Here is a 144,179-nt window from a genome sequence, read left to right as displayed (position 1 = left end):
ACGGAAGCACCGATCTGTAGCATTCGCACCGGATCTATAGTCGAGGTCGGGACTGTGACTGTTTCCTCAGTGGGCAAAGCTCGTTCCTCATCTTGCTCCGTAGGCTGCTCTAGTTCGAGGTTGTCGGCTGCCTTGGTTTTTCCCTTTAGGGCGGCAACGTAGCATTTGCGGGACTCAAGCTGTTCACCCCGCGCTACCCCCTCACCGAAGTCCGTGGGGAACTTTATTTCCAGATAGTAGGCGGAGACCACTGCCCGTAGAATATGCATAATTGGCCGCCCTATTATGGCATTGTATGGGGAGGGGGTCGCGACCACCAGGAAATCGTGGTTGAGTCTGATCGCGCAAGGCCATGTGCCGACTTCCACAGGTACTGTTATCTTCCCCAGGGGCCTGACTTCCTCTCCGCTGAAGCCCACCAGAGGAGTGTGCGCGGGCTTCAACTCGATTCTCTACAACTATAGTTGGTCGAACGTTGATTTGAAGAGGATGTCCGCCGAACTGCCTGAGTCAACAAGTACCCGCCGAACTTCGAAGTCGTTGATCCTTAGTTTTATGACAAGCGCGTCATCATGGGGATAGTGAACACCTCGCGCATCGTCTTCTATGAAAAAGATCGGTTCTTCTGTCTTCGACCTCTTTGGAGGGTTCTGCTCCTCTCGGGCCGCCTCACGAACTGACATCCGTGCTACTGCCAAAGTGCAACCTGCTACCACCGAACCGCCCACTATCACATGGATGGTTCCCCGAACTGGCCTCTCTTCTGGGGGAGGTTGCTGCAAGGCTTCGGCCAGTCTGTTGCTGGACTCGGGGGCATCCTTTCCATGCTCCCCTTGCCGACCTGCTTTATTATTATTGTCATTATGTACAAAATTTCTCAAGTATCCGCAACAGATTAGTCCCTCTATCTCATCCCGGAGATTATTACATTGTTCGGTACTATGACCGTGATCTTTATGAAAACTACAATATAGATTTTTATTTCTCTCATTTGGATTACTCTTTAGGCGAGGTGGCCACTTTATGTAGGGGGCGTCCTTGATCGTCATCAAGATCTCAGTCCGCTTTGTGTTCAACGGCGTGTAAACCGTCCCAACTGCTAAGGGAGCTCGGGACTGCTGGCTTGGCTTCGCCTATCGAGCCTGGCTTCTTCTGTCGCCTGGGTTGGAGGGCTCGCCTTCTCTTTTTCTTTTCTCGACCCCGCCTTCGGTTCTTTGGTTGATTTCTTCCTCTGTTCTCATGAACATGTCCGCGAGTTTGAGGAAACCGGCCACGATTGCTGGCTGGCTGGTCACCATGTGCCATTTGAATTCTTTGTGCGTTACCCCTCTTTTGGCCGCTACGAGCTGTATCGCGGGGTCTAACCATGGTATCTGCAAGCATGCTTCATTGAACCGCTTGATGTAGCTCCGGATGGATTCTCCTTCCCTCTAGATTACCCCGAAGATACTTTCCTCGGTTCTGGGTTACCGCTTGCTGGTAACAAAGTGTGCAGTGAAGATCCGCACGAACTGAGCCCAACTTCTTATTGACCCGGGAGCTAGGTTCCAATACCAGGTGTGGGCCACCCCCCTGAAGGTGGTGGTGAAGGCCACGCACATGCATGACTCACTGGCCCTAGCGATGTGCATTTGTGACTGGAATGCGTCGACGTGGTCGTTGGGGTCAAAGGACCCATCATACTTGTCCAAAGATGGAAGTTTGAAGTCTTTGGGCATGGGGACTGCCAGAAGTTTTGATGAAAGGGGGGAAGGAATTGAGAGAATTGGGATAGTTTCTACCTCATCCGAGCTCATCTCTTCCTTGCCTCTGAGCTCGGGTAGGACACGGGTAGCAGTTCCGTGACTTCGCTGGCACCTTTGAGCGGGCTTGGTGCTGGCGCTGTTGGCCTCCGTGTTGCCGAGCTCGATGGGCCCAGAATTTTGGTCTGCTGCTAGGGCGCTGAACCGGTTCTCCGTGAGTGGGAGCTCGGGCTTGGAGCACCAAGGCGACTTTGTGGGCGAGGTTCCTGACCCATCTGCGAGCTGCGAGGCGGGGGTAATTTTTCTTTGCTTTCGGCCTGGGGATGAGGCCTGGCTATTAGGGGGGTTCTGGGGTTGGGAAGCTTCTCCTCGGTGAGGTCGTCCACCTTGGGGGGACGCCTTAACCGGCTTCGAAACAGGATGCCGGGGTGGAAGCAGTGACTGGTTTAGGTGTAGCTGAGGGAACTGCTGCTGATAATGGTGTTGGGAGAGGTGGTGTAGTACCTGGTGTTGCTGGAGTTGGTGCTGCTGGAATTGTTGCATTTGGGCTTGCATTGCCTGCATGCATTGCATTAGGTCATCCAATTGGTTCTAGCGGGTTGCCAGTGGGATAGGAGTTGGTTCAACGAAGTTTGTTTCAATAGGGAGTGGAAGATGGGTGTTCAACGAAGTTTGTTTCAATAGGGAGTGGAAGATGGGTGTTCAACGAAGGAATTGATGAAGGAAGGTTCAGGGGCGCCACTGCTTGTGGCACATTCAAACTGGGGACCCTATCCACTGAAAAAGGGATGGTGAACTGCCCAATGGACACCACGGGAACTTGGAGTTGCTCTCCGGTGGTGGTCGTTTCTGTGCCACGTCCGGCATTGTTGGAGGAAGCCATGGGTGTTGGAGTTTTTGGAAGAAGGGTAGGTAAGAGAAATTTAGAGGGAGGCTTTTAGAAGCGTTCCCACAGACGACGCCAATTGATGGAGCACAATCCGGCCGGTCTTAGCTGTCAACGATTTTGCCTCTAACTGGAGCAACGGGGAGCCTGAAATGGAGAAGATGAGGGAACTCCGGGGGGAACCCGGTGAGATAACTCCGAAGCTCAAGTTAGTATTCTCTCGAAGGCAAAGTAAAGACCAGATGGCGCAAAGTTCACGTACCTTGTTGTTGGGGGTAGGGGGCCTTTTATAACCACTTCGCGCACTCACCCCGAGGCCTCTGTCAGGTCGGGTATGATTACCTCTGTTTCTGCCAATTCGGGTGTCATCCTTTCTGTTGGGACAGAACTGCCACTGCTCCTTGTCGGAGCCGTCTCTGTAACTGGAGATGGCGGTGTTAGGTGGCGGTGGCAGGTGGTCGTTTGAAGTGCAACCGTCAAGCATCAAATCCCAAGTCAGTTAGGTGCGCCGCCCCTGGGTACGAACTTCCTCGGTGTCAGGCATGGTACGGTTTGTTCAGTTTGGCGTCTTGGAGGTGAAGTGCTGGAGTGGTGAGCGAGGTGAAGTCTTGAGTTCAGAGGTACATCCTGTATTACCATAGTGCAGGCCAATTCGGTGAGGTGAGTCCCGAACTGCTATAAGGCAGGCCAGTTCGGTGAGATGTGTCCCGAACTGCTATAAGGTAGGCCAGTTCGGGTTACTGTCCTTTGAGTGGCTTGGGGCTAAGGGAGAGTTCGGGCTCTTAGTAGGGAGTTCGGACTGCTGGTAGGGGAATTCGGTCCGCACCTTAGGCGTGCTTTTGTGTCAAGCTGTTGCCTTTGCCACGTTTAGAATATATATCTTCTGAGAAGATTTGCCAAACAACACCGTATTAAAACTAAAATCAGATGGTCGTAATATTCTGCTACCGAAGGTAGTCTCATATATTGGCTGTGGGCCCTGTGGCTGATCTGATCTGATGATGGAAACATTTTAGAAAACGTGGCAGCTTATTCGTTAGTGTCCATAGTCCACTATCTGCATTCATTCGTGCATTGGTGTCCACGTGTCCACAGTCCACACCATACACGGAAATGCCTCCATTTCACACACCACACCAATCAGAAATCACAATCGGTTGTCGATGACGATGACCACGCAACGCCAACGACCGGAGCCACGGCCACCGATCCATGTCCCATGTTGAGTTGAGACGGAGTCACGGAGAGGAGAACAACTATCTGGATTCTGGACCACACACCACATCACACCACTATCACATTTGCTCCCCCTCAAACGATCAAATGATTCAAATCCCAACATTTTGTTTTGTTGTTGGCACTTGGCACACTACCAAACCAAAGTGTGATTTATTTTCGGTATCGGTGATTTGAATTTTGAAAACACATGCTCACTTCCTCGTCCACCATTTTTATATTACAAGCAGCTAGCATAGCAATAGCAAATTAGCAAGGCTACTGGTGGAACAAGGAGAACCTCAGAAGTGAACCACGGATGACGACACAACACAGGCTCGTCTTGGGCCCAGACAATTTGTCACATCATATGTTTATTTAGAGGATCAAGGCCCATGACAGACATCTGATTTCTGAATTGTTTTGTCCACTTGTATCGAGTATCATTTTTTTTTTTCTACACAGAACTGAACACCGTCCTAGCTACTCTTTGCAGTGAATCACAGCTGCCTTTGTATTAATGTGGTACTGAGTATTGTCCAGTGTTTCGGTAGTTTCTTAAGAACACGGCCCCATGTACATATAGTTACTAACTATGTAATTTGAGGGTAAATTACTGATATAATCACCCTTAAATTTAAACTAAAGGGATTCAATCTGACCAAACGGATATCTTTTTACCTTTGCATCCCCAAGTGGTAAATATTTTCAGGCTATATTTGGTTTGAAGGAAAAAGCAGAAAAAGAAAGGGAAATATAGGGAATTTATTCATGATTTATAGAGTTTTTTCTATCTTTTCCCTACTTTTTTTTTTTTCTTCAAACCAAACACAGCTTCAATATTTCGTCCATGGAGGAAAGGAAACCCAGAGAAATTCAGATTCGTATTCACGATTCTCGCGTCCTGCCACAGATTATCCTTATGAGGACAAAAGGGAGCTTGAGAGTTCTGAAAACGAGTGCTTCTTTTTGTTTGGGAATCGGGGCGATTCAGTAGTCGCTGGCACTGGACGTGAAATGACTTAAGTGGGAAGAAGACCTCACCAATACAAACAAATCATTTGGTATGGGAATCAATGAACCTCCTTCAAAAAGCACAACATGTCCATCAGTCCATGCTTCCACGACAATGACTTCTCAAATGAAACAAAGTCGTTTGTAGAGTCGAGTCCTCATAAATCATAATTTTGATCAGTACTGATCAGATAAGAATTTTTTCATCTCATATATAAGTCTTGATTATAATGGCGTTCCGTTTCATCTCAACAACCATCCTATCAATTTAACAAAAAAAAAGTTCTTTCGAATATTCCTCAAATAACATGCTAGAGACATAAAGTAGTTAACCTGTGATCAACTTTTCAGGAAAGGGTGGGTCTTAATTGTTTGATCGTATGACATGTGGAAAGTCTTAGAATGATGAAAACAGTTTGCACCATAATTAATGGAGTTGTTTCACTGTGTGCATTGGTTATTTATATTTTTTAATCAAATAATTAAAAAATTTGTTATTTATTATTTATATTTTTTAATCAAATAATTAGAAAATTTGATGTTCATTCATGTTATTTTACTTATTTATTGCTTATATACAATAGGAAATAACAAAAAATTAGAAATGGATTTTGAACTCAACTTGACAATCGGACCCACCCCACCCTTAAAATGTAAGGGGAGTAGGGCTAGAGAGGGTTTTACATTTTCATGTGCAGGGAAGGTTTGGATTCTAATAATCCAACCCACTAAAAGTTTTTGGGGAAGATATGGGTTGAGAGGTCTAGGGAAACAGATAGGCCTAGAATTTACAAAACCCTCCTTGATCCCATCCATTGCCATTCCTATCCAATACTAATTTTTGTTTTTTTTCAAAAGTTTTAAAAGGCTAAAAGGTGGAGGTGAGGCGGTTAGGTGTCAATGACGTGAGGTGTAAGCCATAAGATGGTTTGAGGCATATGATTCAAAGTACATATAGATATAATACACAAGATATTGACAACTTTTAATTTTTTTTTGTAGCCAATTTATTTATATTCTTTTTATTACATATATATTCCTTTTTAATATTAACCATATGTCTTTGAAATTTGAATTTGTATTTTGTTTTATGTTTATAATATTCTTAATTCTTTATCTAAATTAAATAATCTATACATACATATTTAAAATTATTTGTGATGTTTTATGCATTGAAGGATACCATTTATTCATTTTATAGCAAATTTTATAGTTACTTTGTTTCATGGTTATAAACTTGTTTACTTGATAAAAGAATTCATCTATTTAATTTACACATTACCTTTCATGGTTGATTTATATATTTATATAACTTATAACATATATTATATGTCATATAATAGGAAAAATCTATGATGCATGAATGATATGGTATCAGAAGAGTTTTGACCTATCAAAACCCATGCACGAATTTTGATAAATAACATCTGATTGGCTACCACGTTTATGATTCTAATCGATTGGTGAAAAATTTATCAGATATCATATCTTTTTCATATCATAATCATTATATATATTAAATATAGTTTATTAAGTAATATAAGCCAAAAGCCCAGCCCAACCCAGCCCATGATCACCCCCTGGTATTTTTCTTAGTTAAATCCACAACTGAACCATAATTGGAAAACCAAGTTTTGATTCGGGAGACTCAATGAGTCAAAAAAAAAGTCCACCTCGTAAGGATTCATGGTTATCTAGTCTAGGAGGGTAAAAATGATTCATATTAAATTATTTTGACCAAGTTTGACCATGTAACGTTATTATTGATTATAATTTATTAATAATATGAGTTCCGAAATGTGGTAAAATCTTGGGTCGGCAATGAAAAAAAAAGAAAAACAAGTTGTACTCACCCAATACTTCATATAGATGGGACCAATATTGCATTGTGTAATGGTGTTTAGGCTCAGTTTGGAAGAATATAAATACAAATGTGTATAAAATAATACAAAATGCGATATATTTGTATTTGTAATCCTTCCAAATTAAGCTTTAAAAGTTGTAAATTGAAAATTTGGAAAACAAAGATTTGCTATTTCTTATTTTTCTTGATTTATCATATTAAAAATATATTTTAATATGTAAAATAACTGACAAACGAAGATTGAGTTGACTCACCACTCAACTTATAATTGTTTAAATTCCTGAAATAGCAAAAATTTGGAAAACAAAGACTTGACTTGCACTCTTAATTCAACTTGGGCGGCCAGGTCAATGTTTTATGAGTCCAATCATGATTAAGGCTGCAAATTGGGCGGACTCAGGTTGAGAAATTTCATTTCTTTTTTTTTTTTTAAATTTAAATAAATATAGATTTCTAATTTAGTATAAATTATTCAAATCAGCTGAAATACGTATGAAAACATTGTCTTTAGAACGTTATTTATCCCCACTCAATTTTACTGAGTTAACATACCAAAATCACAAAGGTATTTGTTTTTCATCACTCTCAATCGGGTTTGGGGATCATTATGAGGGACCACAAAGGTAAATTCTTATTTGGAAGAGCGGTGAACATCCCCTTATCGGATCTAGATATCTCAGAGGCCAGCGCTTTCAGATAAAGAATTCAAATGGCCAAAGAATTACAAATCTCTCATGTTTGGATTGAAAGTGACAATTAAAAGGTAGTCCAAGCCCTGTTGGATTTCCCTTAGCGGTTATTTCCCATTATCACTGATTGCAGGGACCTTTTGAAAGAATTTCAGTGTTCAGTTATTTCCTTTAGGCCTCGTACAGGCAATAGAGCAGCACATTTGATCGCAAATTTTGCTTGTAATCTCTCAAGGACCTTTACTTACTCGAATCCTCTTGATTTCTTTTTGCTTGTAATTGTTGATGATATGGAAACACATCTGGTCTTAAATTTCAGGACATATATATGCTGATTTGAATGACCAAGTTTTATACAAATTCTTAAAATTACAAGTATGTATATACGAAGAAGAATTTTTTTTTTGATGTTGTTTGAATTTTAGCATAGATATAAGATACTCATGATTAAAAAAAAAAAACATAAAAGCCAAATGAGTTGCTATTAGGTAATTTGGCACGTAGATTCTCGTGAAACTAGGCGTGCCACGTGTGTGTGTTATCTGAATTTTTATTCCATCCTCCAGCCATAGATAGATATAATTCACAGATGACTGGTTCTTTTCATGTTGATGATGTACATAACGAGAAGAGAATCAACGATGACTTTTGATCTGAAATTTTAATTATAAAAGACACTGAGCGATGGTAGAAGCGTCACGACCACGGGGTGCCACATAGCCCATAGACTTTCTTCAAGTGATCAAAATGAAAAATGGATATTCGAATTTAATGGCTCCGGTCTAAGTTGGTTACAGCAGACTGCCAGTGCCACCATTTTGGTCATGGATAAGTCCTCTCTAGGTGAACAAATGAAATAAGGCCGTCCAGTCAGGAGATTGGTCGAATAGATAGATGATTGAGAATTGAAGGCTGGACTATTATAATTAATTAACATTTAACAACACCATCCCATGATAATTAATATTTTATTGTCTCGTTTCAATTTTCATACGCCGTTAGGCATGGGTGGTACAGACTATATATATATATCCTTTTCATTCTCCCATAGGCAATGGCCTATGGGTTGTACAGAATATTATACAGGACCATCCATCAAATGAAGTAAAACAAAGCAACCACTACTCTCTTATAATAGAAAACAGTCTGAACAACCAAAAAAGAAGAACAATAACATTGTATTTTATATGTTAATACTTCAATTGATATATTAAAATAATATAGGAACCTTGAATAATACATGGCAGGTATGCCCAATAATGCATCATATTTTATTTCTCTACCATTCACCAGCCTTCTCGCTTATCAACCTGGTGTCTATCAATGAATCGAGTGATAGGCCTTCATCAACACAAAATCTGAAGGTTTGAAGCCCAACATTTAAACTTTTAAGGTATCAATATATACGATAAGGCATAAAATAATGGGAGTACCTTGTACTAGATTCTATTACTCTATTATTGACAATAGCATTCTGATGAAGGAAGATTTGGTCCGACCTCTTCATTATGTGACACGTGGCAGAAACGGCAGCTCGACAAAAGGGGCCAAGCCTAAGCGGGAACAAGGGGACACACCGCCGAACTGACCCACCTTGTAACAGCTCGGGATACACTTCGCCGAATTGACCCACCTTGTAACAGCTCGGGATACACTTTGCCGAACTGACCCACCTTGTAACAGTTCGGGATACCTCCGAGCTCAAGACTGCCTCGCTCAGCACTTCGCATCATCTTTTGGGCACCAAAGCCAAACAAGTCGTACCATGCCTGACACTAGGGAAGTCCGTGCCCGAGGGCGCCACGCCTAACTGACTTGGGATCTGACGTTTGGCAGCAGCACTCTAAACGGCCATCTGCCACCGCCACTGACGCCGCCATATCCAGTTAGACAGTTAGGCAGTGACGGTTCTGTCTCAGCAGAAAGGACGACGGCCGAGTTGACAAGCACAAGGGTAATCATACCCGATCAGACAAGGGCCTCGGGACGACTACACGAAGTGACTATAAGAGCCCCTTGCCCCCCGACAACGGAGGTAGGCAAACTTTGCGTTATTTGGTATTACCTTGCTTTTGAAGGATTCTAACTTGAGCTTCGGAACCTCTACACCGGGTTCCCCCAGGAGCTTTCCCATCTCTTCTGTTTCAGGTTCCCTGCTACCCCGTTCAGAAGCAAGGCAGCGGACAGCTAAGACTAGCCGGATCGCGCTCCATCACATTCTGTCAATTATATATGAAATTTTTACCACATCATTTAGCCCTCAAAACCCAAGTTTTGATTTTTTTTTTCATTTCTTTTCACTTGTTTAAGAGAGAAATGAAGGAGAATTGAAAAAGGTAGAGTGTCTGCCATTGTTGAGTAAGTATGCAGTGATCAGCATTTGCTTGAGTTAGTTAAAACAAACAAGCCAATAATTTACCTCTTTCAACTCCCCTTTGCCTCTCTTTTAAATAAATGAAAAGAGAGAGAGGATATGAGAAATTCAAAACTTGGGTTTTGGATATGCAACAAACGAGAGGGCAAAATGATCTCATAAAAGTACTTAATTGACAATTTTTTTTGCTGGAAAAGAAAGATAATTGATGGGAGCAAAGACTGACCTGCGGTTGAACCGCTGACTTGGAACCCGAAAGAAGAAGCGGTTCTACTTTTGGAATTGATTTTTAAATATCGCCCAGTAGTTGTACAATAATTAATTTAAAATTAGGAAAAAAAACAAATACAAAACTCTGTAACGAGTAACGACTAACGCGGTTAGAAACCAACAGTTGTACTCCAATGCTTCAACAGTGTTTACAAACCGATAGACCCATAATTCTTCCAACTTCAAGTCTTCAACAACATGCTATAATATATTCTAATATTAATGTAAAATTAAAAGCAAAAAACAATATACAAAACTCGGTAACGCGGTTGGAACTGGGAACTTGACCGGGTTCAACTTTGCAATGTTAATGCCTATTTCTTGGGTTGCAGGTGTGGCCGTGTGGATGTCCTTGTCATTGACGTGGTCCTATCAATATTCAATAATATCAATGTACGGAGGAATTCTGCTTTCAGTCGAGTCGACTGACTAATTGAACTTGTTTGATTTCGCCAAGTTAACTCGGCCTCATGCCTTGAACCAACAGATGAACCGTGCTGGTTCGGTGGTTCCAAATTTTCCAGCTGAAAGGAGCCTCCGGACCGGAAGATGCAGGGCTCTGGCCCTTCCTCCCTGGAAGCGGGATCTGTTACTCACAAATGGGTGCCTCATATGCATCAACTTAATATTGGTTAACGATTTTATATTAAATTAATACATTTTAAAAATTTAAATACTAAATTAACACGAAGTTCAGAATCCAAAGTCACAAAATACAGGCTACTAATATTCAATTTCCCTTTACTCCGACGTTAAAACTCCACCCGACTTGAGTTTGACGGATGACTCAGAAACTTTAACTCGGTGGTCAGACTCAAACGAGTAGTCAGTCAAAGGCACCATTGATTGTGGAAATTTCCTAGCTCCCCCCGTCCCGTCTATCTATTTAGCAGCCTCTCCCTCTCTGGTCTTCCACCTTTACCAAGAAACGAAAATCCTTATAAAATTTGGAAAAATAGAAAGAGATGAAAAGTGTGGGATAATCTTTCTCTGACGTCATTATCCTCCTCCCAACTCCAAAGCTGCTTACCGATTCAAACACCAACACGCATATAAATTTGGAAAAAAAAGGTTTCTATTAGCCGACACAATCTGCGATTGCAAAGCATAGCGAGATCAAACAGAGAGCTCGAAGCAAGTCAAGACTCAAGACAGCCGGCCGAAGGAATTATGAGATGAAGTTCTCTCTTTCATTCTCAGTATGCTTCGCTCCTGCTCCTGCTCCGGCTCCGGAAGAACACGTTGACCACAGCATTCACGGTATGTATTTTCTGGGTTCAGACAAAGATGCATCAATTTCTGAATTTGGGTCAATTAGAATCTTCCTGCTCGGTTGATTATCTTCGGGGTTAGTCTCTCGAAGAGGTGGTGATGCTGTGTGTTTAGTGCTTTGATAAATCGACCTGGGTCGCGTGAGCACAAATCCACCAGAAATTTTGTCTAGTTTCTATTTCCTAAGTGAACAGATAAAGAGGACAAGGGTCTTGGTAGTTTTCATATTATCGATCTTTCCATTTTAGCGAAATTTGGAAATTAAGTTGCTTATTATATTAACATAACTGGTGAATCCAGCTCCACAATCTTTCCCAAATGTTCACTTTTATTCCTACAAAGAATTGAAAGATGCGACTCAGGGCTTCCGAAACAAGGTCGGCAAAGGGGGTTTTGGTTCTGTCTACAAGGTAAATTTAATTGTGTATGTATTCTTTTCTACTTCTTATCTCCTCATCTTCAACCGTGTTATACACGGGATATGTAAAAAAAAAAAAAAATCATCTAGACCTTTACTGATACATCTTTTTGGCTGGACCATTAAAGGGACGACTTCAAAATGGAACTCACGTAGCTGTAAAAGTGCTTTCAGCGGAATCAAATCAAGGAGAGAGAGAGTTCATGGCTGAAATAGCTGCAATGTCGAATGTCAGACATGAAAACCTTGTTAGGCTTCTTGGTGGCTGTGTCGACGGAAATAACAGAATTTTGGTTTACGAGTATATGGAAAATAACAGCGTCGTACAAATTTTGCTTGGTAATTATGAGCCTCTACTTCCTTAGAATCCCTGCTCCATATTTGGTTTATAGCATACAATACTTTACTGTAGACCATGTTTTCTTCCCAAAAAACAATTAGTGAATCAACAGTTTTGTGAAAACTAATACAGTTTTAATTCTTCTTATCCACCCTTCTCACTGAGTATTTGCAATCACTTTCTTTTCTTTATTTCTCTTTCTTTTGTCAAACAATTTCAGGAACCAAATTAATCCAACCATGATTCGGAATATCATGTTGCCTTTTTTGTTTTCTTGGTTAATAGGCGGAGAGCATAACAAAGCGAAGTTTACTTGGGACTTGCGACGAAAGATCTGTTTGGGAGTTGCTCGGGGTCTTGCCTATCTTCATGATGAGGTCAAGCCTCACATTCTACATCGAGATATTAAAGCCAGTAATATACTTCTTGATGGAGAATTTACCCCAAAAGTTTCAGATTTTGGTCTCTCCAAGCTATTTACCGATAACATGACTCATATTAGTACTCGAGTTGCTGGGACACTGTAAGTTAAGCTACTAACTTATTAATGAGTCCTTCTTTCCTTTGTTTCTATAACATTGCTAACAGCGTTATGGGCTTTCTATCTCTTTCATTTACACATGTGCAGAGGCTATCTAGCTCCGGAATATGCCATTAGTGGGCGTTTAACCCGGAAATCTGATGTCTACAGTTTTGGAGCATTGGTAATGGAGATCCTCAGTGGTAAACCGGTTGTGAACTTCAACTTAGAACTTGGGGAACACAATCTTGTGGAGAAGGTAATGTTGTTAGTGTTATATCTTCTGTAACTAACAATTAATGACATGAATTATTCAGTATCACACTATTGCTGTTTTATCACTCTGTGCCATAGCCCATAGCTTATTCTATATGTGGGAGCTTTCTTGTTAATGACGTTCAACCCATAGACGTTTATATGATTGGTTTTGCATTAATTTTGCCATTGAGAAAGATGTATACAGATACCCAATCAGGTAGACTTTTCAAAGCTTTCCTCTATAGAACTTGTGGAACAATGCATTGTATTATGTGGGTCCTATGCATTTGCACCAGGAAATCATGTTTTTCAATATTTTGTCTATTTGGAATAATCAGACTATCGGATTTTCGAGAACCTCTCAGTCATATATATACCTGCATAGAAAATTTTCATACCAAGCCTTAAGGCTGTGACGATGGTTTTTATTTATTACCCACACCACATCGATATCATAAAGTAGACATGGTTAGGGCCAGGGGTGCAATTCAGGCGGGCAGGGCCGGGTTTAAGGACCCAGGGCCCGCCCAAGTTGCACCCCTAAACATGGTATTGGTGGGTACATCCCATGATGTAAGATCCTTAATTAGTTCTATATGTCATACCAAAATTAAGATCTGAGTATTGACTATGTTGTTGATTTTGGATTCACTGAAACTGAACCGTTTGATGTATTGCATTATTTTGAGTTGTCTAAAGAAAAGAAATCAGAAATGGCTACGCTAGCATGTTAACTTAAAAGCTGTAGGGGGGTTTATGCTAATTTCCATGTTATTATATATGTTGCCCATGTTCATGAGTTAGATGTGAAACATTGTGTATGTAGGCATGGAATATGTACAAAGGCAACGAACTTTTGGAGTTAATGGATCCAACACTGAAGGGGGAGTTTCCCCAGGAAGAAGCAATCCAATTCTTAAAGGTGGGTCTACTCTGCGTGCAAGAGGATCCCAGGCTCCGACCACATATGCCCAAGGCCGTTAAGATGTTGTGCAATGAGATCGATATCAAGGAGGTCCAGATAATGCCACCAGGGATCATCATGGATCTTGTCAATGTCAAGGTAGGAAGCAAAAATACTTCGTCTAGCAGTGCCACCAAGGGCTCAACAAGCAGCAGTTCGTGGGGATTCCGCAGTGCCACCCTAATCTGACTAGGAAAAATTAGTCTTATAACACATTTTTTCCCCACAAAGTCCAGAATGTTTGGATTGGCTGGGCTAGTTGTAGGTAGTCGTAGAGTGAAAGTTTTTCGGTGGGTTTTTTCAGTGTGTGGATCATGAGCTACATGTTACAGCTTTGTGGTTACCCAAGCTAGTCATGTACATGAACTTTTAGAATGTGAACTTCAAAGAATGCCAAAGCAAGCTGGTTCATTGTGTTTGAGGTTTGGTACATCCTATCATGTACAGTCATCCTTTTGTCATATAATAAAATTGTTTGCCACCCTTAACCCCTACGTGGAGGAACTCGTAATGTTACTGTTTTTTCCCAACTTTATATACTTACTAGTGAATGACTCCCTTATTAAAATGTGTATATAATTTAGTTTGAAGTTTACTATTTAGTTATCAAAAATTAAATTAAAAAAAAATTAATATGGGTCTTGCATCTCTGTAATTGACAATCTATTCTAGCCTATTTTATTTGAAACCCACTATTAATTTATGTTTTTTCTTTTTTATTTTGATTTAAGATATTAAATGAGATCTTATTGGTAAATAATAACCTGCTTCATTAGGTATTTACTATTTATCTAATAAATCTATTTTGAGTTATTTATTTTTAAAAGTTAAAATTAGGTTGCTTTCTAAAAGTTAAATGAAGTTTGTAAGTAATAAAATATTTTCTTTTTGAAAAAAAAATCATTTAAAAACAAACATGGGTTTGTGGTAATATTTTAATGGGTCCCATAATTTGTATTTAATAGACTATGGATAAGCATGTGTTAAACTAATAAATAATCGTCTATTGAGAATGTTTAGAAGTGAAACTACCCACTTTTTGAATCCTATTTCTTGAATTAATAGAATGCCAATGGTGGTAGTGGGCTGTGGGCTTTAGCAGCAACTTTTCAGAAAATGTCATGTGTCTAGTTTTCCAGAAAAATGAGAAGGCCACATGTCTATATGGTGGGGGTTGTAGCTTGGTAGTGCGTTGTGAGCTTTAGTAGAAATTTCTCAAATATTGCTACATATCTAGCTTTCCAGAAAATTAGAAGGCCATGTATTTGTATGGTGGTAGTGGGTTGTGAGCTTTAACAACTTCTCAAAAAATGCCACGTGTCTAGATTTCCAGAAAAATGAGAAATCCATGTGTCTGAATGGTGGGGGGTTGTAACCTAAAGATGCATTGGATTGGGAAAGTATTATAATTACTAACATATAATGTGTATTTAATTTGAGCAAGTCTTTTTGAACCAAGAATTTACTAGGTGATAAAGTGATATTTAAACCATTTTTGGGAGTGCTTAAGTTGAAAATAAATGCTTATTGAATAAGTGCTTATTTGAATATGCACTTATTTGCATTTGGCACCCAACTTTTTCAAGTGCTTATTACTTATTTTATATTGGGCGTTTGGTAGTCTTTTTCTCTAATAAGCACTTAAATAAGCATTTGTGACTATTTTGTCCTTCATTTTCTTTCAAATTTTAAAAAATATACCCTTTGAAAGCACTTTTAATAAATTATTTTTATAAAAACACTTTTATGTAATCACTTTTGTAAAGGTACTTTCATAAAAGTAGTTTCACAGAAGTGCTTTTGTAAGGGTACTTTCCTAAAAGTGTTTTTGTAAAAATGTTTTCATAAAAGTAATTTCTTAAAAGTGCTTTTGTAAAAGTACTTCTATAAAAGTGTTTTTGTGAAAGTGTTTTCATAAAAGTGCTTTCATAAAAGTGATTTTATAAAATTCAACTAAGGATAATTTTATATGTGGTATTTTAAAATTTAACTAGGGATAATTTTGGAAGACAAAAATTGAATAAGTGCTTATTGTATAAGCACTTATAGAAAAAGCTAAAAATTTGGGCTAAAACAATAAGCCCTTATTTTTAAAAGAAGCACTTATTTCAGGCATATTTCCCAAATACAAATAAGTGCTTAATGACCCAAATAATCACTTATTTTTAAGCATTCCCAAACATGGTCATGACCTTATTATATGATTTACTAGTATTGAGGAGAATCAATAAATATACTTACGATTTATTAAAGATGGGCAAAAATTAACTGGAAAAGAGATCGGTTGGATGCGACTAAGTGCTCAATAATAGATGATTTAATTACGTTATTACCTAGGAGGAGGTAAATTGCCTTCATGGCTACTTCCTCATGTAAACTCCTCTTCTCTTTGGGTTCTAGTTGATTTAAAATTTAGTTTACCTATCAGAGAGAGAGGTAAATTTGATGCACTTCTCTATTCACTGGTCGGTTGAGGTATGGCTGCAACTACAAGCTGCTGGTGTCTGGGATTTTCAGGCTTCTTGTCCTTGTGTTAATATCTCATACAAAACATTAATCCCTTAAATTCATCACGTACGGTGGCAACTGAAACAATCGATCGGCAAGGTCAGGCAATATTAAGTTATTAACAATTTAATATCCCGTAGACGTAGACTCATGTGGGTCACCTTTAGAAACTGCTCTCGCTTTTCTTAAATTGCATATGGTTCTCCAAAGTCCATGCATGTACATTTCAAGATTAATTTTATAGCGCCTCCAGACCCTCCAATTAATTTTGGTGTAGACAAATTCCTCAACCATGCATATATTTGAGATGGAATTCCTCCTCAGCTCACCTTAGTATTGGCTTCACGGCTGGGTTTATCTCTACCCTTGGCATATGTGATACTCTCAAGTGCATCCATTTTTCTAGAGTTTGAATAATCAATCAAAACCATCTTTGAATATATATCCTCAGAACAAGTATTCAAGTTAAAGAGGAAGTAATAAGAGTACGTAACTAAAGTGCGTGACAAGCTTTGATGACGTTAATTTCTACCCAATCCTTGCTAGCTTTTTCAACTTGATCATAACCCAAACCTAGGGTTATTTTCGAATATCCAGAAGGTCAGTAGGATCGTCAACATCATTGAAAACCCCAAATTAAAGTTTGGGTCTCTGGCCTGGCAATTTGTGAGAGATATTTGTTTGTGATCGTGCTGCCTTGGTCAACATGGAATAGAACAATTAATGAAGCAGTTTCAAAGCCATACACGGTCCAAAGGTAAGATTATACTGGTTTAATATTAATGGTTAATTTCCTGGTTGACACTATGAAACTGGGCCCGAACCGCTAGGAATAATCTTGTGTTGCGAGATATATGATTTTAAAGGTTTCGGAGTTGGAGGCGAAGTTGACACTGTACCTTTGTTTCAGCAAGAAATTTGGTTGTCTTCCCTGTTAACTTTCTCAAACAAAAATCAGTTTCTGCAAGAAAATCTTCAACATATCTGATACTTATTTATAAATATCGAATTTGAATCAGCAGAAGAAGATATTCTTTAGGCAACAGGAGTAGTTGTTGGATTACTCGTGAGTATAGAATATGATCTCTCTTTTGACTACTTGTACAGTACTGAAGAACTAGTTAATAGTTATATATTAACAATTAATCGACCCAATCTCTAGTTCTGCTTACTGCTATTGGCCTGGTTGGTGGTTTGAATTGAACCAGTTCAAATATTAATTAATTGTTTGGGTACCTGCAGGTGGGTTTTCGACAGCAGGAAATGAATTTACCATAAAAATATACAACATCTAAGCACATTGTTTTCTTTTTACCAAAACTCTGCAGGTTTAGCCACCTAAATTCTTATTGGGAACTTAAAAATATTCAAAACGGTATTTTGTTTTTGTTTTTCTTTTCCATTATGTGCATCGGAAGAAGTGGACACAAGTTAAGAGAGGTTCAGAACTTAACTTGCCGAATGCCGATTATAGAGTGTAGAAAGGTACGGTAGGATTCGTGGACTTGCACTAAATTACTGAGTTTAGGATTTCAGTAGATTTGATATCCTTTGAAGGGGCTATAGCCGGTTCGAAGGCCTTAGGTGTGGTAGATTTAAAAATTAATACCTCTGGAAGTAATCATTTTGAAAATTTTCTCCTGGGTGCAATTGGAGAATATGCTTTCTCGGATTCATGTTCGTTCATCCATAAAAAAAAAAGAGAAACATTCATGTTCGTTCTGCATCTTGATCTTTGTAAAAAGAAAAACTCTTACCAGCCAGTTACCACAGCATCATCGGCATTGAAATGAAATTAAAAAAGAAATAAAAAAAAAATCTAGTATTTTGTCAAACCCAAGAAACACCAAGAAGTATCTCATAAACCTCTATATCTTATAGAGAAAAGATTCAAATTGTTCCCACTTTACATGCAGTAAGGAGGGAAGATTGAACTACTTGAGTTGGACGCTTCATGATCTCCAGGCAACAACAGCTTTAGTTTCCCTAGCACTTAACAAAACACCAATGAAAGGATTCAGAAACTGAAGCATGGATTATCATCATATCAATGGCATTTAATTGTTTCCTTTGTTGCCAGTAGATATAAGCTTCGCTAATCAATCAATCAATCAATGTCTATGAACCATGGAACATACATCACATTATATTATAAAATGGAGGCCCTGCCCATGCTAGCTATAAGACTTGGACTAGAAACACAGAAATTCCATTTCCGCTGTGGCATATCTTAGTCCTCTATCTACACTCTACAGGCAAGGAGTGGAATCCATCCTTTCTGAGTACTTTCCTCTGATCATCCAAAAGGAATGTTTGATCGATAGGTGGAGTTAAACCAAAACCCAATCCGATCCGATTATTTTCATCAGATATCCAATGGGTCCCACTTGATGCTGGATCTCCCCCTATTTTACATGACTGGCCATTCGCCCATCATGGGCTAACTTTAGTATGATGACCTGAAACGGTAGTGATATTAGCGTAAGTAATTGTACTGAACACCTACCAGTCAAGAAGTTCTTAGTACTAAACTTGGCAGGTTCTAGTTCTACTGCCTGCCGTATATGTGATTTCTATATCATACATAGTTTCATATTAACTTAGTCAGAAGCTTTCCTTAGATTTAATTTCCTTTATGAAAGCATCGAGAGAGAGAGAGAGAGATGGTAAACTCAGTGTCTACTGATCTAAGCCACCTAAGAAAAGAATCACCTACTCTTGCATAAGCCAGACCGGCCGGACGCAGTTGATGGATTGCATCTCGCATTGATCCCACGCTCTAGATCTACACAGATTTGATAATACTGATGATTCAACTTGTGAGTTTTATGGTCCATGCGTTGGACAAGTTAAACTAATTGGTAATAATTAAAACCAAGTGTATTACAAATTATACATAGACAAGGTGTGAAGCAGAACCCTCAGCCATGTAGAAGTGGTGGTGATGAGTGCATCGATTATATCATGCGATGAGGAGAAACCGTAATTTACTTTAATTGGTGAAGAATGACAATACCTGATGGTGGTTCATGAGATGACCTGCACTTTCAGAACAACGACGATGCTGCTGCTTTATGGATCTACTATATATAATCTTCTAATAGAAATGAAGAGAGAGTACAGAATGTTCTAGAGAGAGAGAGAAGAAGAAGAAGAAGAAGAAGAAGAAAATTAACAGCAATTAAAAGCAGATGCAGTAACGTATATAGATGCTGCATACAGCATGCAATATGCATGGCTCCTCGCACGCCATCCACGAAGACCATCGATGTGCCGATGGGCTCTGCAAATGGCATACAGGGAGCCAGGCACATACGTGAATACGTATGCTATCACATGGCATATATGCGTACATGAATGGATGCAGTCATCAAGCGTGTATATGCAACAACGCCTATGCATGTATATATTGTATGATAATATAATAAGGGCAAGCTAGCTATATATCATGCTAATTCTGATTTTAATTCTCTACATCATCCGGTTTGGTGCATGCAAAACGGCGGTGGGGTGGTCGTTATGATCATTGCCGGGTGCCGATGCCGGTGCCGGACGTAAACCATCGTTGCAATGCCGACGAACTTCCAGTGCTGGAAACACTGCTTGTTGCAGTTGGATAACTGTGTCAGGAATTGAATGAGGAGGAGGAAGAATGGAGCAGTACTTATTTAGGAGAAGAGGAGTTGATCTTTACTAGATCAATCCAGTCCTCTTCAAATTGATCTCTATGCCCCACACCCCTTATTTTTTTCCTCTCAGCAACCCAACAACCACTTTTTGAGTTGGCATAAAAACAAACACAGCTGAAAAAACTACTCCACCACAACAGCTACCTCTTTTATTTTTTTTCCCACTTCTGGGTGAGAAATCGTCGCTAAACTTGGCGAAGATCTGCTGAATTAGTGGGGGTTTTGTGACGGAAAGAAGAAGGTGTAGGGTTTGAGTTGCACGCTCCAACTGGTGCTAAATATAGAGGCCAGGGATAGAGGGGTGAGGTGGAGAGAGAGAGAGATGTTGGTTTGGTTGGGCTACTACCCACGCAATTTCCTAAGCCTTCCCTAGGTTTTTTATTTATTTATTTTTTGAAATCTCCTTTTCTGGTCTTAAAGCAAAGGTTCTTTTCTCCTCTGAAACTAATTTGTCTGGGAGTGCTTGGAAGATTTGGATTCCTCTTCTCTTTACTTCATTGAAAACACAACTTATCTTCTTTTTCTTTTCTTTTTCTTTATTTTCTCTCTAATATATATACTATTATATATTCCTATTGCATGTGAAAACGTGAGGGACATTCAACTCACTATTTTCCTTAAAACCTTTAAATAGTCATGTAATCTGCACCAACTTTATCCTCGAAATCACCTGTGCTGTGCCTTCCTTTGCGTCCATTCATGCAGCACACATTTGTTGAATACTAAATTTCCTTTTTCTGCAGGTAAATTGTTCAACTTTATTATATCCCAAATACTGATAATAATAATAATAATAATAATAATAAAAAAGTTATGAAGAGAAGATAATTTTAATTTGTGGGTATGTCAATTGTCATTTGGCAGTTTATATGTAAACCATTTCCAATTGCACAACACAAGCAGCTGAGGTGTAGGGGCCGGCAATTAAGCACGACGATGCTGAGTCAGGGCAGAGGAGGAGAACCATACATTTGAAATCTAACAGATAGGATTGCCCTAATCATCAGATCACTTGAAGTTTCGTAATGCTCATAACGTTCATGGAATCTTTGACTGTCAGAGATCTGTCTACGAGCGGGAGCGAATGACCAAGGTGGAAGAGATGAACAAAAAAAAAATAAAAAATATTAATTAAACTTGGGAAGCGTAGAATCGTAGATATTGGTCAAGTATATATATAAAGTGAAAAGAAGAGTTAAATTAGTGAAACCCAAAAAGAAGAAAGACTGAAAGAGTAATTAATTTAAGATAAAAACAGGTGCATTTGCAGTGTGAAGAATTAATTAATTTATATTAAAGCACACAAAGAAAAGAATGAACGATAACAATGGAGAGGGAGAGGGAGAACATGAAGGGTGGGGAGTGTGGAGACTGGAGAAGGTAGTGAAAAAAGAGACAGAAGCAGTGATAGGAGCCAATCGATCTTCCATGTCTAGTAAAAGCTGCATGGTTTCTCCTTTCCTTAGTTGTAGAAAATGGTAAAAATAAAGTGAAAAGTAGGGAGGATTAAAAATGGTAACTTTTATTTTTTATCGTTTATAGGGTTGGAAGGAACAAGTGTGGGAATCGTGGTGTCAGAGCTGAGCTACGCCTTGGTGTTTGGATGGGAGTCTCGCGGTTAGATTCTATTCCTCCCTCCCCTCTCCCTCTTCCTCGATTTCCTAATCCCATAAGGCCATAATATATATCATAGCATCCCTTCCCAAACCAATACGGCCCACTCTCAGTACCATTACCAATACCTCTCCCTCTCCATTGCTCTCTCCATCACCTGCTTCTGCTGCTGCTGCTTGCAGATGCAGATGCACCTGCTGTACTCTCTCTCCTCTCTTTGCGTGTTTGTGGGGGCAAACATGATGATAGTCATCGAGGTGTTCTATGTTTGGTTTGGTTCATCACCCTGGCTAAAGCTAACACATGCATTTCCCCTCAAATTCAATGTATATTATTTTCTTGCAAAAAAAAAAAAAAGGATTTATAATTTATACAGGGACGATGATATTTAAAATGTTAATTAGCTTGGTCTAATTGGTTGGAGCCAATCATCATTTGGGCAACTAATATAATTAAACCATATGGTCCTCAGCAACTTCCATGCAATTCATTTAATTAAACCCATAATGGAGGTTTCTGTATTGCACCTGATTTAAGCACTTAATTAATTACTGGACATCGTACATCAGCTGGCAATGAGATGTATTTAATTAGTGTAATTGACTAATTGTTGTCCATCTCTGCTTTACCAAAAGTGCAATATTATATCTTATGTATACATGCTCACACTGCCCCCTTAAATTTATACTTTCTCTCAAGCCCATCAGTCCAAGTTGTCGGTGGTCAGACACATCCCTATTGGATTAGGTTAAAAGTAATGTTTAAAGCAAACCAGTTCGAGTATTTTCGTCCAAAATGCTTGCTAATTCCAATTCACAACCAACCATTTCATGATCAGATTCAATTTGTTCTTTATACAAATCTGCTTCAGTGGGAGGGGAGGGGAGGGGGGGGGGGATAAAGTAATGGAGATTACATTCTTTATAGCTTAGCTTCTCTGACCCATATGCTAGAGGAGCATGTAGGGTTGATGTACAGTGAAGCTTGTACAAATGCCAAATGTAGAGGACCAGCTGGACAGCCTGGGCTTTGTCAGCGTTGGCATTTGCTAAAAGGAAGGGGTAGTGGTGTGGTCTGGAGACTGGAGGTCGGTTTTGTGTAGCCCAGTAATAATATCTACATGACTACATGAGAAATTTATTTTCCTTGTTTTCTAAGAGTCAGTTTGGAAAAAGTACAGATACAAATACTTACATTAGCGGAGACTTGCCGCCTACACCAGGGTTTGGGGATGGGTTACCCCATTGTATGCATCTTCAAAAGAAATCAAAATACATATAAAATAATACAGAATATCAGATTTTGCACTCTACAAATTTATATTTATAATCTTTCCAAACTGAGCCTTGGAAAAAAGTATAAATATAACTGTATAGACTGTAAAACTTAGTATTTTGTGTCAGCCCTAATAATAGTTAATTCAATAGAATGTCCTAGTCCTATTCTATCATCCAAAAAGAAATGACAAAACATTTAATAGAATTTTGGCAAATCATTGTATAACAGGGGTAGAAGTGTAAAAGTCATGCATTTTACCGGCAGGCCAGAAAAACAAAGATAACTAGTGAAGCTTGTTGTTATGTATATCACCAATAGAGGGTGAAGCTACATATATGTTATAAACAAGAGAGTTTAGGCTGTGTTTGTTTCGATAAAAAAATCTCAATTTACCAAACCAAACATAACCTTAGAGTGAACTATTTACTTTGATGGTAAAGTTGTAACAAAAATATGTAAAATATATTATGTAATAGCATGGTAGTACGTAGCTTGGATGTACTATTTACTTGGGAAAAATTGAAATGCCATGTTTAGAAGGGGAATGGAACATAAAGCGGGCAAAATAGTCCTTGAGAAATCCGTACAAAAAAATAGTTAAACCCTTCACATGCAACAGGGCAAGCAGTGGGTCTCACAACCATTTTTGTATTGAAAAGAGAAACAAAAGAATGGAGTTTCAGAATCTAGAGATAAAGACAGCCACAAAAATAGCATTAATGTGCTATTTCACATGAGGATAATATTATTATAAAATACAAAATTATATATGAAGAGAATTAATTACTATAATAACAATAATGTGGTTATAATTAAAGTTGCATTTACTTGGTGCAAATATAGAAATGAATAAATATAGTTACATTATTGGTTTGGATGGGCCAAGTTGTGTTCAAAATTAATTGCCTCTCAATGTTATACGTATATATATGTATATATATATGTGTGTGTGGAAAGAAATTAAATGGATGTTTATGTAAATTCCGTGGCATTAGTAAAATCATGCTTTGGCAGTACAAATTTATTTTGATATTGATTTTATCACATTAACTGGCTAATTACTAATGGGGTGTTGGCAATGTTATTTATTTTTCAAAACAAGATAAATTATTGACACATCAGCAAAATCATATTGTTTTTGCCGACGTGGCAGTAGTTTTTGTTTTGAAAAACAAGGCCATACATGTAAGAAAGCATGTTCAATAAACATTTAATAAATATTTTAACAGTTGTATGAAAAGTTGCCTACTGAGTGCTTACTGAGTGTGTTCACCCTATGTGATCTGGACTGATTGGCAAACACCTTGTTAAATAACAAGAGTTAGGGGCACAGGGCACACTCACTTTGTCATACGTAATTGCTAATTTATGACAAAACATTCTCCCATCCTTGTCTAGTGAATAGGAACACCACATCCTTTTACCAAGAAGGCAGATCCAAAGTGAAATACAAAAGATATATTTGTTCGATGTTGCCATGACAAAAATTTCTATGAGAGACAGATTTTGGCGGTACAAGAGGTAGATTTGAATCTGATATTTTACCAGAGAGAGAAACAGAGAGATAGAGATTTTATGTTTTGAAATTATGTTTTCTACTATTACTACTAATAATAATACTACTACTAATAATAAGGGATTTGCTCAAAATCGACCACCACCCAATTTATTTATAAATTCTTATCGATGCTTCTCCATTTGATGTATTTCTTCTTGAAGGGTGGTATTTAGCCATCCTCATCCTGTGGATAATCAAATCAGGAGACGTTTGTGTTTACCGCTTTTCTTTCTTTCTTCTTCTGTTTTTTCCCCCTTTTTTTTTGGGTGTAATTATTAGGGCTGTCAATGGTCTGGGTTTGGTTTGGGACAGGGTAGAACTATTCCGAACTGATTGTTAAAATCGATAGTACCAGAACTGAATCAGACCAAATCGATTCTATTATTTCACAACCGGTACTGAACTGATGGACCAATCAGAACAATAGGGTCCAACCCGATTATCTGTTATATATCTACTTGTTTCAACTTGAGACATGCTTATAACTAAAAAAAAATTTTGTAAATGCATGAAATTATCTGTTATATATCTCCTAACTAATATTAAATTATTCTAAAAAATAAAGCTAGAAAATCAAGAAAAGGAATTTATCAAGTATTGATCCAAGAAACTGATGTACGAATGATCAGCAACTAGTTAATTAGGCTGAAGAGTTGATCAAATATGTATAAATAAAAATTTATAGCCCGGAAAATAAATACAACAAATTATTAACTTGTAATTGATAGAAAAGTAACTGAATAAGAGAAATGAAACAAAAACCAAATGACTGATTCACTTTAGCTTTATATTTTAGTTTTTTTTTCATTTTCATCTACACTATGTTGCAGAAATACAGAAATGGGTCAAGGCAACAGCAGTAGCATCACAAAACCCATTAGCAACAACATCTCCTCCTCTCGGACTATCCTGACCCATCCACAGGCTACAACATCATCAATCCCAATACCCACCACCACTAATTGTATATTTATTGTGTAAATAAATTATCATGAACACAAAACACAATAAAATATAAAAATGAAAGTGAAAAATGAACAGAGGGAATGAAAATAAAATTTGTTGCTGATTTTAGAAATCCACAAAAGCAAGAAAAAAGAAACACAAGTCCCAAAGAAATCTGGATATGGGAAAAATGTTGAGTTCCAAATATTGAAATACACCCATCTATTCTTTACCAAAAAATAATAATAAAATAAATAAATAAATAAAACAAAAATTAGAAGGCAAAGACCAAAACTTCACCTTTTCAGACAGAGAAATGGCGAGCTGAGATCAATGAAAGCGGCAAAACAAAGGGGTAAAGGGTTTTGAGGCCGAGGGCTTTAGGTTTTAAATGAAAATTACAATTTTAAGCATGTACCTATAACTCTAAAACATGTATATATAATTGGTTCAGGACAGTCAAAATCGGTCTCGAATCGATATTAATGAAACACAAAAATAAAACCACCACCGATCCGTCAGAATGAATCACAGAACCAGAGCCCTTATAGATGGTTCGGGCCTATCAGGTAGACCCGACCCATTGACAGCTCTAATAATGATTAGATGAGTATAATGAACAATTTTGTATACCATTCGATATATGAGCTTTCTTTTGCTAACTTTTAGGATAGAAATGAGGTGGGCAACGAACACTTACAATGTAGCATGTAAACATACTTTACCAATGTATGATTACTTAAAAGAATTCAGAAGCAACCATGTAATTGTTACCATTTTCATGGAAGAAGGATATTGAATGTACTCTTAGGAGTTAGGACAGAAAATGCTCTTCTTAACTAAAAACAATTCGATTAGAATTGACAATCTCTCTGCATTAAGATGAGGCATTCAGAATTTTAGATTTTATAAGATGGGAATTGTAGCCCAATGATCCAAGAAAGAAATTTCTAATGCAATGCGCTCCATAAAAGGGCCTATAATGAAAAACTGTAAAATTTAATATCTTAAGGCAGCCCGGCAAGAAATGACATGGCATTTAGGCTCAGTTTTTAAATATAAATACGTAAAACGCAAAACCTTATATTTTATATGTATTTATACAATACATACTTGTATTATATTTGTAGTACTCTTTCCAAACTGAGACTTAGGGGTGAATCATAATTCAAGGGTTGAATTGCAAAGATTCTTACGTCCACAATGGAATTGGACCCAGACAGTCAGATGAAAGGACTTGAAAGGATTGTCTCCTCACTCTCCTACCCCAGCTTCCTTTTCCACCCTAACCAAAAGGCAACCTCAACTGTCTGAGACCACCAAGCTTAATTAATTATGCCCCTCTTTTCTCCTTTATTGTGACCTCTAGGGGAATTAATCCATTTTTATTGGTTGCCCAAATCATTAATCACTGGACAAATGAATTTTTCCATCTCTTTTGGACAAAAAATTTTGGTTGAAATAAAGAGGCACTTTCATTCTGACGTCACATTGAAATCTACTTTACAACCACATTCAGCCTTGTATTTTCATATGTCCCAAGAATACACTAGTGATGTCATGTCCCTAATTTAGAAACTTTTTGATAGGCAAGTGAAATAAATCAATGGTTAGTTGTTAGTTGTTAAAAGGACAAAAGGCTGAACTAGCACTTCCATTCCATACCCTAATTTAGTAATAGGATTGCCAATCGGGTTGTTCAATATTTGAAGAATCTCAACTACATGGGATTTGGGTTAGGGTTTGGGCCCCTTAAAAATTTAAGAAATTTTCAGCCCAACCTCACCCAAGCTGTACCCTAGTATCCATTTTTGTTATAAGGCACATATGGGTCCTGACTAGACTTGTTCATGGGCCAGTCCAGCCCGACCTAATATTAAACTTAAAATCAGTTATATGATTATGTCCATTTGAATAAATTTTTTGATTTAAAAATGTAAAATTGTGTTTTAGAATATAAAAGAAAGGGAAAAATACCATATTGTAGGCCCGTTGTTCATTTAAATAGAAAAAAAAATACTTTCTAAATTTTTAATTCTAATTTGAATAGGAAAATTTGTTTTTTTTTTTTCAATTAGGTTGAGCTTCGGGCTCGGACTCGGGTTTCAGGCTTTTTACCAGGGCCGGACTCGGGCCCAAGTTATAGACCCGTTGATTGGGCCGGGCTCAGACTCGGGCCTAATATATTTTCATTAGTGACAAGTAAAAACCCGACCCAGCCCGGCCTATGAACAGGTCTAGTCCTGACTAGTTATATCAATTTAATAAATGAATCGTTCGGTTTCACCATCAAATTACAGGCAATGTATATGGTGCAAAGGCATGGCAGCTCTGAAACTTTAACTAATCAGAAACCCAAATGACTTTGAATGAAAGACGAGTTAATCGGCTATCAATTAGAAAATCTTTGTCATACGTACTCGTAGTGTTTATGCTGGTTGTTACGTTGTGCTCCTTATTTGTTGTTGGTTGCTTCTCTTCAAAATTTGGATGATGTGGGTGGGTGGGTACCTTGGTTGGGCGCTTGTATGGTATAACTGTTCATTATAGTCGAGTTTTACCCGGCCAGACCCGCCCGATAGTCCCAAATCCCAATTACTGACTGGGTCTGTCATTATAGAATATAGACCCAGATCTATGGGTTCAGGACCAGGTCTACCCTCACCCGGACCAGATCCTAATTCCTACCTATGGACGACACTACAAATACAGGGGCCGGGGGTTATGATGAGTTGTTGTATTTTGTTTTTTTTGTAACTTTGGGTGGGACATGATTTCAACAGTCATCTGGTCCCCCAAGGTGTGACCAAGTGGCTGAAGGCGACTCTGATGCTTTACGAGATTCGTTTATTGTTTGGGGGCTACTGCACTGATCGTCATAAAGCAAGCAAGCAAGCAAGCATGGGGCAAAGAATCAATGAAGTCCCAAAACCCAAATGGAGGACTCCGTAAAGTTGCCTGCCATACACTTATTCCTTAGAGTTAGTCGATTATAGACTATATAATTTAACACTCTTTTGAGTTTTGAGCGGCTCAGATAAGATGCTTGTTGAAAAGAATGTTGAGAGATCATTTATAATCTCATACTCTATTTAACTCTCTGTAAGGGAAGGAAACAAATCTATACATTTGTCGGCAAATTAGGCTCCTATTCCTATAAAACCAATGTCCCTGGAAACCAGATTGGATCACAAGCATGAATCCCGGCCGTTTCGCCAATTCATCACTCTATCCAGAGCATAATATTCTTCTTCATCAAATCACCAATTCCTACATCATTTATTTATGGAAAAATTTCCGTTCAGTATCCTGTACTTTGGTTCGAGTGATAATTTGGTCCCTAAACTTTAAAATACGACAATTCAATACTTGGACTTTCAAAATGTGACAATCCAGTACCTGTCGTTTAAGCAGTCCGTTAATCAACCATTAAATGATATTTGAAAAATAAGAAATGCCCTTCAAATGCCATTTAATTCTCTTTATCAACCATTGAAACATTGACAAAAAAATAAACAATCTCAAATCCTAGCCTCTTCTATTCAAGAAAGTTAATGACTGTTTAAAAGAATCTAAAATTTGGGGCTGTTCATTTTATTGTCAATGTTTGAATGATTGATAAAGAAAATTAGATGACATTTTTAGAGCATTTTTTATTTTTCAAGTGTCACTTAACGACTGATTAAGAGACTATTTAATAACAGATATTAGATTAGTACATTTTAAAAGTTCGAATAGTGAATTATTATATTTTAAAATTTAAGAACTAAATTATCACTCGATCCAAAGTACAGGAGATACTGATCAGAAATTTTCCCTTTATTTAATTACTTTTCATCAATGAATTAATGTTCTTTCTTAAGCTAGCCTTTCCCTCATTGGTGCTGGCATTAATGATATGCGATGCATATTCAATAAAGGCAGGTTGGTTAGATAAATAATTCTTCTCTAGCTATCTGTTAGGATGAATTCTCCAACTGTCGTTTAATCTCCCCGGGTGACAGCATTCTGTGGATTAATTAGACAACACGAAGATGGAGCTCACTCTTCTTGTCATTGAGGTCAAGTTGTCGAGGGGTGCCCACTGCCCAGCCAGCCTGGTGTAGTCGTTGATGAGTATATATATGAGAAATTTATTAATTGACGACAGCTATACTTGAGTGTCCTTTCTCCTAATTGTACCCACCCATGTCTCTTACACATAGCACAATGTCTTAGCTAATCTATATATAGAAGCCCATGCAGTTAGTTTTTGGTGCTTTTATTGTATTTCTTTCTTCTTGTTCTTTCTGTCTCATTTTGAGTTTCAGCAAATTTTTTTACGGCCCAGACTTTTCTTTCTTTTGGTCGAGAAGAGCTCAACATGTTGGTTTCCTTCCTTTTTCCGGTCCCCTTTTCTTGTGTTGTATGCTATATACATAAACGACTGTAAGACTCAGTTTGGAAGAGAGTTTACAGGAGTATTACATCAGTACAAATACAATACGAATACGTAGAGTGTATTATTTTGTATGTATTTGCACTGTACATATTTGTATTAATTTATACTTTTCCCAAATTCAAACTTATTGTTGATGAAGATAAAGCCATTAAATATTACATGCAACAAGATGTTTGATGCAATACTTGTTCCGTTTTGTAATTGATGGTACACGTCGGGAGTTTGATCGACAGTCTAAAGTCTTAACAGAAGAGTTGGCTGGGGTATCAGCAAACTGGAGCTACATCCATCTTTAGAAAAGTAATGGATACCTTCTGAATTCTGACTGTAACCTGCAGGTATGGATGACGTGTGCAGTCCGAGTTGGGGGACACCATTTAATGGGTCCAGCTAGGGTTCATGATGGGCTGCTGCTCCTTTCTCACCATTGCCCATTGGTAATATTATGCCACTGCTTCAATGACTTGACCTTATAACCAGTTGGGAGCTTTACTGTTCAACCAAGCAGACAGAATTATACTCATACACGACCCAATAATCCTCGGTTTGCAGCTAGCTAGCACAACTGAGGATCACCTTTGACCAATGTCATGCATTCTAATCTAATCTATACATCTCTCTCTTCTGGGTCGTCTATCCATTTGAAAGATGGTTGTTGCCTTGCCTCGTCGAGAAAGAGTCAAATCCAAAGTGGGTGGAAAACGTACAACATGCAGTACCATCGCTGGCATATCGAGGTGCCACCGACTGTCTGTGTCGCAACTCCAAAGCGGCACTGGCACTATGACCGACTCATCACTTGATTGTACATGTATTGCTCTGGAAATAGTCACAGTGATTTTGGAGGTGGCAATGTAGCTGAGGCCGTGCCAAAAAGGTCTCAATGTGCTCTCTTTCCTGCCTCTGTTCAAGTTAGAGCTCAAGCATGAACCGCCCCTGCTGATATGCACAACACAGCTTAATTAATCCCTCTTCTCTTTTCTCCAGCTTTTAGGCTTCTGCACCTTATAATTATTGCAGTTTTGCTGGAAAACCTATTGATGATCAGTACACGGTCACCCCTCAAGACGTCCTGCAAAGAGAGGCTAGAGCATCTTCGATCTGTCCTTTGAGAAGATCACTTGAAAAACCCTCTGCTAAGATGTTAGGCTCAAGATTCCCTCTAAGCGTCCTTGATTTTGGCACAGGACACCTGCGGACAGGTATAGGGCTCCCCATAGGCCCATAACTCGTCATGGGTTACATCACTCAGGGATCGGGGCCCACCAATAGATGGGTCTCACTGAAAAAACTAGCCCTACGGCTACGGATGATGGGCATTGTAGGTGGAATTTCTTCTTTCTTGTCTTAACGAGAAACTTGTATTTTTCCACGTCGTATACTAAACAATAAAATCACAGGGTTATTGTAATCTTCCATGGATTCTGATTTTTTTGCCCAGTACTTCCAGGTGAGAGTGCGAGACCAATTCATGTATCTTTCTCCTGCTCAACAGTGAGCACAGCCGTCCATGGATTTGCTCCCGGCGTCTCAAACAAGGAACTATCAACCTACATGGGTCCTAGGCATCCAATCCAGGACTAGTTAGTAATGAGTCCAAACTCCCTTGTACAATCACTGCGTTCAGGTTTATTTGTTGTCTCATTTGAGTTCACTTTTGATCCAAACGTTGTTAGAGATGCAGAGTAGGTCCAGAGCCCATGTTTTCACGTGAGGTTTAAGATTCTCTCAACAAACGGCCACTTGGCTGTGCTTTGATTGGTTGGTCCAGAATAACAGAGATTACCATACTTTTGATGAATCTGACTCATGGGGTTAACAAGGATTACCGCATTTCTAAATTTTAATGAATCAAGCATCAATCAGCAATAAAATTTATTTTTTCTTTTCTTGATCATTTTCTTTCTGCAGTCTTCTCACAGGCTGAGTAAGGACTAAAGCAGACAGGGCCATCCATTGCACTCGGTTATTTCCTCACTACCTACTGCTTTCCTCTGCTTTCCCTACCTTTTCGGATAGAAAATAAGGAAAAGAGAAAATTCATTTTCCTCTGAAATAAGGGATGCCAATATTTTTTCCTCTGAAATAAGGGATGCCAGTACTCTTTCACAGATTTCTTTCCCTTCCACTTTTTTGCAATCAAATACTGATCAAGTCTGCCAAGTGATCTGTGGGTGCTTTAGTCTTGTATGTTTCTATCACTTCGTAAATTTCATAGGAAGAACCAGGTAGTAGTAACTACTATGAGAAGCCAATAGTGTATAAATTTCAGAGTGAAATCTACAACAGATGGTATTCATGCCATGCTCCTCTGGATCAAGCAATCAACTTAAATCAGATAATTTAAACCATTTGGATTGTTGAGAAATGAGAATGAGCCCGATGTATAAAATATGTCAATACAAATAGCCTTACAAAGGTAAGAAAGGCAAAAAATGCAATTAAGACAGACAAAAATAAAAAGGGGATACCTATTCCAAATCGATTCTCATGTCCATGAAAGCATGAACTAACCTTTCTAATCACCATATCTCCTAACCACCAAGTTTTAGTGTGATACACCCATTATTGTGAACTAATCTTTCATGATCTTCATAAAAACGAGATCAGATAACTCTTTAGTATGTGGGTCATGATCCATGACGACAATATTAAGTAAACAGAGCATAAAATGTTAAGAACTGCAAAGCATGTTGACTCTTGATGGTGGAAAGTTCAACATTCTTTTGGTTTCATTAATATAACACCTAAATTTGTAAAGATAGCCAAGGGGAAAGAGACGTTGATTTGAAACTGAACTATCACAATAAGAAAAAGTTATATATATATATATATATAGCTGGATTAAATGAAGCCCAGATCTCCTGAAAGCAGAAACCGTGCAAACATTTTGAGAGCATGAGCATCCAGCCACGCATCAAGAACATTTCCTTAATGTGGGGAAATGCTAAATTCCCCACAAGAGTACTTAATGTTAAATTCATGGGGAAATGTTCCAAATGTGCAGCTGGATGCTGTGCTCTCAGGGTGTTTGCACGTTTTCTGCTTTCAGGAAATCTCATCTCGATTAAATCATAGAGCATTGCACTTAACTCCAAATTTGATGCAGGAATGCAACCCTTCAATCGTCACTGTTTTTTCCCACAAAATAAGGAGAATAAGCCTGAACTAAGGGTCCATTTGGTTCGTAGTCGGAATCAGAATCGAAATCGAAATCCTCTGGAATCAGAATCGGAATGGTTCATTCCCATATTCTGTTTGGTTTAAACATGAATGGGAGTGAGAATTAAAATCAGCAGGAATGGGATTTCATTCCCAAGGGAGGGACAGGGAATGGCCATTCCCTCAAATGGGGGAATGCCATTTCAGCAGGAATGGGAATGGGATTCTGATTCCGCCCGACCAAACAGTTGGAATCGGACTAGCCCATTCCGATTCCGATTCCAGACCCCTATTCCCGCGAACCAAACAGGGCCTAAGTTCTTTTTTTAGACAGAATAGGAAAGAAGGCTTTGTTAAACAGCTTATGATATTATGGCCCAAAGCTAGAAATTCATTTTTCTAGTTAAAATGCATGTCTAGTCTCTCTAGTATGCCACAAGAAAATTTTCTAATACCTAAACTAACTCTTTAATTGAAATCAAAACGATTGTTCATCAATAAACTGTAAATTTTCTATAACCCAACAATAACCTTAGGTGCCTCAACCCCAAAGAGCACTGACCTAAAAGTTGTAACACATCCACAAATCCCAGGAAACTTAAATGGGAAAGGTTTGGATCTGGAATGTAGATGACCATGCCCCAACTTTTTATTGGGTCAGGAATGAAAAGTTCCATTAGGCTAATATGCTGTAGTTGGAAACAAAGAAAAAAGAGAGAAAAAAATAAACAATGCAAGCAGCCAATAAAAGCAGCATCGTTTCAAAGGTGCTTAAAATCCCCTGTAGTAATAAGAATCACCTTTGCTTTGATGATGAGAACAAAGTGAGCTCTTTTTAAAGGATCACTGCCCACTCTGGCAGTGTGTACAAAGTGGGCTCTTTTTAAAGGTCCATTTTCTGGGATTAATTACTCTCCCTACAATAGGGACTCATAAAATGTTTTCTGGCAGTGTGTGCAGAATCAATATTGAAATAAAAGTGACAACTGAATCTTTCCATTTGTTTCCCCTCAATTTTTAGGGCTCAGTCTGGAAGGAGTACAAATACAAATATGTAGAGTGCAAAGCCTTGTATTTTGTATCATTTTGTTTGCATTTGTACTGTACATATGTAGAGTGCAAAGCCTTGTATTTTGTACTCTTTCCAAACTGATCCTGGAATTCAATTCTGTGAAACCACAACTGGTGACTGTGGTGCAAAAGAAGTATCATGGAAATTAATGCAGTGGTGGGTTAGCCCATTTAAGCTTTCTCTGCATTCCCCTAATTCGTCTATCCAGTATTCATGCAGCTATTTCACTACCCTATATTGCAAACTTAAAGAAACTTTTAATCTCTTTCTGAGCAACAGAGAAAGCACTGGCCATCCAAGAAGAAGCCAGATTACAGGAACCTAATTCCACTAAGGATAACAAGGGCAGAAGACCTACATTTCTTAATCACAATCAGTATTACCAAATTTCGACTGGATGTTGAATGACAGCTCAGCTCACTCAAAGGAAAAATAGTAGATTATAACAAAATAATAAATGATTCCCTATTATCTTTTGAACCAATTTTATATTAAAATAAACTTAAAGTAATGAATGTTATAAGTATAGCAACTATTAAGACATGTATTTGGGAGAACTTTAGCTGTGCCAACATTTCTAGAACCTGGCATCCGAGAACAATTTTGGCTGCAGCTCTGGGTCTAAGCAACATGGATGACAATCCAGCGTAATACTACAACATGATCAAACCGATAATGCAACTATGTTATGCTGTATGAACCTAGGCTGATTTGGTCACCATCAATGTTTTGATGGTTGTTGGCAGTGAATAATTCCCTGCCCCAGTAGAATATATTCTCCAATGAGTTTCTTTCGTTGTCATTGTTTGGAATTGAAAAAGAATCTACCACATCGATAGAGAGGCTTGACCAGTAAACTTGCTAAAAGTGGAATCAAATATAAACTTTAATGGACTAATACCAAATAATATGCCTTCTGATATCTTTTCTTGTGATTATAAGCATCCTATTTGAAGGCAGTATCCGTTGCATGAGACTAGAATTGTAAATAAAACTGAAAATTGGGATTTCAAGGATGCTGTGCAGCATATCAACCATCTGATTCTCAGCCACTGACTGTTCCTTCAGAGAGGATAGCTTAGTTACTCATCCTCCTGAGGGTGTGGGTAACCAGGAGAAAGAGAATGGGAGTGTCTCTAACCAGCTACTGGATCAGGCCGGAAAATACAGGATGATCAGTAATTGGGGGAGAAAAGAAACAGAAACTTGACAGGTTCAGAGGAGTGGTGGTGGGCTGCCAGAAGGTAGATTTTTGAAAGAGAAAGCAACAGTACTAATGGAAAAATGGAAATTGATCATTGAATGGTATTGAAAAGCTTGGCTAATGTACTTGAGAGTTTCAGCCAAGGAAGATAGATAACTCAGTTCCCAAACAAAACTAAACTCAATTCATACTGAGGAAAGTCAACAAACAGAACATAATTATTTCATATTCAGAACCATGAGCAAGTATTAAGATGAATTTTGAACATACCAGAGCTTATAGTGATTGAGTTGAATTCAGGTTTGTGCTCAAACAATTGTTAAATTGTATAGATGCTCAAGAGATTCAGTGCAGAATATTGAGTTCAATTCTAAAATATAGCAGTTACAAGAAACTATGCTTACAAGGAAAGAATGCAAGATTATAAGACAGCAGACCAAATTATAAATGATAAAACTGTAACAAAATCAGATGCTCTTTGAATCACAACCATTCATTGTTTTTACTTTTCTTTTCTTTTCATGGATGACCATGCATTTTTAGTGACAAACACCACAACACTAAAACAATAGTGCTTTTCATGTTTTTGGCAAAGAGAATGTATGTGGATCAGAAACAAAGTCTCAGAGACAAGGCAGAAGCTTGGATGTTATCAGAGCATCCTTGCCTGGTAGTGATCTCCTGAAAGGCACGAGAATGCCAAATCAGTCATTGAGAACCATATCCAAATACAGAAATTGTTAAAAGGAAAAAAAAAGAACAAATAGACTATCAAAACAGTCAGTAATTCTGGTCAATGAGATAAAAGATGACAGAGCAACACCATTACGCCTGCTAGGTTGCAGATGTGAGTTTCAACAACCCATGACAGCACAGTTGTAGACAAACAGACCAACATGCTCCTTTATATCAAGCACCTTCCAATCCAGTAACCCATTTTTGACACCCGACCTTGGACACCAAGAGCCTAACACAATTCCCTCTCCTTCTCGGCTTCTCTGCCCTCCTACAACTAGCAGTTCCTCCCCATAGGCCTTGAAAGCTAGGCCCCAGCCATTAGAAGTGTCAGCTCTGAGGGGGAGTCGTCCCAACACAGACCAAGTATTCTTCTCCTTGTCATATTTCTTCACCATGTTGGTTGAGTGCTCGACTGCATAGAGTTGGTTATCCACTACTGCGACAAGTGGAGGTGCCTGAGATGCATTATTGACATTAGGGTACATACCCTCAATCTTCCTCCATTTCCTTGTCTGAAGATTATACTCCTCTCCACAAGTGAGTGATACATTGGGACCTGATATCCCACCAATCACGTAGAACTTTCCATCCATGAAAAAGCCAGAGCACAGCTTACGGGGAGAGTTCATATTAGGCAACAGCTCCCATCTACCTAACTTCGAATCATAAAGTTCTGCAGATTTCAAGACCGTCCCATTCTTATCACTGCCCCCTGCAACAATGGCAATTGAACCAGAGCTACTTGAACCGAACAAGCATCTTGGGAGGTTCAGTCCCTGGCACTTGACCCAATTCCCATGAACTAAACTGTACCTCCAAGTAGCAAAATCCAATAATTCTCGGCCAAAAACAAGCAACTCACTGCCCACAGCTAACGATTCCTTATCGGCATGATTGAAACATTCATCGCAGGGGATCTTGGGTAACCTCCTCCATTTCTTTCTCACGGGATCGAAAGCTTCCCATCCTCTTGGGTCACAGACGAGGTATACCTGGTGCTCAATGATACCTAATTGCTTTCGTAATCCAAACAAGTCGTCGCTTGATATCAAAGAATTAAATTTCCTGTTAAGGCAAGCTAGAGAAGCATGGTCTGATCGGCGAACTCGAGCAAGGCAGGTCAGAGCAATGTCATCATGTAGACCAGGGAGAAGGGAATCATATGATCCCTCACGGGTGAGGCGTTTGGAACCATCATAACCATCTTCTCCGTTGGATCTCGTCTTCATAACGGTTTCTTCTTGTTTTCTTCTTTCTTCGAAAATTATCCGAGGCAGACTCGACCAAATGTGGAAGATTGAACTGTTTCTTCGAACTATCAGTTTCTAGAAGCATGTTAACCAATCTATAGAACCTTTCCTGGTGAAGATTCTCATCTCAACCATAAAACCGATTGATCACACGGCTGACTCCTCCTCATCTCCCATTTTGCCACAGCACTGCGACTCCACTTCATTGCAATCCCAAGAACAAGAAAATTAAGCGCGGCCTTGTGTCACCATGTTTATCTCTGTAGTTGTCTATCTGATTAAAGCTTTGGCCCCATAATTGAATCGTTCATCAATTCTTGCTCAGTACATACTAGAATAGATAAACCGATCCATAGTTGGATCTAAGCCGAATCCATTGATAACCGGAGAAATGTATAGGTCGAAAAAAAAATTAAAAGGTTGCGAAAGATATCCAAATCGGGTAATAAACAAGACGCTTGCCAAGAGGAATATCGGATTGAGGCAAGGTGCAGAGATTTCGGCAACGGATAAAGAGAAACACAGATAGCGAAAAGAAGGAGAGAGGTATGACGTTCTTGAGAAAACGAATTGGCAAGCAATAGACAGATGAATAAATTGAATTAAATAGCGATGGAATTATCAAGACTAGACAAAGAAAATACCGCAGGGAAGGATGCCTGTCAGCCGGAAATCTGAGTAGATCGCGTGGTTAAGACTAGAGGATACAGCTTTTTGGTTCTTCTGGTGAAATTGTCACCGGATTCCGGCGGCAATCGGCATATGGTGTTCGGCAGGCAATATGACTGCTTAAGAACAAAGAATTTGACTGATTCAGGAACAAATGGAATTAGAAAAAGAAGAAAGATAAAATAAAATACAAAAAAAAAAGAGAAAAAAGGTCTCGAAGGAAAGAGAGAAAAAGGATAAACTTCGTTTACTCACTCAAATCAATTGAACCTGTGGATTTTCTTTCTTCCATTTCTTTTTCTTTTTCTTTTCTTTTCTTTTTTTTTCCTTAATTTTTCTCCCTCTGGCTGGCCTCTTCCCTCGTTGTTAGTTTGTTACTTCATTTCACCAGGTGGTTCGTTGAAAATACTGTGAACGAGTTAACCCTGTGGGTGAATTTATGTACGATCTTCGCCGTAGAGAGAAACACAGGGAGTTAGGACCATCTGGCCGTGGATTTAATCTCTTAGTCAATCAGACGAAAAGTCAAATTTGTGTGTCAATCGGAATGAACAATACGGATGGTGGGCCATATCTGATATGAAAAAACCACGTTATTAAACTAATCCAGAATGAAGTATTATGACCTTGATTTGTGGGACAAAAACTTGAAAAACAGTTAATCTTAACCGTTGACAATCAGATGGGATGGCGGTACTTGTGTGATGGGGGCCAATGTGGCCCACCCAACTGAATGTGAGATCCCTGGCACAGAAGCGTCTGACATTGGTTTATTTAGAGAGTTCTGAGTATGTGTGTGAATTGTACACTATAGTCTCTAACCCGGATTTTCGGGGGGGGGGGGGGCGGGGATGGAGGATGGACGGGACACTGATCCAGTTGACGCGCTTCTCCGAGTCAACTAGTCCATCACCCATCGTCATTTGATGTTCTAATCCGACTATTACCGAAAACCAAAAGGGGCATGATACAAAAAATACCAATGACCAATCAACCGGCATAAAATAAAAATGCAAACCAATCGGCTGGAATTCATCAAAATTCACGGGGTCTGTGGTCAAAGTTCTTCCTTCCGTATCATACCGGCCGGGTATCGGGCGGGGATGGAGGATGGACGGGACACTGATCCAGTTGACGCGCTTCTCCGAGTCAACTAGTCCATCACCCATCGTCATTTGATGTTCTAATCCGACTATTACCGAAAACCAAAAGGGGCATGATACAAAAAATACCAATGACCAATCAACCGGCATAAAATAAAAATGCAAACCAATCGGCTGGAATTCATCAAAATTCACGGGGTCTGTGGTCAAAGTTCTTCCTTCCGTATCATACCGGCCGGGTATCGTAAAAATGATTCTTTTATTACGATAATTGAGTTCGATCTTGATACCCAAAAAATTATGACCATTCAACCAGCATCATAATAGCGGTAATCATCAAGATTCAAGGAGTTTTTGATTGGTTAAAGCCTGATTTGGTCTGATAATTTTCTTTATTTATTTATTTTTTGTCATATTAGCAATAGGAACTTGATTTAAGGTCTAGTTTGGTTTGAAAGAAAATATGAAAAAGGAAGGAAAAGGTTGGAACAATGTTTGGAAAAGTTTAAATGCAAATATGTATAGTGTAAATACATATAAAATAATACAAAATATAAGATTTTGCATATTTATACTTCTTTCAAATTGAGCATTATTTTATATGTATTTGCATTTGTATTATGTGTTTGATTCCATTTATTTTTATTGAGTAAATGGTGCCACATAGGTGCCTTATAGCAAAAGCCTCATTAACGTATTTATGTGTACCCCATTTTTTGAGCTTCAGGTAGATATTTATTGGCACTTTGCTAATGTGGTGCCTATGTGTCATAAATACCCACATCAATAGCTTTTCTCGGTTTTACAGCCACACAAAGATAAAACGCTTATTCAATAAATGTAAACAAAACCAAACACCCTCGTAATTTTTCCAAACTAAGCATAATGAAATATGAATACAAGTACAAAGAGTGAAAAATCTTATATCGTGTATTATTCTATATGTTTTATAAAGTATATATTTATATTTATATTTTGTATTCCTTCCAAATTGAGCTTAATTTAGAATAAATACAAATACAAATATATAGGATGCAAAACCTTCTATATTATATTACTTTGTATGTATTTCCAAATTAAGCTGTAACCAAACACAACTACACAGCCAAGGCCATGATGCTAATATTAGTTTGTATTTTTTTTTTCTTTTCTTTTCTTTTGTCCCCTAACTTTACTCCAGGCGGAAGGGAGGCCAGCTATACTTTTATTAAAATAAAGATCCAACATAGTTCAAGAACAAAGGGGAGGACATAGCCCGCCTTGCCCCTACCCATAACAGTGGAAACACTCTCTGAAGGCTGAAACTCTCAAGCTCACCCAGAAAAAAAAATGACAAAATTACATAATTCTAAGAATAGGGATACCCAAAAAATCATCATGGAGGAGGAATTTTGTTTTACTAGGTAATTGGGGAAATTCAGTAAAAATCACCTTGATGCCTAAATCAATTCCCCAATTAGCTAGTGAGTCTGCTATTCTATTATCTTTCATATAAACATGAAAAATGACAACATTTCTTTGCCTCAATAGAAATACTTCTTGCATATGATAGTGGATAATCTAAAGAGCTGTGTTCTTGTCTTTAATCAGATCCGTCCGTATTAATTTGTATTTTTTCTCAAAGCTCAATTTGGAAGAAATGCAAATACAAATATGCACAATATAAAACGTTGTATTTTATATTATTTTATATATATTTATATTGTACAATTTGTATTTGTATTTGTACTCTTTCCAAACTGAGCCCAAGTTTCGATCTCCTTCGATCAGTTGATTAGTCCAATAAGGCAGCTGAGGAGTTTAATTAATGCAGACGTGTAGCAAATGGATGTGCAGGGATTTGGGATCCAATATCATTATCAGACAGATGGGTGGTCTTTTATTGATTGATAGCCTTTGTTGTCAATAATAGGTTGGGTGGTGGATCAGTCCCAAACCGAACCAATAATTAATGTGCTCTATGATAGAACCCAGAGCCGAATTAAGTATCAAGTGGATAACCGGGTCTCATTGAACCCAATTATACTTTTTATATCTATAATTACCTGTGATTATAATAATTTGAAACCATATATTCGCTACATAACTTTAATCAAAATTAAACTAAATAGTAAGTTATTTATATGTTTATCAAAACTAATCAATTCAGGTCTTAATTGATTTGAAATACAAAGAACCGATCCTGACTTCTAACCCGATTATTAATTGGGACACAAACAAAAGGATTAGGATCAACATAACCAATTTCAGTCGGTTGAATTCTATTAGATAAACCCGACCCGACCCATGGACAGCTCAAGATGGCCTTGCAACATATTTAGCCATGTGGCTAATTCTACCTTTGCCAAAACTCGATGAATTATGGAGATAGGTGATACTTATAACCCCCTTAAAAGTAGTTCTAAACCTAAAATATGGTATATTTCGCCATGTGGATTATTATTCTTACTATTATTATTAATTACAATACTAAATATACCATCATAATGGTTTATCCAAGAGGACCACGACGAAGTACTGTCTAACATAAACACGTAACCTATCTCCAATCTCTAATTCTCTATGGGTTGCAACTTGCAGTGTGGAGGACATTCGGTCAAACTGATAGATATTGTATATATTCCTTTTGGATGTGTTAAAGGGTTTAACTCTCTTTCTAAAACAATGGACTGGGCCCGTGGGCGGTGGGCCGATCAACTTACAGTTCCGGTTAGCCCCCGCCATCACCTTGTATTGCTACACTACAGCACCTCTCCCACCCCAATCCAACGGTTTTGAAAACGACGCTTCACTCGTATTCTTTGTGGCTACTTGTTTTATTTGGTGCAACTTGGACGATTGGACCGGATAAGCCTACACCATTTTCAAAACAATTGGGTTAGGTTAAAAAGTTTAAATGGCATTGGGCATCAGTCGTGGGCTTCGCAAACCGAACCCAATTCAACTTATTAGTTGGGTTATTTAAAAGGATGGAAAGCTAAGAGTATTGTAGTTTATTTATCAATTATCATCTTTGCCAACTTAATACCATTTCTTAGTTTCTTTATTCAGTTTTTATTCTTCTATTGTATGAAAGGAAAAAAAAAATACATGATACTTTATGCAGTATATAATGTTAGGCCATGTTCTGTTTACTGTTTTAGGTAAAAATGGGTAATAATAAATAATATTAGTGTTTGGTTACAAAATCCTTGTTAAGAGTTGCATTTTTTTTAGAATGAAAAATCAATTTCATAGTACAAAAATTGAGTAGCTTGTAGCATTAAAAATAATCATGCCCCATCTTGTTTATTTTATTTTTTGAGGAAATTCTGCCTACAAAATTGTTGTCATAAATATTGACTTTTGCGAAAGCACTTTTACAGAAACACTTTTATAAAATTACTTTTACATGAAAGCACTTTTATGAATCCATTTTTAGTAAAGCACTTTTATTAAAGTACTTTTACATGAAAGCACTTTTAAGAAAGTACTTTTATGAAATCATTTTTTTGGAAGTACTTTTACAGAAGTACTTATATAAAAGTACTTTTACGAAAGTACTTTACAAAAGCACTTTTACGAAAGTACATTTATCAAATCTGTTACGAAAATACTTTTACAGAAACACTTTTATAAAATTACTTTTACATGAAAGCACTTTTATGAATCCATTTTTAGTAAAGCACTTTTATTAAAGTACTTTTACATGAAAGCACCTTTAAGAAAGTACTTTTATGAAATCATTTTTTTGGAAGTACTTTTACAGAAGTACTTATATAAAAGTACTTTTACGAAAGTACTTTACAAAAGCACTTTTACGAAAGTACATTTATCAAATCTGTTACGAAAATACTTTTACAAAAGCACTTTTATAAAAGCACTTTTATGAAAGTACTTTTACGGAGTAATTTTATAAAAGCACTTTTATGAAAATACTTTTATAAAAGCACTTTTATGAAAATACTTTTATAAAAGCACTTTTATAATACTTTTTATAAAAGCACTTTTATAGAAGTACTTTTTATAAAAGCACTTTTATGAAAACACATTTGGGGAAGTACTTTTATAAAACTTTTATCAAAGCACTTTTATAAAATGACTTTTATGAAAGTACTTTTATGGAAGTACTTTTACAAAAACACTTTTATAGAAGCACTTTTATAAAAGGACTTTTACAAAAGGATTTTTACAAAAGCACTTTTATGGAAGTACTTTTGTGAAAGCACTTTTATGAAATCACTTTTATAGAAGGACTTTTGCAAAAAACACTTTTAGGAAAACACTTTTAGGAAAATTCTTTTACGAAAGTACTTTTATTAAAACACTTTTGCGAAAGTACCTTTACAAAACATCTATGCCAAGTGGTAAACATTGATGGTTGGAGACCTAGGCTGGTGGTTTGTGAATACCAACGTGATTTTTTTTTTTTTTTTTTTTTTAAAGAATGAAAATGAGCAACATATAGGGCATTTGTCGGTGTGGAAAGAAATTATTTTTAGGAATAAACTGTTTGATTTATAATAATATTTTCTCATTATGTCTATTTTTATCAATTCTTTTTCATTTTAGAATTTCATCTTGCTAAGATTGAGAATTAAACCAAACATTGCCTTAATATATATTCGGTACGGGAGTCATTTTCTCCAAGTTGTTTCTGTCATTTTGCTCTCTCTGTCTCATTTGTCTTGTTTGGTTGAGTGTTTTCAAGCTGTTTTCAGCAACAGTGAATACCTTGAATTATGTGAGAGCAAATTTTGGAGAAAATACCACTTTATTATTTCTTGCAATGAGAATAAGGTTTCATCTCTTTGCCTATATGGCACCAAGCTGGCATCAAATAACTATAAAGTATGCACAAATCCAAAATTACTTTATAAAATTCTAAGGGATGACCATTGTTTGAGAAAATGGCAATGACATCAAACATGCCTTTATACATTTAATTCCTCGTGCGAACTAAGGATGATGTTGCAGGAAACTCTTTCAATAAATTTTGTATACATCTTTTCTATAATGATTTTATATATTTCTATCAAAATTTCTGCCTGAAATTTGCCGAAATTTTTGGAGGAAAAGCCAAAAAACTTTGCCCAAAATTCGGTGTCATCAATTTTATTCATCAACTTAATCATAAATTTCAATGCATACTTATAACAAAATTAATGTGAAAAGGAAAAAAAAAATGCAAATGATGAAAACAACTTACATACTTGCAACATCAGCATGGAAAACGCTTTTGATTAAAGTTGAGGATCACGGGCTTGTCTGTCATGGAGTCCTTTGATGTTAAAATGTTAAAGAATATTTAAAGTAGAGGAATTTTGGAGAATGGCATATTTGGTGGTTCTTTGCCTAAAAGGAACATTTTAGCAGTCTTTATTTTCTAAAAGATTAAAATTATAAAATACAGCCAAAAAAATTATAGAAGAATAAAACAAGTTGAAGAGTCATGTCTGCCTATCTAATGCACCCTTAGGCTTTGTTTGGTTTGAAAGAAAAGGTAGGGAACCTTCAAACCAAACATAGCCTTATTGTCTTTTGCTTGAGAGAGACAAGCTTTCATAGATTCTCCCTTCCCTACCAACTACACCACTGTCCCACGTGGGCATCTCTTCCAACATCTTATCCCTTGTTAAAGTTGGTATGAGCTGCCATGCGTCAACATATTCCATTCTCAATTATGCATCACTTTATTTATTTGTAGTTTCCATCTTCTTCTACAATTGACTTGTGCTATAGCTACTTCCTTATTCTCTCCTTAGACTCTCCCTATTTGTCTAGGTATTGAAAATGTAAATGAATGAATGATAAGATTAATAAAGTCTCGTTATTAGAAAGCTTAATATGATTATGGTTTCAAGTGTTAGTGAAATTTCATTAAACTTCGATTTGAGAATGCACTAACCTAAATCATCAATGAAAAGTGCTAGTGGGTAGGATTATTTCGACCAAAATTTTGAACTTTTGAGTTTCAAGCAGCGCTTATTTCAGCCAAAATTTTGGATGCAATACTAAAATACAAAGTAATATAAAATATTTAAAAATTGATCCAAATTTCTAAAATTTTGAAAACTTTCATTTACTTAGAAGTAGAGCCGGACCATTAAATTCATGAGCTCTAACTTTAATGCAGTTCATTTTAACTCAATCAGCATAGTAGATCTAAGCTGGGTTTGTCTAGATATAGTCTTAATATCATTTCTATTTGCCATCACTAGTACAACTACTTACCATATATTATAGTCAAATTATAAACTCTATTATTATTATTATTATTATTATTATTCTCTTTCTTATAGAGTGTGACCCAAAGAATCCCAGGCCGGACCCGACCCAGACCGGTATGTGATCAATGACATGAGACTCTTGTGAAGAAGGATAAAGCTGGGGTGGTACGAGGAGTGGGGGCAGGACAAGTATGTGAGATCGATGACAAGTCATGGCGTTGACGTTGCATATCGACTCGGAAGTCGGGATCAAGTTGGGCTGCCAATAAAATATATTACAACACCCTTCCAAATCCAATATGATAGGTCATAATGGGCCTCAGTCTTATGGTGACTTGGTGAGATGTGTAGTTAGGGGTAGCAATAAGTCGAGCTTTTCACGAATTGTTTAAATTTGGCTTAGTGATATTTCTCTATAAATGATAAAAAGAGATATTCCCGATGTGCAGTTGTAATTACTTGTAAGAATGCGATAACAACTCACAAATAGTAGATTGCAGTTCATTGAAAGAATGTTGAAACTTATTTTATTGGCAGATGTACAAGGATCTGCTGAGTTCACACTTGCGCCCCACAAACACCCCACCACACATCTCAATGTGAATTGGTATCTACTACTCATACTCTCCCAACATGCCACTGCAGCCAGGAATATCTAATTCCGGATCTCCGGCCCACAAGAACTCTACCCACAACACACTCCCCCCTATGAATTGGGAACATCTCCCCCTGCATAATACTATGTAGAGGTTGAGATGTTCTCCATGTGTGGTTGTGATAAACGTGGACAGAGTTTGTGTGGGCGGGAGATCCAGAATCATAACATCTCTCCATTATCATTCACGGGGAGATATTCCCGATGTGCGATTATAATGACTTGTTAGGACTTAGGACAATGTTGAGAGCATTTGTCGGGAGTAGATCTGAAGTTGGCTCCCATCTTATTTATTGAGTTGAAATTTGCATCCCACAACGGGGCGCCCCACAACGCATCCCCACCTTGTATTAGGAGCATCTCCTGATGATGACATCATCGGGTCTGGTATTATCATCGGGAGATGTTCCCAATACACGGTGGGGGTGCGCTATGGGACATTGTGAATTTTTATTTATCTTATTTGTAGCAGATTCAAACTCCAGACTCAATGATATATGAGCCGAGATCAGATCCTCACCATGGTTTTCAAAACCGGACTGGACCGGACGGTCAGAACGGAATCCTCACCATGGTTTCCCCTAGAACTACTTTTTTTTCCCAAAACAGTTGATTTTGGTCAGCAAACCACTGACTCGGCCGATTAATCGTTCAAATGGTTTTAATTGTTTTTTAATATTTTTAATTTTTTTTATCAAAATAGATTGACCATTCGAACCAATAACCAGACCCTTGACCAGTTCAGTCACGATTTTAAAAACCATAATCCTCACAAATGGGCGCCTCACAATCACATCCACCGTGCATCTTAGGATGTGCATGTATGAGTTCGTGTGGGCCGTTAGTCCCTTTACACAAATGATGAAAACCTACGCACAAACGAGCCTGAAGCCCTCCACTCGAGTTGGGTTGTCCTTTGGCCTATAACTCAAACACGATAGTGACTTGGTCACTCTGTCAAATCTTCTAGGATCTACCACTTTACTTTTTACTTTTTCGCCAAGCAAGGACTAGCGCACGATGGCGGCTAGTTTTTCGTCAGACGCGAGACACGTATATGGATTTTGGGGCCCCATAACTTCTTGAATGCCTCATTTTTGAAGCATCAACAAAACCCATCATCAAATGGGCCCCAAATAAATCTGCTTGTACACTCTACAGAATGAATGAATGATATATTACTCCATTCGTCTGGACGTGATCATTTCTAACTCGGCCCAGGTCCGGGAATTTATGGGCCTGGCCTGCGGCCAATAATTTAGGCCCACTTTGCAGTTTATTTGTACTAGTACAAACTACAGGTCTACAAATGCATAACAACAATGCAAAATAGGGTCCAATTTGGTCCATTTTTGCTTCTATTTTTTATTTCACTTGGTTTCATGTTTTATGTTACTTCATCTGCACTGCAAAAAAAAAAAAAAAGTAAGGAAAATTGAAGCAAAAGTAAATCAAATTTGCAGTCAAATAATTTTGCATTCTATATTTTTACTTCAGGGCAAATGAAATTACATTGCAAAAAAATCAGGCATTAAAAAAATAAGAACTTTCCCAGGCTTTCTGTTTCTCTCTTAAGTTTCTACCAAATCGAAGACAACGTGCGGAGAAAGTTTTTCATAAAAAGCCAAAATGGTAAAAAAAAACATTGTCTTACTTTCCTTATGAAACCATCTCGCTCTCGCCCCCCCTCCTATCGAGATCAGCTTCAGTCAGTGCAGGGCCCGTGTTCGAACAGCCTTTTTAGTTATGTTATGGGGAGATATCCCCAATATGCAAGGCCATAAAGGCTGTTCGAACGACCCTTGCACTAACTGAAGCCGAGTTCTCTCCTCCTCGGTCCCCACAAGTAAATTTAAGTAATAAATAACAAACCCCAAAATCTTTCCCCCTCCTTTTACGAAACCAAGGAGGCAAACTCCAGAGTAAAATCCATAGCTTTTTTCTACTATACAAAAACAACCTAATAAATATAGCAGGTTTAGTCAGTTAAAATTTTGTATGCTTGCACCGGCAGCTATACTGATTACTGAGGGATCAGTCCCTCTGCTGAACCTGCTCCAATGTCGACCTTTCTTTTGGGTCCGCAATACATACCATTTCCGGGGAAATTTTTGAAAATGTAAAAACAAAAAACAAGAGGTAGAAAATATATACTGGAAATGGAGAACTGATAATAAGCTCTGTATGTTTTTCCTCTTTTCATTTGATTGGTTATTGGAATCATACTTGTCAAAGAAATTCACCAGAGAAGCCCTTCTAACAAGTTGATTTTCATCTAAACAAGATTGTATATAAGAAATATCTGTTCAATTATTACCACATGAAATGCTCACGAAAATAAATAAACGAATGATTATCGGTTTATCACAGAAACAACAACATAAGACTCCTTATCATGTGTCCACTGTAGTTTTCTCAGCAAGAAATGGGTAATGACAAGCCACCATCACCATATATATAATACAAAGAAACATAGGGCCCATACATCTGCAGACTGCAGCTTTACCACAGTAAGTTAGACCAGTTCATTACATGAAAATTTCGTGGAAAAGTGCCAGTATCACCAAAGCATATTTCTTTCGTGTGTCCTTGAGCTAAGAGGCAGATTTTCACCTAAACAGCACCACAGTTGCAGTAAAACCAGGAGTCACGGGAGAAGTAATTAATAAATGTTAATTAGATGCTTGAATAAAGCAACAAATGCAAGGAGTTTGGCCAAACCGCCAAAGAAAAGGGTAGGCCAGAGTGCTTGGCCGAAGTATAACATGTTGTGAATTGTATTGTGTTTAGATAAGTTTCAGGATCTGTGCTTCTAAAGCGAAAAGTGCAAAATCTCAATTCTAGGCTTTATGCTTTTGCTTTGTGATATAAAAGTGATTTGGGTTCGGGCTATGATGTTTTCAAAGCAACTATTCTTGACAAACGCGTGCTCAAAACACATTTTTGACACAATCTTATGAAGACATGAACTTATTGCAATACTAACTATGTTGTGTTTGGTACCATTGCCACCAATGTTTTTAAAACCGGATTAGATGGGAACCGGTTCCGTTTTACCTCAAAACCATTTTTTGACAAAAAATCGTTGTTTTGGTCAGTGAACCACTGATCTGGGCGGTCAGACCATCAAACTGCCTACCTGAACAACAATTTTTTTGGCCATTTTTGTTTTTTTATTAAAATTTTTCATTTGTTTGTTAGAACGGGCTGTCCATTCAGAACAGATGATCGGACTGTTCAACCCAGAAACCAGACCCCAGAGTGGTTCCCACGCTTATCACTCTAAATCAAATAACCATATCTACTAAAAAAATATAGGCATTAGATTGGAGGTTAGCATTTATAATATAAATACCAAATTTAATGTTTCCTAAATACAATAGTATCACATGTTGTTGTATTGATAACTTAAAACATTTGCGATTAAAAAATATATATTCACATAAAATTTGTATTGAAGTATTGATCAAACTAAAACGTTACAACTTAACTTAGAAGTGGCCAAGCACAATCTTAAATTAAGGGGTTGATCTATAAACTGAAAACAAGACAGCAGATGAGTTTAGATAATAGCACTTGTTCCAATGCTTTGGATATTTACGCATTTAATTCGTGCCGTTCCTTTAACGTGTTGACTGTTGGTTTAACAAATACAATTGATTTGTAAGACGTTGCTCATATGATTAGTTTTCAGATTACGAGCATACGATTTTGTTTTTCCCCTGGCGAATGAAAATGAGAAGAATTAGTATTCCATTTCATGTAGTTTCCATTTTAACTTTTTGATGATTTGAGGGGAATTGAAAAGGTTTAAGTAGGCATGAGAGAACTGAGAACGCATATTGTGCTTGGGTGAGGATGTATAAATAGGTCGAAAAATAGATAAATGGGACAGTTGAAGATATGGAATATAATTCTAATTCATCATAGAAAGATGAATGGATAATTGTACAGTTGGAATAAACAATATGCATGGTGTGGTCAAGGCAAAATTGATCTGGGGATCAGGACATCCCCAATGTTGTTGTGCCATGGGTCAGCCAAGTGGGTTGCCAGATTCTCCAATGGGCCTGTTCCGGGATAAGCCGACTGTTGGACACAGAAGCCTACAAAGGCCAACAAAGCAAGACGACCTGAGAAAGTAGGCAGATTAAAAAAGAATGGTTAGCTATTATTATTACATATTACAAAATAAAGAGTAAATATAAGGGAATGAGGGTAGCAGCACTAATTAATTATTGAAGGAGGAGTGGAGGGGGAGGGAGTAGAACCATTCTTAATTTCCTTGATTTTGTATTCCTTGAATTTGACGGGGTCCTTGGAGAAGCCGAGCGGGTCAAAGGCACCACCTGGGTATTTCTTCTTCTCTGGGTCTTTCTCCATGCTGCGTTGGTGCTCCACGAAGGCTATGGCAAGGAATTCTATGACCAGGATGGTTGGGAGGGTTCCCCATGGCACTGGGTTGCCCAGGTAGGTTGCTTGCCCTCCCGGCACTGCAGCCCACTCCTGTGCCTTCACCCAGTTTCCTAATCCTAGCGCCTCTGGCACCAACATCCCTGGCTGCAATCACAAGGCAGGGCCAACAGCTTAATCAGATCAACATTTTCTTTTCTAAAAAATGGAAAGAACAACATAATTAAACAGCAATTAACAGAGCAAACTGACATAATTAGACATTCTGACAAGTTTTCACATTCCAAATGAATTTCTCAAGGTTTGTTTTTTTCAGAAAGGAAATTAAGTTTGGCCTTTTGGGGATGAAAAACTTCAATTACAATTCTTTCTGTATATATCCCTTTTTTTTCCTTGGATATCTAACGCATAAATGCATGTAGTTAATTAGCAACTACAAACTTACCACTGCAAGCATTGCCCATCTGCAGTGAATGAGTTCAGATTCCTTGAATCTCTCGAGGTTTTCTGGGACCTCACCTAGCCGAAGAGGATCGAACCCATAGTCACTGAAACGGATCGAACGGGCAAAAAACATATAGATCGTCATAGAGATGCTAAGCCTAAATAAATTAGGTATAAGAGAATAAATTAATGATCATATATAAGTTAGTTTACCCTGGTGCGGAGCCATCGAGGTAAGGTGGGCGAGGCTGACCAGGCATCCACTCGGCGGACATGGTGAAGCGTGAGGAGGCATTAGAGGAGACACCAGGGAGGGCAATTGCAGTGGCGAACTTGGATCTCGAAGAAGAGAGGGCGGACGGGAAAACGGCTGCAACACCGCAGCTCCTCAACGCGGACGACGCCATTGCCGGAATTGGAACTGCTTGTGGAGGTGAGGTGTGAATGTGTGATGGGCAGTGAGCTACTGAGCTGAGAGGTATGTGAAGTGAAACCACCAGTGAGCAGTTTGTAGTAGTAGAAGGGAAGAAGCGGCAAGGATATAGGCGAATCCGGATATTGATTCCCATTCGCCAATGGAATTTGATTTCTCTTGTGTAAATGGGCCAAATGTCATCTCTCAATCCTCTTGATTTTCCACGTGGAATATCCACTAGTTTATGTTTCATTTTATCATTTTTATGTGGCCAAGGAGATGGCGACCTAAAAGCATGGGGGCTCATCTCTCTCTCAAGTCTGATTCTCACTTCTTTACTACCGTAAGGTAAACCAATTCGCCTACAATCTCTACGAAAGGACTCAAAATTGATGAAAAGATTATTACAATTAAAACTTGAGAGAATGATAAGCATGAAGTACATTTGGGGTAGGTGTCAAACTTTTGAAATGTTACAGACCTACAGTGAAAATCAGAATTCTGCAATAGGCATCTCCGTACTTCTCCATTAAAACTTTAGACAACCCTTGTTATCTCCTAATTAAATTCATATATCCACGTTGCCTTATTTAAGTTTCTATTTTGACTAGGGGCATCTATTAGGCATGCTAACATTCTTTGATGCTTAAATTTTATACATCAAATCCTTTCTCAATATATTTTTTATATATCAAATCAGATAATGCCATGCTAACATTCTTTGATGCTTAAATTTTAAACGGAATAATTTTGGCACATCCCTTTGTTTTTCAAGGACCACAACACCCTTAATTAACAATATTTCTAAATTACGATTAGAAATAATGTAACCCAATATAGTAATTTGATGGATTCTAATGCTAATCCTAATAAAATGAGTAATAACGCAAAAAAAAAAAAAAGATTAGAAATACATTATCACTATCTTTCTATTGTTTTTACCAGTATCCAAGTCAAAGATGTTTGTCTTTTAACATGGGGAATTTTGGTCATGGTATAATTAACAATTTATATAAAACGATTCGACTATGATACTGAAAATATTTGTAACCAATTAATCGGTATATAAAAGTGATAACCAATTAGCTGCTGGTATTTATCACATTTTATAGGGTTGTATCTGGTATTCTACCAAAAAAATCAAAGGGGTTAAACCAAGCCCCAATTAAGGCTGGGCTGACCCTTACCTGATAGAATCAGGTAAATATTGGGGGTTTACTATTTAATCTGACCAAGTGACATCCACTAGATGTCTTGCCAAAAGAGGATTAACATTTATTTAATGATTTTAGGGAGCATCGAGTCTGGCAACAGAGGACCCATGGATGGATTTGGACCTTAATAGCTTACCATGTCTCTATTGAAGTACTGAAATGGTGCAATGAAGGATGACAGTGCTATCTATAAATACGCTTATAATTCTGAATGGATCAAGATTGTTGATTAGTAGTGAAAAGAGGAAAAAAGAAAAAAACAAACAAACAAACAAACAAGATTAAACTTGTCATGTCTTTATCTCATGTATGATGAATCAGGATACAGCATTCAATAGGACATGCCACTAGGGCTGTCAATTGGACTGGATTTGGTCCAATCCGATCCGGTTTACCATTGGTCCATTTGTAAATGGATTGGATTGATTCCGGTCCAAACCCCATACAAACCGGATCTAATCCAGTCTAATTGAAATGCAAATGGACTGGATTGGACCCAATCCAATCTAAATTAAATGAAACTTTATAAATTAAATGAAACACGAATTTTCTTCTCCTGACATTACAACTTCACTCAAATGCCCTCATTTTCTTATCCTTTTCCAACATTTTGAGGTGGTCATTGGGCATATTAAAGATCGAATGAAAGGTCTTCTATCATATTAAAGATTCTAAAACAATTCCTTTTGAGGTGGTCACTGGGCATCACTCCCCAAATGGAAGCATGGGATTGACCTTGCAGAATTGCACGCTCTCCATGGTATGGCCAGTGGACCTGATGTGCACCTTGCAAGCTTCTTATTGGAAGGAACAAAAATATCCAAAATATTGTCAATGGCAAGCATGAAGCAAGGGACAATAATCTGCTCCAGAGAATGACTGATCAATTTATTGACTCCAAGTGTAGAATGATATTTGAAAACACTAAATGAAAAACTATAAATCATAATATAATGAAAATGTTCAAACAATTAAAACTAAACATTATCCCAGATAAATGCCATCCACCACATGAATCCTATTTTTCTATTCTACATTACCAAGGGCCATACATTTGGTAAGTTCTGAATCATAAGAATGCATGATACATGCATATGAATAATTGATGTATGGTTATGTGAATGTAGTTTTGGTGGACACTACACACTATCATTCAAAAAGATGATAAAAACTAGAATTTGATAGTAAGTAGTGGTAATTAAAAAACACTTAAATAGATACATATGCTGATTCAGAATCAATTTCAACGAGTAGAGGATGATTGTGAATTACTTCACTGAGAAAATTCTCCTTTCCGAATCAGCAAACAATGAGTTACAATATTCAGTTTTGGTTGCAACTAAAATGATGAAGGGAAACAAAATGTTTTCCTCCGAAAATAATACTCAATAAGGAATTAATTATTTCCCTAATTCCTTAGAAAATAAACAAATATGTTTCCATCTCCATCTGCAATCAAACACAAAAAAAATATCATTTCCTAAAGAAATTGTTCATATTAGCAGATTCCTAGTGCAACACTTGGTGGACTTCACCAACTTAGCCATTTGATCAAGTACCATCAAGAGGATGGATGAACAGCTGCAACCAAAGAATAAAAATTCTGAAACCACATAAACCATTCTCCAAACCACCCGAAAGAAGTTGATGTAGTATTTTCCATATAAAGGAATTCTTACGACATGTTCCGATGTTATGGATCCATTTGCCAGCCAGTGGGTGATACACCGGTTTTCCACAAACATGAATAGATGTTGAGCAAATACCTGAGAATAGCAGATTTGTTAGGTTACAAGCATGCATTACAGAACAAATTAATGTAGCTTTCAAAGTTAAAACAAGAGTGTGATCTAGTGAGCTTTCTGATTGATTTTACTTGACTTTTGATCCGGTTATGATAAATGGTCTTTTGATTTCTCTTACTTGGCCTAGGTAGTGAGGTAGGTAAGAAGTTTTCACCTTTGGGCTATAATTGTCCAGTCCCTTAAATATGATAAAGTTGTAGCATCTAGCTGCTCCAGAAAGAAGAAAAATAAAAAAAGGTGTTGATTCACTAACTTTCCTTTAATTAGACACATCAGAAAAGGGTAGAAACAATTCACTGTTTGTAGAGTTGTGTATAAGGAAATATTGAGAATAGAATTCCTAATGGTTATTCAGTACAGAACTTTAGAAGGCAATGAAATGGAGTTTGCACCATAGTAACGGTAAAGACAGAAAGAACAAAAAATCATTGTTTGACTTAGGGCTACACAACAAGACTAGAAGCACGAATACCAATCACAGGGGAAGAAAGGGTGGATATTGATCAGAATTTTCTCATGAGATCCAATATAAATGTTGTCAAGCTATGCTCGGAGAGACATTAAATTGTGAACAGCTACCATGTATGAGAAATGGAAGACAAAACATTTTAATGATACAGGAGACAAAGATGTAGCACATTAACTCCCACACCATCCAGTGTTTGGAGCCAAAAACCTTTTGATTGGTCCCATAAACCCACTCTCAGCCTCTCAAGCATGCCAATGGTGCTGGTTGTTTGGGCCAGTAGCAAAGTAACTAATACTTTGCATACAGAAGCCACTTGACATACAGAAAACTAAAACTTTAAACATTTAAGACAAGGTACACAGAAGCATATCTGTTATATTACTTCAGCTCATGCAGTTTTGTCACTTTATTTCAGATAATATGCATAGAAAATTTAACAAGAGAATCAAGATTTGTAAGCTCCACCACTCATAACAAGACTACAATACAAATTTCATGTAAAAAGTAAATGCTTGGCCCACTAAATAAATTGATGCATTTTCAAACTGAAACGAAATTTCATATGAGAAAATTGGAAATATCACCAGGATTCTCAAACTCAGAACTGAAAGAGCATGTCACAAGGAAAAAAAAAAGATTAAGAGAACTTCAATCCAAATCCAACCCACTGTATTACTGGACTTTCCAACCTGGACCAAATTTGACTAGTCCGATCTAATCTAAATGGTATTGATTTGTTTCCCATTAATTAAGTAAGATAAAGCAAATATAAAGTCATAGTACATACAACAATTTCTAGTTTTCTACTTAAACAATAAATAAATCGTAGTATGAGAGTCTCTCAAAGTAATAAGTAATAAGTATGCCAAAAATTAAGTAAGATCAATCTACACTCTCTTGGCAGTTTGAGCCTAGGCCATTGACCTTCCTCATAATCTGCCAGTAATAAGTATGCCAAAAAAGCAAGAGTTTTGGACCACAATATATATAATTAATTTGGGTTGTCTCTCAAAGATTAACTAACATAGCATACACTCCATCAAGTGCCTGCACAGTCAACAGTCAACACTCAAGTTGATTGACACGCAAGCTTTCGATCAATTCTCTCAGTCCAATCTATTACTGGTTCATGGAAGCTTTCGTTGGAGAATCTTCAAATCTTGGAAATGAATTTGCTTGTACTTGAAGGTTTTTAAATTACATTTGTATTGATTTTTGTATTTCATTGTAATTTAGATGAATGTAGACAAAATAGATTATTTGAAGGAAAGCAGGAATAATTTAAAAAGAAATCATGGATTGTATTAAAAAAAGAAAAAAGATTTAGCGGCAGTCGCGACTGCCCATGACTGTCGCTAAAACAAAGTATGCCAAACATATAGTGGCAGTCGATTTAGTATTAGCGGCAGTCACGACTACCACTAAAAGTATTTTTAGCGGTAGTTTTATGTTTATACCGACAATTGAGAAAATTGTTGCTAGAAGGTCTAGCAACAGTTCTTTTAGCAGTAGTTTGTTGGCTTCCAATAAAGTCTTTAAGGGCAATTTTAGGGACCTTTAGAAGCAATTTTGACTGTTACTAAAAATCAATTTTCTTGTAATGATCTTAATGTAATCAATTGTTTAAGATATGTTCAAATGTGTTAGTCATTTATGGTCTTGATGTAATCACTTATTTATGATATACTCTTTATGATGCTCAACAAGGCTGGTCTCATATTCGGCAACCTTAAAATCAATGGTTAGAATGGATTTGGTTCCTAGGATTTCTTGAACTTATATAAGAAATTACAATCTTAAAATTCTATTTGAAAGCTAAAGGGAAAAGTTCCAAACCTTTGGATAAAATTTACAAGGTTTTTAAGTGTTAGGTTATCTAAAAGACATGTCTTGCCAAGTCTATGAAACATAGCTGACTACCCCAAAAGGAATAGGTAAATAACTGTGATAACCAATGCATATCTTGTTAAGATTGAGACATGATTGACTACCCTAAAAGGTATAGTCAACTTGTTGCGATAGTCAAGACATAAAAATTACTTTTCTAAGAGAGATAGTCGATTACCCAAAACTGCACAATAGACTAACCTAGACAGACTAAGTTCAAATGGATATTAGTCAAATGATTAAAGGAACTAGTCAATTAGAGAGAGAAAGATTCATTCCTTTGTATTGCATTAGGAGTCCACTACTTCGAAAAATGAGCATTTAAAGGCTCAAATGCTTGTTACAATCTTTGGAAAGCCTTCCATCATGTTGGTGAAAATTTCAATTATTTTGAAGAAAGGAAAAATCCCTCTAACGGCTAGAAAATGATCATTTTCTCTTAAATCCTCAACAAATAGAGGTGTTTAGCTTGATTCAAAGAAAGCATGAGGAATTGAGAGGAAAAAATCGTGTTATCCTTGTACATAAGAACAAGTTAGCAAGAGTCATTTTTGTTGAAGAGATTCTTGAGTTTGTACGATCTCGCCTATCTATTGTAGATCACTGCATTAGGTAGAACATCTTGAGAAAACTTTTGCAACTGAGTAGTTTGAGCTTTATGTTGCTATATCTTCCTACATAAAGGTCTTTTGTGTTATGACCTGTATTGTGCTATGCTTGTATTATCTTGTGTGCAAGTAGGTGTTTAAGTTTAAACGCCATTAAAGTCTTGTTGGCACCCTAAAACTCAACTACAAGGTATTGTGAATACGCACCCTGCTAGAAAAGGTATTACAGGCACCTAGATGTTTGGCTAGATGTCAAAGCTTTATTGACACCAATGAAAGGCTAGCTGGCTAGTGAAAATCCTCAAGGGTGGAATGAGATAAAGGATGTAGGTAGCAACTAATATTGAATCTTTATAAATCTTGTTTGTCTTATGTGTGTGTGTGTGTGTGCTTTATTCGCTTTATCTTTCTTTATCTTGCTTCAATTTTTCTATAGCTTATTTACTACTAACTGTATTAACATCTCTTGATAGTTGCAAAACTTGAACATCGGATTATCATGTAGATTTTACTAATAAAAAGGTATTACTAATTAATAAACAATAATAAAATATAAAGTAATACAAAACATTACTTACTAATTAATTCATTGTTAATCAAATTTAATTAAAATGATATCTAATATTCAATTAATCAATAATTAAATAACTATTATTAACATTAATCAGCCAAGAATTTAATTAATAAAATATTTATAATTTCTAATTAATAAATAATTACTCTTCTACATTGACAATTTTTTAACATTTTTACAACATTTAGATTAACATCAAAGAAGGCCCTTTCCCACCAATTTCTTGTGGTGAGAAAGGATTCTTTTGTGGTGCTTATATTGATGTTTGCATGACATTTGTAGCTGCAAAGCATTTGGCACGAGTGGCGGGAAAAAAGTTTTAACGAGGGTAAACATCGCTAAAGGCAAAAAAAAAAAAAAAAAAAACACATTGTTACAAAAAAGAGAATGCTAGCAACAGTTGTTTTCTATCGTTGCCAAAAGTTTTTTTTTTTTTACAAAGTCAACTAATTTTTGCAAATTTTTGTATCAACGTCATGAATTATACGTCATAAAGGCCCCATTTTTTTAGTGAATTTTCTTATTTTGAGGCCTTCCAGCAAAGTGTAGAAATTTTTTGATATTGCGGTAGGTAGAATCTTATTGGTAGGATGATACTCTCATTTTTTTATTTGGTTAATGTAGTTTGCACTTACATCATATATGAGGCTGAAGATTTTATCTTTTGTTGGACTTTAATCTTATTAGAGATTAAATCCATCAGGTATTTGACTGATTAATTACATAATAAAGGACATATCCATACTTGTACTTTGAAAATTGGTTTTAAAGTTGCTAATAAAACTCTTTGTTTTAATTTATTTTCTCTTCTTTTAAGCCTTGTCCCATATTAAAAAATTATTGAATTTAACTTGAGATTTTAAGTAGGAACCTAAAGATTTGCTACCTTGTGTTTTAGAGTTTGCGAAATCATAGATCATAGGCAATGGAGTTTGTGAAATTGTAGATTGTCGATAACAGATTTTGTGAAAGCACAAATCACAGGCTATGGTCTTTGCGAAATCACAAATTGCATATTACAAATTTTTTTAAAATTGCAAGTCACACATTGGGCGAAATCACAAATCACAAGTTATGGTATTTGTAAAATTGCAAAAATCGCAAGTTGCGACTCGTGATTGCAAGTATTATTTATTATTTAAAATATAATATTTTATATATATTTCTAGTTTTTTATTATATTTATATATTTTTTATAATATATTGTAAATATAAAAAACCGAATAAACCGATGAATCAAACCAAATAATCGGTTAACCAATCGACTTCAATTCAGTTTTGATTATCAGTTTTTCATAAACTGAGAACCCTGGTTTGGTTTCAAAAATATGCAAAACCGAACTGCGAGCACCCTTACTCAACGAGCTGATAATCTGAAACCCAATCAGGTTGAGTATTAGACAATGCAGGTTGAACCAAATTAAACCAAGTTGAAGTTAATTCAACCCTTACCCAACCTGAGTTGTTGAACAACCCACCAACCCTAGCTCTTACCAATGCTAATAACTTTGGGCTGGATTGAGCCAATATGTGGGTTGGGTTCAAGTTGGCCCAATTTATTCACTTCTTTTCGATAAGCACGTTCTCATTTCTTCAGAAAGTTTAGTGTTAAGATTGACTTATTAAGATCAGGCTGGGCTCCTCGGTTAATTAATTGGCTTTGAGAGGTAAGGCCTACTTAGAAAGCATAAAAGAAATGTTTGGTAAATTAATAAAGAAAAATTGAAAAACGAAATTTATTGTTGATACAGTTATTTGTGCGTCTAACATATGCTATAGAGGAAGCTCTCAAAGAAGTTAGCTGTAATTCCCAAACAGCTCAAGTTAACGAGCTTCTTCAAAGTAGTTGAATTAATTTAAGCAGTTTCATATATTTGAAGTTAAACTCCCGCCCCAAACGGTTCCCTAAACCATTTGCAACAGAGATGCTTGAATAGACGATTATTCTGTCCGTGGCAAAATGTCGAGTTTAAGCTACAAACAATTTGTCCGTGGTTAAAAGCTATTTTATCCGTAGCTAAAAGATATTTATAATCATAGTTATAATGTATATATGTTACAAAAGCAAAAGTTGAGCTTTAGCTAAGGACTATTTGTCTGCGGTTAAAAGTTATTCTATCCGTACCTAAAAGGTATTTATAGCCACGGTTATAATGTATCCGTGGCTATAAGTTACAAAAGCAGAAGTTGAACTTTAGCTACTAACAATTCATCCGTGGTTAAAAGTTATTCTGTCCGTAGCTAAAAGATATTTATAGCCACGGTTATAATTTATCCGTGGCTATAAATTACCAAAGCAGAAGTTGATATTTAGCTACGGACAATTTGTCCGTGGTTAAAAAGTTACTCAATCCATGGCTAAAGAGCTATTTACATTATAGCCATGGATAACTGAAATTCGGTGGCTATAATTACTGTAATCATCTTTAGCTACAATCATTTTATTCTTAGATCATAAATAATAATCATTTAAAATATTTATTACTTATTAATTACTTTTTTATTGTAAATTAATAATTAAGAATTTATTAAAGTAAATTAATATAATTAATAATTAATAATTAACAAATTATTAGCTCATTACTATTCCATAACAATAATAATTATTGATTTCTATTTAATAATAATTAAACTAGAAAATAAATTATTAATAATTTCATAAGTACATTAATAAAAGGAAAATAATTTCTAAAATATAAATAAAAGTAGTATTTATTATTTTATTAATTAAAACTAATCATCAAAAATTAATTTAATTATTTAAGTAAGTTAATAATTAATAGAAAATAATAAACTAAATATGAAAGCCACTAATAGTAAATTAATTAATTACCTATGAATGAAAATAATATTGACAATTAAACTAAATTATTTAAGTTCATAAATAAATTATTATTAAAGTAATATTTATAAAATATAGATAAATAATTATTAATTAAATAATAACTAATAATTTATTTAATAAATTATTTCAACGACTTTACCAATTTTTTTGCCTTAAAGTGTAATTTTTAACTTTTTTATTTATGAAAGATGAACAACTAAAATAATATATATATATATATATATATATATATATATATATATATATATATATATATATATTTCAAAACAACATTATTTATTCTATATATAATAAAACATATAACAGTAACCAATGTTTAGAAAGTTTGATGAGACTAGCTAGTCAGATCATTGTTAAACCATGACCCAACCCTTAACCAATTTGACCATACACCTAACCCTATTTACTCAAAAAAAAAAAAAAAAAAAAAAAAAAAGAAGTCAAAACCATCCACCAAACTGATCTAACCCAAGAACCAATGAATTGGTCTTGGGTGTCTTTTTTGCTACCTATGTGTTTTAAAGTATTGAAGGCACCTTACCTTGACATTTTTTCCATAAAACAAGGGTGATCATTTTAGCGAGTTGGAAAATTTCGCTCTTGGACCTAGATTTCGCTCATGGTTTAAGCCCTAGCCGAGGCTCGAGCCCGCTCGAGCCCTCATTAGAGCCCCAAATTTTAGGGTTGGGCATAGGCCTAATACTTTAAACCCGCCTTTGGCTTAACTTGAGCCACATATATTTAACTATAGGTATATTATAGATAATATATATGTTATTTTATATTACATAGAAATAGGACATTCAATGGGTCAAGTTCGACCCAACGAGGTTGGTTATGGTTCTAGGAATCGGAACCAATGAGTTCACTCTGGTTCCAGATATATTGTCTCGATTTCTTCTAACAAAAAAAAAGGCCAAAACCATTGGACGGTTCAAATGGTTTGACCGCTCGAGTCAGTGGTTTGGTGTCCAAATCAACAGTTTTTGGTGAAATAAGGGTTCTAGGGTAAAATGAAACCGGTCACCTAACTGGTTCCTAGCTTTTTCTAGTCCGGTCTGGTTTTGAAAACCATGATATAAACAAATAATATAAATAGGTTGAGGTTAAACAATCAAAAATTATTAATTTAAAAACCCACTAAAATTTCACTAAAAATAAATATTAATAAAACTTAGTAAATATTAAAATTGTGTTTCAATTTCACTTAAAAATCCAACTTAATAAACATAATAAAAATAAGAATTTAAATATAAAAATATTAATTGATAGTTTAATAAATGCTAATAAAAATATTAATTGGTAGTTTAAAATACCAACAATTAATTAAAAAAACTGAAAACCTAAACATAAGTAAAATACTAAAATTAATTAAAAATTATTGAAAAATAATGACATTGTATATTAATAAGGGTATTTATTGAAAATAATTAAAAATTATTAAAAAAATACCCAAGCCATAAATTATTGAAAAATGATGAAAATTAGCTATATTTTTACTAACTATGGTATTTATTTAGTAATTTAAATGATGAAAATACTGAAAATTATTGAAAAATACTCATATGCAATAATTAATTAATAATAATGAAAAAACACCAAAAATTAATTAAAATTTTGAAAATTCTAAAAAATCTAAAGCTTAACTAAAATACTAAAAATATTTAAAAAAATTAAATTAATTATATTTTATTGCAACAAATAAAATAATAATATATTTTAATTATTGATAGTAATTGATGTAACATTTCTGGTCACGTACCAATTTTATCAGATGTATCAATTTTTTTTGGCTAAGTGCCTCGCCATTTAACCTGCTCCCAGGAGAGGATGGTGGAGCTCCCTAGTAGTGAGCTACTTGGTGACGAGCTCCATGGAGGTGAGCTACTTGGTGACGAGCTCCCTGGTGGTGAGCTACCTGGTGACGAGCTCCCTAGCGGTGAGCTACTTGGTGACGAGCTCCCTAGTAGTGAGCTACTTGGTGATGAGCTCCCTGGAAGTGAGCTACTTGGTGACGAGCTCCCTGGTGGTGAGCTACTTGGTGACAAGCTCCCTGGGGGTGAGCTACTTGGTGACGAGCTCCCTAGCAGTGAGCTACCTGGTGACGAGCTCCCTGGTGGTGAGCTACTTGGTGACGAGCTCCCTGGCGGTGAGCTACATGGTGACGAGCTCCCTGGGGATGAGCTACTTGGTGACGAGCTCCCTGGGGGTGAGCTACTTGGTAACGAGCTCCCTGGGGGTGAGCTACTTGGTGACGAGCTCCCTGGCAGTGAGATACCTGGTGATGAGCTCCTTGGTGGTGAGCTACTTGGTGACAAGCTCCCTGGTGGTGAGCTACTTGGTGACAAGCTCCCTAGTGGTGAGCTACTTGGTGACGAGCTCCTTGGCGGTGAGCTACTTGGTGACGAGCTCCCTGGGGGTGAGCTACTTGGTGACGAGATCCCTAGCAGTGAGCTACCTGGTGACGAGCTCCCTGGTGGTGAGCTACCTTGGTGGACTCGTCGTTTGACCTGCTCCTAGGCGGCCTGTAACTCAGGGGATGGTGGAGCTCCCCAGTGTAGCGCAACCCGACTGCCCTGCATGAGGTGATCTCCTCTCCTTTGTAGGTAGCAGGAGCTAAAGGACCTGCGAGAACTCTATCTTTTCCTCCTCTTTGTAGGCGACGGAAGCTGAGGAACCTGCGAAAACTGAACCAAAGGACCCGGGGGTATTTTCCAGGCGGGGACTTTTCGATGCCTAAGTTAGCATTCTGATTGTAGGGAGCTTGGAGAGAAATGAGAGAGCTAGAGAGCAGGGATTACCCCCATTTTTTCATTCTCTCCCCCTCCTCCTCTTTGGGGGTTGGAGTCCTTATATAGTGGTGTCCTGTCAAATCAGGCGTAACAGCCTCTATCAAGTCAGGCATAACCACCTCTGTCTCTCTGTCACAACTGTTACTGCCATAGCTGAGGTGGCAAGTGCAGGCAGCTGCTGCAGAGTACGACTCTGCCAGTCAAGGGACAGCTCTCAGGGCTAGCAGGCACGGCGCCGCCTGTTGAGAGACATGGGCGCAGGTCTTCGGATCTGTTAGGTACAGTTGTCAGGTAGGAGATCTTCCTGCGATATGCCGAGCTGCCTCTAATTGGCGAGCTACCTATGCCGAACTACCTATAAGTGCTGAGCTGCCCCTAAGTGGCGAGCTCTTTGTAAGATGCCAGGCTGCCTGCGGAGTGGCTAGCTGCCTATGTCGAGCTTCCTATGTCGAGCTGCCTCTAGCTATACCGAGCTCTCCGAACTATGCCGAGCTGCCCGAGCTGCCCAATTGTCAAGAGGCTGCACTTGGTTTGCATGAGGTGCCAGGTGTCACAATTTTACTGGAGGGCCAAATCCGCCAATAATTATTTCTAAAACATAATTAATAATAATTATAATTTAAACTATAAATAGTCAAAAATTATATTTAATTACCAAGAAGTGTTACTTGTTGAAACATCAGGAATTAACATCATTAATTAAATTAAGGAGACTCATATTGCCTCTCTCTCTCTCTTATCAATGTAAACAGAACCTAGTTAAGTGTTGGAATAATCCAAATTAATCTACTTCTCGACAATCCCAATTAATTTACAAATTCACAAATCTAAACCCACAAATGTTATTAATTGACATAGAAAACCAAAAAAAAAAAAAACTAATTAATGAACACATTTTAAGTAGATAGGGTGGGTGGTACTGTGGTAGGCTAGATGCAGAGTCAAGAACACCAGGTAGTTTTATTTTTTCCCTTTCTTGCATGATAAAGAAAAGAAAAAAAAAGAAAAAAAAAAGAAAAAAAAAAAGAAAGGTCGAATAGAAAGGCCCTTTACAAAAAGAGCAAACCTGACCTTGTTTTACTAAGGCTGTTTTTGGTTTGAAGGAAAAGGTAAGGAAAGGAAGGGAAATGTATAGGCTTCCCTACCTTTTCCTTCAATGTTCAAAGGGAAAATTCTTTTCTTTGTTGGGACATTCCATAGAAAAATTCTGTTCGTTCTTATTTTTTAGGCTCTTTTCTTTCCTAGAATATTGCAACCGTAAACAACAAGAAAGAAAGGGACCTAAACTAGATAGGGACATTTACAATTTCTTCTCTAATGCTCTGGTTATATAAGGGAAAAGTTGCATGTTTAAAAATGTGTTGTTAATTTATAACGAAAGCAATTTGTTTTGGTTGAAATTGGGATATTTTGGCTATGAAGAGTATTTCAAATTGATTGACTCTAGTCTTGTAAGTGTCCAGTGGTTTGATCTGGCCTGCCCAAACCTCAAACATTCTTAGATTCTTTTTATAATTGCAAAATTTAACCAGCAAACTACACCATTTTCATGATTCAAGGTTGACAAAGCAGTGGAAGCGACACTTGTTCAACTTCTTGAAACAGGCTTATTGCATGCTGATCCACATCCTGGGAACTTGGGCTACATGGCTACAGGGAAAATTGCGTATGCTCGCCACCTGTCTTTCTATCAGAAAGATAAAACTTTACGTTTTTTTTTTTTTTTTTTTTTTGAGTTGTTTTTGATTTTGATAGCGCTAGGTAACAGTTCTTGTACAAAACCAGGAGTTTTACTTTTTACTTAGTGTTATTTTTTTGGTGTTATTTCTCTGATAGGTTTTTGGATTTTGGTTTCCTTTGTCGGGTGAAAAAGAAACATCAGTTTGCCATGCTTGCATCTATTGTACACATTGTAAATGGGGACTGGTCTGAACTTGTCAATGATCTGACAAAGATGGATGTCACAAGGTCAGGGACTAATCTACGACGTGTTGCCATGGTACTTTTTCTACGGCATTTAGTTTCTCTTCTACTACTTCGTTAATAATTCCTTTCTAGCCTGATGTAGATATTCAATAGCTGGTTAAAAGGAAACTATGATGTGTAGAGGTTTAGAATGTAGTATCTTCTTACTAATTTCCATTTGTGGAATTTTCTTTTCATGAGGTTGTCAGCTAAAACTCTAAGATAAAATTATGATTCAGGATCTACAAGATGCCTTGGGAGAAGTAGAATTTAAAGATGGAATTCCTGATGTCAAATTCAGCAGAGTGACTATTGTATCTTCACAACACTTTTAGCACGCATTTTCTGTCTTTTACCAATGCTTCAATGCCCTAGTTTTTGTGTTTCTTTTTTTTTTTTTTTTTTCTGGGAGGTCCAAACTGCTTAACATTTTTATTAGGAGTTCATATCCACTGAATGTTACATTAAGAAAACTGTGTTCCTTTTCCACTAAGTGATAATATTTGTGATCAAAGCAGAAGTGTATTGGAAGTCATTATCGTACTTCCTCTTTTACTGTTTTTTACCTGTATGTACATCTGGCACCAATTCTGGAGAGCTGGGGTCTCTGATCAAATGCTCTTGATGTTAGTTGTGTTTCTTTGGGTGGTGCAAAAGAAATTGGAAACATTTCAAGATAATTATGTCGGAGGTTGTTATCATCCAGCTGGATGAAGTTTTGACCTAGAAGATCTTGTACCAATTGAATGTTCGCTTCCAGTCCTCATGCATGTGTGTTTGTTAACCACATATATAGTAGAAGGTAGGAATTTATGTATTCTGAAGACCACTTGAAGTATACCATATTTCATATATTTATAATTTAAATACAAAGAACAGTCTTACTGACTGTAGGATTTGTACTTCATACTTCGTTTTCTTTTGATTTATTTTTCATGCACCATTCCTCAACTTCTGTTTATTTGTTCTAGTCTTATGTATGTGCTTCCTCTCGTTCCTTAACCTAATTTGCTTAAAATTATTTTTGAAGGTTCTCAGTAAAATCTGGTCAATAGCACTCAAATATCATTCGTATGCCACCATATTATAGACTTGTTCTGCGCTCTTTAGCATCCTTTGAAGGTATGGTGCTGAATATCATATTTTTCTGGAATTCTCCTGTTTGTTTCATAGCTTGTTTAGTTTGCAAGAATTCTTTTTTTAGGAATTCATCTATTTTAGTCTTGTAAAAATAGAACATATATGTTTTGCAGTCTGTTGTAGTGTGAACTTTTGACTGTGTAGATTATAAAGAAGGTTCGGTACGATACTAAACAAATAAAAGGTCTATAAGATGGTAAGGAAATAAGATATCGAATCCATAGGGCAAACATACAATGTCCTGGTAGGTAGGTTGGATAATTAGTTTCATCAGTACACTTTTTGTTCAATACGTTTGCATAATTTTCTCTGATATACTTTTTTTACTTGGTTTAATTCGATGCCACTCTTGTTCTTGTATTTGGCTTTCCAATCACTAAACCCTTCAGTTAATGCTCTCTCTTCAGGATTGGCCCTAACTGCAGACAAAGATTTCAAGACATTTGAAGCTGCATGCCCCTATGTTGTCCACAAGCTTCTCACTGATAATTCAGCTGAAATGAGGAAAATATTACATTCGGTATGGACCGAGTGCAGATCATATATTAATTAATGTTTTGCTAATAATTATTGGATGATGTTTTCTCTCGCACATTTTCAGAGATATAGTCCTTACTTTTAGTAACATTGATAAGGGTGATTGTGCGGTCTTGATATTTTAAATGGTAATTGCCATCTGTGGACTGAACATCAGTTCAGGTGGTAGACATGTAGAGAGGACTCCAGACCTCCTGCCCACGCCTACCCACAGTACACTACCCCCCATGAATTGGGAACATCTCCCCCTGCATATTACTATGCAGAGGATAAGATGTTCTCCATGTGTGACTGCGATAAATGTGGGCAGAGTTATCATGGGCAGGAGATCTGGACTCTGTAGAGAGAGGACTGAGCATGTTATGGCTCTCACCCAGGAGATCTATTTCAATACAATTTTTTTTTGGGACAACTTTAAGTGTCTGATTTATCATGTTCTTTTGTGCTGGTTGAAATAATTTTCTGAATGATGAATAAGGTATCTATGTCATGTGGCTTTAGTCTCAGCCAATTAGATGAGACTTGAACCCTGAATTTGCATTATATTTACATGTTTATTATTCACTAATGATGATAGATTTACTATATTTGTAAAATACTGGGCCAGTTACGGTTGTTCTTAAATCAATAGATTTCTTTAACTTCGCTGTCTCCAGGTAGTTTTCAACAGAAGGAAGGAATTCCAATGGAAAAAACTGGCACTTTTCTTAAGAGTGGGTTCGACTAGATAAGCTATCTACTGATTATCATTTTTCAGTAGGGATGCTACCCATATTTCTATATTTATCCTGAAGTTTATGTGGCTGTATTTGTTGGTGTTTCCTTCTAGTGGAGTATGTATCAAAAAAAAAAAAAAAAAAGAAGAGGAAAGAAGAAAAAGAAATCCTTCTACTTGAGATTTTTTCTTGCAATACTTTTGCTCACCTACCTTTTTTGGTTTGGTGGTGTTTCTGCAATGTCCATTTGTATGTCTTGTAACAACTAACAAGGACAACCTATTTTCAAAAAGATTGCTGTGTTAGACAAAAAACAACTTAATAGGGCTAATTTATTTATAGTCAGTTCATTTGAATTTGAAACTGAAGAACTGATGTATTTACTGAGTATAATTTGATCAAGGAGATAAACATTAATCAATTTTGCATATTACACCACTGTCCTACTTCCTTTCCAGAAAATGGTATGTCTCAATATTTTTGTGGTTCTCTTTCTGTAGCCATTACCATTGCATAAAGAAGAACATGCATTTTAGTTGCTTAAAGTTCCTGTTTGGTCTCATGATTTTTTTTCTTGATTATTGCTAATGCTATATTTCTAGTGAATTGTGCCTTTATATTGCTTAATAAAATTATTGTATGGAGGTAATTTCATGTCTTCCTCTCAAAGGTTCCAATAATGATGCTCTCCATCTATTGAAACATCACTGTATTGGTGGACAAATAAGACTTTGGTTAGATAAAGAGCTCCCGTGTTTCCTTCAATAAAACAAGAGGGAACTATATATTAGGCATAATTTGCTATCAAAATGTCCTGACAAATTAGTGGCCGATTTGTTTGTATTATTAACTATTGAATGTGATACTTTTGATCGTGTTCTTCCACTAGGTAAGTTTTTGCATTTTTCTTCTCTAAACTTCTCTTTGCTGCATGGGTCCAGGAGATGCCTGCATAGGGTTAAGACTTCTGATGACTGTGGTGTGTTTGATGTTGTAAACGTAGTTCTGAAGCTTTTACCTTCTAAAGATGGAGTTGTTTTGAGAAGACTTCTGATGACTGTGGTGCGTCTCTTTGTTTTTTTTGTTTTTTTTTTTTCCTTTTCCTTTTCCTAATAAATTTATTTCAATTTGGGATATTTGGGGCTCATTGGATTTCTCGGATGAGCCAACCATTTGCATGGTCTGGGCTGTCTCCTTTATACTATGTAGCGAGGGTGGGTGGGCATGAATGAAATCTTCTAAAGATGGAGTTGTATTAAATGTTGCTTCACATTTCCAGAAGTTCGGTGAATCAGTCCCCTCGAATAACAGGTTAAGCCTCTTTTCAATGTTTGTTTCATTCTGATGCAAGTCGTTGTATCTTCCAAAATTAATCAGTTCCAAAGTCTGTCGATACATCTCTCAAGGTGAGTTAATGAGTCTCCGTTCATGTACGTCGGTTCACTTTCAACCGACTCCATCTTCTATATAAATCCCCCTTCTGTACTGCTTCGTATTATCAGTGAAAAACATCAGAATACAACTTCAATCTTTTCTCTCGATCCACTAAGCTCAGTTCAGTTCTCTATCATAATTTTTCTTTTTTTATTTTACCGTTACTATCACCCGCAAACCATCAGTGGTATCAGAGCCCGTTCGATCAATATCTTGGGCGTGAGTTTTTCTAAACAATATGTGTGCAAAAGCCAATCGTTCCACCCTTTCTCTTCCAATCATCAATGGAGAAAACTATGACTTCTTGTCCATCAAAATGAAAACCTATTTTCGGTCGCAAAGTTTATGGAGAATCATTGAGGAAGGATTCTGCATTGCTAAAGACGCCTCTACTCTTTCAGCAAATCAAAAGAAGATCTATGAAGAGAATCAACAAAAGGATTGTCAAGCACTATTCTGCTTACAGCAAGCAATGGCTGAGGAGATATTTCCTCGAATCGTGGGCGCACCAACTGCAAAAGAAGCATGGGATACACTGCAGGAGGAATTTCAAGGATCTATCAAGGTACGCACTGTTAAATTGCAGAAGTTTAGAAGGGATTTTGAAAATCTTAAGATGAAGGATAATGAGATTGCAAAAGATTACTATTCTAGAATAAAAGAAATAGTAAATCAAATGAGAGCCTATGGGGAGACTATTTCTGACAAGAAAATAGTCAAAAAAATTCTAATATCTTGTACGGAGAGATATGATCCAATAATTTCGATGATAGAAGAAACAAAGGATCTAGAAACACTATCACCAACTGAATTGATGGGCTCTCTCGAGACATGAAAATAGGCGTGATAGGCAAAATGAAAATTTGGTTGAAGCTGCCTTTCAGTCTAAAGTTAATCTGCGGTCTCATAAACCAAAAGTTGATGGAAGGAAGTCACAAGGAAAACCAAAAGAAAATAATGACAAGTACTCTTCAAGTGGTATTTGCAAGAAGAGAAACCACTTGGAGAAAAATTGCTGGTTCAAAGGAAAACCACAGTGCCAAAACTGTGGAAAAATTTGACCATATGGAAAAAGTTTGTAGATTCAAGAAAATCCATCAAGCTAATTCTTCAGAAAAGAAAAATGAAGAAAATAATCTCTTTTATGCTTGTCATTCTGCAATAGAAGAGAAAAAGGATACTTGGTATCTTGACAGTAAGTGTAGTAACCACATGACTAAAAATGAAAGTATCTTCCATAGTCTTGATAAAATCAAGACAAAAAGTCAAAATTGGTAATGGCGACTTTATGGAAGCAATCGGCAAAAGCACTATTGTTGTTGACACCAAACAAGGCAAAAAATACATAAATGATGTACTTTTCGTCCCCAATATTGATCAAAATCTACTTAGTGTGGGCCAAATGATAGAAAGATGTTACTTTCTACATTTTGAGGGAAACTCTTGCACAATCTATGACAATCAAGACAAGTCCCTTGAAATTGCATAAACAAAAATGACAGAAAACATATGTTTCCCAATTCAATGGAAAGATGCTAGTTATATAGCAATGCAAGCACAAGTGGACGAATCGTGGCTATGGCATAGAAGATTCGGACACTTTAATCTCCATGGATTAAGGATTCTTTAGCAGAAAAACATGATGCGTGACCTACCAGTTATCAAGGAGTTCAACAATGTCTGTGAAGGGTGTATGCTCGGAAAACAACATCGACACCCCTTCCCATCTGACAAAGCTTGAAGAGCCAAAGTGCCATTGGAGTTAAATCATACAGATGTTTGTGGTCCAATGCGTACTCCATCAAATAATCAAAATAGGTATTTCATCCTCTTCATTGATGATTATACTAGAATGACATGGGTTTATTTCTTGCGAGAAAAATCACAGGTTTTTGATATTTTTAAAAAATTCAAAGCCTGTGTTGAGAAGCAAAGTGGTCACAACATCAAGACCATAAGAAGTGATAGAGGCAAAGAATATATTTCTAATGAATTTAACTAGTTCTGTGAAGATGAAGGCATGGAGCATCAACTTACAGTCGGGTACACTCCAGAATAGAATGGAGTATCCGAAAGAAAAAACAGAACAATTATGGAGACTGCAAGAGCCATGCTCATGGAAAAAGGTCTTTCCAAAATTTTCTGAGTAGAGGCAGTAAGCATCGCTGTCTATTTGCTCAACAGATGTCCTACTAAAACTGTGCAAGATAGGACACCAATTGAAGTTTGGAGTGGGCAAAAGCCATCAGCAAAACAACTCAGAGTTTTCGGATGCATATGCTACACACATGTCCCACAAGAGAAAAGAGGCAAACTAGATGAGAAGACTGAGAAAAGAATTTTCTTAGGCTATAGCATTCAATCAAAAGGCTATCGAGTCTATGGCTTAAGGAAAGAAAAACTCATAATCAGTCGAGACATAAGCTTTGACGAGGATGCTGCATACAATTGGGAAACAAAAGAAGTTGAAAGAAAGACTATCAACTTGCCTCTATTACCAAGTCAAAGAATTGAATAAGATCATGATCAAATCAGTTTGCCAATACAATCGGAACCGGAACAAGCTTCACAGTCTACTCTGGACTCACCACCAAGGCGAACTAAATCCTTAACAGAAATATATGAAACATGCAATTTGATGATCATAGAACCAGAAAGCTTTGAAGAAGCTTTTAAGGAAGAAAATTGGAGAAAAACTATGGATGAAGAAATAAAAATGATTGAAAAAAATGAGACTTGGGAATTTGTGAATCGTCCACAAGAAAAAGACACTATTGGAGTTAAGTTGGTCTACAAGACAAAACTTAACTCAGATGACTCAATCTAGAAGCTTAAAGCAAGGCTAGTTGCCAAAGGATACTCACAACAATACGGTATCGACTACAATGAGACTTTTGCTCCAGTTGCTTGCCTTGACACAATCAGGGCATTGATAGCATTTGTTGTACAAAAGAAATGGAAAATTTTTCAACTTGATGTGAAATCTGCATTCCTCAATGGCTATCTTAAGGAGGAAATCTATGTAGAGCAACCTCAAGGGTTCGTGGTGCAAGGACAAGAAGACAAAGTTCTCAGATTAAAGAATGCATTATATGGCTTAAAACAAGCTCCACGAGCTTGGTACAACAGAATTGACAATTACTTCTTGGAGCAAGGATTCAGGAGGAGCAATAGTGAGCCAACACTCTACATCAAAACTCAAGATACAAATGACACTCTCATTGTTTCTCTATATATTGTTGATCTTATTTATACTAGAAATAATAAGAAGATGGTCAAGAAATTCAAAGAATACATGATGAAGACTTTTGAGATGACTGATTTAGGCATTATGCACTACTTTCTTGGAATTGAAATAACTCAAGAAGAAGAAGGGACATTCATCTCACAAAAGAAGTATACAGAAATTCTTTTGAAGAAATTCAAAATGGAGGGGTGCAAAACAGTCTCCACTCCATTAGACAACACTAAAGCATTCAAAAGGGAAGATGGCTCACCAAAGGCAAATGAATCACAATTTTGAAGTATGATTGAAAGTCTTCTCTATTTAACTGCTACAAGACCAGACATCATGTATGCAGTTAGTCTACTATTAAGATTCATGCAAAACCCAAGTCAAGTTCATCATGGAGCAGCTAAAAGAATACTAAGGTATTTGCAAGGAACAAAGAACTATGAAATTTTTGGTACAAAGTCACACATGACTCTAAGCTCATTGGCTACACCAACAGTGATTGGGTAGGTTCGGTAGATGACATGAAAAGTACATCTGGTTATGCTTTCACACTTGGATCAGGGATATTTTCTTGGGCTTCAAAGAAGCAAACAACTGTTGCCAAATCATCAACTGAAGCAGAATATATTGCAGCAGCAATAACAACGAGCCAGGCTATATGGCTCAAAAGGATATTTGATGACATGGGAGAACCACAAGTTGGTGCTACTGAAATCTACTGTGATAGCAAATCTGCTATTGCAATGGCAAAGAATCCCATATTTCACAGCAAAACCAAACATATTGACATCAAGTATCACTTTATCAGAGAAGTAGAAGGAAACAAAAAAATAGAGCTTAAACATTGCAAAATTGAAGAACAGTTATCTGACATATTAACAAAGGCTCTACCAAAAGGAAAGTTCGAATTGTTATGAGACATGAATGGAGTTGCTGAAATGTGCACCAAGGAGGAGTATTAAATGTTGCTTCACATTTCCAGAAGTTCGGTGAATCAGTCCCCTCGAATAACAGTAAAGTTAAGCATCTTTTCAATGTTTGTTTCATTCCGATGCAAGTTGTTGTATCTTCTAAAATCAATCAGTTCCAAAGTTTGTCGATACCTTTCCCAAGTTGAGTTAATGAGTCTTCGTTCATGTACGTCGGTTCACTTTCAACCGATTCCATCTTCTATATAAATCCCCCTTCTGTACTGCTTCGTATTATTAGAGAAAAACATCAGAATACAACTTCAATTTTTTCTCTCGATCCACTAAGCTCAGTTCAGTTTTCTCTATCCTAATTTTTTTTTTATTATTTTACTGTTACTATCATCTGCAAACCATCAAGTTGTTTTGAGAAGACTTCTGATGACTGTGGTGCGTCTCTTTGTTTTTTTTTTTCCCTTTTCCTTTTCCTAATAAATTTATTTCAATGTGGGATATCTGGGGCTCATTGGATTTCTCGGATGAGCCAACCATTTGCATGGTCTGGGCTGTCTCCTTCATACTATGTAGCCAGGGTGGGTGGGCATGAATGAAATCTATTGATGTTGCTTCTCCTCTAGAACAACCATATAAATTTTCATACATTGCCACATTGGATGCTTAAAACTTTCTAACCATCCTATCAAAAACCAGGATGGAGGTTCATTAATCCGAGTTATGGTTTCCAAGGAGGCAGTTTTCTTCCGCCAGCAGGTCAGTAGGGCTCTTGCAGATCTTCTCTATCAATGGATGGTTAAAGCTCTTGGACAAGATGAACTCCGAAGCAAATATGGTTCTTGCGTTAGATCATCAGGTGGACCCCACAGACAAGTTGGGGAATCTTCTGTACTATCCATGCTTATCTGCGATTATCAATCTTTAATCAGAGATCGTCGGCTGAAAGTGATCTTTTACAAACAACTCCAGTCTGTAAGAACTGATGCCATGTTGATGCTCAGGCTCTGCTGGGATTCTTTTGTGATTATTATATCGGCTTCAGTTTTGTCTTGTCATCGGATTTTAGTTTCCTGGTTGGAAACCTTAATGGAATCCTGTTATTCACTCCAAGGCAATTAGCCATGAGAAGGTAGTGTTAGAGCCTCTAGTATGTACATGTTGCACGAAATCTTTGGCTGCTTGCTTCTTCTGAAAAGTAAGTATTTCCATGAATTGATACTTGCTCCATCTGTTTGGACATTACAAGAGTAGAAAATAATTAAGGCTGCATTTGGCATTCCTTATTTTAAAGATTAATCTCCTTTTTGCAGTTAAAAAGTCAATGTTTATAGGAACATTTTAACACGAGATAAGTCCTTGAAATAAAGAATGCCAAATGCAGCCTAGGTATCGAGCTCATGACGTTCATCAGAAGTCGTTTTCCATGGGTACATCTACCTCCTACTTGTTTTATGCTTAATTACGTCCTCAATCCTCTGGACACGCTTTGTTACATGTCAACAATGCACGTTTTCTTGTAAACAATGCCAAACAAATTGGAGAATGTTGTTTTTAATTGCCCGTGCTTTAAATTGGTATCTTATCTAAAAACTAATTTTCATTTGTGGTCTTACTAAATGTCTTTTTTTATTCTTTTCCTCTAATATCATGAGAGGCACGTTTCCCATCTTCATGAAATAAGCTAGTGGTGGTTTTGATGGTTTCTCCTGATTTCTGTTTCATAAATAACCCAATTCTGGAATAAAGCATGTGCCACAGTTTTACATTTCAAATGCAAATTCGGCCTCCACCATTAGTGAATCCCTTGAGCACGTTTATAATCTGATGATGGGCTCCAGTTAATGGTCAGATTGGCTGATTGAAGAAGGTGCAGTGGCTCTGCTTACTTCCCAATTACATGCATGAATAGGCCCCCAACAGAGTTTTGAGTGACCAGTTTCTCAATGCAGACAAGGCAAGAAATGGATCTTCTGATGGAGATTTTTTATTGTAACCCTTCACAGGCTCACAGCCCTAGAAAGTCCTGCAGTGATCAAGCTGCTTGCGATGGGGATCCCATGCTTCACTTTTTCGAAGAATAGTGGATTGATTGGAAATGATTTAAGAAAAGTACCAACGACAGTAACTGTGTCTTGGACTGCTTTCATTGCAATCTAAAATCGAGAGGTAGAGTGAAGTTCATTCTGGATGCAGGCTTGCTAATGGTATCACGGAAAGCAACAACATATCTTGGAGAACCCTGGGTTGAGTGGCCATAGTAGCAGAACTGGGGTTTGAATTCATATATAGCGCAAAAGATGCAGAAATCTACATTGTCCACAAGTGGGCAAATCAAGCATGCATGCAAATCTTGTTCACATCAATGCAAGACTTAGATAATTGTGGTTATTATTAGGAATGTGTAGTTAGCTGTGTGGTCTTCTCCAACAGAGGAATTTATGTCCTTTATTATTGAAATCTTTTGATCAATTAGCAAGACCTTTGCATAATTAAATCCAATAATCATTTTTCTCAGGCTTTGAGACAAACTGTGGTGAAATGTAACCAAGGTCAATGTGCAGACAAGTCTAAGAAGCAACATCAACGGAAAACCCCACATACATCATTTAATTAACAGAGACAAATGGAGCTGGACCTTCGACCTCTACAGTTTAGGGGTGAGAATTCAGTTTATTTGGTTAAAAATCGAACTGAAAAAATTGAAATTTTAAAAATTGAACTGTAAAAATACAAACTGAACTGAAATTAAAATTTAGAAAAATCAAAATAACCGAAACTGAAATTTTTTGTTTAGTTTTTCGTTATTTCAGTTAAAATCGAATTTTAATAATATATACTCTATTATATATTATAATATATAATATATATTATGAAATCAAATTTCAGTATATTATATATTAATATATAAATATATAATATATATTACATATAATAATAAAAAGTTTGATTAATTCGATTAACCGAAATTTTAATTCCAAAAACCAAAAACAAAAACTGAAATAACAAAAACTAAAAAAACCGAACCAATTTAACCAAAAACCAAAAAAACCAAACTCAAAAATTCCGATTCGGTTATTCCGTTAAAAAATCGAATAATGCTCACCCCTACTACACTTGTCTCAAAGGATGATGAAGATTCAATGGATATCATCATTGCCAGCAGAGGTGGAAGCAACAACTAAAGAAATAAAAATAAATATTTGGTATAAGAATGTACAGATAGCATTAGAAAATGTAAAATAACTTGAAGAAATAAAAATAGCCATTACCTTTAATATCATCAGGCCCCTTAACAGGCCCAGCTTTCTTCTCAAACTCATCCACCAAGCCTTGGACTGTCTTATCAATCCATCTCTTGACTGAGATAGGGTTTGCACCAGAAGTAGCACTCAATCAGCCTGATAGTTCCACATACATGCAAGAACTGATGTTGTTGACCCATCACCAGCAGTACAGTCATTAGTTATAATTGCAACTATCAACCCATAATTAATAATGTCAATACAGAGATCATCCGTAGGCTCTAAATCTCCAATAGTTATAACATCCAACATTTTAGTTATGCCATTAAAGTTTGTTTCAATCACTACTAAAAGAAGCTTAGGATGCATCTGGATATCACCTTTAATAAATCTTGAATAACATCAAGAAAATGAGCATTGATACAAATTTCTATTAACATTAATTGCAAGTATGAAAAAAGAATTAGACACGGACTCAATGACCAATTTGTTGTGAAAGGCATTTGATGCTTCTTATGCTCTATTCCTACTCTAAATAAATACAACTTCAACCTTATGCTTTCCATTAAGGAACTGCTCTCACTGAATTTTTAGGTTAAAACCGAGTTTCATTAATATATCAATACATACATATATAATAAATTATATATTTTAGTATATGTACTATACTATATAAATAATAAAGTTTGGTTAATTCAGTTTTTTTCCATTAACTGAAATTCCAAACCTGAAAACATATACAACATATAGAAATTTGCTTTTCCTCAAGTAATTCTTCCATAATCTAAAGCTAGATTTAGGTTTGTCCAAAGTGGATCTAATATAATTTGAGTTCATCAACTTGTCCCAAATGCTTTTTGTTTGGGTCATGGTCGAGCTGGCTCCAAACGTCATGTGGTTGCTCAATCACCTGGCCACGTTAGCACCGCACCGCCTCTATGGCCTATCTCGATTCCACAACCACGTCAGCGCTGTGCTACCTTCGTGGCCCCCACCTTATCCCCCTAGTCACGACGACTTCACGTCATGCAAATAAGCATGACCAAGATAGGAGAGCGGATGGGAACAACCCCGCTGGGGATCAAAACTTATCTCGAAAACCTCGGTGGCTAACCTCACCCTGGTGACCCCAAAAGCCTCATTCGATAAGGACACGGATCTTTGGCTATAAAAAGGTACCTCCCACTCAAGGTAGATGGTTCCAACTTCTAGCCCTCATAGTGTTCTACTGCTCGGACCAACATTGTTCTCCAACTGCTTGGCCTGATTCTCTATTTCCCTCTACTGACTTGAACATCAAAGTGTCTACCCAGAGATAATTCTTTGGGCCTCTGACATTTTCTTGGTTTCAGATCTCATTGCACGGTTTCGTCCTTCCACCCAGGCTCTGTCTAATTGGCAATGACTATTTGACTGTAACCCCAGCTCCTGCACTACCTTGGATATCACTTTTGTTTGAAAATTCTTTGAGTTTATCAACTTTAACCAGGCTTTAAATCTGAAAGTTCTCTTGATATAAAAAAGAGATCTTATGCGAGCCTCCTTAAGTGGGATTGCAAATTTTTTGCCAGCTAACCCACTTAAGGAGCAGTCACACTCAACGTATAAAATTATGAATAACTAAGCTCTACAGGACATGCTTGATTAGAGTAACCTTACCTCCGAATCTCCAATTGTCAAAACTCAAAAGTTTGGCTTTCAAACCTTCAATTCTAGCTTTGATCTTTTGAATGATAGGCTCAAAGCAACAATCCTCAAGTTTTTCCTTCCCATAGGCACACGAAGATGAGTGAATGGCAACTGTTTATGAGAAAACCCTGTAACATTTTTTATCATGTTAATTTTGGTGGTGGGCATTTTACTATAACAATGAAGCATGATTTCTCCTTATTGACCAATTGGCCTGATTTATGCAATTCAAATCTTGTTTATCAAGCACTAGTAGAATGACCCGTGCGATGTACAGGATATTTGAACCAAGACTCAAATAAATTAAGAAAATCTCAACAAACTACCATGTGCATGAAAGGACCATGGCTGCTATATTTGTAGGTAATTCCAATAAGCAAAATCCTTGCAAAAGAACTTTTGTGAACCATGTGAATGTTCAGATTGTATATGCAAAATAAAAAGAAAATGAACCATGTGTATGTTTATTCAAAGCATTTGGCACAGTTCTAAGCTTAACTTTCAAAATTCAGTTTTTATGATATTTTAGTTCGTTCTAATTGAAAGGATACAAACAACAGTTCTAACATGTTATAACGAAAAAAGTACAAAATAAGAAAAAAAAAAACCATGAACCTTACTCATGCAGAGGTAATATCTTAATGCAAAAAATTAAGAAGCGCCCACTAGCAATTATGGCAATGATAACAATAATTGCCTTAGCAAGCTGCCAATCCAAGAGTTTCTACTATGTCTTGAAAACCAATCTGTACACAGAAGACAACATTGTCCCACAAATACCACAAAATAATCAGAAGATGCTTACCATTAAAATGAAGATGTGTCATAAAAATCATAAAGATATTATTATGTACCTAAAAGTTGAAAAGAATTATAAGATGCCATACAAAATGGAAACCAGGGATTGGACCATGACATTAGAAAAAAAAAGGAAAAAATCCAAGGAATGGAAGTAAATTTATCAACATAATGGAAGATTTGATAAATGGAACTATGCAGTTTAGGTATTCAAAAGATAAATAGAAGAAAAGTGTAATTAATTGTGATGCCAACCGAAATGAACAAAGAGTAAAAAGATAATATCTTCACGATACCCGAGGTCTTGATTAGATAAATAGAGCATCTTTGGTGTTATCTAATATTTGAACAAGTTCAACACTTTTGATGTTAACATGGAAAAACGTCTCTTAATATTGTAGGGGCATTATAGCATCCTCTCTCGGAATGGAACACATTCTATGCTTATCTTTTAGCCTAAAACCATATCATTGGATGACACTTCTTTTTCTGGATTTGAGTGGGGAGAAAATTGGTCAATGAGATTTTGATTCCCATTGATAAAAAAATTCATGTTCTTTTTTCAGATTTATGTGGGGGTTATAGAAAGTCTATTTTTCTGGGTATCAATTACCCGGGTAACTAACACCCATCTTCTTGATGAGTAAATAACTTTCCCACTTAGGGGAAAAGTTGCCAAAACTTGAATGGGACAAAATTACCCTTTTTAATATAGGATTTTTATGACTAAAATGGTTATTGCCTTATTTACATGGGAAATAAAAGAGTATGGGTAAATGCACTTACTCGGGTAAGTCTTTCCTAGAAAATACTTGGGTAAATACATTTACTCGAATAACTTACTGAAAAGCAAATGGAGCCTTTAGAGAAAGGATCTTTAATCCCATGCTAAACCAAGATACAAGGTTCAACAGAAGATTTTTTTCTATATTATAAATATTCAACTTATTGTCTTGTATCAATCCCCGAAGTCATAAGTTTTAATCCAACGATTGTAACTTGAAAAGCACAACCTTGGTTAGTCATGTATACCTTATATTTACTCCATATCCATTTTGGGCTATTACCAAAAAATAAAGAAGAAAAAGAAGAAGAAGGAGAAATTGGGCACTTCAACTCAACTTTTAGGCTAAATTCCATGACTAAGAAATGGTTTAGTGATTTATAGGAACAAGGTTTGATAATTCTAATTGAGTTCAAGTCATGTGACCTCGTTATAATCTTTTCAAGAAAATTATGTTTCACAACTTTGTCCAGAACTTTAACTGGTTCAAGATTCCTGGGTCACGCAGACAACTTGACTCAATCTTAATCACAACTATTGGGGGTTAGCTACACAAATCCTCTCATGCCATCGTGCTCCATCAAGAGCCACGTTTTCTGTCAAATAACAAGTCCTTAACATTTTATGATTTATCTTCATATTGTATATTTGTACCATACTTAATATCTTAGATCTATGGGTTTTGTATTAGATTCAGGTAAATACATAATTGGGCTGTTTAGGTTCAATATGTCTTGGGGATTAAACAGTTTTATTCTATCATATCATCAATGAATTTTAGTTATTGGGGGATGGGAGAAAGGGTTCAATTTCTCTGAAGAGCTAAGCTTTTCCAAGTAGGTTGGTTTGCTGATTTTTCAGATTTTTCACCTAGTGCATGTATTGCAACAATAGAAGTTCAAGATCGATAAACATATCATGCTTGTTTCTTTCTGTATTTTACATATATATTGCCTGTATTGGTTGATTGGGCCCTGCATTTGATCAAATAAATCATTGGATGATACTCTTGTAATAGATTTGCAGCAATGTTTGAGAAGCTTTACAAGAACATACATGATAAATAAAACATGAATTTACCGGGTAATGCTTGAAGCCAATGGGTTTGATTCGTCCTACCCAACCAACAATTGTTGAAGTGTGTTGTAACAATGTTAACGGCTATTGATTTGTGTTAATTGACCACTAATGGAGTACAAAACAAGACTAAGAACATTTTGCATTTCATCTTTGCCAAGTGTCAAAAAAGTGCTAACATGTTTATGCAGTTCAGATCTTTTCCTTGCTGGAAAGTCTGTTTAAAAGGAACAGAGAAATAACGAGGACATGTTAAAAAGGAATTAGGGGTGTTTTAAAAGGGTAATCCTGGAAATCGAAAATCAGGGTGTGTTGACCATTTATCCCTTTTTCATTTTTATAAATGGGTAAGACATTGCATTTTAAAAAATAAATAGTAAATAATGGTACATCATTTTCAAGGCATAATTTGACACCTACCAAAATTTTAAAAAATCAAGGGAGTGTTCTTCCATGTGAATTGTTTTTCTCGTTGCGGTTACAAAAACAAATTAAACCATCTATTTTGATGACAATTTGGTACCAAAACTGAGATAAAAATGTAATCTAGAATTTCTGGTTTAAGAATCATCTTTCCATATAATGATCTCTCATCATCTTTCATAAATCATTTAATATTTGTACTCAAAAATTTGTTTTCATTTTAAAAACCATCATTTTGATGATTTCAAATATATGAATTGATTCTTTTTTGAAAATAAAAGACACTGATGATCCCTGGTAGATGTTCAAACTGAGAAGTAAGAAGAAAAAAAAAAAAAAAAAAGAAAAAAGAAATATCTGCCTCTTTCTGGTTTTAGGTTAAATTAGACCCATTTTATACTGATCCTGATTCCCTAAATATAGCTCCGGATTGAAAACTATGGGGCCCAAACAAAACATGACTTATTGACTTATTGCTTTTTTAATGAATAAGTTATTAAGGCGGTTGTAAGCACTTACACAAGCTGAAATTGGGTTGATTGCTATATATGTTAATATCTTGAAATATTATATTATATAATTATTTAGGGGTGGATGTTCTACAGTATGATTGCTTTTGCCTTCATTTTTTTTGAAATTATCACATCAGTATGTGAGAAAACGAAAACATTCTTTTGAATGGTGTTTTTGCTTTTCAAAGCAAAAACAAGATGGTTTTGTTTCAAAGAACAGTACGTGTCTAAAACTATCAAAATAGTGGTTTTAAAACAAAAGCAAATTTTATGGTATATATAATTTATGAAATATCATATTAAATAACCAAATATAAAACATGCTATCTAAATTAAAAATTCAATAATACATTTTTTTGTTTTAGCTTCGGAAGCATAAAACACATACAACTAAGAATAAATGTTTTGCTTTAATAATCAAGTTGTTTTCAAACTAGCTGGTTTTGTTTTGCTCTGACATACTTTGTCCAATAACAAGTTTGCTTTTCCTCAAGTAATTTTAAGATTTCGTTTTCTTGCAGCTTTTGATTCTCTTTATCTCTCTGAAAGCGCTTAGACTAATTCATTCAACTCAGAACTTTTTTTACTCTATTTATTTCCGTCAATCCTGATAGGCACGATTGGAATTAATTTTAGTGAAAAGTCTCTGGTTACAATGACATCATGACCAATGCTTTGTTATGTAAAGAAAATTTTTTATTCTATTAAATTAGGTAGGGGTGCAACTCGGGTTTGTCCAATTAGCATTTTATACACTGCTTTGGCCTTGGGCCTAGGGCTGTCAATGGGATCCGATACAATACAAATCCAATCCATTTAAATGTAAATGGACAGGGTTGGATCCAATCCAATCCAATCCCAACTGAATGAAATATCAAAATTTATATAAAACCCCAGAAAATATAAAAAATTACAAAAATATTAAAAACTTCACAAAAATAATTAAAATGAAGAAACTCTGAAACCTTGGAATCAAAACTTCTTCAAAAAATGTTTCCTTAAATCCATTCTTTCTAGTTTCTACACATCAACAACCTTGTAAATGTAACTTGTTTTAATACAAATGAATATATCAAGGATCTAAACATAGATTTTCATAACTACAAGTGGAGATACTTTGCCTGTCAAATAGTTACAATTTACAATTTTAGAAGTTGAGTTATTCAAGCAGAATCATGCATATTGACCATAGACTATCAAGCTTCTTGATGTTAGCAAGAAGCTTTTTTTCCTGCAAAATTTCGCCATATATGCTCCGTCAACTAGACCTATAAAATACCAAAACGATAGCTTGTGAGAATGTTAACCAATAATAAGTGTTCAGGTAATGGATTTGCGCTCTTCATAGAAAGCGTCATAGATGTGTACACAGGAAACCCGTGACAGCTAAAAGATCTTTTTCAGTATTTACATTCTTCACAGCAATGGCTGGTTCCCTGCTGATCTCTAAAGTAATTAATAATATCCAATAACTTCAAAAGGAGCATTCTTCATTCAAATTGCAACACAAAAGGAATCTCTTACAATTAATAATCTTATAAATTAGAAGATATTATCCATAACATTGTATGTCTAATATAGATGTGAGAATCACTAGCCACCTTTTGCTTGCACAGATTCACTATAAGGATGTGATTTTGTTTTGTCTGTGAGTTCAATGGGTTGCCCAGAAACTATGTTTTGGGTTGGCAAGTTTAATCATGGTAGAGGAACTTAGTTTATCTATACATCCCATAACTTCAAGCTAAAGAAGGTTAGAAATTATAGATCTCAAGTCTAAAATAAAACTGTGTCATGCTTAAAAAGCACCCTACCCCAAGCAAAGCATTCAGCTGTGTGTTGAATACCCTATCTTCAATACCCAAAGCTCTATGAGAAGTGGGTATTAGTGAAGCAATTATTCCAGCAGTTAAACCAACTTGCAAAAGAATAAACAAAGGGTACCTTAAGATGATGGCAGCTTCAACTTGCACTTCATGTCAAAAAACAAAAACCTTAACTGCTGCAAAATCATTAAATCAGCAGTTAAGGAAGTCCATGAACAACTTTAGACTAATGAAGCAAAATAGCATGCATAAGGAGTACTTATTTCTTCAAGTTATGCATTTCCTAACAAGCCTGGCGTATTACAGGATTTACTTATGAATTTCAAAGTCAAATAACCAATGACTTTTTCTTTTTCAAGATCATCTAACCCTGTCCTATCAAAGTCAAAGATGCTTGGTGGCTGGGAGGTCTTAGTAATTAGGCTAGAAAAGTGGCATGGAACACCATCCGCTACTGTTACAAACACAAATGCGATCTATTGACCATGAAAAGGCTTGCACCCAAGAAAAACAGCATAACGGCTGTGGCTGCCACAACAAATTTTGCCAGATTCGGTGAACCAGTGTCTGAGAACTAGTTTGATTTCTCCTCCATAGATGGCAGACTTTTGAAACTCGGTGTCCGAGAAAAATGGAGGCTCCACCGTTGTTGGTGCCGCACCAGTTTCTGGGAATTATGGAGGATCACATCGAAGAAATGCTGAAATCTGAAACTTGACTGCTCTAAGTTAACCATGAAAATAATACTGCAAACAATGAAAAGCACTGAGAAAACGTGGTCAAATTTTCTTGGGAAATTTTGAGTTTCATACTCGTTCTCAAATTAGAATGGGCATCACTGGTTATAGACATTTAATCTCATCCGCATAGGTAATTTGGGATTAATTAGAAGTTGGTTCCCATAACGCCTCTCAGTCGGATGTTTTGTAATATTTATAATTAATTAAGATACTAAACCAGTTATAATGTAATATGTAGAAAAAAAAAATTGAAAAGGGCAGTTAACTCACCACACCATATTATCACAGAACTCGGAAGTCCGATCTACTATTGGGGACAGAAACCGTGCATAACCATTGGATCACGAAGGAAGAACTAATGGAGAGTAAAGATTCTACAGCAATGATGACTTATCAATCTCAAAATGACACAAGGCTCCAATCTACTGGTTGCGAAGTGTGAACCTAGTTCTATTAAGATACTTCATCAAGTTGAAGAGCAGATCAGCAGACTCCACATATTTCTCAATTGCAGATCAGCAAACTTGAAATTCCAAGTTTCATTGAGAATGGGAATTTCAATTGAAACTTGAGTTTTGGGAGAAATGGCAGTCCAAGTTAGCCATGGGATTAGGGGGGAAGAAAAGGGAGGGGAGAAGGTAGAGCTCTAGGTTGAGGGCAATGAATAGGTTGCAGGAAGGATATTTTAGGGTTTTTAAAAACCAGTCACATGATATCACATGTGAATGAAGTGTGACGGAAAGTTAACGGCAATGGAGATTTTAGACAATTGTTAGAAAAAATATGGGTACTTTAAGATAATATGTAAACAATAAGAGTAGAATTAGTCAATTAACTAAACTATAAGGAAGTTTGAACCTTTCTTGTGATCCAATGAAACACAATTACACAAACAATTTTTTTATTAATAATGGAAGGGTTACACAAACACTTTTTTTATGAATAATGGAAGGGTTACACACTTTTTTTATTAATAATGGAAGGGGCTACACAAGACAGGGGTACCACGTCCCCACAGATCACCAAACACAATTACATTAAGACTGTAAGGAAGAGCTCTTGGATTGAAGGTTGAAGAGGCATCCCCAAACTTCTGTGCTTCCTGGACTAACCAGTCAAAGAGTGACCTTGTTATCTTCTTGATTCCTTCTTAGTGTAATTCAGAGCACAGAGAGAAGCCTCACGTAGTCCTCTGTTTTGCAACATATACAAGTCCAAGGTCAAGCGCCTTGTTAGGATTGAGGTTACCCGCTCCCATGGCTAGACTGGTGGATTTCTCATCATCTATAAGTTCCATGATGGGTTTGAGAGTATTGAGTGAATCTGTTGTGGTCATCATGGCAGATCGAATGGCCGTTGGGCTCAGGATGGACTTCTTTCAGAAGTGCTGCCACTCCTACCACAGGAGGACAATCCATGGAGGTTCCGTCTATGATGTTGAAGTTGCTAAACAACTTTGTTGATCCTTCGTTCACCACAGGACTTAATGGAGGTCAAGATGCAAGAACAAAGGAGCCAGGAGCTATGAGGTCAGGCTTTAGAACATGGAGGCAAATTGCAGACGATCCTCTAGAGCTGTAAATAGCAACTCTGGATGTTGGCTTTGTTCCAATACGTGTATTAGGAAATTTTGGAGTTGCTCTTGGATCATGGCTTTCATTCAGGTACTTCAGGATTGCTTGACCTTCTGGGTGACCCATGAGAACGGCTGGAAATGAGAAGTGGAGGTAAGGTTCTGTGTATAAGATGATAGCTCCAGCTACTCCTGCGTTGTGAACATTGGGGATTTGTAGATCAATGTTGTGATCTGCTAAATTCACTGTTGTATCTATTCATGCATTCACAGACGACGATCTTGTGACCAACATTACTCAAATCCTGCACACACTCGCCTATGAAGTCGAGGGGGTACTCGGATCAGCGATGAACCTCCATACAAAGATGCACCTGCAATTGAAACACCATAGCCACTTTACTGCTTGATATCAATCTGCATGGAACAATGTCTGATGAATTGCCAGAAATTGTGGAGACATCTACAAACAATGAACCTCAAAAGAAAATGTACAACTTAGTCAGCATTCTTCATGGAAAACTTGAAGGACTTGCATTGTCTGTTTAACTTACAGTCATAATTAGTTCATCCAATGCATTGATTAGCCAGATCATAAACAAAATAAAAATTATCTCTTAGAACAAGGTCTGTAGGGAAAAAAAAAAAAAAAAAAAAAAAACTAGCAGGACTAATATCTAGTATCTATTAATATCAGTATCATGTATTGTCTGCACAACTATGGTTAAGCATGTTCAGATACCTGGTGTCATAGGCTGCTTCTGAAATAGAGGGAGTTTGTTCATTGGAATTACACACTGTAGTTTCATGCATAACAATACTAAATCTGAATCATGAGAGGACAATCAGATTAGATTAACATTTGTTCTAACATTTTCTCCTACTCCTAGCTTGGGTTTGAAGTTCACTACAGTTGTATAAAGGCTGAGTAGAAGCTTATGTTTTCTATGATTTTGGGACAACCAGTGAGCATCTTTTCATTCCATTCACTATATCTTGACATTGGAAACAAGGCCATTGCTTGTCCTCTCTATAACATGTAGTCTACACTCTACAAATCATCATCATCTGTTACAAAATCAGATTTGTTCTTAGAACTAGTTTATTTTGCTGATGTGCATCAGATGAAACCTACATACTTAAAAGCATTGAACTTTTATATTTAGATCAGTAACGAATAATTACAGATGTGTGACAGATTTATTTGAAGAGAAACATCATTCATCCAAAAAGAGGACAAAACAATATTCAAAATCACCTGCCTCAGAGCACCACCCTCAAAGAGTACCAAAATCAATCCCCACCCCATAAAGAGAAAAAGAATAACAGAAAATTCTTGGTAACTCTCATTCTTGAATCTCTAATGAACTGATGATCCTTGAATTCTTACATGATATAGTACACAGTATTCTTTTTCCAATTTTCCATTTCTACAAACATCTTCCATGATGCATATCCAAATTGATTTAAGTGTGTTCCATATTAAGATTAGAACTATCAGCCAAAGAAAATTTTAGGAATTTGTTTAAGTAACCAAGTACTCAGATTAGTTACTTACTAAAGCATCCCTTGGGGTCTGAACTACCAAGACACAGTGTCCCTTGCATTCACATTTCAATTACGAGTAAAAATGGCAAAATCACTCAATCTAACACAAAGAAAAGCGATAATAGGTATTTAAGTACAAAAGTACAACAAATAATGAACTAAACAATAAAATTAGAAAAATTGAAAGAAAATGAACAGAACTAAACTAGAAGCAAACAATCAAAACACACACACACACAACTAAACTACAATCATACATTATCACATATTCCCCACAGTACTTATTCAAAAAAGTAAGTATTACATCAAAATCCAAGCAATATATATCTCTACATCTAGATACATATAACAGAAATTTTGATGGGAACCAATATTATCCTCAAATTCCCATATAGAGAGTTGAGGGATCTCACGCTTGGACGAATTCAATAATTCTTTTTGCATCATTTATCCCCCTTTTCCTTAATCTGAAATTCAGGATGGATATTAAATAAATATCTCATATCTTTTTCTTCTTAGTTTCTTCCAAAGCAATATAAATTGAGATAGGGAGAAATAAATAGTCTCATATGTTTCTATTTTCGTTTTGAATATTTATTGGGTCATTTTCTTCAATTTGTACAGCAAAATTGAGAGAGAGAGAGAGAGAGACCCATGTCTCTTTAGTTCTATTCTCAAATTTTATAATTTCTAAAATAACTTAACCTTGGTATATTGGATTAGTCTTTTTAGGAAAAAAGAAATTTAAATTCTCCAACATATTTCCTTAATCTCGCTTTTATTATAATAATTGATTAAAAAGTGTATTATTTGAAACCTCATCTCCTATTTTTATAAATTCATCATTATTGATCAGAAATAAAGAAAAGTCTTACCTATTGTGATTTGCATAATTGCATCTCAAACTACTTATGATAGAGACAATAGTTAGGATTTCCTTGCAAACAATTTAGAGAGTGCACATATCTAAAAAGGCCATTATCCATTGGTGGCCGTTGCTATCTGGGGTATTGAGAGGGGCAGACTGGATAGTCTTGACTCCTAACATTTGGCATTTTCTTCTGCACAAAGTGGTTGCTCTCAACCTCATGATATGAGAATGCACATATCTCTCATCCAAAAATAGTATTCAGGGAACTTTTCAAGCAGTTTACTTCTATTCAACCCATGCCTAACAACACTTCATTGTGAAAAGTTGTTTATTAGGTATGGTTGTTGCATAACTTATGCCCACTTTTTGAAGGTTTTTGCAACTAAGCTTCTATGCAGTGGATAAATAGTGGAGATACCTTTATGTTTTCTACATTGCAAATGTATTTATGAAATTCTTCTTTGCTAATTCTCTCTATTGGATATGGTGTCATGCCTTGATTTATTGCAATGTATTTAGGAGTTTGGTACACACTAAACATATTACATTTGAAAATGAGCTTAATAATGACATTTCATATAGACAAGAAAGTGGAGAATTACCATCAAACCACAGATCATGAAATACAAGATTAGGAAAAACAAAAACTCATTTATACTTCACATTTACACAGCCTCCATGACCTAAAATTCAAGAGATAAATGACGGGTGACACAAGAAAAGTTTTGGGTAAAGCTAAATAGGGCATGGGTAGAGATAGTAAGAAATGATTTAGGCACTAATAACTTAACAATGGATATGGCTTTAAATTGAATGGATTGGCGAAAAGGATTCATGTAGCCAACCCCATATAGTTAGGATAAGGCATGGATGATAATGATGGTGACATATTAGGGATAATTGTTTATGACCGGGCCTGGCCTGCCTAGTTTGCAAATTTCTAGGCCCATGCTACCACATTTCTCCTAGGCCTAGCCCATCCCAAACCCACATTAAGCCTATAAGAAATGCAGATCTGTGATGTTTAATTATACCAGGACAAACATGATATTAATTGTAACCTCACAATCGACTTTCAGCCTGCAACCATAATTGTAACCATAGAATGGACTTACATTCAAATTTCTATCCCGATGTAACAGATGTGATTAAAGATCTAGAGATTTAGAATTGTCTTGATCAATGCTACAGCTTGCTTGTGATGTTTGGGCACAAATTAGACTTCCGTATTAATAAAATAATAAAATATAATTACATTAATAAGAAGATAATAATAATAATAATAAATAAAATATTAATACACTATTGACAAAATATTAGTAAAATAATATACTATAGAAAAATATTAATAAATTAATGATAACAAAAAGATATAAAATATTAAATATAATTATAAGATATAAATAAAATATTAATGCAATGTAACTAAAATAATAATAAAACATTAATATTTATGAATAAGAATAAAACATTAATAATAAAATATTATAAAGAAATAATAAGATAATAATAATCATAATAAAATAAGAGTATATTTATAATTAAAATAATAATAAAAGGTTGAGAAAATATTCATAAAATAATAATACTATAATAAAATATTAATAACGTAATAACAAAAATCAAAGATATTAATTTATTAAAATAGTAATTATATATTCATAAAATAGTAATTATATATTCATAAAATAATATTAAATACTAAGATATTGAAGTCTAATGTTGCCCAAACATTAGAGACAAGCTGTAGGATTTCTTAAGACCATTCTAAATCTACAGATATCAGGATAAAAAAAAAAATTGACTAAAAGTCCTATCCAAGGTTATAATTAATGTTTGCAGGCTAAAAGTCCATTATGAGGTTACAATTAATATCAACTTGATATAGCTAAACATCACAGATTTGCACTTTTTGAAGGCTTAATGCAGATCTGGGCTAGGCCAGGCCTAGGAGAAATGTGGCAACCTGGGCCTAGAAATTTGCAATGCAGGCAAGCCGAGCCAAGCCATAAACAATCATCCCTAATATGTCACCATCATTATCATCCATACCCTATCCTAGCTATATGGGGTTGGCTACATGAATCCTTTTCGCCAATCCATTCAATTTAAAGCCTTATCCATTGTTAAATTATTAGTGCCTAAATCATTTTTACTACCTCTACCCATGTCCTATTTGGTCTACCCCAAATTCTTCCTGTGTCACACATCATTAATCTCTTTAATTTTAGGTCTTGAAGGTTGTGTAAATGTGAAGTATAACTGGGTTTTTATTCCTAATTTTTTATTTCATGGTTTGTGGTTTGTTGGTAATTCTCCACTTTCTTGGCAACATTAAATGTTGTTATTAAACTTGTTTTCAAATGTAATCTATGTAGTGTGTACACAAACTCCTAAATGCAATGCAATAAATCAAGGCATGACACCATATCCTATAGAGAGAAATTAACAAAGAAGAATTTAATAGATGCATTTGCAATGTAGAATACATTTAAAGGTATCCCCACTATTTATCCATTGCATAGAAGCTTAGTTACCAAAACCTTTAGAAAGTGGACAAAAGTTATTCAACAACCTTATCCAATAAACAATTTTTCATAATGAAGTGTTAAGCATAGGTTGGATAGAAGTAAATTGCTTGAAAAGTTCCCCGAATACTATTTCTGGATGAGAAATATGTGCACTCTCATATTGTGAGAGTGAGAGCAACCACTTTGTGCAAAAGAAAATGCCAAAGGTTAGGAGTTAGGACCATCCAATTTACCCCTACCAAGACCCTAGATAGCAGGGGCCACAATTGGATAATGGCTTTTTTAGATATGTGCACTCTCTACTTTGTTTGTAGAGTTCAGCAAGAAGTAATGAGCTTAAGGCTATGGTAAGGGAAGCAGGACACAGGGAAGAGGAAGTAAAAACAGTCGGATCAAAGGAAGGAGGCAGAGGAGGAGGAGATGAATGGTTAGTCGAGTAAGGAAGAACATGAAGAAGGGGAAAATTGCTAGTGTACCTTGTGTAAAGCAAGTGGAGAAAATTGCTACCATCTTCTGATATACTACCCTTTTTGTTGCTAGTCTCTAGGATAAGCTTTTTGAACTTTTTGGTCACAAGTGAAGCTTGCCTACTTAGACTAGAAGTCTCTTTGAACCAACGACCTTCAGTTAGCCAAAGAGAAGGGGTAAAACTTTGTGGAGATGTATCAGGGCTGCATTGATTTGGATGGTGTGGGAGGAAAGGAATGGTAGAGTGTTTAGTGATAAAGAAAGAAATAAGGAAGCAGTTCCAGATTGCGTCTTATAGAGCTTTAATGTGGACCAAGTCCCTAAAGTTTTTCTGATTTCTCCTTTGATGGTATGTGGAGAAATTGGGAAGCTGTAGCTAGAGGTTCTTCTACAAGGGTTAAACCTGTTTGTGGGCTGGAAACCACCAGATGAAGGATTCATCAAATTGAACTTTGATGACAGCAGCCTAGGGAACCCAGGCCTAGCTGCTATAGGGGGAGTTTTCAGAAACTATGAAGGTCATGTTGTTGTTGTGTTCTCAGGTCCAGTAGGAGTAAGGGACTCAGTTTTTGTAGAGTTCCAAGCTGTCCTACAAGGAGTAAAGATTGTTAGAGATTTAAATTATGAGAGACTGTTAATTGAAGGTGACTCTAAACTGGTAATAGGGTGGTTGAAGGAACCTGAAACTATCTGGACGTTTTGAGTTGTGATGGTTACGAGAGTTTCATCTTCAGCCCACTTGGTGAAGTAATCTACTGCCACTACTAGGAACTTCCTTCCTGCTGTTGCTGGCGGGAATGACCCGAGTAGGTCGATACCCCATTGTGCGAAGGGCCATGGGCTGGTGAGGTACTTGAGGTCGACGGTGGGCTGATGGTGAATATTGGCATGCTTTTGGCACTTCTCACATTTTCTGATTATACCGGCGGCATCTGCTTTCATTGTTGGCCAATAGTACCCCTGTCGTAGTGCCTTCTAAGCGACGGTCCTACCCCCAAGTGTCCGCCACATAGGCCTTCATGAATGTCGCAGAGTACGAGCTCGGCTTCGGGATGTCGCAAGCAGCGTAGGTAGGGGAGCGTGTAGGATCTTTGGTATAGCCGTCTGTCTATCATGACGTACTTGGCTGCCTGACGCTCTACCCTCCTGGTGGCATTGCGTTCTGCAGGGAGGGTTCCATGTAACAGGAAGCTCGCGAGTGGATCAATCCAGCTCGATTATGCTTGGGCGACAGGAGCAACCTCCTCTACCCCCCAGAGAATGCTAGGCCGAGGTAACTCCTCTATGTACACAGTTCTCATGGTGTTGTCACATGTACTGGCTAGCCAGGACAAGGCGTCGACCTCAGTGTTCTCTGACCTCGAGATTTGCTTGATGAAGTGTGACTGGAAGCTAAGTAGTGCCTCTTTTACCTTTACCAAGTAGGCGATCATAGCTGGCTTGCGGGCTTCGTATTCCTCTGTAACTTGGTTGACCACTAGTTGGGAATTACTGCAGATAATTATGTGTTTTGCCTTTACCTCTTGCGCCAGAGCTAGCCATGCTATCAACGCCTCGTATTCTGCCTCATTGTTGGATGCCGCAAACTCGAAGCGTAGCGCATACTTCAGTTTCGTGCCACTCGGTCTGCGAAGAACTACACCGGCTCCGCTGCCCTGCTGATTTGAGGAGCCATCTATGTGAAGGATCCAGGGCACTTCATCCCAGTTCACGCTCGGCCTAACCAGGAGAGATACCGAACTGGGTGCGATTTCACAGGGCTCAGACTCAACCGGCCCGGGAGCGCCAAGCTCACCCGAATTGGGAGCCTCGTGTTCAAATGGGTTGAGGACCTCGGAGCCGAACGTGCATTCTGCAACAAAATCCGCCAAGGCTTGAGCTTTGATAGCGGTTCGGGGCTTGTACTGAAGATCGTACTTACTGAGTTCGATGGCCCACTTCGTCAATCGTCCAGAGACCTCGGGCCTGAGTAATACTTGCCTCAAGGGTTTGTCAGTGAGGACGATGATGGTATGAGCTTGGAAATACGGGCAGAGTTTGCGGGCCGCAATGACAAGCGCATAGGCTAGCTTTTCTATCTTTGGATATCTTGTTTCTGCTCCCTGCAATATCTTGCTAACATAGTAGATGGGTCGTTGGACCCGATCTACTTCCTTTATCAATACCAAACTGACCACTTCGTTGCTCACCAAGAGGTACAGTTCTAAAACATCACCCTCTTCGGGTCAGGTCAACACTGGGATGCTGGCGAGGTATTTCTTGAGCTCGTCAAATGAGAGCTGGCAGTTCGGGTTCCACTCGAACCCTTTGCCTTTTATTGCCTTGAAGAAGGGCAGGCAGCAGTCTGCTAATTTAGACATGAAATGACTCAGAGCGGATATCATGCCGTTTAGCCTCTGAACCTCTTTTACTTTTCGGGGTGGTTTCGTATCTAGGATAGCCTTTATTTTGTCCGGGTTGGCCTCAATACCGCGTCGGTTGACGATGTACCCTAGGAACTTATCCGAGGTGACACCGAAGACACACTTGTTTGGGTTTAGTTTCATGCTAAATTGACATAGAATTTGAAAGACGGAATGCAAGTCTTGTATTAATTCATGCGAAAACAGTGTCTTGACGACCATGTCGTATACATAACATTCTATCTTCGTGCCAGTTAAGGGCTGAAACAGCTTATTCATGAGCCTTTGGAAGGTCGCCCCAGCATTTTTCAGTCCGAAGGGCATAACCTTGTAGCAATATAGGCCGAACTCGGTTATGAAGGTGGTTTTTTCCTTGTCGGACGGGTCCATCCTGAGTTGGTTGTAGCCCGAGTAGGCATCCAGGAAGCTTAGCAACTCGTGTCCCGAGGTTGCGTCCACTAGGCGGTCGATCCTGGGGAGGGGGAAGCAATCTTTCTAGCAAGCTCGGTTCAGGTCGGTGTAGTCGACGCACATGCGCCACTTGCCGTTTGGCTACCTAGCTCGGGTAATGAACTTCCCTTATGAAGTCTGCTGCGAGGAGCTTCTCGACCTACTCATCGACTGCCCTCCAGCGTTCTGGGGCTAAGCTGCATTTCTTCTGTCTAATGGGTCTGACTACAGGGTCAGTATTGAGCTTGTGAGTTATGAGCATAGGGTCTATGCCGGGCATTTCTGTCGCGGACCAAGCGAAAACATCTAAGTTACTGAGTAAGAAGTGTACCAGTTCGTCGCAGGGGTTCTTCCAGGGATGCTCCGACCTGAAGTAATCTGGCGGGGTCTTTTGCTGAGACAGAGATGGGAACAGTTTCCTCTGTTGGTGCAGCTCGCTCCTCGTTCTGTTCCGTAGGTTGCTCCAGTTCAAGGTCGCTGGTTACCTTGGCCTTTCCCTTGAGGGCGGCAACGTAGCACTTGCGGGACTCGAGCAGGTCACCCCGCATTACCCCGATGTCGAAGTCCGTTGGGAACTTCATGGCCAAATAGTAAGTGGACACCACAACTCTTAAAGCGTGGGTGATCGGCCAACCTACTATGGCATTGTAGGGGGAGGGGGTCGCGGCCACCAAGAAATCGTGACTGAGTCTTATCGTGCTAGGCCACATGCCGACTTCCACAGGTACTGTGACCTTTCCTAGGGGTCTGACCTCTTCTCCGTTGAAGCCGACCAGCGGGGTGTTCGCGGGCTTCAAGTCACTCTCTCGGAAATGGAGCTTGTTGAAGGTCGCTTTAAAGAGGATGTCTGCCGAACTGCCGGAGTCAATGAGTACCCGTTGGACTTCGAAGTCGTTGATCTTCATCTTTATGACATGTGCATCATCATGGGGGTAGTGGACCCCACATACATCGTCTTCGGTGAAGAATATGGGGTCTTCCGTCCTAGGCCACTTCGGGGGATTTCGTTCTTCTCTGGCGGCCTCCCGGGTTGATGCGCGAGCTGCTGCCGAGCTGCACCCTGCCACGATCGATCCTCCAACGATCACGTGGATTGTTCCCCGAACTGGTCTTTCCTCCGAGGGCTGCTTCTGTGGTTCCGCTGGCTGGCTGCTGGACTTGGGAGCGTCTTTGTTGTGCTCTCTTTGCCAACCTAGCTTATTACTATTATTATTATTATTATTGTGCTGTACAAAGTTTCGTAGATATCCGCAACAGATAAGTTCCTCTATCTCGTCGCGGAGATTATTACAATGTTCGGTAATATGACCATGATCCCTATGGAAACTGTAGTACAAGTTTTTATTCCTCTCGTTTGGGTTTCCCTTCAGACGAGGTGGCCACTTCACATACGGGGCGTCTTTGATCGTCATTAAGATCTCGGCCCGCTTCGCGTTTAAGGGTGTGCAGTCCGTCTGGGCTGCTAAGGGAGCTCAGAACGGCTGGCTTGGCTTCATCTCCCGAGCTGGGTCTTTCCTTCTTCTGTCATCTGGGTTGGAAGGCTTGCCTTCCCTCTTCCTTTTCTCGATCCCGCTTTCAGTCCTTTGGTTGATCTCCTCCTATGTTCTCATGAATTTGTCCGCGAGCTTGAGGAATTCAGCCACGGTCGCGGGCTAGTTAACTACCATGTGCCACTTGAACTCCTTGTGTGTCACTCCTCTCTTGGTTGCCGCGAGCTACACCGCGAGGTCCAGGTGCGGTATCTGCAAGCATGCGTCATTGAACCGCTTGATGTAGCCCCAGATGGACTCTCCTTCTCTCTAGACTACTCCGAAGATGCTCTCCTCGGTTCGGGGGCACTGTTTGCTGGTAACAAAGTGCGCGGTGAAGACCTGCACGAACTAGGTCCAGCTTCTTATTGACCCGGGGGCCAGGTTCCTGTACCAGGTGTGGGCCACCCCCTGAAGGTGGTAGTGAAGGCCATGCACATGCAGGATTCACTGGCCCTTGCCAGGTGCATTTGGGACTAGAAGGCATCGACGTGGTCGTTAGGGTCGAAGGATCCATCATACTTGTCTAGAGAGGGGAGTTTGAAATCTCTGGGCATGGGGACTACAAGAAGTTCTGATGAGAGGGGGGAAGGGACTGAGAGAATAGGGGCAGCTTTTACCTCGTCCGAGCTTGTCTCTTATTTACCTCGGAGCTCGGGCAGGATGTGGGTGGTAGTTCGGCGACTTCGCCGGCGTCTTCGTTGCTGCTTAGAGGGCCTGGTATTGGCATTGTTGGCCTCGGTGTTGCCAAGCTCGATGGGCTCGGGCTGTTGGTAGTCCGCTGCTAGGATGCCGAATCGGTTCTCTGTGAGCGGGAGTTCAAACATGGAGTGCTGAGGTGATGACTTGACTGGCAAGGAGGTTCCCGATTCGCCGGCAAGCTACGAGGCGGGGGTGATTAGTCTTTCCCTCCTGCACGAGGATGAGGCCTGTCTCTTGGAGGGGTTCTGAAGTTGGGAGGTTTCTCCTCGGTAAAGGTGTCCGCCCTGAGGGGAGGGCTTGATCGGATTCGAAGCATGGTGCCGAGGTGAAAGATGTGGTTGGTTCAGAGGCAGTTGGGGGAACTACTGTTGATAGTGATACTAAGAGATGTGGTGCAATACTTGCTGTTGATGGAGCTGATGTTGCTGGAACTGCTGCATTTGGGCTTGCATTGCCCGCATGTGCTACTTCAAGTCATCAAACTAGTTTTGGCTAGTCGCCAAAGGGACAACAGTTGGTTCGGCAAAGGTTGTCTCGACAGGGAGAGGAAGGGGAACATTCACAGGTGCCACCATGTTTGGTGCATTGAGGCTAGGGATTCCGTCTATCAATAGGGGGACGGTGAACTGTCCTATGAACACAGTGGCGGAATGGGGGTGTTCCCCTACAACATTCAAGTCGGCGTTGTGCCTGCTGCTGTTAGGAGAAGCCATGGAAGCTAAAGTTTCTTTGAGAGAGAGAGTTAAAGGATTGGGGAGGCCTTTTGAAAGTTTCCCACAAATGGCGCCAAATGATGGTGCGCAATCCGGTCGGTCCTAACTGTTGGTTACCTCAGTTTTGACAAGATCGGAGGTGCTTGAAACAAGGAAGAAAATGGAGACTTTCGGGGAGGAACCTTGTTGGAAAACTTCGAAGCTCAAGTTAGTGCTCTTCAGAAGGCAAGGGAAATGAGAAATTCTAAGACCAGAAAGCGTAAGAATCACATACCATCTTCTTTGTGAGATGGGGGCCTTTTATAATCACCCTGTACACTTACTTCCATGCCTCTGCCAGTTCGGGCATCATTACCTCTGCCAGATTGGGTCACTTCCTCCGCCAGGTTGGGTGTCATTTCTTCTGTCAATTGCCAGTTCGGGTGTCATAACCTCCACTGCCAGTTGCCAGGGCCGCCTCTGTCCGTCTAAGATGGCGATGGCAGGTGGCCGTTGGATGGCGGCTGTCATGTGTCGGTTCCCTAATCGATCAGGTGCGCCGCCTCCGTGTACGGTCTCCTGGGCATCAGGTACGGTTGTTCAATCAGGCGACTTGAAGCCGAAGTGGTGTGCGAGGTGAAATCTTGAGTTCGGATAGAAGTATGGCCCAAACTGCCCCTGGGTGGGCAGTTCAGGTTTTTTGCCTTTTGTGCTCCTTGTAAGGCTCAGGACCTCGAAGGGAGAGCTCGGGTTCCTCCTTGGGGAGCTCGGGTTGTGGGCCTGCTGCCATGCCGAGCTGGCGCTTCTACTAGTCACTCTCGGTTGCTTCCACGTGTCGTATGGCCAAGGGGTCGGGTCAAATCTCCCTCCATCAGTTTTAATTTTCTATAAATGTTACTTAAATATTTAAAATACTTAAATATAAACAAAAATACAAGGTTATGTTATAGTCATAATTAAATTAATCTATAGATTAGCTTTTTTAGTCATAATTAAATTAATATAAGCTCGAGATCAAAGTTTAAGACTTTAGGTTGGGTTTTTATTAATTTCAACTATTAGGTTTCAAATTATAGTTTTTGACAAATAACCAATTAATAAGATTTGAATATGAATAGGGATGAAAATATTGTTCCCCACTCTATTGGGTACTCAACAGTAGGTCAGGGATGGAGATTGCCTTGACAGGGACAACAATTGATAGTGATACATACCCAACCGAGGATAGGGACGAAGATGGAGGAGTGAATTCCTCGCCCTGTCTTAACCCCCGATTATATATATTATATTATTTATTATATTATATATATATATATATATATATATATATATAAATTTTAATTTAAATATATTTATGAAAATAGTTTAAAAATTCTAGAGATTCAGGTTCCCGACAAAGAACCCGTTTCTGTTAGGAATTGGGGATGGAGGGTCATATTTATCCATAACAAGGATTGGGGTCAAGGACAGGGATTTGTTTCAAAGTAAGGATCGACAATAGGGAGTATGGTCCCCACCCCATTGCCATAGTTTTATAATTAACATGGGTGAGCCCCTATCCCAAGCCCAAACAAATATTATTATGATTAGTGTGTGGGCAGGGTTGAGCTACACAACCTATAAAATTGTTAATACACTATAAAAACCTAGCTTGAGATATTTTATGTTTTTGGTTCATTATGCTACAAAATGAGGGTAGCTCAATCCCCATAGTTCCTTCGGGTTTAATATTAATAATTTTTATTTAAAAATAGTTAAAAACCAATAAATAATGCATGCATGGGTTGTGTTTAAATTTGATTCAATCTATTTACAAATTTCACATTGCTCTTAGGGGTACAACTTAAGGAATTGAGTTAGCTTGAGGATCAACCAAAGCCTAACCTAAAGTCTTAAACTTTGAATTTATGCTTAGATTAATTTAATTATGACTAAAAGTTTATCTATAAATTAATTTAATTATTAATGAAGTAATCTTTATTTAATTATGAATACTTTTTGTTAAAAATTATTAATATAATTAATTTAAATTACTAAGTTATTTTTTTAACAAATTACTAAAATTATTAATATAATTATGGTCATTGGTCATAAATCACCGTATACTAAAGGATATGGTCATTGGTCATGATCGGACTGTAACGCGTAAGAACTAAATATGGGAACACATCTGCCACGTTGGGACACATGCGGCCAGGAATCTACGGAGATTCCGCACCCCAGGAATCTAGATACAGCAGCTACCACAGAATCTAAATTCACTGAACGCATTTCGATCCTACGGTTGAATCATTACCATACAAATTTGTCATTTTCAATCCTACTGAAATGTTGGTATTGTCCACACAAAATATTCTAGATCTGTGATAAAGGGTGGATCTTTAAGACTTACTAGAAAATAAGTTTGTATACTCAGCAGTTTTATTGTTCATTTCATCGAATAAAATGGAGGGCCAAGGGCCAAGGACGAGAGCCATACGAAGCCTACAAGGGTGGGAGTGATCGATCATTCTCCTTCTCGTAGTCTCGTTCGTTTGACGTTAGCGTTTTCTGCAGGGCAAGGAGCGACTGTTCCACTATTATGGCTGTCGGTGTCCTTGCGCTCCAGGGGTCTTTTAACGAACACATAGCAGGTCTTCCTCTCTCCGCAGTTTGCATGTCACTTGCAGAGCTAAATGCGTTCGCGGTTCGCCTACTTGAATCTGCATCCCATCTTTTATTCCTTAACTTTTGGTTTTGCTACGCAGCGCTCAGAAGGATCGGAGTTAAAGGGGTGGAGATAAGGAAGCCCGAGCAGCTCCAGAATGTAGATGCTCTTATAATTCCTGGAGGGGAGAGCACTACCATGGCCAAGCTCGCAGAATACCATAACCTTGTTAGCTATCTATCCTTCCTCCATTCTTTTGGCTATTCATTCCATATTGCTTTTACTTTTTACTTCTGGGTTCAAAGCTTTTTCTTTGATACTCTATTTGCACCAATGGCTACTACAAGGGTACTCGGTGAGCCACATGCGGCGAAGTCGAATCCAAGGAGAAGATTTTAGATTCTTCCTTGTACTCTTCTTGATGTATTTAACTTTGTATGCTTGTTTTGTTCAGCCCTTCAATGTAATGAAGAAAAAGTAGCATATTTACTAAACTCGATAAAATCGGTTATTATTGTTGCTTGGTAGAACTCTGCGAAAGAAAAATGAAAGATCGATCCTTTCCTCTGTTGTATGCAGTTTCTTGCCTTAAAAGAATTTGTCAAAATGGGGAAACCCGTGTGGGGAACCTGTGCGGGGCTCATTTTCTTGGCAAACAAGGCCATCGGTTGGTGATTGTTATTGTATTCTTAACATGGAAAAGAAAGAAAATTCCCCAGCTTATTTGAAATTGAGACCTGAAATTTTCTTTTCAGGACAGAAAGAAGGAGGGCAGGAGCTCATTGGAGGGCTAGATTGTACCGTCCATCGGAATTTCTTTGGCAGCCAGGTAAGTGTACTGTGTACGAGAGCTCTAAATTTCTTATTCATTGTTTGTATTTATTTCTCCTCTTTTTTTTTTTTTTTTTTTTTTTGAAAAAGGTAAGGTATTGTATTAAACCGCGAAAAGAAAGAAGATATACAATCAGCCCCAATTCCATGTACAATGAGAAACCGTACTTAAGGAAACTGCAAAAAACTCAAAACACAACTACTAAGCCTTTAGGCATTTACAGATAAAACTATCCAAAGATAAACTGTCAAAAAAAAAAAAAAAAAGAAACTGTAAGTCTAGATTTAAAAAGTGAGTATTAGCCAACCACGAATACATCATGCCCATAATATTTTTAAGGACTTCCTCCTTTGAAATGTGATGCCCCTCGAATATTGTCTGATTCCTTTCACGCCAAACTGCCCAAAATACAGCTGCAGGAACAGTGTTCCAAGCAACTCTTCCAGCCTCACTTAGACCCTTTAGCCACCAAGCAAACAAAAAACTCTTCACATCAGAAGGAAAACACACCTTTGCCCCGAACAGTTCCAGCATTTTCCCCCAAATCCAGTGGGTGAGCTCACAGTGGATCAGCAGATGATTAGAGGTTTCTGTGCTTTTATTGCAGAAGACACACCTTTCATCCTGTACTTGAATGCCCCTTCTAACTAGGTTTTCTCTAGTCTGAATTCTGTCTAACACTGCTGACCACACAAAAAAATACACTTTTGAAGGGACATTCCTTATCCAAATCTTCTTGTCCGGGAAAACAGAAAACTCTACCTTGTCAGGCTGTTATAGAAAGATTAAAATTCCTGAGTTTTCAAATCTCCATTTTCTTTTGTCCTCCAAAGCTCCATTCAATCTGACATTGTATAAAGTCTGCAGCAAACTTAGGAGAGATTTTACCTCCCAATCATTCGGGTTCCTACGCAATTGAGAATTCCACACACAGACTCCATTCTGCATTTCCAAATAATCTTCCACTGTTGCATTCTTGTCCACTGCTATTTTGAACAGATCAGAATATCTGTCCTTGAGAGGGCCATTTTCGCACCAAAAACCCTTCCAGAATAGAACTCTTTGACCATTCCCAACCTCGTATTTTATTCCTTGTACAAACTGTGATTCAATTTTTTGAATTGCCTTCCAGATTGAGCAACCATACAAGGATCTAGAGTTACCAGTCTCCCAATCTCTTGCTGCCAGCCCATACTTGGCTACAATTAGCCTCCTCCACAAACTGTTCGGCTGATCATTAAACCTCCAGCGCCATTTTCCTGGTATTTATTTCTCCTCTTTTCTCATTTTGACAAAGATAGGCCACAAAATGGACAATTCAGGATTGAAATCATGTAGGAAATAGGTAAATAAAACCAGAGTTCTAACTTTCTACATAGGTTTTATGGAACAGAAAGCATGAATTCCATTTCCTTTTTTAGTTATTTCTTCTTGTTATCTTAAGCAAGTAAAATCAGAGGGGCCAATTCATTTGGAAACTTACTCCAGTAATCCATTGGTACCCCATTCTGCTCTTTTCACCAACTGCTTCTGCACTATTTCAACTCTAATCTAAAACAAAGACAATATTTTTTCCCTGCAGATTCAGAGCTTTGAGGCAGAGCTGCCAGTACCAGAACTTGCAGTCAAGGAAGGTGGTCATGAAAGTTTTCGTGGAGTTTTTATTCGTGCTCCAGCAATCCTGGAAGCTGGGCCAGAAGTCGAAGTCTTAGCTGATTATCCAGTTCCAGCCAAAAACCTGACATACTCAAAGTTTGCTGCTGGAAACCAGCAGGTTTGTCCTTTCTGTTACTTCCAAGTTTATTTCAATGCAAATTGGATTTGCTGGCTGCTATGGTACAGTCACAAGCTGGTTCTACACTTCTACTCTTCCATCTACAATGTCACTGCTTCTCTTTGATTATCTTCTCAAACTAGATTTGTTGGAATGGACCTGGGATTTTCTTATATTGTCCTGTTGTTGATAATTGGGATCGAGCATTGGACTTCCTGTTGCTCTTGCTCATTCTTAATACAGCATAACCTTGTACACACAAACATGTGCACAGACTCTGAAATATACACATACACATGGACACGGCCACATTTCTGTATGTGTGCATTTATATGTATGATCACAGCCACACTTGTGTTTCTACTTGTTTTGTTGATCTTCCATGATATGCAGACTAGGAATGGGCCCTGTTTCACCCCCCAAATTCTAGGTACTAGGACATGGCTAAAATGGGTACTGGTGCATGGACATCTGGAATTGCAGAACAAATAAACAAATTCGAAGTAATCAAGCAAATTATTTCTATTACAATTAATTGCACTCTCTTATTTTGAGCCAACAAAGAGAGAACTCGAAAACAAAGTGAAAAACTTTACAGATTTACAATGCTTTATATTAGAGAAAGGCTTCCGTATGTTCTCATCTCTTTTCCTTTGCAATTGAAGGGGATTCATCGAATGCAATTGAATGGAGTAAAAGAATTGATTTAGGCCTTGGGTGTTTGCTCATTATCTCAATTTCATTGAGGTAGATCTTATGGTCCATTTAATCCAAATAGGTAAATCTGAAAACGCATGACCTTAATTGTGACTGGCTTCTGAAGATCAGGTACAGGAAAGCCTCTTTTTTGCTTAGATTGATGTTATCTAGCTTTGGTTTTGTGAACCTGGATAAGATTTATGTGGAAAAATAAAAGGTTGGGCAAAAAAAAAAAAAGGTTGGGCTTGAGTCGTGTGCAAAAGAGGGTGTTTTTCGCTATTGAAGGTTTAGACATTAAGTATTTATACAAATTAAATTCTATATATGTGCAACAATATTTGTTTAATATCTATAGTAAAGGATTATTTCCTCTTGTCTAAATGTACAATTATGCCAGAACCTTAGTGTTTATTTTATGTTATTATAATATAACGTATAAAAAATTAACCATGGAATATCTGATAGAACAATATGCTATATAAGTTATCATTGTAAAACTGTACTATTTAGAGTAGCGTACTTCTAAAAGAAAAAAAACATTTAGTTTTATGGAAATACGTAGGAATCATGAATAGTTTGTAAGGAGTACAGTCTCAGTTTGGGAAGAGTGCAAATACAAATATGTATAGTACAGATACAAGGTTTAGAAATACGACATAAAAGGTTTTGTCCTGTACATATTTGTATTCGTACTCTTCCCAAGCTGAGACTAAAGGATTATACTGAATCAAGCAGCCAAGCTCCTGGCATTATTCGAGGCAGATATGAAGAATGTGTAGATTATTGAATTCATGATTGGGTACACATACATGGAGTGATAGGTATGGTTGTCAAGACATTGTTGGCTAATGAAGAAGAATTGGCCTGTCTCTTCTCTGCTTTGTAGCAAGATGCCCTTTTTATTTTTAAATGGGATTTCTGTTAGTTTCTCTGTATGATTTAACTAATCTGGAATAAAAAAGTTCAGAGGGGTCTAAGCTGATAGAATCCCAGATTAGGAGAAGACCAACTTAGTGTATAAATGGCCCTAACAATAGCTCAACGTATAATGTTGCCGACAGATTACAGAACACCATATTGTTGGAAATTAACTTAAAGCATTATGTTTTAATTATTCTACCATTTTTTAGAAGATATAACTCTCATTTATACATGTACAAGTTTTCTGATTGCACCATTGTGGTCTTCGACTGATGCTATGCTTGTGGTATCGGGACTGTATAATTGTTTGTTTTGATCTCGAGATTTCCATACTTCAGGAGACAACTGAATCCAAAGAGAAAGTGATAGTAGCTGTCAGGCAAGGGAACTTGCTTGGAACTGCTTTCCACCCTGAGTTGACTGCAGACACTCGATGGTATATATTGCATATACTGAGTAATTAATCTTAAGTGCTACTCCCACACATTTCATATCTCATTTGTAGTCCTTAATTCTTGCTTGTCTAGGCATAGTTATTTCTTGAAGATGATGGGAAAAAGTGGACAACAAAATGGTAGCAAAGAGGAGGATCTCAGTGACAATCAACAACTAAGGACTGACCTCCCTATATTTCAATAGTACCAAAGTGGAATCGAATTGTTGTCTTTCTTTGCATATTTAACCTTGTTATAACATTACATAGTTGCTTCTTTCTTTGATAGGTATAGATATGTTGCATTAAAATGCCAGCTTCTCATAAATTAAAACCATAGCGGGGCATTTGAAAATCTCTTGGTAATATTGGTCGGTTTCAGCAGCGAATAGAGATTCTGATATTATCAATAAATTGCTTGGACCCTCCGACCTCCTTGTGAGTGCACATTCGTATGTGGCTTTTTATTATCCTATGTAGAAGTCTAGAAGGCTAAATGGTTTTATAAATTAAAAAAAAGGGTTCGCTCTAGCAAGGAAGCAAGGAAGTCAATGAAGGAGAAATACAGGAAATGAAAGTGAAAAACACTCCTTCGGATAGGGATGATTAATTTGTCACTCATTGGGATAGGTAGTGATGTGGGGTGACCCAACCCAGCCCATTCGAGGCTGGGAGGCCCGGCCCACGAGCGTCAGTGAGATCCGCTATAGTAGGGGTTACTCTGCTCCCCTCGTATAGTGCCAGTCATGGAGCACCCACGCGTCTCTGTAGAGCTCTCTAATTGTCTTCGTACGGAATCCATCTCAGGCGTTCATCTCCACATACCTCTAGGCAACTCAAGTATAAATAGGGGTGCCCCCTTCTAGGTAAAAAGGATGAATGAAATACAATCTACATCTAGATCTGGAATTGATTTCAAAAGCTATATTCTAGTTTCCCTCTTCATACCCCATACTAACTTGACCATCAGACACTCTGCTTCGGGTTCTCACTCGGGGCCTCTGACATATTCTGCTTTGCAGCACTTCAACTGCCTACCTTTGACTCTTATAGTATTCGAAGCCCTCTTCGCCTCAGCCTCAGTAGCTAGTTCTTCGAACCTTTGAAGCCTTCGGCCAGCCTTTGGAGTCTAGGGGCAAAATTATTTTGTTGTCCTCGGTCAATCCGAGCACCAACAATTGGTGTCGTCTATGGTAAATGTTTCTAAGACATTCCCTAAAAGAACTTTAATGAGCTAATAAGTCCCTAAGCTTTGACCAACCAACATGGTGTGAGGAACAAGAAATACACAAAATCTTGTGACCAATGAACAGTTCCAGGTCGTGCTCAACCTCCTAGAGTACTTTGACACAGCGAGTCGAGCAGAACTACCCGTAGGCAAGAGGTCACCCTTAGGGTGATCGCCTCGTCGGGGAGTCCACATAGTCGGGTTGGCATAGGCCCACCAGCCAATCGGTCCCTAGTCATGGCCATGCACAGCGGGTAGAGCCCTCAGAGTCTAGTAGTAGTCGTCCAGCCGATTTGCTCTCCTGGACCTCTAGACCTCCCAGTCGAAGGGAGGACAACTCTAGACCTAGCCGAAGGGATGAAGAACTAGAACAATCGGAGGATAGCCATCAACCCACCGAGCAGCATCACCAACACCGAAGAGCCAATCCGAAGGACGAAGGTGGACACTGCGATCACCCCAATGCCCATTCTAGGGTTGAGGGCCGGCATCGAGCCTCTTCCTCTTACATGTCAGACCTCCGGGACGTCTTGAATAACCGCCGCACAAAGCGCGAAGCACGCTGTCTCAACTCTGACCACTCCGAAGTCTGTGCCGAGCACTATCGTGTCCATGAAGACCGGGATGGCGCGTAGGCCATGCTCGACCCCATGTTCTCTGAACTCCGAGTCAAGCTTGTTGTTGTCAAAGCCGAGCTTCGATAGGTTAAGGAAGGGTGAACTAACACCTTGGCCGGACAAAGCAATTGCCCGTGGGGAATGGATGCCTTCTCCCTTGACATCATCGCCGAGCCTCTATCTCCAAACTTCAAAGCTCTCGCCTTGGAGATGTACGACAGGAACACTGACCCGGACGACCACCTGGAGAGCTTCAGGGTGCTCATGATCCTGTATGGATATTCTGATGCCTTGATGTGCCAGACTTTCCAGGCAATCTTCAAGGGAGCTGCTCGGCGGTGGTTCTCAAGCCTCCCACCCTAATCCATTAACTCGTGGGAGTAGTCTTCCAGCATGTTCCTCGCTCGCTTTGTCAGTAGCCGACGCCCCTAGAAAAGCATTGTCTCGTTGATGACTATCAAGCAGAAGCGAGGAAAGAGTCTGCGGTCATACATCAACTGCTTCAAGAAAGAAGAACTCGAGGTCCGCGACCTCGACCCCCTGGTCTCCATGCATGCCGCCATCAGTGGGCTCCTCCCCGGCTTGGCCCTCAAATGCTTTGTTGATTAAAGCCAGCCAAAGACGAAGCTGGAGTTCCTAGAAAGGGCCCAGAAATACATTGTTGTCGAAGAGGCTTCGGCTACGGACGCCCATGAGAGAGGCACAAAGCACCGGGATGGAGCCCCCGAGAAGAAGAGGAAGAACAGAGACCAGGGTGGCAGTAACAACAACAACAACAAGAAGCCACTAGCCTCGTCCTTGGCTTACAATCATTACATGCCATTGAACTCCACCTGCACACAAATTTTGATGTAGATCGTGTAGGAGAAATTTATGAAGTGGCTTGAAAAGTTGAAGAAGAATCCCCGTCGGGGGAACACCAAAAAATATTGTAAGTTTCACCGAGGTACTGGGCACGACACCGAGGACTATTATGATCTTAAAAACGAGATAGAGTCCCTCATTCGTCGGGAGCACCTTAAGTAGTATATTGGAGGCGAGGCTGGCGCCTTGTCCTCTTAGCAGCAACAACAATACCAACAAGCAGCAAGCGTCATCAATGTCATAGTGGGAGGCACGACCTCGGGTGGAGCCTTAGCCTCAACTCGCAAAGCCTACACCAAGCAACTGAACATCCAGGGGCCGACCCCCAAGAAGCAGAAGCAAGAACCCCTCTCTTTAACGGACGAGGACCTGAAGAGGGTAGTAGTCCCCCAGGACGATGCATTTATGGTTTCGACCATCATTGCAAACTTCATAGTCAAAATGATCCTTGTTGATAGTGGCTCTTCAGCCGACATCTTTTTCTATGAAGCTTTTGAAAAGATGAAGATAGCTCCAGAGCACCTCCAACCAGTATATGCCCCACTAGTCGGCTTCTTTGGTAGCATCATCAAACCAGAGGGAAAGATTCCCCTACCAGTCACAGTAGGGACAGAGCCCCAGCAAGTAACAAGGATGACAGAGTTCTTGGTTGTGAAGATTGGCTCACCCTACAATGCCATCATGGGGAGACCAACTCTTCACGTACTCTAGGCAGCCATCTCCTCCTACCACCTCGCCTTGAAGTTCCCCATCGAGCACGGCGTCGGAGTTGTTCATGGGGAATGCTGCCCGTCAATGCTATGTGGCAGCGCTGAAGGGCAAGAATAAAGAAGCTCTGCCACTAAAGGGTCTCGACCTCAGGGAGGAGCCAGCGAGCCGAGGCCAGCCGGCCGAGGACCTCGTCTCAGTCACCCTAGACGAGGATGAGCCCGACAAGGCAGTCCACTTCGGGTCCAACCTTCCCCTCGAGAGCCTATTCGAACTAGTAAGTTTCCTCAGACTCAATGCCGACATCTTTGCTTGGTCCGACGTTGACATGACCGGAATTGACCCTTCAGTCATTACACACAAGCTGAGCATAGACCCAAGCTATAGGCCAGTTTGGTAGAAGAAGAAGAACTTTGCACCGGAGTGTTGGAAGGCAATAGAGGAGGAAGTTGAAATGTTACTCGACGTCAACCTCATCCGAAAGGTATACTACCCTAACTGGTTGTCAAATGTGGTTATGGTAAAAAAGCTAATGGGTAATGGTGGATCTGTATTGATTTCATAGACCTTAACTGAGCCTGCCCCAAGGACAGCTTTCCTTTGCCAAGGATAGACCACATCGTTGATGCCACTGCAGGGTACGAGCTACTTAGCTTCACGGATGCCTTGTCTGGATACAATCAGAGAAAGATGCACCCAAATGATGGAGAAAAGACCTCGTTCATCATTGAACATGGCACATACTGCTACCGTGTGATGCCCTTCGGCCTCAAGAATGCTAGGGCCACCTACCAGTGCCTTGTCAACAAGGTGTTCAAAGAACAGATGGGGAGGAACGTCAAAGCCTATGTGGATGACATGGTAGTGAAGAGTCTGAAAGCTGAGACCCACATCTCGGACCTAGCCGAGACCTTCGACACCTTGCGAAAGTATAACATGAAACTCAACCCTAGCAAGTGTGCCTTCGGTGTCACATTAGGAAAGTTCTTAGGTTTCATCGTCACTCAGGGAGGCATTGAGGTTAATCCTGAGAAGATACATGCCATACTAGACATGACACCCCCGTGGACAGTGAAGGAGACCCAAAAACTCACTGGCTGAATAACAACCCTCAATTGCTTCATGTCAAAGTCTGTCAACCACTGTCTACCTTTCTTTTGTGCCATCAAGAAGTTGAAAGAGTTCCAATAGACGGAGGAGTGACAACGCGCCTTTGACGAGCTCAAGGCATACCTTACTTCGTCTCCCCTCCTCACTCAGTCAGCCGAAGGGGAAACCCTGTACCTGTACTTCTCAGCCAGGGATGAAGTAGTTAGTTCAATCCTCATCAAGGAAGATGGTGTGCAGAAGCTAGTGTACTATGCTAGCAAGGTCCTCTACGACACCGAGACTAGATACCCCGAGGTAGAGAAGTTGGCTTTTGCTCTCGTAGTTCCGGCAAGGAAACTTCGGCCGTACTTCTAGGCCCACATTGTAGTGGTCTTGACGAACTAGCCCTTCAAGGTTGTCCTCGCCAAGCTCGAGACCTCGGGGCGCCTGACGAAGTGGGCCATCAAGCTGTTTGAGTTTGATATCCAATACCAGCTGCGTGCAGAAGCTAGTGTACTATGCTAGCAAGGTCCTCTACGATGCCGAGACTAGATACCCCGAGGTAGAGAAGTTGGATTTTGTCCTCGTAGTTCCGGCAAGGAAACTTCGGCCGTACTTCTAGGCCGACATTGTAGTGGTCCTGATGAACTAGCCCTTCAAGGTTGTCCTCGCCAAGCTCGAGACCTTGGGGTGCTTGACAAAGTGGGCCATCAAGCTGTTTGAGTTTGACATCTAGTACCAGTTGAGGCCTGCGATCAAAGCACAAGCTCTGGCAGATTTCATAGTGGAGTGCACCTTTAGCCGAGCCCTTCGCCAGCCCCCAAAAAATGCTGAGGGGGATCATGTGGACGATGAGATTCAACCCTGATGGAAGCTTTTTGTTGACGACTCCTCCAATGCTAAAGGAAGCGGAGCGGACCTCATCCTCCTCACCCCAGATGATGTCACCCTAGAGTATGCGCTAAGGTTCGACTTTCCAGCATCAAACAACGAAGCCGAGTACGAGGCCCTCCTCGCTGGTCTGCAGTTTGCTAGGGACCTCGACTCCTCATACGTTGAGGCCTTCAACGACTCTCAACTAGTGAATCAAGTGAACGGTGAGTATGAGGCTAGGGAACAAAGTATGTCCAAGTACCTCGCCAAAGTCCAAGATCTATTTCGCCACTTTCAACGCTTCTCCTTACAACAGGTTTCGCGAGTCGAGAATGCACGAGCTAACGCCCTCTCCAAGTTGGCAAAAACCTCGAGCGAATCCCCCGGTCGGACCGTGCATGTCGAGAAACTGCTTCGGTTCTCCATTGAAGAAGCCCAAGTATTCCCAATAGAGGCCACACCTTCATGGATGGATCACATCGTCAACTTTCTGTCAATTGGATGGCTGCCTGAAGACAGAAATGAGGCAAAACGACTCAGACGACAAGCAACCCACTACACCCTACTGGAGGGGAAACTGTACCGAAAATCCTTCACCTTGCCTTACCGCCGATGCCTTTGTCAAGAGGAGGGCAACTATGTGCTACAAGAAATTCACGAAGGCATCTACGGTAATCATCTCGGTGGGAGAGCCCTAGCTCCAAAAGCCCTAAGGCAGGGCTACTTCTGGCATACCCTCCACAAGGGCGCAGCTAGGTTGGTGCAAAAGTGTGACCCATGTCAGTGGTACGCCAACTTGTGCCATCGACTGACCACCACTCTCAGCCCTCAACAGCCCATGGCCCTTTACCAAATGAGGCATGGACCTCCTTGGCCCCTTTCCTTAGGGCACGGGGGGCAGAAAGCACCTTATTATTGCAGTAGACTACTTCACAAAGTGGGTGGAAGCCAAGCCTTTGGCTGCCATCACGGTGCGAGCCATCCAAAATTTCTTTTGGAAAAACATTATCTACCGCTTCGCCCTACCCTACATGCTGCTTACCAACAACGGGAAGCAATTTGATGATGCCAAGTTTCGGGAGTGGTGCACCTCCCTCGACATCAGGCAACAATACACCTCGGTAGGCTATCCTCAAACCAACGGCCTATCTGAGGTCACCAACAGGACAATACTAGATGGACTGAACACCAGATTGGACCGAGCAAAAGGCCTATGGGCTGATGAATTAAACAATGTACTTTGGGCTTACCGAACTATGCCTCGGGCAGCTACGGGAGAAACACCTTTCGGCTTAACCTACGACACAAAAGCAGTAATCCCAGCAGAGATCGACCAACTGACACTCCGAGTTGAGGTGTACAATGAAGCCGAGAATGATGAAGCCCTCAGAGCAAACTTAGACCTGCCAGAAGAAGCCCGAGAGCAAGCACAGATATGGGTAGCCGCTTACCAGTAGCGAATGGCCTGCTACTACAACTCCAGGGTAAAAGAAAGACACTATCAAGAGGGAGACCTTGTCCTCAGAAAAGTCATGATCCCCGAACCTGGAGTAGGGAAGCTGTGCCCCAACTGGGAAGGCCCTTATAGGATCAAGAGAGTCGTTGGCCCTGGCACTTTTCGCCTAAAACACCTAGATGGAAAACCTATACCTTGGACATGGAATTTAGAGAACCTCCGGATGCACTACAAGTGATTGTAACATAATTTTGAAATTATGGAATGAATGAAGCAAAGTTCCTCTTCGGCTCAATGCTCAGTGCGTGTACCTACTAAGTTCTTACAACTCTTCGGCCTTGCGACTAGCAAGGGCGCATGACCCCCTTCGAGGGCTATACCCCCTCGCTAGACCAACGCCAAGACTTAACAAATAAGTAGTAAACACCCTAGCTAAAGACTTAATGTGTCAACATACACCAGGATGACTGAGGCCTCATGTGCCTCAATGCCCCACCTCGATGGTGGTTAGCCTCCTGAACTTTCACACTTAGCACTACCAACAAAGGAAGTCAGCCTTCTCGGAGCTTTGCGCTCGACCTCGTCGAAACATACGTGCAGGTACATGGGAGCCAAACGGGCCTGTCTAGGCCCCATGGAGCCAGATGGGCCTTAGCTCTGTCTCGGTCACCCCTCAATACGGCAGGCTACTTTGGCCTTGCCGAAGCTAACACTTTGAAGAACAGGAGACAGGAGAGCCTCAACTCAACCTCGGCCCCCACTCTCACCTTGACAGGTCATCTTGCTATTTACCCAAGTATAAGTCAGGGGAGGAGAGCCAAGGTGAGCCCCATGCTCCACTTCGGCCTCCCCCCATCACAGGCCTCTTTGGCCTTACCCAAGCGAACACTTAGAAGGGTGCCAGGCCAGGCAAGCCCCGACCTAGTTGTGGAGGCTTCGCCTCGACCATCCTTTTGCCATGCTTTTGACGCGCAAGTAAACTGAAGAGAACTACACTTGTCTCACACTGTGTTTTTTCTTTTGGAGGGGCATGGACCCTTCAACTGCAAAAACATAAGTGAAAAAAACACAAGGAAAAACAATACAACAAATGCAACAGTTGAGGCAAAAAATAAAAAAAATGCCATTGATTTTCATTATGCACAAAAAGTTTTGGCTTTACAAAATTGTTTCACAGCCCCTCAGAATACATGTACATTGTCAAAAAAAAAAAAAAGGAGAGAAGAAGAAAATAGAAAAGCCTAGCTTAGGCCTTGCCTCCTATAGAAGGGTGAAGAGAAGAGTTAACAACCTCCTCGAGAGAATCAGGGATCACCTTCAATGATTCGGCATCGAAGTCAGGTAGAGCCACTGCGAGGCAAGGTCGGCCAGTTCCTTGGCCCGCTTCTTTGCCTCCTAGGCCATCTTCTTGGCCTCAACGGCCTTCTGTTCGGCTTCTGCAACACACTCTGTTGCCCCTTCGGCCTTCTTCTTCGCCTCGACAGCATCTCCCTCGGCTTGAGTGAGACGTTGCTCTCCCTCGGAAAGAAGGCTTCTAATGCGGGCTCTCTCCATCTGCTCCTTGGAGAGGCTCTCCTGCACCCCCTTCAGCTGTGCTTGAGCCTCCATCTGGAACTTCTATTCGTCGATGAGTTTCTACCGGAATTTATGGTACTTTTCCTCAGTAGCGGCGGTAGCCTGCTAGAGCTTTTCCTTCTCCTCTTCCAGCTTGTCCATTTGGTCCAATGTCAGTTTCATTCGGTCCTCGAGACCAACATAGTGAAGGTAGACTTGCAGCAAAGAAATAGTCAGTATTCCACAAAGAAACAAAAAGCCATGAAGGAAAAGGGACAAGCATTACCTCGGCCAGGCTTCCCAGGTCCTAGGTGTAGACTCTCTCGGGCGCTGCCCAACATCTAAAAGCGATTCCTCGAGAGGAGGGCCCCACTCACCAGGGCTTGACCAACCCCTTTCTCCCGAATGGAGTCCACCTCGTGGACGTTCCACTAGGGACGAAAGATCTGGTTAGGTCGCTCGGCGAGCTCTTCCAAGGGTGTGGGGGTAGAAAATGACCCATTCGTTCTTTGTGGAACCTCATCAAGGCATCCTTCGTCGAGCCCCCGAAACGGGCCACTTTCTATGGGGGCTAATCCCTTGCGACTTCCTCGGGCGGCCTCTTCTGCCCTGTCTCTGTCTCCTGGGCAGGCTTTTGTGACCCAGTGGTTGGCTTCGGCGGTACCTCATCGGCGGGCTTCTTCCTCTTGGTAGGGACTTGTGAAGTTGCTCCCTTCGTGGGAGCTGCTGGAGTGGTCCCTTTACTAGGGACCTGACGAGAGGACCCCCCCCCCCTTCGCAGGGGTAGAGACCTTCTCCTTTTGACTGTAAGAAGGCCTCTGAGGCGTTTTAGCCTACTCCTTCTGCATGGCGCGAGCACGTTCCAACACAGCCTGGCGGGCATCCATTGGCACCTTTGCGAACAAAGCAAAACCATCAGTAATGCAGCAAAAAAAAAAAAGGAAAAGGACATGTTAAGGGACCGCAGGGCCTCTCCTACTGAGGGGAGCAAGGCTGAGCCCCGCAAAAACTAGTGGGACCTCCTCCTCCACCAAAGGCTAGGCTTGGACTCTCCCTAGGTCGAGCAACCGCACGAGATCATCGTTCTCCTCACTCATGAGCACGGGGACATTCTTCTCCGCAGCCTAGCTAACCTCTCCCCACCCCAACTTGAAGGACCAATCCTTGGGACATGACAAAAAAGAATAATTTTTCCTTCCAATTATGCACGGAAAAAGGATTGTCTATTGGCTTGGTCCTACGAGGTTGGAGGTAGTGCATGCTGTTTTTGGAAGAATGCCTCCTCTGCACAAACAAAGCTCAAAAGAGTCTTGGCGTCAGTTCCACTCCTTGGAACCGAGCCACCACCAACATGGTCACTATAGTCCTAACGACGTTGGGCACTAGCTGGCTAAGAGTAATCCCATATGCCCTCAATAGTTCAAAAATTAGCGGATGAAGGGGAAACCAAAGACCGAACTGAAGAAAATGTTGGTAGATGCAGATCTCCCCCTCCTTAGGAGTCCACGGTCGTCCGCCTACTTCGGGCACCCTCATACCATAGGACGAGGGAATGAAGTACTGTCTTGCTAGAGCTTTGTCCTGGTCCCCATCCAAAGAGTTCTCGAAGCCTAGGTGGAGGACATCAGTCTCAGCTATTGCCTGTGCAACCCTCGTCTCGGGAACATGGTCTAGGGTTCCCTCCCCCTCGGCTGTGTAGGACCCTTCGGCCTCCCTCGGTGTCACGGAGGCGGCACTCTCACAAGGAGAGTCCTCACCTCGACTGCTGCCTTCAGCATCCTCAAAGGTTACCCTCCCCTGAAGCACCTCAACCTCCTACCAAAGGGGGCAAGAGTATAAGGACTCAAAGGGGAAAGGGGAGAAGGGTTACGGAAAGAGCTCCCCTCTGATTCGTTCGGAAGATCATAGCACTCAGGTCCAGAATCTGAAAAAGACATTGTTTAAAATTACCTAGGAAATGTGGAAGAAGAAAGAGCGAGAATGAAGCATTGAAGGTTGGAGAGTTTGGAAGCTGAGTTCACTCAAAGGCAAAGGCGCTTAGAGGCAAATGACAAGAGTGCTGCCGCCAAGGGCTCTATTTAAAGGAAAATGAATGACCCAGATATCCTGAGATCCAACAGATGAGGAGTCATCGCCTCCACAACCCAATCACAGCACGCTGCGTGGCACTCATCCTTGGAAGGCGAAATGACGCGCTAGCAACAGCTCAGGTCATCCCTGATTCAACGGACGCAAAACGTCTCCGTACCTATGATCTAGCCACACTACCCCCCTGAACGCTCGTCCTCGAAAGGCGAAACGACGCTCAGGGTGCACCTATGATCCGTCGGACCAGCGCGTCCACCCAAAGTGATCCGCCGGTTTGGGCGACCCATTCCTACGAGAATGCACACCGATTCATCTGGAAAGCCGTCCGCGCACGGATCCTTGGGCCTCATGGGCCCCTTAGTGTCATTGGTCCTCGGCCTAAACAGTCTTCGACCCCCTAGGTTTGAAGCGATAGTGCCATAAACCACTCACAGCCTTGGCCCAACTTATGAAGACGAACCAAGAAGAGACGCGAAAGAGGACACCACTACGGGGTACACCTCGGCTACCGGGTCCATTGGCGCTCACCATTACTACTCCATAAGCCGAATCCGAATTTTTCTCCTTAGCCTCGGGAGTGGGGGCAAGTGATGTGGGGTGACCCAACCTAGCCCATTTGAGGTTGGGAGGCCCAGCCCACGAGCGCTAGATCTGGGAATGAGATTCGCTACAACAAGGGTTACTCTGCTCTCCTTGTACGGAGCCAGTCACGGAGCGGCCACGCGTCCCCACAAAGCTCTCTAACTGCCCTCATACGACACCCATCTCAGGCGTTCATCTCCACCTACCTCCAGGCAGCTCAAGTATAAATAGGGGTGCCCCCCTCCAGGTAAAAAGGAGGAATGGAATACAATCTACATCTGGATCTGGAACTAATCTCAAAAGCTATATTCTAGTTCCCCTCTTCATACCCTGTACTAACTTGACTGCCGGAGACTCTGCCTCGAGTTCTCACCTGGGGCCTCTGACGTATTTTTCCTACCTTCGGCTTCTATAGTATTTGGAGCCCTCTCCGCCTCGGCCTACATACCTCAGCCTCAGCAGCAAGCTTTCCGAACCCTCGAAGCCTTCGGCCAGCCTTCGGGCGAAATTACTTTGTTGTCCTCGGCCAATCTGAGCACCAACAGGTAGTGACTTTCATTAGGCTTGAGCTTTAAGACATTTCGAGTTACCTAATTATTTGCATCCTTATCTTTTAAGGGAAAATTGGCCCATCCAAATTAATAGTATTATTATTGGTTATTCTCAATATTTTCCCCTAGAGTAAATAGTATATTAGATATCGTTATTTATAATAATTTATTCTTAAAAGTTATTATTATAATTTGTTAAGTAGATTAAAAAATTAGGAAAAGGAAAGAAAACAAAATAAACAAAATTTTAGGCTCTGTTCGGATAGGCTTCTACTTTTGTGCTTTTAAAAATAGTGAAGTACAAATTACATAAAATACTTTTATTTTGGTATTTTTGCTTTGAAAACCGTTTGGGTGAAAATTTTTGAAAAGTATGCTTTTTAAAATAAAATTACCATTTTTTTGTTTGACAAAAACCATTTTGTTTTCATTTGCACTCACATTTCTTGCATTTCTTGCGATTTTTAACCAGAGTAGCCGTCGCTTGAAAGAAAACTTTGGGTGGCGTTTGGCATCAATATTGTTGCTCCAGAAAATGGTGACATATCAGCGCCACGTTGGAAAAATTGGTGCTCAAGAAAATGATAACATGTTTGGAATCGTTTTTTCATAAAAAATGGTGCTCTAAACCATGTTTTAGAAATTGAGAAGGTATGGTTTGGGAAAACGTCAAATTCAATGTTTTCTCAATTTGGAGCATGTTGTTGCCAACGAAGACATGATGTGGCAGTGACGTGACTTTTTGTAATGGGTACTAGTTTTGAAAACAGATATAGAACACTGGTACCAAGCAGAAGGTGTTGCTATTGCCCCAAGAAACGTTCTCCCTGACAGCAGCGTTTTTAAACAAAAATAAAAGAAACCACATTCTTAAAAATCGATGCTTCTAATTTACACATATACAGATGCAGCACCGATGCCAAATATATACTTGGTAGGCCTAAAACTTTTGTATAATGATAAAGCAAAAGTGGGAAACAATGGGCTTTCCCTTGAAGGGTTCTGTGTTATTACGAGCGTTTAAAGAAATGCTGCTGTTTCGGTGCCAACCGGTTGAAAATCTATTTAAGGGTGTCCACAGAATGTTTTGCAAGAAGATCCATGCGTGGAGGTATTTATAAAAATATCAAGCTGACTTTTGTTTTCGGGTTTTCATGAAGCTTCACAAATGGGATCTGCTACGAACAGAGACATGCATAACAGGCTTGGTAAGCCATCATGGGTCCACATCATTCATGGGTCCCATGTGTTTACTTGTGATCGGTTATATACGGATTACGTACCTCCGTCTTCAGTTGTTCACAGTAGATCTCATTATCTCAACTCTTCACCCCCAAATTTCCGAAGTCAAGGCAACTAAAGTGGACTGAAATCAGTCTTAACTCTTACCAACTGTCGTTTCCTGCAAATTCACATCTGCGCCCCACAATATATCTCAAGAGATATTCCGGATATATGATCAAGACATGCAGTGAGGTTGTTGCGAGACACATTCCACGAGGAACAGATCCGGGCGTGTTTGTGAAGCGCAGATCTCTGATCTCGTCTCCTGCACCTTTGGAGCAATCTGAGTTGCTAAGCAGTAAATGGGCCCTACCACCCATAATCAAATAAGAGGATCAGGGTCCATGACCAGCCGCGGTACTTGTTCTTGTGCACTCCTAATATCTTGCCCACAACTCTATACCCTAATGACTAGGCGTATCTGGTGTTTTTGAATTTTGATACAACAAAGCATTTTAGTTTTTATTTTTATTTTTTGAAAATAGGCCAGGGGTTTGGTCTTGTTTACCATGAAAATGCCAAAATATCCAAACCCCCTTTGTTAATTTTGAATCTTGTCACTATCCACATTCTATTTGTGTTGAATTGTAGCTTTACATCACTCTTGTATGTATTGTGAGGTTATAGCTGCATTTGGAATTGATGTGGAATGTCATCAACGTAAATGTTTACGCTGGTTTGATTTTATCGGAATGTAAAGCTTCATTGAAATGTAAAATCAATGTAAAACTCCATACTTTTTATCATCACATTTTTCGAAGATCAACGGGATGTAGTTTTACATCGATTAGCCTAATATCGGTAGAGAACGGGCATGGAATCTCCCTTCTTTTTTTGTGTTAACAATTAGTTGGAATTATTTATTTTAAAAAAATCAGCTCCAATAGTAATTGATTTTTTTCGCTAAACCTTATGACAGTTGCAATTAGACCCTCTATTAAAATCCTCTAACAACCGGCACAGGGTATTAGAAATAGGCATACATACATACATTACGTGATAGGTATATACATACAATAGCCCCTTGTACTATTAGTTAGTAGATTAGCGCGGTTAGGACTGACTTGGCGCTGTTTTGGTACTAGTCTTTTGTCTAACTCCTCCCTGTTCATAACACAGCTACGAGGCCCGCGACACGGTGAAAGACCTGAGAAAAGGTGGAGTCTAGACGGCAAGAAGGGAACTCATCAGATCACTAGCTGCAACGATTGGGAATCCTCGGCAATGAGTTCTCAGACGCTAGAAGGAGTAAGGACGAAAACCGTTCTGCTCTTTTATTATTATTATTGTTATTTTTAAATTAAAATCCTCTGTGTATCCACCTCTTTTTGCATATTGTATACACTTCAATTATAATTGCAACTTTGAAACTCGACCGGATAAAAAGTTCTGTTTCTCTATGGGATTTATTTAACGGGCAGCGAAATGTTCGAATCCCTCCTTCCTTCTCCCCTGAAGTTTCAGTCCTCTGTAGTCACGTAGCTAAAATTTCTTTGTGAGGCACCATTACCAGATATGATTTCTTTAGTAGAGGATCCTCTTCCGGTATTATCACCTACTGGATCTCCCTGTCTCGCCCGCTGCTTTCCGTTTTCCTTTATAGACCCAATCTACGTTTCTCGTCTCCTTCCATATGTACATTTACATTTCAAGTAGATTTCTGTTTAAAAACAATTATTCAGAAGAAGTGCATATGCATGGATCTCATTCCAAAGACACCTTTTTTGCTGTTATATTTATACTTTCCCCCTCAAATACAGCCCAAAAGTAAACACGCTTAAAGGATCTATTATGCCGATAGGACTACTAAAGACTCTAAAGTATTGATCAAAGGAGTGCCTTTTCAAACCCTTTACTGGCCTTAGGATATTGCACCGACTGAACGACATAGTACTGGTAGAAGTCCATTGTCTATTACCACACCCCCAAGTAGTCCCATCAATACTTGATAGCCCATGTGGTTATGGAACCCATATAACTCTATTACATTATAAACAAAATATCCTGTTTGTAAAGTAGGGAAAATGGGCGTTGATCTCTTCGAGGGATTGTTTTACTTGATCAATTTGGAGGGCGATCAACCTCCAAAGTTGATATTGCAAGCAAAAACTCTGACTGTTGGAAGCTTTGGACAAGAATATACTACCCAAGCTGCCTAATCAGCAATTTACTTCAATGAAATTACCTAGATTCTTGAATTCAGACAAAAAATCATGTCCAACTAAATAAGAAATAATTGCTGCTGGTGTACTTGACAAAGTAAATGATTCCATCCCAGAAATCAGGAACGTAGAAATTAATATAGGGCTGTGTTTGATTGCACATAAAACAAAAATCTTTCTTAGAATCGGGAAATTCTAAGAATATAAAAATGAATTATTTTCCTAATTCTCATGGTGTTTTGCTTAACTTGGAAATGACCTGATTGATTAAGAATATATGGGGATTCTGATATTAGAATAGAGGATTTACCCTCTTTTCAAAACTTGGTTTGCAGAAGATTAGAAGGAATGCCACTTTCCCATAAATACTACTCAATCATTTCGAGAACATTTATTTTCCAGCCAATTGTGTGCAAGCTTACACCATAAGATTGTCATTTTCTATGGTAATTGTTTGTTATCCTTTATCTTAAATGCAACTAAAAAGAGCCTGGGCATAAATCTCATCCTCCCTCTTTTGAAGCACCCTTGTCTTTAGAGGTTGAAACTTAAAATGTCGTTGGGTCCCATCTTTTTTACTTAACTTATACCATTGTTGTACAAGCACCAAGGTTCTGCTAAGCTATAAATGGAAGTATAGAAATATGAACCATATTTTCTTCCACATTTTTAATTCCACCACAATTGTCTTTGAATAAAAATGCTGAAAGATAGCTAATTGTGTCTTTTCAATGCTCATATTTCTGTTAATATTCAAGCAAATGCCTCTGATATTTTTTGGCTTTGTTCTTCTCAACAAGTTCAGTTTTCTTGTTCTTAAGGAATTATAACAGAGGAGATTTTTCATATAATTGGTGGAATGTTTTGGTGTAGAGGGTGGTACTATATAGATATTTGATCTTTGGGCTTTTTTTTTTTTTTTTGTGAAGTGTGGCTCTTATAGTTTTACAATGTGATAAAATCTTTATTACTTGTAAGAAACAAGTTTGCTTTTCTTACAATGTTATCATCCACTACTACTGTTAGTTGGGTTTTGTAATTTTTAGAGATGACTAACATTGACATGCAGCCATCCACCACTGATCACTCCTTTAATGTTGCAAGTCTAAAGGCTTTGGTATGGTTGTCTTTCAGTCTTTCCCGGAGTTTAATTTTGTCCTTGATCTTATCTAAGTGTCCTTTAATGTTGCAAGTCTAAAGGCTTTGGATATGAACCTAATTCATGGAGCATTTGTTTGCACAAAGTGGCAAGTCTCAGATTTAAACCTTCATTCATATTCTTGTCAGCCCAATAAGTTATCACTGCACTAAGCAATTGCCCGTATCGTAGATATCATGAAAGGATATTACCCAACGATGGTCCTAGCTATTTGGGATCTCGGGAGGGGTAGACTGGATATGGACCTAATCTTTGGCATTTTTTTTTTCATACAAAGTAACTGCTCTCAATCTTGAAGGGGCCCAAGTCAAGTTCATAATCCCTTAGGTTGTGGTCAGACCATATCTCTAATAGGGCCTTCTCATTATATTTGGAATTATTTTGTTGTATTGGTAATCAATGGTACCATAGAATGCATTTTCCATTGAGCGCATGAAAACTAATCCCACTATCTGATTATCATCAATTATTAATTTGTTTGTTTGTGTTTGCCTAAAAGCCAATTTCATATGATCATTCTAGTTTAATTAGAAGACGCGTCTTATTGCTTTCATGTTGATGGCATCCTCTCTTGATTGCCTTGAACCATATGAAAATGATAAAAGTTTTGTAGAGATTTTATATTAGGTGTTGGCTCAAAATAACATGATCATCAATTGGGGTATTCATCTCATTTAGCTGGTTAAGGCTTAGTCATCTCTTTAGTTGCTGAGCCCATTCATGTCTATTCATGCTTCTTACCTTCTCATCCAACTTTGAGTACCTGCTAGTCATAATTTTATTTGTTTTAGACAAAGTTTTGTAAACTGCAATAAAAAAGAAATGGATTCTCCAAAGAAAAAAAAAGAAAAAGAAAAGGGATAGATGATAGATCAAAGATAAGTGAGAAAGGGGGTTAACTTCTTTAGGGGATTGACATCCTTGATTGACTTTTAAAATCAAAAGCAATTTAGGCAATTTTGGTAATTCAGGGTTCATGGCATCATCCTTATTGTTTACTTCGAACCCATAGGGCATAGAAATTTTGTTTATCAATATAGGGCATGGTGATTTTTCAAGGGCTTGCTAAGTATTTGTACAGGGATTGAGACTGGGAAAATCCATAGTTTTAGGGATCTAGTGGTGGAAGGAGACTCTAAAAGTCTAAAGTGATACTAGGATGGATTGGCTAGATAGAGGGGTTAATAAAATCCATTGTATTGTGGGATTATCTCCTAAGGAATTCGATTATAAAAATAAAATAAAAAATGTTCTAGGGGAGAGGGACTAGGGGCAAGCCTATTAGGGGAGTGGTTCTTGGAATGTTTTTCAAATGAAGTTGTTCTTTCATCGTAAATCAATAAAATTGCGAATGTTTTTGATCAGGGAATTACCCCTAAAGTGGAAAAGGGAATTGCTTCTTTTGGTTAAGGAAACTTTTACCAATAATTTTACTTGATTGAAAAAGAAAGAAAGAAAAGGTAAGCAACCCGTACCCGAAAGCTAAGCACATGCAATGGGATGCCTTTGTAACTCTAGTGTTTTTTTTCAACCTGTCATTGATCAGGATGGTTGAACCATTCAAACCGTCACCTGGCCAAGATTCTAGGTCCATTTCTAATAAAACTCGGAAATTGGTAAAAAACCGTTTGACCTAGGCGGTTGGACCATTGACATGTTCGACCTGGTGACTGGGTCATGGGTTATACACTAAATGTGTATGCAAACTTTAGGAGGCCATAACTTTGTGCCGATGTTCGATTGGGGTGATCTTTTTTTGATTTTGGGTAACTTTCGAGATCTATGCATCCCAAGTGCCTTGCCCCACTAATTTTGTGAAAAAGCTTCCTTTTAGCCTCAAATCACAATTTTTAATATTTTTCCAAATAAAAAATAAAAAACTGAATTAAAAACATAAATTAAATATAATTTGTTTACTCAGTGTTTTAAAAAAGATACACACACATTCTGTAAGAATTTATTTTCTCTGTTGTTGACGAAATCTATTCACTCTCTCTTGTAATCTTTCTTATCTTTTAATGAAAGTTTTCCCTTACTTTCACAAAAAAGCTTCTGTACCTCTTTGAAGTGTATGTTGTTTTTCTTTTCAAAAAGAGAGAAAAAATCCAACACAAGTCCAGTGGGAGGTATCTGCATAAAGTCTTAGTTTTTTTTGTCCCTATTTTTAATAGACATTATGCTTGTGACTTAGATGAGAGGTATTTAAAAAAGATACCATCTTTTTATGCTACTATATTTACTCAGTGTTTTAAAGGGCATGCGAGCCTAGGGAAGATGCCTTGAGGGTCAACTCTAATATTCATGCCTAAAACTACGGCATGTGTCTTAGACCTTCAGATGTTTTATGTAAAAACTACACATTTCATGCATTAATTGAAAAGATACCATCTTTTTATGCTACTATATTTACTCAGTGTTTTAAAGGGCATGCGAGCCTAGGGAAGATGCCTTGAGGGTCAACTCTAATATTCATGCCTAAAACTACGGCATGTGTCTTAGACCTTCAGATGTTTTATGTAAAAACTACACATTTCATGCATTAATTGAAGTAGGGATTTTATTACAAGACCAAGTTAAGGACTAATTCTAAGTTTTCCATGTGTATATTCTTGTTTTCTAAGTGGCAAGTAATTAAAATTTGAGGTTTTGCTTTACCTTAGGAGTTTTCTAGTAGTCTTGAAGGATTTATATAAATGTCATCAGTTTTATTTTAAATCTCTTCATATTTAACAATCTTTGTCTATGTGGTGATTAGTTATCCTTACTTTTATATGAAAATATAATATCTTCATGAATAGTTGTGCTTCTCATTTTAGTTTATGGCTTTTTCTTGAAACAATGAAATCTCATGAGTCTTAAGGGCCTCACAAAATGGAATATGCTAGTGCCTTGCATTATGCCTTTGCATTTCTCAACATTGCATGTACTTATTTGATGAAATTATGTTGCACCTTTTCTCCTTTTTATTTATATTAAGTCCAACAGAGTCTGATCTTTTTATAAGAATTACTTAAAATTGTTTATTAACTTTTACTGTCAGGGCTCTAGCCTTTTCTCTGGGTTTACTCGGCTTTGCAAGGGCCTTGCTACAGTGCTTGTTGGTGGATATGCTCTAATCCAGTTTTTTCCTGGTGCTGTTACTTATCTTGCACTTATTCCTGCAAGGTATGCTTTTTCTTGATGATCACAAACTTCCTCTAATAAATAATATTTGAAGATAGTGATTACAACAAAGAGAATATTATGGTATTTGTTCATCTAGTTGTTTCACATAGGCATATGTATTCAAATAGGGGAATGTGTTGGTTAGTCCGGTTCTTTAGTGAACTTCCTTAAATGACCAAGTGGATACCCCTGAGAGGACTGCCATAATCTGGGAGTTTGATTTTATTGCCCCTACAAGTGTATTTAGTTATGATGAATGGGGTGGCAATTTTCAACCCAACCCTCCGAACCCACCCAACCCACCCATTTATAACCTGCCCAAACTCATCCATTTACTTAGCAGGTTGGAGATGAGTTGAATGACCCATTGGGTAGAGTTAAATGGGTTGGGTTGGGTTGTAGGTAACTAGGTACCTGTTCAACCCAAAAACAAAATCACTTTCCTATTTCAGGTGGTGACTGGTGGATCTATGATTCAACCGTTCAAATTAAATAAATCAATCTGTGATGTCATAATTAAATAATAAAATATAAAATAGATAAAATACAACATTACAGAAAATTTATAAGAAAATGGCTGAACAAAAAAAAAAAAAAGAAAATGGGCATGCCTCTAATATTATATATTGATCATATTAAACAGAATCAAGTGTGAAGAAGAAGATACATATTTTCATTAATGATGGAAATGGAAAAAATACAAAAAAAGATAAAAAGATAATCAAATATCTAACTTGTGATCCGTTGATTGAGTCACATGGTTTAGTGGTTCAACTAATTGGTTAGGACAACTGACAAGGTTAACCAGTCCAACCAGTCTGTTTAACATGTGGTCAACATTGGATCAGTCCAATCAGATGGGCCACCAAGATGGTGATAGAGCTCACTAGTCTGGACTGGATGGTTTGCTAAACCATTGGCAAGGTCAACTAGTCCAATTGGCCAGTTCATTTGCAGGTTGAAAACACACTTCTACTCTCTCTCCTCATATTTTTTAGGGAAAATTCCCAATAGATACCCTGTACTTTAGGCCGAGTGCCAATTTAGTACCCGTACTTTAAATCGTGATAATCTAGTGCCCGAACTTTCAATTTGCGACAATTTGGTACCCGACATCAATTAGAAGACTCACGTGATATCAGGTGCAGGTTAAAATTTTCGAAATACCAAAACTACCCTTTTCTCTTCATTCTGGGGTGAACGAATGAAAGAGGAGAAGAGAGACGACCTTCCTCTTCATTCCTAGCACTTCCATTCCACCCCTTTCTCTTCAAAATCGGTTGGAGAAACGACAAGGAGAGGCCGGCGAAGAAAGGTGCTTCTCCCCAACATCTCTAGAGCCGTGCACAAATCTAATGGGTATGAAAACTCATAAGCCACGCACAGATCTGATGGGTATGAAAACTCCCATACCAGAGTTGTGCATAGATCTGAACCATTTTCATTCGGCGAAGAAATGTGGTTCTGATCTGAACCATTTTTAGATCTAAAACCATTTTGGCGAAATGGTGATTACAGTTGTATGTGATGAGGGCGGATTTGACCCTCCAATGAAATTATGACACTTGGCACCTCATGCCAACTAGACAGCTCGAGCTAGCTACGGGTAGCTCGTCACCTACAAGCAGCTTGCCACTTACATACAGCTCGCCACTTACAAGCAGCTCGTCACCTACAGGCTACTCGCTACTTACAGGTAGGTTGGCACTTACAGGAAGCTCGCCACTTACAGGCAGCTCGCCACTTATAGGCAGCTCGCCACTTACAGGTAGCTCGGTATAGGTAGCTCGCCACAGGTAACTGGCCACTCCACAGGCAGCCTGGCGTCTTACGAACAACTTGCCTCCTAGTAGGCCACGAAGACCTACCTCGGGTAGAAGCACCTTGGCACATTACCGACGGCTTGGTGAAAAGCAGCTCGGTGAAAAGTAGCTCGATGAAAAGTAGCTCGGTGCAAGGTAGCTCATTGCAGAGCAGCTCGGCGTATCGCAGGAAGATTTCCTACCTGACAACCGTACCTGCCAAATCTTCCTGCGCCCACGTCTCTCGCCAAGCGGCATCGTGCCTGCTAGCCCTGAGAGGTGTCCCTTGTCTGACAGGGCCGTACTCTGCAATGGTTACCCATGCCCACCAGCTCGGCCCTAGCAAGTAAGGGCTGCGACAGAGAATCAGAGGCGATTACGCCAGATCTGTCAGAACATTGCTATATAAGAGCTTCAACCCCCCAGAGGGGAAAGGGGGGAGGAAAAATGGAGGTAACCCCTGCTCTCTAGCTCTCTCATTTCTCTAATATCATCTTCAAGCTCTCTACTATCAGAGTGCTAACTTAGCCATCGGAGTGGCCTCGCCGGGTAACATCCCCGGGTCCTCTGATTCAGTTCTCGCAGGTTCCTTGGCTCCCGCCGTCTACAAAGAGGAGCAGATCATCTTCTCCAGAGAGCAGCCGAGTTGCACTACACCAGGGAGCTCCACTTCAGCCCCTGAGTCACAAGCCACTTGGGAGCAGACGTCACTGACGAGGTACTTAGCCAAAAAAATTGATACATCACAAAAATACTGATACGTGACCAGAAACGGTTACATCAGTATGTGAAAAGAGCAGAGAAAGTGAAAATGGATTTTTTTTCACCAAGGTGGCGCATTTGCTTGACACCAACAGTGTGAGGGAGCTGGTTTTTGGATTCTCTGTAAATGCAAGTATGAACAGTGGTTCCTACTTTTTTGAACAAGAAGTCAAAAGCTGAAGGTTAATATTCAGTAATTCAATACCAAACGTTACATTTTACATTTTACTATCGAATACAAACTTGAGATAACAAGAACAAAATGAAAAAAGTAACAACCATGACTCTTTGTTCACAAATACGGCATAAACATCTATCAGAAAACTCTCAATAATCAATATCTATTTTGCTTTGACTGAAATGCAGACATCCATTCAGTTTAACCATCCATTCGGATGATGCATCAGAGACTTTCGCCTTTCAGCATGTAATCAAAAGCCTTGTTTATCTCCGAGAAAGGGACTTGATGAGTGATGAACTTCTCCAGCTCAAGTTCCTTGTTCATGTATTTTTCTACAACAGAGGGAAGATCAGATCGCGGTTTGTAGTTGCCAAAGAATGTACCCTTGAGAGTTCTTTCATTCAATAAATTCATGGGGTGGGTCTTGAATGTAGCATCTTTATGAGGTACACCCACAAGAATGGCAACACCCCAACCATCATGAACACATTCAAATGCTGAGATCATGGCATTAATGTTTCCGGTACATTCAACACTCCGGTCAACTCCTCCATCAGTCATTTCAGCAAGCACCTCTTGAACTGGTTTCTCATGGTCCATTGGGTTCACAAACTCGGTGCACCCAAACTTCTTGGCTTCTTTAAGCCTCTTTGGGTTCAAATCAACTCCAATGATTCTGGATGCCCCAGCTATTCTAGCCCCTTCTGCAGCAGCAACCCCAACAGGTCCCGATCCAAAGACAGCCACTGTTGAACCCTTTGGAGGTTTTCCAACATTCAATTTGGCACCAAGACCTGTGGAGATACCACAGCTGAGGACGCAAACTTTGTCTAGAGGGGCCAAAGGATTAATCTTGGCAAGGCAACATGAATAACAGTATATTCGCTGAAGGTGGAGGTACCAACAAAATGGTAAATAGGCTTGCCATTGATGGAGAACCTGGACTGACCATCGTTAAGCATCACACCCCTGTCAGTGTTGATTCTAAGGTGGCTGCACATGTTGCTCTCCTCGGACTTGCAGTGAGCACATTCTTTGCATTCCCCGGTGAAAACAGGGAGGACATGATCTCCTGGTGCAAGATCCACCCTCTCCGACACTCTCAACTATCCCTCCTGCCTCATGCCCATAGACCTGAGGAAACAGATGATTTTGTCCCTTGGCTTCCCAGAAGTAAACATCGGTATGGTAGAGAGAGGTGTAGAGGATCTTCACCCGAACCTCATTTTTCTGTGGAGGTGCCACCTCCACTTCTTCAATCACTAATGGCTTCCCAGCTTCCCATGCTACGACAGCTTTGCAGCGAATAACCTGGCCAGCAGTGCTTGACATTCTTCTCTTTTTCTTCTTGTATCACGAACCTGAAAAAGTCTTCTTGGTTGGATTTTCGAACGCTTTGAATTGGTGGTGGTGTAACAGTGGTTCCCACTTGCATTGGTCAAAATAGATGATGGGTTATTTTCGTAATTTTAATTGGTAATTCATACATTATTCGAAATAGCTGGGGGGTATTTAGGACTTCTTATCTTCTAACTGATGGAAATTTAACGCTGGGTACCAAAGTGTTGCAAATTGAAAGTTTGGGTACTAGATTGTCGCGATTTAAAGTACGGGTACTAAATTGGAACTTGCCCTAAAGTACAGAGTACCTATCAGGAATTTTCCCTTATTATCACCATTCTCTTTGATCAGTATCTCGGTAATTCCAATTGTCCATTTAAATTAATGTATTAACTACAACCATTAACTCTAGGTAATTACTGATCCAAATGGTTAAGTCCATTTAAGTTCCCATGTAAAAATAATGTGCTTGTAACGTGAATTGAACTCAGAACTCTTATATGAAAGATGATCATTCTTTTTTTTTTTTTGAGGAAAAAAGATGATCATTCTTACCATTAGGGTATGTCTTGATAAGCTATTAAGAATAGGTTGGTTTTATGGATGTTGATGGCTGTAGTGGTTTCTTGAAGGGATAAGAGAGATAATAGGGAGAGAAAGAAGAGAGAAAATACCTAGAATCATTCACAGGGTGCCCAGAATCACTCTAGGGCATGGGAATCACTCACCATAGTTAGCATAAGCTGAAGAAAACTCAATAGCCTTTGTGTAAAACATTCATACATATTTATAGACTCTAAACTCATAATAATCCTAGGAGTCAAACTGTTAGACTCAATAATCCTTGTAGGACTCAAACTAAGTTGTCATGTCCTACTTCAATTCAAAGAAGACTCAATAACTCTAATCCTACTTATGCAATGACTCTGAAATTTTAAACATAAACAAACTATAACTATACAAATTAAACCCTATCATTGGACCCCACAGAAATTGCGAAACAACAAAAATACCCCTACTGTCCAAAAATACAGAAATACATAAAGTATCATAAAATTCCAATTTTGACTCTTCAGCTCCTGCATCATTTTCCCCTGGTTGAAAAAAACTCGTCCTCAAGTTTAGTTTTGAAGAACTTGAGGATGAAAAGTTGATATGCCCCAATTACAAAGGGAGTAGGACTTCCCACAGCTACATGCTTGGACTGTAGAGTAGAGGCCACACACAGAACTAGAAAATGATCTTGAAAGAAATGTATTTCTAAAACACTGCCTTCCATAACCATCTTTGTTAAATCATCAATAACATTAGTTTCTTGAACACTTGATTCCAAGGGAACTTAATGCTCCTGCAGATGGATTAGCAAAAAATAGGTGCTTCTTTAGAAGTTCTGTACTGTGATAAGATCCCTCCTGTGTAAAATTCAGGGGTCTGCTCCCTATTTGTACTGTTTCCTTTGTACACCCTCTTGGGTACTCCTATATTTTCTTAATGAAACCAGTTAACTTTTCTCAAAAAAAAAAAAAAAAGAGAGAGGAATTTATTTAAAGAAAAAGAAGAAAGATTCGAACCTAGGAGCAAGCTACAAGATGGAATTTCTTCCCTTTCTCTATTTTAATCTTTAATTAAATCTGAATTGTTGATTGAGGAAAGAAACTGATCTACTTATAATTCGTGCTGTTAAATCTTTCATTTATTGCACAACTATGCACATAGAGACAGAAGATACTAAAGCCTGGGAGTTTCCTTTCTAGAGACACTACTATCATATAAGATGGTCTTAATGAAATTAAAAACTATAAATCTACAATAAAAAGTTCCCTTTCTTCAAAAAAAAAACTATAAATCTAATGAAATGAAATATAGGGAGAGATATAATTGAGTTCTGATGCAACAAAAGTGGTTCTGCAGTCGCACTTTAAAGAGTTTGTACCAGTTACCATATGTCAATTCTGTTGTTAATCTTTCCCTGGATGTCAGAGATATTTTTATCATTTTCTGAGTCTTGAAGTGCTACTCATGAAGATCCTAACTACATGCCTCAAGTGTAGCATATTAGTATCCTTTATTCCCATTGGTCAAAGAAACTGTTAAATGATGCTTACACTCGAAATAGCAACCAGTTGGCATTGTTTCTTAAGATTGTCAGTTAATCCACCACGGCAGCTGGTGCCAGCAGGTATGGCAATGAAGAATTTAATGGTTAGAAATTCTTCATTAATAGGATTACAAAAGCACGACCCATGCTCACTATTATGGCTACATTCTAAGGCTATCAGCTGCTAAATCTGAATCCTATCGTGTATTATTTGGATTAAGTAAATGGAACCATTGCTGAAGAATAGTTCGAAGGCTGCACTACAGCCCTTCCATGGTAAACTTTTCCTGATTGCCTGTGGAAATACATTATCCACAAAATATGATTTCTTTGGATATTTAGAAATTTAATAATCACAAGAGAAAAATATCTTCTGATTCTGCATATCGAATTGCATCCAGTTGTATGCACAACTTTTGTATTCAAAGAAATGAAGGCTTGTAATTTGGTCAAGGACTCGTCCATGGAATGATATCTGATCTTGTCTCCATTTTTTACTTTGTAAGCTGAACTTTTTTTCCTGGTCAGAATGTTCACCTCCTTGGAATTGAATTTGCAGGACGATCCCTTTTGCTTGGAATCTTATAACAGCTGGTTATGTTGAGCAATCAGTTTTTGAGGTAAGTATTTGTTTCATTGTAAATTATGCAACCATTTTCCTATCATCATCTAGTGTGAGAGATGCCTCTTTCCCTTAAATTTCCTTCAAACAGCAAGTTTTGAAGCTACAATTGCTTTCCAGGTGGTCATAGGCACAGTTGGTCTTCTTTTCATTGGGAAGCTGCTGGAACCTATATGGGGTTCCAGGGAGTTCGTCAAGTTCATCATTATAGTTAATTTTCTGACTTATGTTTGTGTCTTCACGACAGCTATTGCTTTGTACTATATAACAAGGCAGGAGAGTTACCTGTAAGTATTTCTGATTCTCTGGAGACAAGTTTTTTGTTTTTTTTTTTTTTTTTACATTTTTGTTTCTTTCCTATTTATAATAGTTTTTAGGGGCCATTGTTTGTGTGCCAAAACAAATAAAAAACCTAAGGTTATGTCTGTATCAAGTCTGCCCCTCTCAAGACCCCAGATAACTGAGGCCAATATTGGCTAATGACCCTTATTTATTCTCGTTTTTCCTTTTTTTGGTTCATATTTTTGTTCTCCCTTTACATTATATTTGTTTTTTTAAATATGTACTGAAAAGATCAGCCAAATTTTCTTTTAGTGTTTTGTATATGTTGCTTACCCCAAATTGCTGGAACAAGTCTTGGCTAATAACAGTGAACGTTTTTTCTTCATAGGTATGCCAATTCTATGAAGCGTGTAAGCTATTAGATTTTAAGGAAAAGAACCCTAATATCCATTTCAGATTTCGAAAACCTGGATAGATCCTGTCAGTTGTTTCTTATCCACCACAACCTGGGCCAGAAAATTAGATTTCTAGATATTTCAGTGTGACTCTCTCTTATTCCATGTTGGGTCACTTGGAAAAATAAGCTGACAGAAGGAAACTTCTCTCTCTTGTGCTGTTGAGGTCAACAGGGTATTGAGTTTGCTGTTGAGGTCGTCCCATAGAGTTGAATTGACCTGGGGTTCTTGATGGTTTTGTTCAGAATTCAAATGACGAGTGGTTTTCTCTGAAAATTGGGAAACTAGTTGATCCAGGTTTCTGAAATCTGAAATGGGTTTTAGGGTACTACCTTCCCTATATTTTCTTAAGAACACTAGAAGACTTTCCTGTTAGGAGGAACAATTTGGTGGATTTGGATTTTCAATTGCTTACAAATGCTTATTAAACTTTTTAGGGGGCCAAGAAGCCTTTCATGAAATGTCTCAAATGTCATATGTCCTAATCCCCCATGCATCTGCGTAACTTGATGGCACAGATAGAACAAAAGGGTATTGATGTGAGAAAAACTGTTCTATTGCTTAGTATCATTTCACTCTTTTTAGTTCCTGTCTTCTGGTTTTGAAATTTTCAATGTATAGGTGCTTTCTTTTTCGTTCTCCATCAGATGCAAGTCTATCAATAAATGAAGACCATTCTTCAGATTTTCTGAAGTTTCTTTCTCCTTTTCTTTTTTGGTAGTTATACACCTCTTTCTGGCTTCCATGGGGCCCTTTCAGGTTTCCTGGTTGGTATCAAGCAAATTGTACCTGATCAGGAATTGTCTTTATTTTCTGTGTTGAAAATAAAAGCGAAGGTAAGATTTTTATGCACTCTATAGTTTGAGCCCTACCTTCATCTATCATTTGATATAAAATTCCAGCTACTCGGAACGTATCTTACTCCCTACCATTTTCTTACACTATCCAGTGGGTGTCTTCTATCATGTTGTTGCTGACCATAGCAACAAGCTTCTTTACAGATGATTCAGCATTATACCTTCCAACCTTGATATTTGGCACATATACAAGTTGGATATACCTGCGATATCTTCAGAGGAAGCCTGAAACAAACCTTAAGGGGGATCCAAGCCAGGAGTTTGCTTTCTCAACATTCTTCCCTGAATTTTTGAGGTAACATGACATTTTTAATGGGGAGTGATTTGCACATAACATTTTTTATACAGGACAAATAAATACCCTCATTCATCAGTAAAAATTTGTCTTTGAAAAGACAAAAGCACCTCCCTCTCTGTACTGGTTTATGTCATTTATAAACAGGATTTCTTAGTCTTTCTCTAGGGACGTGCCTGGTTTACAAAAATTGGATATTCCCAAAGACCCCCCTTTTAATTTCTGCTTTCAAATTTTAATGGGTTCACATATACTGCTTTTCTTTTTGATCATTCATATTTAGCATGCTCCTTGCTATGGGGAATGTAGGCCAGTTATTGATTCCATTGCATCAGTGCTTGATCGAATGCTCTGTGGAAGATCTGAAACTTCCAATGAAGCCACAGGATATGTATTGGGTGGCGACCCATTGCCTGGTTCTGACCCCATTGAGGCATCAAGGAGAAGGTATTACTTCATTTCTCACTTCACAGATAACATTACATGTCGGATTAGATGTTTGATCTACATATATAGGAATGTGAATGTCCTGAATCTCAATAGGTGAGTCACTGAGTTGATTGAGCAAAAACTATAATCACTGGCAATGAGTTAAAAATTCAAACTACTTGGATGATTGAAGAAAAAATTTTCTCCGTATACCATTTAACAAAGGAGGGGCCATTTTTTCTTGTGATGGTAAGGTCTTGGACTGGCAAGAATGAAACTATGGGTTTGAGTTATGAGAGTGGGTTTACCAAAGAAAAAAGGTTCTTAGAGTGGCCATTTCACACCAAAAATGCCATGGGTTAGGTCCATATACAGCCCACCCACCCCACCTCACATGCACAAGTGGTCATGACTAATGAGAATAATCGTCATAATAGCTTTTGAATCTGTTGTCTGGTTTTTGGCTTATGGCCCATTAAGTGGTAGCCCGCCATCTGAATTCTGAACCATCACGATCAATACATCAAACAATGACAGAGACAAGGTGTTGTGGCTTTCCAATACATGTTTTCCCTATCTTCTTGACTATAGTGTTCCATCAATTAAACTTCACATGTAAGTTATCTTTTTTGAATAAAAACTTTTAACCCACCCTGTTTTTGTTTTCCAAATTACAGAGAAAGGGGAGCTCGAGCACTAGAAGAAAGATTAGCAGCAGAGAGGTTGGCTGCAGCGAGGGGCACAGAAGACTCGCATAGAGATGCTACAGAGAGTGTTTGAAAGTTCCAGAAGTTTGTATTTCTAATCCAGACTAAGATCAGGCCGTTATTTTTGAAAATGTGCATTTGGATTTCTGGCGGAGAGTTTTGTTTCGCATTGTAAATTTGTCTCCATCCTCAGTGGCACGAAGGAGAAAATAACTCATAATTGTTACGGTTCACTTGGGAAAATTCATGGATGTGGTTCCTATCATTACATGGAAACTATAATGGGGCCAAAAGAGAGAACCGTTGTAATTGGATTCGAGAATAGTTTGGCGAATGCATCATGCGAAACCCCACTGAAACCAGAGGTGAAATTTTCGTGATAGAATGTAAGGTTTTGGTAAAGTGGTGATTTGAGCTGAGATTGTAGGACCATTAAGGAAAATTATAGTCCCAAGTCCAAACCCCAAACCTTGCCAAAATATAATGCTCCTGTAATATATATAAAAGCCAAAAATCATTTCTGGATTATCATCGGAAGATGTTCCTGGCGGGGACATGCTGTGGGACGTTATGGGGGCTTATTTGGTCTCAAGTGTCAACGGCACCACCCAACTTGAGAAATCAGATTAACTGAAGGTGATGGTAGGCTATGGAACCAAATAACGCCCCACGTTAGTGATAAATTACATGGAGCACACAGTGAAAACTTAAATGATTGTGGGTCTCATGTATTTTATTGCTGACGAAAGTATTATCATTGGTTGCACAGCCGATTGAACAGCTATTATGTTCAGCTAGTCCTTTATGCTATTAGAATAGTGGCATCTGAGTTTGATGGTTTATCAGTTTTACCGTATGTTTGTAACTACTTAACCGCATATATTAATATGCAAAGGCTATCTGCAGCCAGATACAATTATAAGAAGAATAAGAAAACTAAAGACACCATTATTGATAGCTTACTTTGCTAGCAATAACAAAACATACAAAAAAAAAAACTTCAACCATGTATAACAAGATTATATATTAATAAAAGCTGCTTCTGCTTCAGCCGTCAAGTTGAAGTTTGAAGGGCTATTGGCCAATCTACGGCTTTTCCAAATGGATCAAGGAATGATGAACAGTAACTCTGGTGGGTTTCCAAAAATTTAATCTTGAAAGAAAACTTTGGCTATTCACATTTAAAAGTTAGCCTGGGCTCTCAATAGGTTAGTTCACCCTGCATATGCAATGTCCATTGCCGACACCATAAAATGGAATTTGTGTATCTAACGTGTCTTACAGTAAGAGTCCTGTTGTCAGTCCAGGCTATCAAATTTAGTCAGCTAAGATTTTCCTGATATTATGTATGTTGTTTTTTAATTGTCCTGGTTACAGAGGAGACACTTGGATTGGGTTGAGGTCGAATTATGGTTTTGGTTTGAAGGAAAATGTGAATCTAACTAAATTTTGGGTTGGGTTATGGTGGATGCCTTGACCAATTCAAACGCAGTATATCTTTACATGGGTACATATATATATATATATATATGCATTCATATGAATACATATACATAGTTACATACTCCCTCAGTCCCCAGTCTTTCGTTTAAAATAAAAAAGAAATTAAAAAGGAACGCTAATGAATATTATAAGTTTTTAAGAGTTGCATAAATTAGTAATTTACCAAAATGCTCTTTTATATTATTATTATTATTTTACTTAACCAATTGGCTATGGAGAGAGAGAGAGCGCCACAGAGTCATTAGATAAGGTAACTTGTAAAGTCACTGTACAGAGCTGTGGGAAGCAAGAAATAACGTATTTTGGCCTCAACCGTGTGGTTCCTCCTCATTTTGACTAAAGATTTAGGTTGTGTTTAGAAATAATGCAAATAAGTGTGAATGCAAATATGTAAATATAAATTGTAAAACCAGTAATAAATGCAAACATGAATTCCAACAAAGCATATGCTTTGTTTTTTTATCAAAAGCCTATTTAAATGCAAATTTATTTATTTTTTATTGATGTATTTTTACATCTTATTATCAATATAAATATGTCATTTGTCAATACATAAATATAATATTGTCAAATACAGGCAAAAGTGAACCAAAGTATAAATTTACCTTGAACCAGAATTTACACTCTATTTGCATCATTTCCAAACACAGCCTTATAAATTCTGCTTTTTTTAAATCTTCCGATAAATAATTACTTCTATATATATTATTATCATTACACAACTAATAACTTAAGCCATAAGCTGCGTCATCTTTTTATAGATTAGAATCTAATATAATGGGGGGTTTGGACTTTGAAGTCTAATTCATTAAAAGCAAGTCATTCAAAGGCCTCTACTTAGTAGTTACATCACATGAAGGATGCGTTAGGGGAACGAAAGCCAGTAGCTAAACATCGATGCATGGATATCGTAGACCCAGCAAGCTCTAGATCCAATTGCCCTCCATGTGACTATCCTCTCGTTTATTAAAGCAATTGAGCTGGTTTCCTTAATTGCAGGTGTTTCACAACGCAGTTAGTGTAGTGCTACATAAATAATTTAATATATTTCTAGGACAAGTTGCTCGTATTAAACTAGTAAAATCGAATTTATATACTTGTGTTTAACTTTTCCTTCTGATTTAAGACGAGTCAAAGAGACGACGGAGAGTGAGAATGAAACAGATTGATAAAGCGAACTTTACCGACAAACCCCTATTATTCACCATTAATTGCAATACCCAAGCTCAGCTGTGTCCTGACAGTCCTGTCTCAGATTTCCTATATCATAAGGAAGTCGTCCACACACATACTTTTGGCCAAACCCAGAAATATATAAAATAGAATAATACTACTAGAAGAGAAAGCTGTGAACAAACTATTCCAGATCCAGAGATCGTTTGTGGGGAGAACTGGAGAAGGGAATTGCACGTCAAGCAAAGTTCAGTTACGAGGATTTCTTCCCAGCTGTGTGAATTAATTGTGATAGAGACTCACACATACTCACATATAAAGATTACCCATCCTTGGGCTTTCTACCACCACAGTTACCAATTTGCCATTGTCCTTAATTTCTATCTGCTGGGCTCTACTTTTACAACATTTGACATCGATCAACAGCTGGAGAAGGCACAAACAGAACAGAGAGATGGATAGAAGGAAGACATGCCTTCTAGTGACCTTCTTCCTTGTTGTGTTTATCTCTATGGGAGCCTCCTTCGTTCAGGGTCAAGGCAACGGAAATGCAAATGGGAAAGCTAACGCCAAGAAGAACCTCGATGCTGCTTCGACGCATTACATTGTGCTAACGCCAAAGAAGGGGACAGGGCAAGAACGAGCTCTGTGCCTGGCCAGAGGGCGTTGCTATCTCAAGATCCTTCAGTGCCCCGTTCAGTGCACTCAGAGGAAGCCTAAGAAGAACAAGAAGATCAAGGGATGCTTCATTGACTGCAGCAGCACATGCGAGACCACTTGCAAATGTAAGTATATATTAATCTCTCTCTCTCTCTCTCTCTCTCTCTCAAACTCTTTGACCTTCTGGATCGCTTGGTTCATTAGCTAGCTACTTCTATATATTAATTACTGTTTCCACACTTGCTAGAACGTACCCACCAGTTAGTTCCTAATTGGAACGTACTGCAGAGAAGAGAAAGAACATAAAAACTAGCTAGCTAGCTAGCTTCAATCAAAAAGTCGTAAAATTGAAATAAATGGGCATTTAGTTTGGAAGATTATTGATCATTATTAATTCAGTACTCTTGAAATTAAGTTGAATCTATTATACGAATACGACGTCTGTTCTTTCTTGGCATGCAGTTCGGAAACCCAACTGTAATGGATATGGGTCGGTCTGCTACGATCCCAGGTTTGTTGGCGGTGACGGTGTGATGTTCTACTTTCACGGGGCCAAGGGAGGCGATTTCGCCCTCGTGTCAGACGATGAATTTCAGATCAACGCCCACTTCATCGGAAGCCGACCAGCAGGGAGGGCCCGCGACTTCACCTGGGTGCAAACCCTCTCCGTCATGTTCGATTCCCACACTCTTGACCTTGTTGCCAAGAGAGTGTCTCGCTGGGATGATGGTGTCGATGCTCTCAGTGTCCACTGGGACGGTAACGCCGTTGAAGTACCGACTGACGGAGAAGCCGAGTGGCGAACTAATGATGGGAAAAGAGAGGTGGTGGTGGAGAGAACTGATGACACCAACAGCGTGAGGGTGACGATAACTGGGGTGGTGGAGATGGACGTGAAGGTGACACCGGTGGGAGCAGAAGAGAACAGGGTGCACAACTACCAGTTGCCAGAGGACGACGCCTTCGCTCACTTGGAGACTCAGTTCAGGTTCTCCAACCTCACAGACATGGTTGAGGGTGTATTGGGCAAGACTTACAGACCGGACTACGTCAGCCCCGTCAAAGTTGGCGTCCCCATGCCGATGATGGGAGGGGAGGACAAGTATCGCACTCCATCCCTCCACTCAACTCTCTGTGCAGTTTGCAGGTTCCAGAGGCCGCCATCTGCGACAACCACTTTCAATACTTTCAATGAGGTGGCTCAATCTTAATTAAGGATATATATATATATATATCTATACCAATTAAAACTACATGTCTACCAAAAAAAATTATGTAATAAAATTAGATCGATCCCAATTTCCCACCTTGTTTCAATTTGTTCTATCTTAATTTAAACAGGAAAAATAAAGGATATGATGTTGCAATGTTTTATTTCAAATGAACGGAGATCTACTCCTATCCTTTTGTGCCTTTAATTTGCATTTTGATGATGAGTAAATTAAAATTCCCTTTTGCTTATATTATCATCACTTTGAGACTTTAATATTATACAACTCCATGCCAGCAGCTAGCTACAGCATCTCTTCAATTCACATACGAGTAGCTATAATTCTATTGCAAGGGTACGTAGTCTTCGTATACTAACTTAATTACTATACGGTACAGATCGAATAATTAGTAATATAAATCAATTGATCAATCGGCTGCAATCAATATATACGTACGTACGTTTGGTTTGTTTGCATTAAGGCTTGGTTTGTTTGCATTTGCAGTGCGCAACTTCATTAATAATTTTGTACGGGTGCAGAAGCGCATGAGAATACTGCATGCAAATGAATTGAGAGTAAATTCTGATTTTGGTTTTAATTTGTTTTGTTAGTGAGGTAAAGCCAAGTAAAACATTATAATTAAAGCAAAAGCAAATTTGCACTCCTGTACCTTTTATACTAGTGTAACTGAAGTTGTACTACTATCAAATTAACGGAGACGAAGCCTCCATCTGTTTGTTTTAATTTTTGCACCCAGTTCATGAGTTTATATCCTTATCATTGCACTCCTACCTAATGCAAAATATGTACTCTCTGACAGTGTAAATTTTACACCTCAAAAAATTGATATGCAAAATTTGCACCTGCAGCTTCCTCCTACCTCAATTTTCTTTCTCATACAAAGTGGAGGAGACCACATCATCTTTCTTCCAGCCTCCCAAAACAAATGACCCTCCCTCCTATCTCTCCATTTCCATATTAAGTGGGAGCACACCATTTTACTTCTCACAAAGCAGAAGTAAAATGAAATTCACACCGCAACCAACCAAGCCAACTTAAATAACAGTTTTGTAAGACAGATACAGTGAAAGATCGTACGTACTTCCTGCAGCATAGTGCCAACAATAGTAGTGCTGGTGCAGTACCTGCTGCCCATGCATCAAATTCCCCTTAAAAATTTCGGAACCCAAAGGTCCTGACTTTGCATTGTTATCTTAAGATATATATATACAAATTCGATGGAGTTCTTGTTCCTCAAAACTTTTTAAAATCCAAAAGACTTCCTAATTCAAAAAGAAAAATAAAACTTCTAAGTCCTAATTGTACAGGAAATATATAGAATACAGATTCGAGATCTCTTAGGACTCTCGCGACTCTTGTCTTCGTCCAACACTCCCCTTCAAGGTGGTGCATGAGGATTGCGAATGCCTAGCTTGGGAAGGAAAAAATCAAACTGTTTTTGTCCGAGAGCCTTTGTGAAAATGTCGGCGACTTGTTCATCGAAACGTACATAGGAATACGCAATGGTTCCAGCTTGGAGCTCATTGCAAATGAAATGACAATCAACTTCAATATGTTTGATTCGCTCATAGAAGACAGGGTTTGCAGCAATGTGCAAAGCAGCTTGATTGTCACAAAACAAGCGTATAGGTTGAGGATGAGATATACTCAAAGACGACAATAAACCTTTCAGCAACTTCAACTCACAACTGGCAGTAGCCATTGATCGGTATTCAGCCTCGACAAAGGACCGGGAGACAGTATGTTATTTCTTAATCTTCTAGGAGATGGGGGAATGTCCTAACATGACAAAGTACCCAGTAAGAGAGCGATGAGTTAGAGGACAACTTGCCTAGTCGGAATCACAATAGGCATACAATTGCAGATCACTATCAGAGCACAAAAATATTCCTTGACCAGGACGTCCCTTCAAATAACGAACCACACGTAATGCCGCATCCCAATGATCAACATGAGGACACTGCATAAATTGAGCCAGGACATGGATGCAATAACTGAGCTCCGACTGTGTAGTGGTTAAATAAATCAAATGGCCCACAAGACATCGATATCGTTCACGGTCATCCAGGAGTGCTCCGTCAACAAGGGCAAGTTTATGATTCTGAGTAATAGGAAAATGAGCAGGTTTGGACCCCAATAAGCCAGTTTTTGTGATAATATCAAGTGCATATTTTCTTTGACAAAGAAATAACCTCGATGATCCGCGAGTCATTTCGATGCCCAAAAAACATTTAAGAACACCCAAGTCCTTCATGTGAAAACACTGGTTCATATACTGTTTAAATTCGTGTATGAACTCTGGGTTATTCCCACCAACGATTAAGTCATCAACATAAACCAGGACGTGTAAGACAAGCCCATTCTTGTGATACGTAAATAAGGAATAATCAAAATAGGACTGTTCAAACCCAAAAGTTTTCAAGGAAGCATCTAACTTAGAGAATCAATTCCAGGGGGCTTTCCACAGACCATACAAAGATTTTCAGAGTTTGCATACCTTTCCAGTCCCGGAGGCCGAAAAACCTGGAGGAGGTTTCATATAGACATCCTCATGGAGATCACCATGCAGAAAAGCATTGTGGACATCCATCTGATGCAATTCCCAATGTTGGGCCACAACAACTGCTAAGAAGGTTTGAACTGTGACCATTTTAGCCATAGGGGCAAAGGTCTCGTTGTAATCAAGACCTTCAACTTGAGTGTTGCCCATGACTACCAAACCATGCTTTAAATCTTTCAATGGATCCATCCGAGTTGTACTTGATTTTATAGACCCATTTACACCCGATTGCCTTTTTTTCAGGTGGGAGGTCTTCCAAGGTCCATGTCTCATTGTCTTCCAAAGCCTGTATCTCTTGGCGCATAGCATCACGCCACCGAGTATCAGTCATTGCCTCAGAGAAACGAGTAGGTTCTCAGCCTGCAGTAATAGTTGCTAAGAAATGTCTGTGTTTTACAGAAAATTATCATACGTCACATAATGAGTTATGAGATAAGGAGTACCTGAGGACTGAAATGATGCGAGAGAAATAACGGATGGGTATAAACGACGAGGAGAGTGTGTGACAAAGTCCTGTAAATAGTTGAGGGTCCGCTTTTCTTGATGTTCGTGACCTAATAACTTCGAGGTGGGCTGAGGAGCAGCTGGAGTTTCATTATTTCTGCAATCTATATAGCTCCTTGTCTCATCAAGAGGACCAGACTCCTATATGAGGTGACTCAGATACCATGTCAGGAGGAGTGGCCCAAGGCAACCCAACATTTTCTTTGGCTACGGGAGGACTGGTTATTGATGGTTGATGTTCCGGAGTAGCAAAGGGAAATTCGGTCTCACTAAACACCACGTCTCATGAGACAAAGTAGTCACCAGACTCAAAGTCGTATAATTTCCACCCCTTTTTCCCAAAAGGGTACCCAATAAAGACACATTTCCTACTCCTAACGGCAAGTTTGTCACGGTCCCGAGTATGCGAAAAACACAAGCAACCAAAAACTCTGAGATGTTTATAAGAAGGACTTTGTCCAAATAGCATCTCAACCTAGAAATTGATCGGTTAATCAAGTACCCTGCGGTCAAAACACACTCACCCCAGAAATTGATCGGAAGATGTGCTTGAAACCCGAGCGCTCTGGCCACATTCAAAATATGACGATGCTTTCTCTCCACACGACCATTTTGTTGGGGTGTTCCAACATAGGAAGTTTGAAATAAATTTCCTTGCTCGTCAAAATATGATTTCAATGATGTAAAATATGTTCCATTATCACTTCTCACCATCTTAACCTTCTTATTAAATTGTCGTTCAATCATGGCACATAAATTTTTGAGTGTTCGACCAACTTCACTTTTTTCAGCTAGCAAATAAATCCAAACCGCTTGAGAATAATCATTAATAATTGTCAAAAAATATACAGCACCACAAGATGCAGGTACTCTATAAGCACCCCATAAGTCACAATGAATTAATGCAAAACAATCAGTCACTTTAGTGCTGCTTTGAATAAAAACATCTCTAGTTTGCTTTGCCTTCAAACAAACATTACAGGTTTTGTTCTTACTATTACTAATATTAAGAAGTAAGCTAACCGTTTGATAAGAAGGGTGTCCCAATCTCCGATGCCACAAATCGCATGACCCAATTCCATTTATCTTGTAAGCACGAATTGGCGCCACACCCTTGAATACATAGACCCCATCAAGCTGTTCACCCACACCAATTAGAGTCCTCGAGATGCGGTCCTATATCACACACAACTTATTAATAAACGTCATAATATAATCAGTGTCACGAAATAATCGACCTACTGACAATAAATTACAATTGAGTTTTGGGACATATAATACGTGCAACAGTTTAAAATTATTTCCAAGTTCAACAGTGCCTTCTTTCACGGCCTCGGTGTGTGCTTTGTTGGGTAACCTAATAGGACAAGGTGCAACATCATATGTGTCGACGAGCACATTTAAATTCCCTGTCGTGTGATGTGACGCCCCAGAGTCAACAATCCATTCAGTGGAGTAATTCTTACCAAAGAGTTTTTCATTAGTCCTGGTTTTCTAAGCATTAAGCATGCTTACAAGAGTATGCCATTGCTCGTCATTAAGCCCGTTTAGTCCGGTCCTGTCTCCGTCAGTCACAACTGCATTAGCAGCCACCTCATGCCCCGCTGATGATTGAGTAGCATGAGCTTTTGTTGTACCTCGGCCACGTCCACCAGAGGGTCCACCCTTGATAATAATTCCAAGATTATCTGATGGATGCAAATAGAAAGGAGAAGACGGTCCAATAGACTTACTCGAGCTCTCACCATTCCTGTCGTTGTTGGCAGCCATGGTGACCGATCAACAATACCCACTGTGACTCAAGAGATTGTGATAAAGGTGCTGGTGTTGCTGCTATCTCTGTGCATCAAATCTGTTAGATTGGGAGGTGCTATAGAGATTCCTCGGCTGAGCAAGACTTCTAATGACGTCTGCTACGGTTGTATTTGTTCGTCCAATGAATGGAATAAAGAGATAGAGATAGGAGGCAGCCGCCGCTCCTGTTCAGTTCCCAGGAAAGAGATGATGAAAGTGGACTTCGAAGGATTCATGTTTTTCCCGCTGAGAAGGAAATGTGGATGACGGGGAATAAGCACTCCGCAGAAGACAGTGAGGAATCGCTGAAGATCTAATGACAAATGAGCTGGATTTTTCTGTTGTTCTGGTGTCGCGAGGTCAGAGAAGATGAACAATACCACCTCTTGTTCCGTTCGAACAGGAAGAGGAACAGTGTTCGCCGCTAGTCTTCTGGGTTGGGTTCGAAGGAAGGGGATGAGCTACAGTCCTTGAAGACTTTTCCCTCGTGGGATTATGAGAAGAAGAGTGGGGTGTGAAGTAACTGCCACCCCGTCGATCGGCTGCTGCTCTGTTTCGGTCCAGAGGAGGAAGAAGAATCCTGACCTGTCGTTGCTACAACGAAGAAATCAGGGACTGAGACTCAGAGTACATCAATGTCGGTGTCGATAAGCTTTTACCACCTTATAATGGCTGCCACAAGATGGCTCTGATACCATGAAAATTTTCGGAAGCCAAAAGTCCTGACTTTCCATTGTTATCATATGATATATACGATGGAGTTCTTGCCCCTCAAAACTTTCTAAAATCCAAAAGACTTCCTAATCCAAAAAGAAAAACAAAACTTTTAAATCCTAACTATACAATAAATATATAGAATATAGATCCGGGATCTCCTATGACTCTTGCGACACTTATCTTCGTCCAATCCAAGCTTCTCGAGAGTTACAAAGTGGATTGAAGAGATGATCTGGTTGGGATGGGAGGTGGACACTGGTCAAGTTGAATTTTCGTTGATTTAGTACTAGGCATCAATTAAGCGCGTAGCACGTGCTAGGAGATA

At 38.6% G+C, this 144,179-nt stretch overlaps 6 protein-coding genes, 3 long non-coding RNA genes and 2 pseudogenes across 14 annotated transcripts; 5 read left to right on the top strand and 6 right to left on the bottom strand.

Moving 5' to 3' along the window:
• Positions 1-10,834: 10,834 nt before the first annotated feature.
• On the top strand, positions 10,835-14,320 carry LOC148870315 (putative serine/threonine-protein kinase). The gene is made up of 6 exons (XM_088967673.1): positions 10,835-11,314; positions 11,627-11,736; positions 11,873-12,083; positions 12,370-12,607; positions 12,713-12,863; positions 13,689-14,320. The coding sequence occupies exons 1-6, from the start codon at positions 11,230-11,232 to the stop codon at positions 14,013-14,015; spliced, it is 1,122 nt and encodes a 373-aa protein (XP_088823799.1). The 5' UTR covers positions 10,835-11,229; the 3' UTR covers positions 14,016-14,320.
• Positions 14,321-18,654: 4,334 nt separating this feature from the next.
• LOC148870314 (uncharacterized) lies at positions 18,655-20,270 on the bottom strand. The gene is made up of 3 exons (XR_016107847.1): positions 19,351-20,270; positions 19,051-19,119; positions 18,655-18,793 (listed from the first exon to the last, which is right to left on the bottom strand). It is a non-coding gene; the product is annotated as an uncharacterized LOC148870314 (long non-coding RNA).
• Positions 20,271-35,641: 15,371 nt separating this feature from the next.
• On the bottom strand, positions 35,642-38,503 carry LOC148870313 (F-box/kelch-repeat protein At5g60570-like). Of its 3 annotated transcripts, none has more exons than XM_088972494.1 (3): positions 38,210-38,503; positions 36,121-38,093; positions 35,642-35,978 (listed from the first exon to the last, which is right to left on the bottom strand). In XM_088972494.1, the coding sequence occupies exon 2, from the start codon at positions 37,262-37,264 to the stop codon at positions 36,152-36,154; it is 1,113 nt and encodes a 370-aa protein (XP_088828620.1). In that variant the 5' UTR covers positions 37,265-38,093; positions 38,210-38,503; the 3' UTR covers positions 35,642-35,978; positions 36,121-36,151. The 3 variants fall into 3 exon arrangements, with proteins under 3 accessions (XP_088828620.1, XP_088828619.1, XP_088828618.1); XM_088972493.1 differs by having other exon boundaries at positions 36,121-38,070; positions 38,210-38,366; XM_088972492.1 differs by having other exon boundaries at positions 35,642-38,093; positions 38,210-38,366.
• Positions 38,504-49,823: 11,320 nt separating this feature from the next.
• On the bottom strand, positions 49,824-51,496 carry LOC148870312 (chlorophyll a-b binding protein 6, chloroplastic-like). The gene is made up of 4 exons (XM_088969553.1): positions 50,992-51,496; positions 50,780-50,882; positions 50,193-50,481; positions 49,824-50,054 (listed from the first exon to the last, which is right to left on the bottom strand). The coding sequence occupies exons 1-4, from the start codon at positions 51,444-51,446 to the stop codon at positions 49,903-49,905; spliced, it is 999 nt and encodes a 332-aa protein (XP_088825679.1). The 5' UTR covers positions 51,447-51,496; the 3' UTR covers positions 49,824-49,902.
• A 12,824-nt stretch (positions 51,497-64,320) lies between these two features.
• LOC148870311 (uncharacterized) lies at positions 64,321-75,865 on the top strand. The gene is made up of 8 exons (XM_088969962.1): positions 64,321-64,341; positions 64,947-65,053; positions 65,224-65,386; positions 65,592-65,666; positions 66,408-66,474; positions 66,997-67,012; positions 68,687-68,807; positions 74,034-75,865. Exons 1-8 carry the CDS (start codon positions 64,321-64,323, stop codon positions 74,454-74,456), a joined length of 993 nt encoding a protein of 330 aa, XP_088826088.1. The 3' UTR covers positions 74,457-75,865.
• Positions 75,019-76,891, bottom strand: LOC148870310 (GDSL esterase/lipase At4g10955-like; annotated as a pseudogene).
• A 5,940-nt stretch (positions 76,892-82,831) lies between these two features.
• On the bottom strand, positions 82,832-85,087 carry LOC148870309 (uncharacterized). The gene is made up of 3 exons (XR_016107963.1): positions 84,699-85,087; positions 83,807-83,864; positions 82,832-83,130 (listed from the first exon to the last, which is right to left on the bottom strand). It is a non-coding gene; the product is annotated as an uncharacterized LOC148870309 (long non-coding RNA).
• A 14,379-nt stretch (positions 85,088-99,466) lies between these two features.
• On the top strand, positions 99,467-133,976 carry LOC148870306 (rhomboid-like protein 19). 4 transcript variants are annotated; one of them, XM_088968530.1, is made up of 13 exons: positions 99,467-99,827; positions 99,942-100,069; positions 100,421-100,508; positions 100,597-100,670; positions 102,256-102,447; positions 118,514-118,642; positions 123,756-123,880; positions 130,624-130,684; positions 130,807-130,973; positions 132,145-132,259; positions 132,373-132,575; positions 132,885-133,022; positions 133,682-133,976. In XM_088968530.1, exons 1-13 carry the CDS (start codon positions 99,776-99,778, stop codon positions 133,782-133,784), a joined length of 1,575 nt encoding a protein of 524 aa, XP_088824656.1. In that variant the 5' UTR covers positions 99,467-99,775; the 3' UTR covers positions 133,785-133,976. The 4 variants fall into 4 exon arrangements, with proteins under 4 accessions (XP_088824656.1, XP_088824658.1, XP_088824657.1 ...); XM_088968532.1 differs by lacking the exons at positions 99,467-99,827; positions 99,942-100,069; positions 100,421-100,508; positions 100,597-100,670; positions 102,256-102,447 and adding exons at positions 104,702-104,938; positions 116,588-117,751; XM_088968531.1 differs by lacking the exons at positions 99,467-99,827; positions 99,942-100,069; positions 100,421-100,508; positions 100,597-100,670; positions 102,256-102,447 and adding exons at positions 104,702-104,938; positions 116,583-117,751.
• LOC148870308 (uncharacterized) lies at positions 102,454-104,423 on the top strand. The gene is made up of 2 exons (XR_016106940.1): positions 102,454-102,950; positions 103,113-104,423. It is a non-coding gene; the product is annotated as an uncharacterized LOC148870308 (long non-coding RNA).
• LOC148870307 (alcohol dehydrogenase 1 pseudogene) lies at positions 126,824-128,074 on the bottom strand (annotated as a pseudogene).
• Positions 133,977-136,770: 2,794 nt separating the features above from the next.
• On the top strand, positions 136,771-138,428 carry LOC148870305 (uncharacterized). Its single transcript, XM_088973745.1, has 2 exons — positions 136,771-137,172; positions 137,510-138,428. The coding sequence occupies exons 1-2, from the start codon at positions 136,842-136,844 to the stop codon at positions 138,256-138,258; spliced, it is 1,080 nt and encodes a 359-aa protein (XP_088829871.1). The 5' UTR covers positions 136,771-136,841; the 3' UTR covers positions 138,259-138,428.
• The last annotated feature ends 5,751 nt before the right edge of the window (positions 138,429-144,179 follow it).

Source organism: Nelumbo lutea, chromosome 2, assembly GCF_056320005.1.
Source record: "Nelumbo lutea isolate HS-2025 chromosome 2, American lotus-T2T, whole genome shotgun sequence".
Classification (NCBI taxonomy): Eukaryota; Viridiplantae; Streptophyta; class Magnoliopsida; order Proteales; family Nelumbonaceae; genus Nelumbo; species Nelumbo lutea.
This window is presented reverse-complemented; position numbering and strand designations above follow the sequence as displayed.

Bases quoted from the DNA above. Each gene is read 5' to 3' on its own strand.
- LOC148870315 (XM_088967673.1), top strand. From the start codon at position 11,230: ATGAAGTTCTCTCTTTCATTCTCAGTATGCTTCGCTCCTGCTCCTGCT. The intron at 12,084-12,369 runs GTAATTATGAGC...CTTGGTTAATAG, and splicing joins CGTCGTACAAATTTTGCTTG to GCGGAGAGCATAACAAAGCG. The intron at 12,864-13,688 runs GTAATGTTGTTA...TTGTGTATGTAG, and splicing joins AACACAATCTTGTGGAGAAG to GCATGGAATATGTACAAAGG.
- LOC148870313 (XM_088972494.1), bottom strand. From the start codon at position 37,264: ATGAAGACGAGATCCAACGGAGAAGATGGTTATGATGGTTCCAAACGC.
- LOC148870312 (XM_088969553.1), bottom strand. From the start codon at position 51,446: ATGAAACATAAACTAGTGGATATTCCACGTGGAAAATCAAGAGGATTG. The intron at 50,482-50,779 runs GTAAGTTTGTAG...TTGTGATTGCAG, and splicing joins GATGGGCAATGCTTGCAGTG to CCAGGGATGTTGGTGCCAGA. The intron at 50,055-50,192 runs GTTCTACTCCCT...CTACTTTCTCAG, and splicing joins AATCAAGGAAATTAAGAATG to GTCGTCTTGCTTTGTTGGCC.
- LOC148870311 (XM_088969962.1), top strand. From the start codon at position 64,321: ATGCAGAGTCAAGAACACCAG. The intron at 65,387-65,591 runs GTACTTTTTCTA...ATTATGATTCAG, and splicing joins ATCTACGACGTGTTGCCATG to GATCTACAAGATGCCTTGGG. The intron at 68,808-74,033 runs GTGCGTCTCTTT...ATCAAAAACCAG, and splicing joins GAAGACTTCTGATGACTGTG to GATGGAGGTTCATTAATCCG.
- LOC148870306 (XM_088968530.1), top strand. From the start codon at position 99,776: ATGGCTGTCGGTGTCCTTGCGCTCCAGGGGTCTTTTAACGAACACATA. The intron at 102,448-118,513 runs GTTTGTCCTTTC...TTCATAACACAG, and splicing joins TTGCTGCTGGAAACCAGCAG to CTACGAGGCCCGCGACACGG. The intron at 130,685-130,806 runs GTAAGTATTTGT...ATTGCTTTCCAG, and splicing joins TTGAGCAATCAGTTTTTGAG to GTGGTCATAGGCACAGTTGG.
- LOC148870305 (XM_088973745.1), top strand. From the start codon at position 136,842: ATGGATAGAAGGAAGACATGCCTTCTAGTGACCTTCTTCCTTGTTGTG. The intron at 137,173-137,509 runs GTAAGTATATAT...CTTGGCATGCAG, and splicing joins ATGCGAGACCACTTGCAAAT to TTCGGAAACCCAACTGTAAT.